Source organism: Anopheles coustani, chromosome 2, assembly GCF_943734705.1.
Source record: "Anopheles coustani chromosome 2, idAnoCousDA_361_x.2, whole genome shotgun sequence".
In the NCBI taxonomy this organism is placed as follows: Eukaryota; Metazoa; Arthropoda; class Insecta; order Diptera; family Culicidae; genus Anopheles; species Anopheles coustani.
In genome coordinates this window covers 86934733-87078911 of record NC_071289.1, presented here as the reverse complement: position 1 = coordinate 87078911, position 144179 = coordinate 86934733, and the positions used below count along the sequence as shown (strand labels likewise).

Sequence of the window (144179 nt, the reverse complement as noted above, 5' to 3'; positions counted from 1 at the left end):
AATATGTCAATAATATATCGATTGCCCGTAACACTAGTTTAAGCACTTAATGCTAGTTTAGACATGTGGAAAGTCCTGAACATGTTATGTTTTAATTAGTAATTCTAGTAAGGTCTAAATTTACGTGTGCTAATATTGGTTGGGAAAAAGTCCTGGGTCTTTTCATTAAAAATGGATAACAAATATCTGTATAATGCTGGTCATAAATTAATTTACATAATATAAGTATTCATAAAATTTTCATAACCATTTTAGCTTTCGCAAAATATATCGAGTGAAGTTTTCATTGCTGCAAAATATCTAATCCTTACCAATAAGCAAGGATCAACAAAATGATACCAATTCAAGATGAACGTTGTTTATCAAGTAATGGAAGTAAGAACATAAGGTTATAGCGTATATGGATAAGGCATGTTGGTTGCGGTACAGACCGCATTGGTCTGCTTTTAATCCCAAAACAAATGGTTCCAAAAGACAATTCAACCGGTGGGGTTAACACGGTAGGCAAAAGGAAACTGTCAAGTGAAAACTGATTGAATAAAACGAGGCTTAACATAAAATTTTAAACAGAACGCCCCCTAAATCCAAGCATTCAACAAGTAGGGCTTTTCGGCTGATTTAATATGCAAGAAGCGACGCCAGCGTACAAACCATCCTGACGCCGATATGGTTATTTTTCAGCCTTTCTTTTCCCCGCCATGGCATTCGCGTTGATATCGGTCATTCCCGGGTAGAATAAAAAAAAAGAATAAATAAAACTCTCACAAGGTCAAGTGATGTCGAAGTCGTGCTCGGTGTATTAAGAACAGAGAAGCGCCTGTGTTCGGCATCGAATAATTTTTACTTAAGATTCCGAGCATGAGGTACGCCCGATGAAAGCATTCGGTGCGCGCGTGTTGCCCATATGGATATGCGCCCTGTAAAGTGGAGGCTCACGAAGAAAGATGTTGTTTTCATTCAGAGCATATCCTACGGAGTCAGCATATTCCAGCCCGTCGGTATGTTTGTTCGGAAAGCGAGAGTACGGAATGGGAATGTGTCGCATTTCGGTGCCGTCTGTTACGGCAGCAGAGCTAAGGAGCGGGACAGGGCAGGGCAGATGAGATCGAGCGTCCAGCGTCACCAGTCGCCAGAATTGAACGTTTGCCAGAACATGCAAATCGAGCCGCCTTTAGCATCCATCATAACCGCATCCGGTACCGCGTTCGCCAACCGGGGGCCAACGGGTGGCCTTTGGAGTACGCACATATTTATGCCACCCCCGGAGGAGATGACAGCGGACAAATACATCTGTATGCCGCAGCACGACGAATCAACAAGCCAATCCATCCTGGTCGAGTTCGGAGGGAACGATGTGTGTGCTGGTTCAGTCCATTTGCGACATTGTGGACTGCATCCAGCCGCGTGCCCGGCACTGTGCGCTATTCAGAGGACATTCGCCGTCGTGTGTTATTTTGCAGAAGTCCGTTGAGAAGGTGGAAGTGGGACGGCAATAGGAGGCGCCATTAATCGCGTGGCGCTTGTCCAAAAAATTGAAAGTGAAAAATAGAGGATGGACGTTTTGCATCGTTCGTCCGGTGTCCCGGTCGTGGGACTCTGCTCTGCCCGGTGGCCAAGTCAGCTGACGGTGAAAGTGCGGTACATTTACCGGTCAACCGGTGCTACCGCCGAGCGAAATACGTTTCCGGAACCGGTTGATTGATCGTCGAGTCGTTGGATAACTGATTGCCCGTTCCGAAGCGACGATCTGTTTGACAGGTGATACTCGATCGATCGGGCGAAGTGATGAAGTGTCATCGAAGCCTGGGAAGAAAAGGGACTCAGCTGATTTGAGCTAGTCCCTGTCCAGAAGCCATTGGCATCCTATCGATTAGCTGTTAGGATTTGGAAGGCTCGATGGGTCATCGAATGATTTATTGGGTCTCATTCGTCTGTCAGAAGGTCGGAATCACGATGAGAGGAGTTCAGGAGACAGATTCGTTTGGTATTAATGGCGTTTTATTAAATGTAGGTAATATTCTACGTATAATAAATTTTCTTTCATTAAACTATATAGAATTTTTATTTATCTGTAGAATCTCATAAAAATTTGACATTTTAGATAAATTATGTTGATAGGGTTTTGATGTTCCTGCTCTCTCAAGAAAGTGTATTATTTTGAAGAAAAGTATCCTTGGATTAATAACATAAACCATCATCATCGATGTCATTGTCATGGTTACCGTATTTAATATTTTTGTGATCAGCAAATCCTAGCTTCTATTCTGGTTGGCAAGTCGAATGGTTACAAACAATCGTTTAGATTTTCGCAACACATTTAACAATTTTCAAATAGCTTCTTTGACCTCCAGTGCATGGCCTTTTGCCTGAAGACCTTTGCCAACCAGAATGCTGCACTATGTCTCACGATAGTCGCCGTTAGATATTCTTATTTGCAGAGATTCGCACGGAGACGCACTGCTCGGTAGGAATAAAATATGCAAATCGATTTCGCTTTCCAAAAGCGTACCACTGGCTACGATCCGGCCCTCTCCTTTTGCCGCCTCATTACACCTTCCACCGACGGTGGTGGTGACCTCCGCCAAGGACCGCCGCATTTCGCACTGGCGCTAACGAAATGTGGATTTATGGTAATGCATTCATTAATCCTGCGTAATAATGCGCACCATCGTTACGTTATAAATTCCCTTATCCACTGCCCCGAGATATGGGTCCGTGGAGAGGCATTCTTCTTCGGCATCGCGTCGTCTCGCCGGTCGGTGGCGGGGTGAGAACTGAGCCAGCAATTCACTGGGTCACTGGCTTCGGTTAAGTCCGCCCGCAGAAACGACACAAAGAAGTCGCCGTTTAGACAACTTGGGCCCCAGCCCGAGACGGGTGTCGGGTCCCTTCAGAACGCAACTTGCAGATAGGGTATTCGGTGCGATAGGTAGAGTGTTATGTTGCTTAAAACCTCAATCGTAGATTAGCACTAAGCGCGAGTGGCGGCACAACACTTACCCACCGAAAACCAATCGTTAGGGGATAAATGACACATAAATTAGTACGCCCGTGTCGTATCTCGGGGGCACTTAGTTGAAAGCAAAAATCCGATCGAGATCTGGTGTCGAAAACTTAAACGGTTGCATGCGACACTGGAGGGACAACGTTTCAGGGAAATGCTGTCGCACAATGTTCTCCAAAGCCATGAACCATGGCTCGTTTGCTCTTCTGTCATCCGCACGGTGGGGATTTAAATTTATTTACGCAACATATTGAACATAGACACTGCTTCCAACTCTACGGTCTCTGGGACCAAAAGAATGCTGTTGGATAAGGGAAAATATGTTCTTGATTTTTCGGGCCCATACTAACCCCTCGTTAGCAAATGATTCGTGTAAATTCGTTCCCTCCGTTCAGCATGGACCACAGCAGCCATCTTTGTAAGGCCGCTCCATAATGGATTGACGAAGAAAATCGAATGTTAATGGCACCACCGGTTCTTTCTCGGTGAAGACAAGGCTCAGTGTTTCCGTTTGACATGCGGGAGCTGCAATTATCTCTAAAATACGACGTTGTCTATGTCCCAGATGTCGAAATTCAGACTCGAACACTCGGTGTGATAGATAAATCTGTACTTGGCAGCAATGTGGCGTTGCTTGAAATGAATGTCAGTAATTCGAATTCCAAAACGTGCCATGGGAAGGCGATACGATTTTCCGGTCGAATCAGAATTGTATCTATTGTAAAGCATGCGATTAAATATTCATTTCCGATCGAAACGACGAAACGGGGTTTATTCTTTATGGCAAATCTTTGAATTACCATTTCATTCCTTGAAAGTATGTCAAAAGTTCGTGTTTAATGTCAAGTTAAAAGATTTGCAAATTAAATTTTCGGAACCTAATAATGGCAAGAAGAAATAAGACGAAAAAATCATTTTTGTTGCTTTAGAGTTATTGTTTGAATTTTATCTCTCACTCAATGTTAAACTCAACAATATTTTCAAATATCAGCACTAAAAAATGACGATGGGAATAATAGTAGTTAATAATCCTTTTTTTACTCTCTTTCCAGGTATGTCATCATTTTTTTCTTAAAGCATCAGGTGAGCTTCTCGTTTCACAAATACTATAAGGGGATAAATTTACCTGCATTTTAGTGAACAAATATTTAATAAATGACACAAAGTTAAGAACTTCTTACTCTTGCACTGAGAGCAAAAAATTGGGCCCCGTTAATTTGCTTGAAGCAATCGAATAAATACGAGCTGGATTAATTTATTCGTATCGAATTTTCATATAAAAATCACGCTACAAACACAGAGCAGGCAAATCTGCATAAACACTGTAAGGCCGGAATCGTTTGGAAGCGTTATGGGAATGCTTCGGTGAACATTTTTATTTTCAATTTATCAAAAAATCAATCGTTCAGCATCGCTGATTTTAATGCTTCTTCCCGATACCACCCCGATGCGATGGATCGGCCATTCCGCGGTGGGAAGTGGAGCGTTGAATCGATCTGGTTTTCCGTTCACTTGAGCTTCTAATTTGCGTTTAATTTAATATTCCATTCGTAGAAATTTCTCGCAAAATTTCCGCTCGCCGCGGCGCATAACTTATTCGTTCGACCCGGTTTTGCGTTTCCGGGGTTCCGGGAGGGTCCTGGAGGCAGTCTATTTCCTGAAGCCATCGAGCCGTATCCGTCAGCAGCAAAGGAAACATCCTTTTTATGTTTTTCGTCTTTGGCAGAGAAGTATGCGCCCGCACCCCCACCAGCCTACGGCTCGTTTTGATGAGTTTTGTCCGTGTTCGTACTTTCCATTAATGCGGTGCAAGTTTAATGAGGAATGGTCAATTGATTGGTTCGTTTCGGGGGGGATTCTTTGGAGTTGGAGTTCGCGAGCTTTGAAGGCATTTTATCTTTAAAAGCGAAGTTTTGATGATTTCTTTGCAGGATAGGCATCGAGTTTTAACTGAAGACTTTCTTGAATAATATAATGCTTTCATAGCATTAGATGAATAAATAAGCATCTTTTAAAATATTTATGTTCCAGGAGTGATTTAGATAGCCGACTGCTTTGTATAAGAATGAAACAAGAAAGAAGAATTATTTCACGAAAATAAAATGTCTTCGTAGGTGCTTAATGAAACAGCGAAAGCGTACCACAATAAAAGCCTGCAAATCCTCGGCCAAACACTCACGATATCACGAGCAACATTGTGGTCAGCTTTGTCAGTACCAACCGCGGACCTATAGCGCGGCATAAATATAGACTGCCCCATTGCTCGAGCCCCACACACATTGCCCAAGAGAGCTGGCTTTTCCAGTTGGTAGGATGAAAAAGTGAGCCGGTTTTTTTCTTCATTACCCGTAAAATCGGACAGGAAGGCACGTGTACCGTACCTTAACGAACGTTGCATCGAAAGTATCTGCACGGCTTTTCCAGCTGGGGGGGGCTTAGCCGGACTCCAGATATAAGGGATTAAGTGGTGGTGCGGCTACGTGCTTGCGGTCGCAGCGTGTAAGTAACTTTAGAACAAAGATGAAGAAATAGTATCGCACTACCCCAAGGGAAGGGCCAACCCAATGTGGTTGGGTTTATCAGCAGAGCACGGTTCAGGTTGCGGGTTTGTTGCCACTGTCCGGGATTTAATGTCCATCTGCTCTCGCCACGGGGAAACCTGCGGTAAGGATGACGATAATCCGCTTCTCGAGATATATGATCGTCCAATGTTCGGGTTAAAGGACTAGTGTGAGGCTTGAAATTGGAGCAACGGTAACCGGTCCTATACCACATGCACATTGTATGTATCCGACGGTTGATGCTGAAGGGTAGAAAACAGAAGAAAAACAAAGCAAGGATTAATTATTTTTTAGCTTTAGAACTTTTTATGCTGCATTATGGTGCACAAAACAGCACGTAAAATACATCAAGCTTGTAAACAAAAAAATATGTGAAGCAAACTGTTGAATTAGTGAGGTAAGAAAATTCCGGATGATTACCACAATTTTGTGTTTTTTGCTGCAAGATCTACAGCAACTGTTAGTTCCACTTGAAATGGCAACCATTCCTTGGAAAGCGAGCCAAAGTGGAAAGGATTCCGCAATTCAAGAAAAAGAGCTTCCGCAGACTGCAACGCTTGACTTGTTGCATCTTCGCAGAGTACTCTGCGCCATTCTTTCCAGCTTCTGCTGTCGAGTGTGTTGTTCAAGGAGGCGGAGGAAGCGAAGGAAGGGGTAGACAACAACCGGTTACGAGCGAGCAAAGCGGAAAATAAAAACAGAACTTTTCCCTCGATTGCCATCCGGTGCACACGTTCACACAACACCTCGTTTTTTGCTCGTTCGCATTGCTCACTTTATGGCTCCCTAATCGAGCCCGGAGCTTCCTAGGCCGGCCAAGGGCGTTTTTGAAGGAGTTAAAGCAACGTTTCCGGAAAACGAACTCACGCGGTTTAAGATCTTGTGAAGCGTGTTTATGTTTGATTTTAAGCACTTTTGATTTACCTATCTGTGTACAATATTGTACGATCACGAAGCATTATTATTCGTTAGACAAAGATGCTTGGTTGCCGGGTGATCCATGGTTCGCTCACAATATTTACTCCATACGTCATCCTGGGTCGACTGTTTGGCGCCGAGTGGGCAAAGAAAAGCTCGGGGCACTTTAGATGGTCATTACAGATAGCCGTCCCGTTATCCTGCCTCGGGAGTCTATCGGGCCGATCAATAAAACCTGTAAATCACACCCACACGCCATTCCGCCATCCGGTGCTGGGCATTGGCCGGGCTGGGCTTAATTCAAACATGTCCGGAACATGGCTCGCTTTAACCTTCAGACCCGTTTGGAAAAACGTTTGCTTTCACACGTCCTCGCCCTCGCGCGGATGGCAGGAGTCGATCAATAATTCAATGGAAAAATCCAAAGAGTAAACAGAAGCTCAGTCATCGACCGGTTCCCGAATGTCCGCCCGGGCTGAAGCCACTTGAGCCTTGGGCAGGTACTCGAACGGTTCGGTTTGGTGGGGTCAATCGTGTGGCCACACGATACCCTATACGGAGGTTTATGCCAGCATATAGTCCTGCAAGTTCGAAACGCTCTATGTCCCGTTGTCTTTGGTATCGAGTGTTCACTCCCGCTCCAAGGAGTGTCTCAGGTTCGAGTAGAAACATTGATCGCTATCTTTTATTCATGATCCTCTAGCTTCATTCAATTTCCGTCAACAGCGAGGATGAATGTTTCGGTGGCGAGGAGTGTCTTCCGTGGATAGCTACTCCCGGTCATAACACGCAACTTTCGGACTCTTCGGAAGGAAGTCTGAACAATGGAGGCGCCCAATATGGTCGTTAGCAATCGAAAGTGGCGCTGCGGACTGGACGTCGTTCGGCGATGGAATGGACACTAGCGGAATATCGCTATGATGAATCACAACACTTTATTAGGCACGCCGTAAGCGTTGGCTTAGGTGCAGAAGCCACATGCCTGCGGACACTAGAACGAGGGCGTTTTGTTTGGTGGAAGGAAATGTCCTTGTGAGGAAAATAAACGAAAATTAACGTAGTTGGGATGTATGCTTACCAAGTGTAAGTTAATGGGCTTATACAAATTTTCACTCGAAAATATTCATTGAGAGATATTGTTTGTTGGGAAATCTGTATTTGAAGATTGTTTTACTAATTATTCTATCGATATTACATGTTAGTATTTTTTATTATTTTAACATTAATAACATTAAGTAAACAAGGTTTTTGTTATTAGTTTATTTTAGTATAATCGTTATGGCTGTGATTTTTTTGTTTTTTAAATAATCTGCGCATTGTACCGCAGCATGATAACGGCTCGCGTGTCGTCAACCTCATCGATTATGGTCCATTCGTAGACGTTTTCGTGTTTCCGGAGGCCACTTTCGACGTTTGCACGATGCACGATGGTCCATAACGTTAAGCGGACGTGAATTAAGCAAATGGTATAAATTAGCCACCGAGGATATGCCAGGAGCCTGGGGTGACAATGGTCATGTCACCGTTAATTATCCCAGTTTTTGGCAACAAAAAAGGGATGAATCGCCCAAGATTAATTGCTACTAGCTGCGGGGGACATTGGTTCGAAAAAAAAACTATTGTGCTTTAAGTAGGGAGTAAATAGTAAACGGAGGGTGAATGCAGGAAAATTGTCCGTTTTTCTGAGATTAGGAGTAATTTAGATGAATACTGACACTAACACGAGTGTTGCATAATTTATTTCATTCGATAGTCAGTTCCTGCTGAAACTTTGATTTGCTTTATATTTTGGTGATTGTTATTTCCACATACTAGTTAAACGTTCATGCTTCCAAGCTGCCTTAATAACTATTGATTTGAAGAAGATATCAATACTACATTTTGGTTTCGTTCTCGTTATAATAACATGGCTGCCGAAAATAGATTTCATTTCAGGAATTCTAAATTCAGGAATTTTTTGTTGATCTGAAACTGCAATCTGGTTCTTAAATCAGTCTTTTGAACCCTTGAATACATGCTGGGACTATCAATGCATATTTTAATTATTTTGATGGTGTATATTCATATATTCAGCGTAACAGGTACGCTTCTTGTGCGATTTAATATGCAAGACGAGGCGTTGTCTTGCCTAACCGCTGTGTTCGTGCAATGCGTTTTCGTTGTTTTCTTTCTTTCATGCATCTAAACTTGTTGATATCCATCCTCCGTTCGCTAAAGATGTCCCACACAAGGTCAGAAGGACACGCCCAGTGTTGGATGTATGTTCAATGTTCAAAATTATAAAAGTACAGTGTACGTACTCAATCGTTTAGAAATTATCTTTCGTTGAACATGAATGATACGGTAAGAATGTGACGTTTCTCAAGAATTGTGTGAGACTTTTGAAGTGGGCATTCAATTTTCAGAGAGGATCAGACAAATTTTCCTTTGTGTTTTTTTCTTCCCATCGCTTGCCACAGTCGGAAGCCAACTGGTTCTTTCAAAAAGCATGAGACCGGACTTATACATGTCCATGCCACAATTACAACAAACTAACCGAATCCAACCGATCCCCTACCGACTTTGGTTCAGTCCATTTGCCATATTTTGGATCGCGCCCAAAACACATGTTGGAATCTTGTATTCACACTAGACGGCACATGGAGCACACCTGTTGTGAAGTTGTTCGGAAGAAGCAAAAGTGGGGAAAGGATATTGGTTGGAAGTGTGGCGTGTACAAAAGAAACAAATAAGTGAGTGACACTTTGTAGAACAGATTTTTGGCATCTTCGGCTATTAGGCTGGCAGACAAATTGATGCCAATAGAGGGGATATTTCCGGAAAGGGGACCGATGACACTTGTTGAAAGACACTTGCTACGTTGAACATGTTACGGACTACGATTAATTTGCGGTAATTTAAGAAGCAGTGAGGTGATTTTTATAGTCATATTTTAATTTTGGTAAATATTTTACATGATGGCTTTCTCTTCGTTGGATGACATTGTAACATCGTTAGTTTTGCGTAAATATTTAGATAAAGTTACTTTTTTAATCAACATCGCTTGCAACGCTACGATTTCCCTCTCTAACTCTTTAATTTGGATTCTCTTGTTTTCGAGTTCAGTTAAACGGTCCCTTGCCTGATCATTTTTCGATTTGTTTCTTTCCTTTAGAAACGAGATTGAGTGTGACCAATATTCTGCAAGCTTCATGGAAGTGTTGTTGAATTTAGTTACGTTTGTTGTTTCGAACTTATTCACAATATTTCTATGCAATGCGTTTATCTCCGATACTGTTGCGTGCAACAACAAAACATCATTGCACTGTTCTTGATAACTTGCACTTGATGTGCCTTTAGTTTCGTTTTGAAACAAACTTACATCCACCTCGCATTTACGGGATTCTTTGTTTATTTCTAGAAGTCTTTCCAAATACGGAGTTCCCGCGTTTTGTCGGCAGCAAATGCCTCCGATCTCTTCGTACGGTGTAGCGCAATTTTCATCTCGATCTTTGATGGCAGTTTTAGACAGGGCCGATGTAAGTGTCCGCAAATTTTCACAATCCCAATCATTAGAAGCGAGTGAAATGCGTATCTGGTTGTTCTTGACCCTTGGTGTAATCATCACCAACGAATTATGATCGAGTGAAAGCGATTCAAGCTTATTCAGGTGGTATGCCGTATTGTCAAGATTTACCAAATTGTTGTGCGATAGATCGAACACTCTCAGCATCGGCAGGTCCATCGAAGTATCGACGGTGAACAGTTGGTTGTTGTTCAGTAGTAAGATTTGCAGACGTTCTAGCTGCAAAAATGGCTCGGACTCTATTTCTTGCAATTGGTTGTGCGAAAGGTAAAGCTCGACCAGCCCTGGAAACTGTTGGACCCAACGAGTTTGTTGAATGTTGTTGGACGTCAGATCGAGTACCCTCAACATTCGGCTGAATCCGGTCACGATTCCGATTAGATTGTGTGATGCATTCAGATATTGGACTCTCTGTGACAAGGCCACCTCCTCAAGCTTGTTGTAACTCACGTCGATGTCAAGAAGGCTTGGAATCAGAGCCAATCTGAAGAAGTTAACTTTATTGTTGGAAATGTTAACGTACTTGAGTTCGGTTGTCAACTGAAAAGTCCCATCTTCGATTCGTTCCAAATTGTTACCAGCAACTGTGAGTGTCTTCAGTTTGCGCGTTTGCTGGAATAAGGTTGGCGGTAGGGCAGCAAGTCGATTTTCGGCAAGAGATATATGCTCCACCGAATGAAGACCATCGAACACATCATCATCCAGAGCTTCGATATTATTTTTGCCGAGGTACAACCGTTTGATCCTGGTACCGTTACGCAAAGCTTCCGACTTAACGGTTTTAGTTTGTAGATTTTCCAGATGCAGTATTTCTACGTTTGGAAACGAGTGTAACAGTTGCTTTGGAATCCATTTCATTGTTGATGACGAAAAAGCGATCCTTTTCTTGCCAGTAAGCTGCGTCTTATTGCTTCCAAAATAGTATTCAAAATCTCTCGAGATAATGAACGCATGGCTAAACACACAATCCTCGATTTTTGTACCTCTATCGCAAGGTATTGGCATTTGAGAAAGAGAAGACTTATGCTCAATTGATGCTGGAGTCACTTTATCATCCTCATTGCTTTGACTCGCGATTGATTCACACCGGAGGAGAATGCTGTTTAAATAAATAAACATTTTTATGTTGTTCAAATTCGAACTTAATTGCGAATTCTTACCAGCTTATCACAGCCCAACAAACGAAGGTGACAGAGCACATCGTTGCCATATTTATTTTGTTGATTCAACTATTGACACTTTTTCCGTTTGGGTTGTGCGTTATTGGGACCATGTCTGGTTCCAGTGGAAGTCCCGGAAACAATGATAACGTGGGTTTTTCAAATTGCCAGTCCACAGAGATTGTGGTGTGTAAGGTGAGGTTAAGGTTTCAAACCGGCTAGGGATTGATAGATTAGGAGCAAAGCGTGTAAGTCGAACATAGAATCAATGGAGATAATTTGACGCAAAACCCCCAGAACGAACCGTTTCTTATCAGTGTGTTTGAACATAGTTGTTCGAAGCGGCAATATATGTTTACCATTTTTTTTAGCCCCAAATCAACGTTCTGCCCTTTCCGGATGACCTAAAGTTTTGTAATCGAACCTCTTCAGTGACTTGTTCCTGTTATGGCACACAATCACGGTTTAAAATTAGTTCCAAATGCGACGTGATCACTGAAAGACGAAACACCATGTCGCGGTTAAACACATCGCTTATTTGTGCTTTTCTGGTTTAGTAAGAGCATGCTTAAAATCATGGTACATTACGAATAACAAACAATTCTTTTCAGCACCGTTGCCGCTGTGCGAGGTACGATGCCACAAGTGATACAACTAGCCAACCAGTTCAAGCTGCAAGATGTGACGGATGACAATTTAAAGCATGTTCTCGACAGCATCGGACCGTTGCGGGCAGTTGTACAGGAGCTAGACTTGAGTGGTAATGCATTGAACAATTTCAATGCCGATGATCTGGCAGGCTTCGAGAGTCTACAAATTTTAGATCTATCGAGCAACTTTATCACGGGGATCGTTAACTTGAGCTCCCTATCCACGGTTCAGCATCTGGACTTGAGCAACAATTTTGTGTCGGAGCTTTTCGTAGGACCGTCCATCGAGAGCCTTCTGGCCCCAAACAATCGTATTTCGAAACTAATCTGTATCGGTGGAGCTCCAAAGAAAATCATTCTAGCCAACAATAGAATATCCGCGTTGTCAGATCTGACTTCCAAGTGTCGAAATGGGGTCTCTAACTTGGATCTTTCACTGAACGAAATCACCATGGTAGACTTCAGCGAACTGTTGCAAAGTCATAGTACTTTATCTACGTTAAATTTAGAGTATAATTTCATCGTGGACGTTATCAACAGTGAGAATTACACGTTTCCAAACCTGGAACTATTGGATGTTTCCTCGAACAAGCTCGTTTACCTTGGGGTAGCCTTCCAGGTTGCAGAAAATGTTCGGAAGTTCGATGCCAGCTTCAACGAGATAGTGCTTATAAGCCACAAGCTGCTATTCGACAGAAACCTTTTGCAGTTAGATTTACGAGGCAACCGCTTCGATTGTGAAACGTTACGAAAGTTTTTCAGAACGAACGAGTTTTTGTACCAGCTTAGTGCTTCAGGTCTCACCAGTGAAAGCTGTGCAAATGGTCTGGAGTCTGTTGGGCTGTACTGCTGCGAACTGATGCCCGTACCTTTCGCTGGCCAGCTGATAGAGGCAAAGCGGAAAAAAGTTTCGTGGGATAGCCATAGCGATTGTGAAAAAGAAGCACTAGCTAGGCACACAAAGAAGGAGTCCGTCCTGGAAAAATATCGAAAAGGTATGGACGAGGAAAGCCAGCTTGCCCGAGAAGGGCTGCTCCTTGCGAGACAAAAGGCTGAACTTCAGCAAACCGTCATGGAAAAACAGAAAATAACCTTAGAGCTGGAAACTCTGCTACGGAACGCTGTTGAGGAGCAGAGTGTTCCAGTTGAATCCTCTGACACATTGGAGATAGTGAATGATGTCGTGCATGTGTTTGAAAAATCTTACGAGGAGAACAGTGAGCGGCTTCATGACGCAGAGAAAGAACTGGAAAAATATGAGCAATACATTCGAAAATTAAAGCAGCAAAAACTACGATTGCAATCCAAATTAGCGTATTTTTCAGAGACCTACGGCATATGGATGTAATGGAGGAGATTTATTCACTGTAAGACTCTGCTAAGATGCGTTGGTGGTTATAATAAGTACATCTAAGACCTAGAAAAACTAAAGCAAACATAAAAATATATTACTACTTCCGTTTTCTAAACAACATACATTCAACAATCAGTTTTCCATCCGCTCACCCTTTACTCGACAAGAACACGATGCGGCAACGAGATGAGGATAATGAGCTTTCCGAAGCGTACAATCCTGCATGCTTCACGCTTAACTCCACGGGAAAAACTCTCATTGAGGGGAAAAACTCTCAGACTCATCCTCAGTGAATTGCGGTTTGCGATCGCAAGAATGTGGAATAATTTTTAGCTTTGTGTGTTAGAAAATTGCACGGACCGTTTGAATCCGTCGATTTTAAGCCCTGATAGATGCGCACAATGAAAACATCATTTGGCGTATTGGATCAGCTCTTTTCTATAGTATACAGTTCTTCAAAAGTTTCCTTGTCACATGTAGGGTTTTTTCCCGCTCCGCTGCACGGCAAACTATACAATATCCCGGTGCAGCTGTTATTCCTCGAATCGTCTGCTCCCGTGAGTTGCAATGTTTTTCTCGTGATCGCATGCAACAAGCGCCCGTCGCAAGCTGGAAAATGGCATAAAAAGGTCGACGCGGAACCGGGAACAGTTTTCCGCAAATCCGAGGATAGAATAGACGCTATCGCATGACTTGTTGCATCGTGCAGATGATTCAGCATCGTGATTCGTTCGGCACTAAAAGAGAGAGCGCTCTGCGTTGAGGGAAGAGCTAAGGCTTCCAGTTTTCTATAATGATGTTGTGAAATCTGCAAGCTCATTCTGGTCTAGGGGTTTTATCTTCTTTTAAGACTTTTGCTTGGGATTTGCGGAAAATATTCGCCTGTACCCATCGGTGTGTCGAGAAACGTATAAATAAATTATGAAACTTTGAATTGACTTTTATAACATAAGAGAGGAAATAAAAATACGATCAAATATCCGCAGAACACATGGCGATGCAGTATGACAGTGTGAAAATAAACGAAAAAAACAAGTTAACTCGCTAACCAATAAAGTATTTTGCCCACTGCCAAACAACGTTTAGTCTAACATACATTGGTTTATCCCATTCTTTAGTCTTCAAGCTTGATATCATCAGATTTCACACACCTTCGTCCTCGCGCGGTAGAAGAAAACGATCAATAATTCAATAGAAAAATAGAAGAGCAAAGAGTAAACAGAAGCTCAGTCATCGACCGGTTCCCGAATGTCCGCCCGAGCCGAAGCCACTTGAGCCTTGGGCAGGTACTCGAACGGTTCGGTTTGCTGGGGTCAATCGTGTGGCCACTAAAGTGAGGCGATACCCTATACGGAGGTTTATGCCAGCATATAGTCCTGCAAGTTCGAAACGCGCTGTTTACCGTTGTCTTTGGTATCGAGAGTTCACTCCCGCTCCAAGGAGTGTCTCTAGTTCGAGTAGAAACATTGATCGCTATCTTTTATTCATGATCCTCTAGCTTCATTCAATTTCCGTCAACGGTGAGGATGAATGTTTGGTGGCGAGGAGTGTCTTCCGTGGATAGCTACTCCCGGTTATAACACGCAACTTTCGGACTCTTCGGAAGGAAGTCTGAACAATGGAGGCGCCCAATATGGTCGTTAGCAATCGAAAGTGGCGCTGCGGACTGGACGTCGTTCGGCGATGGAATGGACACTAGCGGATATCGCTATGATGAATCACAACACTTTATTAGGCACGCCGTAAGCGTTGGCTTAGGTGCAGAAGCCACATGCCTGCGGACACTAGAATGAGGGCGTTTTGTTTGGTTCAGACTACCGCCTGAAGTCAAATGTCCTTGTGAGGAAAATAAATCATACCTTGGGGGCTCGCCAGACAAATGTTCATTATTAATCGTTAAATGTAAGTTATAAAACAGTCGCACAAGAAGATGGTTGAAAGCTTTGCTTTGCTTTTACTGAGCTTTTTATTGGTAATGGCTTAGATTTATTTCAGTACAGTTTTCTACAATGCATGCGTTTTCAGTCCCGTTCCGTTTTGAATACATTACCGAACCATTTTGTCACGACCTGTTTTCTATTACACGAGCAAAATTAGTTGAAAACACTTTGATTATTTACCTTGCATTTACATAACAAAACTGGTTTGTTGTCACGGTTATAATTATCTTACACCGCAATTTTGTTTCACAATTACCTGGGTCTAATTGCTGACATAGTTCGAACACCGGTCTTGTGGAACAGGGTGAGCGGGGTTAACTCGTTCGGTCCGGTGGTGTAAAACTGTAGTAATTAACTGCTGCTTATTATTTTCTTACCATATGGCATTGGCCTCCTTGCCTCGCTGAAGCTCTAAACAGAACCGTTTAAAGTTGGCGATTGAACAAAACACATGATTGTGTTGTTGTGAGGTACGATTGATAATGGTTTTGTATTTTAATTTCATGGAGTGTCGTATTTTATCAATTTTCCTTTCGTATCGTAATGATTTCCCAACCATCGTTAGATGGTTTTTTTTCCTCTGGACCAGAATAGATTCTTTTTATGCGAGTCAGCACAACCGCCATTTCTTTGTCATCTACGCTGAGTTATTATTCCCAACCATCCTCGAGTGGGAAATGGGGACGGATTTGACCCGAACCACCGCATTGTACCGCAGCATGATAACGGCTCGCGTGCCGCTCCCCATCACTTATGGTCCATTCGTAGACGTTTTTGGTCACTTTCGACGTTTGCACGATGCACGATGGTCCATAACGTTAAGCGGACGTGAATTAAGCAAATGGTATAAATTAGCCACCGAGCCTCTCGGGGGATATGGCAGGAGAGCCTGGGGTGACAATGGTCATGTCACCGTTAATTATCCCAGTTTTTGGCAACAAAAAAGGGATGAATCGCCCAAGATTAATTGCTACTAGCTGCGGGGGACATTGCAGTGTCGTGAAGGGCAAAGCCGTGTTGTGGTTTTAGTAGGGAGTCAATAGTAAACGAAGCGTGAGAACCGAAATACTTTGCCGTACTTCTTAGGCTGGGTGGTATTTGGATGGAAATTGATAGTAAACCGAGTGTTGCATAATTTATGTCGTTAAATAGTCAGTTCCCGTTCCCGAGATGAAGCGAGCTTACCAACATTTGGGGTGCCCATTTTTGTGAAAATTTACCCTTGTTTGTGTTCAAGGCTTACTTTGATGAAAAGATTCTAAAATAAATATGTTGACCTACTTGAAATGTATTCTATTATTTCCATGAAAAATACACTACTCCGTTGCAATGTGTGTCGATTAATTTCAACCTTAACTTTCGATGAAAATGTTTCCCACCCTGATCGGGCATCGATCGACACGCGCACACACAATAAAGCGACCGAACGGCGCAAAGTTAAGGCGTTTCCGCGCCCTTCACGAGCGCTTATCAGACGAGGGTGGAAGAGAATAAATCTTTCACGCCTCCAACATCGCCGGGATCCCGGGAAAAACTTCCTCCCAAACCGCTGGCACCAACCCATAACAATGCCAAAAAGTTAAACGGGTTGTCCCGGCAAAAGCCGAAACCAGAGACCCGAATTTTCCGATGGATGTGGTGTTGCGTTTCGAGTAGCAATAAATACACACTTTATGGGCATCGCTGTGAGCTTTGTGAGCTCTGGATTTCGGTGCCGTTCTGACCCTGGTGAACGGAGGGTGGAAGATTTTCGTACTTCTGTAGTTCGCTCACGGACTCGGGCCCCCCGGCTTCAGGTGCAATTAATCGACGGAAAATCCTTTCATCCGCCATGACTTTCCGGGCGGTGCGACGTGCCGTGCCTTCGTAAAGCGGGACACAGCGCGTGTCGATGGAAGAGTAGCTTTGATTCGTAAGCAATACGGAGCGGAAGGTATAAATGTAAGAAACTGTATTGCTTTCCAATGTGGAGGAAACTTTGCCGAGACGAATCGCTGAATAATTGCAGAAATATTGGAAATCTGTTCAATGGTTGTTTGCTTAACGTTGCGAACTATGCTCGATCAATTATTTCCGCTTCGTTGACAATAATTAATGGAAGTAGTCCTAAAGTTGTAGGACTTTATAACGTTTCTATTACATTTAGTCCAAAATCAAATTGAAACTTTATGAAAGATATATTTTCATTATTGCTGGAAATAAAATCTCTTGTACACTCGAGATATATATTTTGTATCTTTATTAAAAATTTAAATATTTCTGATCTATAAGCTCCTCTGTTCAAACTCGAGAAATATTGATTGGTCCATGTCAACTTCAACTTCATGTTCGCGAGTTCATTTGCAAGAGTGACATAATTCGCTAGTCCCAGTTCCCTTTCGTTGATTTCTTTTTCATCCGTTACGATTTAGCCTCATGTTGGTATGTCGATGATTGAGACATAAATATTGCTGCCAACTTTATTTTTCATTTTCCTATCCACTTTTCAAACTGAGCGGTCCTTTTTTTTGTCGAAACGAACTCGAGGTGGTTGATATAGGTAGAATTTATTAGACAACCGGTTACCGTTTCTTTCCACGCGACAGCGTACGGCGGTTCGGTTTCACTTTCGATTGATGCCACATCGAAGCGATTTTCCGGGGAAAAAAGGCGGGGGAAAGTGGTGGGTGTGGTGTGGTGTGGCACGTTTTACGCACGGGAAAATTTTCGCTCGAAAATACGTGCGCGAAACTCTGTGGGTTTCCAATCGACCTTGCAAGCGCCAGGTGGGCTGGAAAATGGAACCGAGAGACGAAGAATAGATCTGGGAGGTAGATTTTGCTGGAAAAATGGCAATAAACGATGGCAGAGAAAATTTATGTTGTCAACAGTGTTGTTGAAGTCAGGTGGCGGCGTGCCGCACGAAGTTGGCCAATTTACTGCGGAAAGCACGATCCATCAGCGATGTTCAAAGGGGGTTTTTCGTGTCCCAAGCGGTTCGGGAAGCGTTCGAAAAGTCATACTTCGGCGGGGGATGTAAAGCTTTGGCATATGGGTTGCATGTGAACGAGAGGGAGAGCGTTTTTGGGTTTTGAGATGAGTGCAAAAAAGTGGTTGCCAAATTCACCCTTCGCTCTAGCGGGCGTTGATGGAAAAGCAGCGACGAAGACATTCGTTTGATGAGGTTTTCCAAATGGGTTTTCTTTTTGCTGGGGGGCGTCCCCAGAACCGCGAAACTGTGACGAATGTGGTGTCGAGCTAGAGTGGTTTTCCTGTAAAAGCATTAAAATCCTGCAAGTTGCCTACAGCACCGTGAAGCTTATGGGAGTGGGGTTGAAAAGTTACCAAGACTTCCCGGTTGCACTGGGCTGGGGTTTTCCCAGCTGCCAGCCGAGGCGTTACGAGGGTTTGACTGTTTTTGATGGAATTGTATGTAGGCAAAGTTATTCTATTAAAATGGGAATTTCCTTGAATTGCGCGACGAAAGAAAGGGCGTCGCTGTTGACAGGCGCTATGAAAACAACGTTGTCGCCATTTTTAATGGGAGTTTGATGTAATGCCTCTCAACAATTGGTGCTCGTGGAATTAGTTTTAATAAAAAGTTGTACGAAATTCCCCTCAAAGCTATCGTGTGGATGTATGATTTATTTCTCTGGCCTTGGATTTCGGATAGTTAAAAACAATATCAAAAGACCTTGCGAATCCATGTGAACCGGCATCGGTTCGCTTTCCCGATGGTCGCCCCGAAACATCGGGTCAAGGCACTTGGCCCATTGAAGCGCTGTAAATTCTATTTACCCTCCAGCGTCATCCCGCCGCCGACCAGTCTAATATGCATAAATACGTAATTAATCAACCTTCCTTCGCGTTTTTGCATTTAAATAATTTATTACACCATTATCAGCCGGTCCATTTGCATTTTGGGGGTAGCGAGAGTTTTTCCGGCCTCAGACTCTGTCTGTGGAAAAGTGTCGCCCGTGGACCCGTGGATGATGTCTACAGTTTTCATAGCGATACATACATACACACACACATATTCACTGACGTAGGTCCAAAACGGAGGCTCCCGAGCTCGGCTCTGGTATCAACAGTTTCGCGTCTCCGGATGTGCCTTCGATTACTGCTATTGGTTTACTATTTTCCCCGAGCCCCGCTTTTCCGGCCCATGGTGGAAGGCGCTGAACCCGAACGTTCCTTTTTGTCAATTAGAGGAAAGATTTATTATCATCCGCGTGCTCGAGCGGCGGCGCGGGTGGTCGGAACAGTTTTACGGTGTAATGTCCTGGGACGTATTTGCGTAACCATACCAATAAATCATAACCTGTTAACCTTTCGTAGCTGTTGTTGTTGTTGTGCTTTGGGGGGGTTGTGGGAGAATCTTTTGGGTTTGTTTTTTGTCCTTTTTGTAGTTTTATGTGAGGAAAATGCAACTTTTCTGGAGTTTAAGCGAGAAGGTTTAACAGTTTTCCCGAACAGTCTAGCATAAGGCCAGCGATATTTTATGTTTTGCAAAATAATCAATGATCCTTCGCAAGGTTTTAAAAAAGTAAACAAAACGTAGATAAATCTTGTTGCAAAAATCTCAAGCTTGGTATAAAATACGGCACAAATAGTTTCCGGAAGCATCCCGTTGAGGGGTTTCCACGGATTCCACGCCATGTGCGCCACTCCACGCATCGAACACGGGCTCATGCTCATCGTCCTCGTCATAGCTCTGATTGGAAACAATTTATCAAGAGCTTCCCCAAAAAAAAAAAGCGTGCCATCATCCAGTGCCACTCGAGCCCCTCCAGAGGTTCGCATCGATATCCGCTTCCGGTGATTCGTACCACTCATCCCGTATCATTTCCCTCGTTCGTCACGCTACGGCAGGTCTATAAATACTCCCATTTAGACGTGACACGGCACACGGCCAAGCGCGCCGCAGTGGCCCACAGTGTTGATGAATGTTCCCGGCCCAACCTGGGCGTGAGTCATGGAAAACCCGTCCCAGCACGAATCAACAATCGTCACAATGGCGACGAGCGCACACAACGAGCGAGGATGGCAGCAAAAATGCGCAGCCATTCGACAACGGACGGACCTGTTTCATATGGTGCTTGTTGAAGCACCTACTTTTGCAGTATCCTTTTCCCCGGTCCACACACGTGTCCCAAGGTGGGTGTGTGTGTGTGTGTTCGAAAAAAAGTGGGTAGAGAAAGGGCAAAAAATAGAACAACTCCCGGGGTCATCCATCATTTTTCCGGCATTTCGGTTCCCTTTTTTTTTTTTCGTTGCTTCCCTTTTTTCGGGTACGTCGCTATCATTATCGGTGCGGCCTTAATCATCGACGTCATCGTTCTCATCAGCGTCGTCATAATCTTTTTTAGCGGGCCCGAATTATCAGCCTGGTCATATCCGTCGTCGCGTGGTCGTAAACCGACGTTATTGTGGCGCACATATGCTCGGCACGTGCTCGACACCCGTGTAACCCGTCGTGGCGATCGAGCGCATCTTCAAGATTGATGAGCCACTGTTGCGGAACGGTGAACCGATAAGTTAGTGGGTTAACGCGTGCGCCTTTATTTGTGAGGAGATAACATGAACATACGTTTCGTACATTTCAATCCACATTAATTAGTTTTTCACAATGCAGCAGAATGTGTTTCTTTTTAAATGCTAAACTCTCAAACTGAAGAACTTTTTTAATTTGAGAACCTGTCATAAATTAAATCTTTTATATCATGTGCAGCTATCATTTGGTATTACTTGATCAAGTTATTTAAAAGTACACTATCAATCAATAAAAGTTTATTATACCGACATAAAGCTTAAAAATTTTAGCATTTCTGTTCTTGGTCTACAATATTAAGCCATGTCTTAGCTATATTTTGAAGAACAAATTCGATGGTGAGTGTTTGTTGTTATCATTCAAGTCAAAAATACCTTCTTTTGTATGGTGAAACTAGTTTTTAAAACTTTGTTTATAAAAAAAGGTCTTGTGTTGAAAAATGTTTGAAAATAATGTCTACACTATAGTTTATGCGAGCAACTGCATATTCATTGTAATTTTGTAAAAAATTAACGAATTGGTGCCCATCGTGACTTCTATATTTGCACTATATCGTTTAAACTTGGCATATTTTACCGACCTGGATAATTTTGACGAATTTTCATTGCGTTTTAAACACATTAAATTCGTCATTCGTCAACAAAATTTCGATTATGAGTTGTTCAACTGCACTTAGATATTTTCTTAGCTAATAGATAATTCCTCATTCTGCAATGGATATTTTCTTCTAGGAACTTTTCCACCCCGCAATAAGCGAGCGAATATAAAATCCTGCAACGAGCGCATGTAATATGTTGATCGTAAAAAAAAAATGGTGACGTAGCAAAGGTCGCACAGCAATCGCAACACTAAAATTACGGCACGAAGGATGGTTATTCACGATTTTCCCGTTTCCCGCACCCCCAGTCAACTCGTTCTCGCGCCCTACTTCCGGGATGTGGATTTTTCTTTTCTCCGAAAATTCCTCACTTACGGGCAACCACGTGGGTTAGAATGGGAAAACATTCTCACGTGCGTTTGTGTGTGTACGGAAGGTTTAGGTGTTCCACTATTCCAACCCCGGCTATGCGCGAAGCACTAGAACGTGCCCCAAATAGCGCCCGGGAAGAGATAAGTGTGCTCGTGTCGATAATGATGTATGGATTTTGTGGTTTATTTTCTTCCGCGGTTCAACAACGACGCCCCCCCGAAAACATCCGCCAGCCAGAGAGCCTTTTGGCCGCGCGCCCCGTTGCCGTTGGCGTGGAGTTTCCTGGGTGGAAAGATAGGATGGAAACGAAGAAAGCAAAACGCCATCCAGTGCAGGCTGAGGTGAGCAAATGCTTTCGTGAACTTTCTTTTCAACCGTCAGACCCCACGGATCGATAACGTGGCGGAAACCCTGGGTTCGCGTGGGTGCTACACTGCTGTTGTTGATGTTGTTGTTGACGCTTTCGTCGTCGAGGGTTAGCCGAAAGATTAGATCCCCATCGGGGGTGGGATGGTGAGGGTGGTCGGTAAAACAAAAAACGGAGCGTTCTAAATTTATCCAACCGACCCCGGCGTACCATGCCGGCGAAGAGTTAAAAATAAAACAACTAGCACATTACTACAACCTACTTGCGCTAATGTTTTCCGGTATGTGTCTCGGCCCAGATGGCCCGCGCACCGGCCGAACTTACCTCGACGGTGGTGAAAAATGTTCGAAAATCGTGGAAAACTTTCTGCTGCGTCCCTTCTTTGTTGGAAAGGCGCCCAAAAACTGTCCGCTTTTCCAGGAACAGCGAGTTCTCAAGCCTACGGCTAAAGGGGCTGTGGAAATGGAGCAACGCCATTGGCTCCCGGGGAAAAATGGAGCCACACCACCCGTTGACCAAACGGACGATATGGCAGGATTAATTAGGTTAACCGGTTTTGTTTTTTCGGACCGTACATTCCGTGGGGTTCCTGCCGAGTGCGGCGTTCCCTTTTTTTCGAGCACGGTTTTCCTGCTCGCTACTTTAATCTGTATCGTCATGAAACCCGGGTGCAGTTCAACAGCCTCGCGAGCGGCCCCCGTTTTCGGATGTTGTGAATTTCCCTTTTTTAAAGCTCGCGACATCAACAGCCACACGGGTCGGAACGTCACCCACAAACCGCAGCCATTTTCCGTTGGTTGATGGGAAAATTTAATTTTAATTCGCTGCTTCAACCTTTCATCGTGTTTGATTTACGGTTGGCACGAGTGTTGGTTTTATTAACCGCTTCGTTTTTAGAGAAAAATGTAAACACGTATTTGTTTGCAATCGTTTTTGCAAATCCATCATCAATCGAGAATGTGCCACAACAAATCGACCGCAAAGTGTTCAAGTGTGATTTCAAAAGTCGCGGTACTGGCGGGTTTGGTTTTTTGCTGACATAGAAATCGACTCTTTGGTTGAAACAATTATCCATTATTATCATTCTTATTTTACCTTAGTCTAATGCATAATTATCTCTAATGTTTATTTATAGAGGTAATGTATTAATTTACAGAGGTTTTTGTTAAATCATGGCATTTTTCAATTATTTTTATTCGCAAAGTTAAGTTGTTTATACAGTTTACAATGTTTATTATTCATAACGAATAATTCGAAAATTAATTCTCAGCCAGGCATTTCTGTTAAACTAAATCCAGTTATTCTTCTTTCTAGTGATTACTGATCATAGCCGTTGTTCGTAGTCTTGCAGTTTAATAATTTTTCAATTAGAACATCTTTGTATTGGAAAATTAGAATTAAATTTGGTTCGGTACTTTTAATGCATTGCAGGTAAATTTATATTGGTACTTGGTGTTATTATTTCTTTCTTTACCACATTCGCTAAAATGTTGCTCATGTTAAGAAAAGTCGTAAGGCGGGATAACTTGCTTCTCGGTGCCGTAACAAATGTTGTCAAACTTTTCCTAACATTCCGCTCGTTCGAGGGAGTAATTAGAATTGGGGTGCGTTCGGTTCTGCTGGAACGGCCGGTGTTCAACTCGACTCCGGAGTCGATCGGTGTTTTCGCTGACATAGCATATTAACTTTGTGGTTTGCCGAAAAGTTACCGAAAAGTAACGGCAGAAAACAGCTCCATTCGCACTTTTACGCACATTTCGTATCGTTGGTGATTTCTGCTGCGTTCTGAGGGCAAGTGTAAAGTAATGTGGCGTTGTTGGAAGTGTGCCGCGTGTCTATTTCTGTTTTCATTACACTACTTTAGCCAAAGTCTTTATTTTCGCAAAGATCGTCATCTTTTCCGTACGAAATCCGACCCCCGCTTGAGGAGGTATAATGCTGGATGCCCTTGTTTTTGTGAACTTTCCTTTATTGCCCGACTTCTGTTTGGTCTCGCCCGATCTCGGGGCCACTTTGATTACATCGCAGCGCCATGGTAGCCGAACGCCATGACGACGTTGCGGTTCGCGAAAAAAGGACTTTCCCGATTTAACCAATTTGTTTACTGTACGTGTGTACGTCGTTGTCTACATCTGAAACATCTTAACCCGCTCCTGATGGGCACGTGTGTGTTGGCGCTGGTCGGTGTTCAAGTTCAGCACGAGCATTTGTTTCTCGGCCCGTCCCGTCCGTATGTGTGTTTTTATTTGCCCACATGTTGTGTAACCATTTTTCTTCCAAAACTCACCACTTTCCCTCCGCTTCTTTGGCACAAAGCCGGTGCCTTTTCGTGTGTTCGTACCCGTGCATGTGCGATAATGTGAATTTCAATATGGGAATTAATCTTTTATTTCATCACTCGCTCGCGCCGGAGGAGAGAGTTTACATCTCGTTGCGTTGCGAAATCGTTGCTATTAGCTACTAAGAGTTTACTGAGAGTACTTTAGCTGACTTTTGCGGTGCGCAGAAAAGTATTGCGTTTTGGAAATTTCGTTTTCTTATGGTTTTTAAGCGTTTGAAGTGGAATGCTCAATTATGTTTTGTGTTAACAAAGTAAAACCTTGCAAATGAAAGGCATTCGTGAATGTGCTTATAAAAGTAAATTTTGTATATCTAAAAATATAAAGCCCGGTTGGTAGCATTCGGATGCATTCGAATAAATTTTAGAAGAGCCCAAACTAGACATATCTCCACCACACCGTTTGATGATTCTGAATTCGTCAGCATCTCGTCAATAATGTAAAAAAAAAAAGATTGTGCCCAATTTGGTAGTCGGTGCAAAATAAAAAAAAGAAAGCATCAAACAAGGAAGGCTCCGATCAATGTGACGAAAATCATCGGGCTTTTATCCGGCTCGGGTAAATAATTCATCCATTTCACATCAAAACATTCCCCAACGGTACCCGCTTTCCGTTGTGCCTGCAAAAGCACACTATCCGGAACGCACTTTCCCACCCGGATGGAAGGGGAGGAGCGAGGGGGGTTCTTGAGGTAGTGGTGGTGGTGATCGCAACGTATTTTTCCCCCGCGGGACGGGCCGGCATCCGGACGGAGTTTGTGGTGTGCACGAGGTCCCTGGAGGTGCTCGACAGAAAGTCGTTAGGTGTTCGGTTTAATTTTTAAAGAAATCCAACGTGACAATCTCGCATGTGATTTTCCCTGCTTTTCCCCACCCATTTCCCTTCCTGGGCTACCGGTGGGGTCGGCTGCTTTCGCTTGCTGGAAACTCTCTGGACGATTTCGCAACGCTCCCCCGGCTCGCCAACGAAGCGTATAGGCGGCGGAGGCGACTCTCGTAAATGTTTTAGTCGGAAAAAGGTTTTCGTTTTGGGCATTGGTCGTAAGGCCGAGGAATTCGTACCCCGTTTCGAAATAACAGAAGTAACAGATCCTATCGGAAGGGAAAGAACGTGTTTTTTTCTTCTCTCTCGAATGAATTGTATCAACTCCATCAACCGAACGACCCCGGGGGAAAAGAAAAGGGGTCGGGGAAAAACGTATGCGGTAGGATGGAAAACGGAAAGGGAAGGACTCAAAACCATCCACCCACGATAATGTTCACCATTCATTCACGACCAAACCGGAGGAAAGCTGTCTTTTGCCAATGTGAAATTAGTGCCATTTGGTGTGGCACGTTATTTTCCCGGCAACTCCGGTTTTGCCGCTTTCCTTGTGTGCGCGTGTGTGCGTGTGTCCTTGTTGTGACAGCCGAAGGAAGCTACCGGTCCCGGGGGGAAAATCGTGGTACGACGTCAGTTTGACGCCGAAGGAACAACCCTCCAAGGAATCGTTTCCAACCCTCCCCCTCCCCCACGGTGCGTTATAGTTTTCCATGGTGACGATCGTTGCCGGCGATCGAATGCGCAGCTGAGGGTGGGATTGCTTCCGCACAGTACACATATCGCCCAGTTTTATTGGGCAAAGTTTCGCCTTGATTACCGCTGTCGCACAACTTTACCGATGTTTTGTGTCGCCGGTGGTGATTTCATGCGTACACTTTATTTATCATGCACATTTACATGCGTTATATTTAACTCCAACCAAAACGACGAGAAAACGGTTGTGGTTAAACTTCTGCCAATGGTTATTTGATAGTTTGGGTGGTTGTAAACGTAATTATTGGCTGTAAAAATAAAATTAGATATTCAGTAGTTTATTTAGTGAACTTAAGCTCGTATAAATTTCGTGAAATTGGAAAAGCAGATGAGTTTAGTTAGTCATATTGGGTTTTATCGAGGTAAATCTAATGCATTTTGTAGAAGTTGCGTTTGTTTTAGGTAAATCTTAGTATATCTAATGAATCATGCGGAACTAATTTGATGCAGCTTAGTGTACCATATCTTTTAGTGTGTGGAATAAATGCCCTACAGAGATTGACATTTAACATTTGATTTCAACACCTCGAAACACACGTTGTAAAGCAAGAATATTCAAATTGGGTTTTGTATTGATTGAAAAAATACACGGATTACTAAACCCGTTACCTACTACATAAATAACCCAAGTGGCTTTTCATTACTGATGATTAATCCTTAAACGATTTAAAGTAGTGTTTCTTCCTACAGACTTTAAGGCCTTTTAGTGAATTTTAGAAGCTGCAGGGATGATGTTTAAAATTACCAATCTTTTAAATTATTAAAGCACTCCTCCAAGCAACTTTCATATCCAACAAAGTTTGTGTGAGATATTAAAATTTTCCCAAACCCATCGTTAGCCACATTGCACCCTTCATGGCCTATCACATTGTGATTAATTTAAACTGACTTGAACTTCGCCAAACTTTCATCCCCATCGCTCATGCGGCCCAACTTTCTCGCGGGGAGTTTGAAGTTTGTTCGTTCGGATACAATAAAAAAAACTTTGTATATTCCTCGGGCGTGCGGTGTTTGTTTTCCTCTCGAACTGGCCATGGCGTGGTGTACACTTCGGTCGTTCCAATCGATCGTACTCCGATCTGCGGCGCCATTGCGCGTTACGCCATTGAACTCACGGACTCTTTCGCCGGTAGAAGTTGGCTTTGTTTTTTTTTATATTCACCACACAAACCCCACCTCATCCCCTGTTTCGTGGCGGGGGGAAGGACGGATCGGAAGCATCCCCCGTGCTTATCGAAATCTGCCTCAAGTGATTTTTGCCACGCTCCAACGGCCACTCCCTCGAGATGACGTCCGGGGCGAGAGGCGAACTCGCAACAACCGAAAAAGTCGGTTAAAAAAAGCAACATTCCACCACGAACAGCTGGTGGGTGATTCGGTGGACAGATGAGGAAGAACGGCGGTCGGAACGGTGGCCACGTCCGGGTGCGAGAATCTGCCGAATCTCGAGTAGTTGCCGTCTGGCCTCAAACTGTTGCCCCCTCACCAGTACCCCCCAGCTCCCATTCACCCGGTCAAGGTTCGGGCGAAGAAATGAACCCAAATGAAACAAACCATTCTCGGTGACCGGGATCGCCGGGAAATGGTCTATAATGAATCAGTTGTGGCGCGAATCTCCGTCGGAACGTTTCTCCGTCCGTGTGGACCGCACCCGTTGGCCGCTGTGGATGATGGAGAATGTAACGATTTAACGCGTTTGTGCTAATTGGTTAGTGTGCACCACCCGATACATGATTTTAGTCTCGGTCGGGGCGGAGATGTTAGTGCGATGCCGAGAACGATGGCGTCCAGTTGCGTCTCAGGGGGCTTTCGGAAACTGTTGAACGCAACCAATGTGGCCGTCCTTAATTAATAGTGTTCCTGGGAGCGTACGTCAGTAAAGTTTTGCGTCGAAGTGTCCATCATGGGCGATGTATTAATTTTCAACGATGTCCAAATTGAGTGATTTCGGTGTAACGAACATGTGTTTGCGTGTGTCCATGTGGAGGGCTAAATTACTCCGACTTCCCAGCACTCTTCATGTGTCAGTGTTTGTGTATGTGCGACTGTGTGTGTTTGGGTGGTTGGTTGTTAGTTTTTCGTTCTGTAAATCTGTTAGCTATTGAAGCCGTAAAAAACGAGCGTTTTCGATCATTCCGTTTGGGGTTTTCGCAAAGAACGGAAGAAACATGGGAACCAAGGGGAGGGGGGGGGGGGGGACATTTTCCCTCCGGGATCCTAAACACAACAGGCAATCATGTCGGGCGGCGAATCAAAACCACCAGTCGCTACACCAAACCCTCCTCCCGTTTTCCGGATCCGAAGCCGACGAACGTTGAAATGAAACCATTAGCATTCGACAGTAAAATTAGTTAGTCGTAATCTTCCCGCCCGGCTCGGGGAGGGAGGGTTTTCCATCCAACTCGGGCAAAGGGAAAATGTTTGGACTATTGTAGACGATCGCAGCGAGAGCGAAACGAATTGATACCGATGACTAGAGGGCAGGAAAAGGCGAGACAGCGTGCGCGAACGTTAAAGGGTCTTAAAGGCAAGGGAATAGCGAAAGGCACAGTGTTCATTTCTATTTTGTCTTGGATGGAAAACGAATAAAAGTGTCATGCATCGCTTCAAAAATGTGTATCAAAAGATTTATGCTTCTTGGATGGATGGATGAAATTACCGATTTCAATGCTTCTTATGATTTCGTGAAAATAATTGAATTTACCTCGTACATACATGACTTTTATAGTACGATTACGTACATACATGATTTTTATAGTACGATTCTAGACTTTTTATAAGAATGTCCAGGGTTGGAAATGAGTTGTAAATTTATATATTGCTGCATGAAAAATTCAAAAGCGAAACTGTTGTCGAGAGTAAAGCGCTCTTCAAAAATAAGGAGAAAATTGTGGTTTCTTAAGGGAAAATTTAATTTCGGAATAATTGACATCACCCCTTTTTTTGTACATTATTAGAGATGCACGCATATCAATACGAGTGAAACAAATTAATTGATGATGTTTAACTATTCTTGAATATTGATTTAACTGCGCTAGAAATGCACCATGCCAGTTTTTACTCGTCCCAAAAATGTTATTTCACGGTTGACAGTTCTTTTGGCCAACGCCCTTCCCATAGTGTACAACTGTTCGGGGCCGGAGCAGAGTTCATCCCATCTCTATCGATCGTGCGTTCTTCTGGCCCCCAGGGCACCACCCCTTCTTCCCACCCACCCACCAGAGCACTTGTTGTTGCGATCGAAATTACGCAAATGGAAGCAAACCGGGAGCGAGTTTTAATAATGAACCTTATGAAATTCCAAATATCTTCTCAACGCAGCCAACCCCGGTTTGCGGGGCCTGTTGGCCCGTTGGGTGGTGCAAACCATTTTTCGCACATTTGTGGTTCATGGCACGAGGGCCTATCGGAAGAAATCGGCCACCGTGAAGCTGCGTTGTTTGTACGTGAGTTTTCCGAAGCGGGGGGCGATAAATGGGCGAAGATAACAAGTGGTGGTGTGCATGTGAGTGTGCCAGAAAAGACGCAGACGCGTGGTATTAGAAAGCAATGTGCGCTCGGAACGATTTTCCACCCAAACCCTCCCGACGTTCCATCGATCGGATCGTTGGCTCTTGACGCATCTGCAGCCGTCGGAGTTGAAGACATTCCAAGTTCAAGAGGGCAAACGGTTTCGGTGCGGGCGAACAAAGACATTTCGAGCAGTTTTCTCTCGGCACCACCGACAATGCATCATGCATCGCGTCTGCTTCCGGAGTGCATTTGCATCTTGCATCGGAAAATAGGGCGCCACAGAAACAGAAACCTAGCCTGTGAAGTGTTAATGTCATTATTTCTACAACTGTTTGGTGCTCTCTCGCTTCCCGTCTTCCTACTCGAGCGCATACAAATACTGCAATGGGTAAGGGTTTTCCGGGTCATACGTACGATGCTATTGTCAGCACGTTAAAGTACATGCCATGCTCCGTCCTACTAAGCACAACCGGCTTCTTTCATATCGCAGACGCAGATGCTGCCGCCTGGTTTGTTGCTTTTGGCTTCGTCGTTGTATCCATTCAGTTATTATTTCCCAGCCCATGTATGTGTGTATATTTTATTTACAACTCGAGCTGCACGTGTTTTGTAAAACTATCGGAAAGTGGCCACTTCCGGCTATCGGAACCCAAGACCTTAGCCTTTTGCGTGTCGCCGGTTGTTTGTTGATAGGGTTCATCGGTTTTGCTTTTGTTGCCCGGGGTTTTGAATTGTATGTTTGTGAATTAGAAGTACATGAACAAATATTAACCGGGCCATGGCAAGCAACGGTCGGGTGGGTGTAAATCATCACAAATGTGGCATCACGAATGGCAGGCGGAACAGTGTGCCGGTTTATGGTTCTTCCGCTCGTAAAGAAATTGGTTCGTTTGGACAGAAAGTGTTCGTGATTTATTTTAGTTCGGTTGGCTCGGAGAGTTTTTTTTCAACTTCGCATAAAACGAGTTTGATGTGATGGTTAGTGAAAATAATATTGTTGTTTTTTCTTCAAAATTGATCACATCCTATCATTTTATAAACATATTCCATTTAACAATCTACAATCCATTTTTGATTTTTTGATACTCCACTCTAAGTGGAAAATGACATCTAAGTTGATTATGACAATGTTCATATATAAAAAATCAACAAAATTCCTAAAATGGCAACAGGTTATAGGAATTTTTTTGAGTTTCAATCTCTTGACTTCTGTTTTTAAAATTAATTAAGTGTTAAATTGTGAGTCTTGCTATCACTTTTAGCTAAATACATTTAGCCACACTCACTAAATACATTTAGCAACTCATAAAATAATCCAGATGCTGATAAAGTGCTTTTGTGGGTGGTTTCCTGCTGTCGAAGATGGTGAAACACATTTATCCAATCACTCGTAATCATAAGCACCGGCTGAAAGCTGGCTTGGTGCTCTGTACGGTGCTCATAAAATATGTCGGCTTGCTTCTCTACACATCCTTGTTTTGCAAGACTCTTCCAAAAAATATGTAAATGACTTCAATTGTCAATATGGCAGCGCTGTGCGTGTGCCGCGATATAACGTCGTAATTTTTATGCGTTATGAGAAAATATGTTCCAGAGCACGTCCTTATGCCGCCAATACAGGCGCACCACGCGCAGAAAATTGCGTAAACTCAGTTTACAATGGTTCGGTAAACGATCGTAAAGCGGGGGGGTCGGAGTGAAACTGTCCGCCACGCATGCCAAAACGGTGACCATGATACTAGCTGTTCCAGTATCTTGTACACTCGAGGTCTCGCGATGGCCAATTTGTCTGATACACTATCCCGGGGCAAGCTGTGCAAAACTGCTTCTTCACATATTAGCATAGTTTCGACAAAAGGGACAGTTTTTTTTCTCTCCTCGTTTTATCGTCGTTGCCTTGCGATTGCTGAATTAATTCCACACGCGACCCCGATTCTGGGCACGTTTTCAGAGCGAGATGGCTTTCGAATCAGACGCACGTTCACCTTGACTTGATTTCGCTGTGTGGCCGTTTTTCGGGGGTGCTTAATGAATTTTTATGGCAACAGTTGTTTGTTTTTGCCGAGAACCTCGAGAAGGTGACGACTCGCGATTCCATCGAGAACATAGGCATTCATTTATGCACTTTGCCTGATTTTATGATGAGGTGTTATGTTGTTCCGAGATATGATGAAGTTTGAAGTGTATTATGTTTGATAGTTTATTTTTTTTTTACCATTGCCTGATTTCATTTGATGTATGCAATGTGTTGAGTCAATTATGGAAATGTTTCATTTATGGAATAAATTAAGTAAAGACTAATTCTTGAAGTATTACACTTTAAACGTCACTGAGATGTTTCGGGAAAGTGGAACGATGGCGTCCTTAAACATCGCTTCCATTTACCGCCACATGCAACTCGAAACCCGTCCCACAATTAGCCCGACAATGTCGATCAGCAGCGGCTCCAAACCGGCAGAAACGGCCAATTCAATTAGTGTCATGTAGCGTTCGGCCAAATATATCTCCCACGACGACCGGAGAGAGTATTTAAAATTTCATGACAGCTTCCCGCGGTTGTTTATCGACGGCCGTCGTCGCATTAGCCACGTTCGGTGGTCGGTGTTGCTGCCTGATCGAGTCACCATCTTTTCCCCCCCCCTGGGGGAGCAATAATTGCGTCCATCAAATCAACAATTTTCCCCACAGACAGCTGGACAGCTGACAAATGTCTGGCTGGAGGAGGAAATGCGCATAATTAGCCAGGATGTGCAGAGAAAGAGCGAGAGAGAGTGTGCAAAAAAGAAAGATATTCCTCCCCAACGAGGCACCTTTTCCTGGGTCGATGGTTCACGTCCTGCCAGTGCTGGGGCGAGGCCGGCTCCTCTAAGTGTGCACACGTGCGACAGATTCACCCCACGGGAGCTTCTGACGATTATGTTAACACGGCTCCGAGGCGTCGTCGGCTGAAGCGTTAAGAGCTTCCGGCCTGCTAAGATTTCTTGTTAGTGCCGACTAATGGGCGCTTTTGACAGTTGGAGGAGGCGAAATGTTGTAATAATTATTATTTATGATATTGAGGGCAGGCCGTCTGCCAGTTGTACCAGTTTAGTTGAGTTTAATTTTTATGTGAGTATATTGTATCGTTCTTATCGCTATTACAAAATACAATATATTGGGTGTTATTTTTATTTATTTTCATCATTCTCTGTTCTTGAAGAAAATAGAAAGTTCTTTGTAGTTTAAATTAAATGCTAAAATTTACTTTAGGAAGTTAAGGATAGAAGACTTCAGTTAATAATGATAACTTCTCTGTTTTCTTCTTCAGTTTTCTCGTTTAAATTTGAGTTAAACATTTAAAAACTACGATGTATACAAGTAATTTACTTTCTGAAGTGTTTATTGAGCTTATTTGAAGCGATTATTGATGCAGAAAAATCCTTGTGCAATATATTATTTTCAAAACAACGCGAAGTGTGGTTTTGTGGGACATCAATGAAATGTTGTTCCACTTTTCCGAACGAAAATCAAAACACTCTCCACTGGGACGGGAAGTAATCCTGTTTCTTGAAAATAAAACCGCACTTTACATCCATCGTTCAATCGCGTCGCATTCGTCTCGATACTTGAGAAGGATGACGCGTTTACAAAACAGTAAAGAAAACAAGCTACACCTTAAGGCATTGAGTTGACGGCAATCGGCAATCATCTCTAGCGCATCGGTATCTTGTGTTGATGCAAACGGAAGTCACTTTCCTTCCCCCCTGGAGCCCGCCATCATCCACAGCAAGGCGGCGTTGTTGGCCGTCGTCTTGTTGTTCGCGGAGTGCACAAACGATCCGATTCACTACATCAGCCGAAAATAAATCTTTTCTCGCTTCAAGTAAGACGAAAAGCAAACGCCTAGTGGTGGTGAGGGGGGTCGTGAAACAAAAAACGGATGCCTTTTAAAGGCGGAAACGGAAGAGTGAGTGAGTTCTGTGCTAAAAAGCTGTACGATGAGTCACGAGAATCCAATTTCACTGGAAGATAGAAATAGACGCTGAACCGAAACCGAACGTTTCGCGACAGATATCCGTCCGTTCTCGCGTTCTGTGTCATTTTGGAAGCGATCATTCGCGAACCCGTCGCAAAACAAACGAACATTCGATGGGTTTTATTCCCTTACGTTACGGCCCACCGAGGGGGAAAGGCACGTTCCCGAACGAGCAATTAACGAGCAAATCTTTCCGCAGGACTGGCACTCGCAATGATGGGTGTTCCCTTTTTTTTCTCGCTCGTTTTCCGTGGTGTGTGTAAAGTGGGAAGCAGAAAACCCCCCCCCCCCCCCCCCCCCAGCTGAGCTAACAGCAGCGAAGCGTGATGATTTTCGTGGTCTGTTGTTGTGCGTGCCCGTCTCATGTTTCGCGTTTTGTTTTCCTCCGGATGCGAGACCGTGTGATGGTTGTGTTTGCTGCTTGATGATCCTGCGTCTCAAAACGACCATCCGGGCCGGGCGCCGACGTTGACGAGCATCATATTTCTGCGCGGAGGACCTCGCCTGGGATGGCCGACTTGAAGCAATCCACATCGCGGGGGGGTTTATGGAAGTCGTCTCGGCGTAGTTAATGAAAGGAACATTTGTTCCCCGGCCGAAAATTGGGGAATCGGTGTCCGAATGATAGATTTATTTTTAACGATTTGCTACGCGCCGCCCGATGTTTGGCCTTGTCCGAGGGGGATGGGGTGGTAGGGGCGGGCGAGGCGTACCGGACAAAGAAGTAGCAACCTGTGCGATGGACTCGGCACTCGGGGCTCTCGGAAACTGTGCGTGAAACCGTGCGTCTCTGTTTATCTATTTGTTTTGTCCGTTGGCCAGTGGTTTCCCGGCCGCCTTTCTTCTTTTTTTTTCTTTTCTTTCCCCTCTCAGCGCGCGTGTGGCCAACGGCGTGCAACGCCTTCAAGTGGGTGCCCAGGGCTTGATGGAAACCATTTGCCAATTGCGCCGGCAATCTGGCAACGGCCCGAGACCTGGGGCCTGGGTATTCGAGGCCGTCAGGAAGATATCGTCGGAATCGGGTACCGGGGTACTCGCGAGGTTGTTTATCTTGGCAAGTAGACGCACCGGGTGCATGTGTGGTGCGCTGGTAAGATTAATGAGTTGCTACTACTTAGGCCGGTTAGGTGGTTGCTTGGTTGCTTGCTTTCGTACCCGCTTTGTTCGGGACTATTGGAACAGGTGTTAGTGGCCTTTTGCGGGAGTGATTTAAGCCGCTGAGGCGCTTGCGGTTGGAAGCTCCGGGAGAAGTGGAGCCAACCTTCGGAGTGTGTTTCCGTGTAGTCCCTAGGGAATCGGGGGTTCATCAATTATGGGTAGCTAATTTATTCTGAAGTGCTGAACTTTTTAGCTTCTTATGTAGCGTTGATACGGAACCAGTCCACTACAGTTGAATCTCGAACATTTTTGGTATTATTTAATTACTGCCATTTTCGGTCAAAAACGTTGTGTTAAATTATTTTAACACTCTAATCTCGTCCCACTCTAATTACAGATGTGAAACCAGTTTAAGATAATTGCACACCAAGTGTCTTAGCTCGAATTATTGGCAAATCTTCTGTGTTGGAGGGGTCAAGCCAAAAAAAATAAGTAAAAAATGATTAATTAATCAAATTCAAAAATTGATTTCAAGCAAATCATACCAAGATGTGTAGGGTAACTGTACCAATAGTGGTGCACTTAGTAATGTAACTAACAATTTATGAGTGTTAAGAACACAATATTTTACATATTCGTACCAATTATGGTCAAAACACAACTTTGCTTCTGGAAAACATCTATCATCACCGTAAACCATTAAAAAGACACGAAAAAAGCGTAAATGTCATCAGAGTTGGTTGCTCCTATAATGGTGATATGGTTCCTATAGTTGTGGTATTGTGTTCCTATAGTGGTGGTAGCACTTGGAAATGACTGAATATATTTTAACCGGGACTTATTTTTGAAGCAAATTTATAACAGAATGGCCAAAATACTCATAGGCCAATGCATTGTCTTGGCCGTAGACCAACCCATTGGCCTCTAAAACCTCACATAAACCAATGCATTTTGCAGTGATTTATTGCCTTAAGAAAATTATGGCATACCTGATAAATTCTAAAGAAATCCAGCATATTAGTACAACCTTTTCGGAAAATACTAATTTTGGAAAGTAAATTTATTACGGAATGAGAAGTTTTATCGTTTAAACACTCCGCAGAAGAACAAAAGAACATTTCATAGAAGAACAAATAGCTTCATTGTATTTATTTCGTCGTAGAGCTAGAATTTTATTCCACTACATCCTCTATTGGTACTAGCACCACTATAGAAATCCTTACCCCAGTTCTCTAAAGTTGATGCGACGATGTCGGGAACGATAAAGTGTTGTGAGTGTTAGAATTGATTTGTAATAGATATTTATGTACACGTTATTTTTATGCAAGTGTATTCTGTTTTTCATTTTGAATCTTATGCTAAAAGCTTTGTATTATTTTGATTGCCGTAAATGTGCTTTGTACGATTGGTTAACCCGCGATAGAAAACAAAATGAAGCAAAGAGAATAAACTCACTAGATCAAGATACTTATCTCAAACGCCATTTCCTTACTTTTTACACCAAAGCGCATTTTTATTGACTTATTCTGTTACGTTATCTTGGTAGAAAATATTCCACCTAATGTGTCACATCGTGACCGTTATCGGGCGGGGCCCCGTTTTTTTTACAGCGACCATCCGTGGAAATGATTCCATTGAACCCTACGTTCGTGCGCTTGATTTTACTTCCTGCTAAATGGGCGAGGAAAGTGGCATCAGATTCGCCCTGTACCTCCCCACCGTCTGCCGCACCCGTGTTGGAAGGGGTGTTAAAGTCACGTAAAGAATTTTCTATTACCTTCGGGGGTGGTAAAAATAATCTAAAGTATCTCGCTCGCTGCTCAATTTTCGCGATGTTAATCGCACCACTCGCCGTAATGAACTGGCGGGCGAAAACGTGCGTGGGCGAACCATTTTCCGCGGGGTCTGCGATGCTTCCGCTCGGTGGATTCGCTTTTCCGTTTTGCTTTCGTTTTGTTCCTTTTTTCCCTTTCTTTGCCCTCCTTCGCGGGTGGATTAAAGGGGGCGCGGGAACAGTAGGAACTCACAGACGCTCGTAAGGTGCATGCATTTTCTTGAATGGCATTTAAACGCTAATGGGCAGGGTAAATGGGTCCGCTCGTTCGTGCGCAGCGTCAGCGTCGCGTTGCAGCTTCACGTCTTAGTCTTGCATCTTGATAAATGGGCCCACATTTAATAGTGTCGTTTAAAGTCCGCCCGAACCCCGGGAGACCGCTCGGATCTTCCGGCTCGAAAGTGTAAAGTGTAACCGAGGAAAGGAGGAAGTGAAAAAAGTTGCAAAGTGAAGTGGCAGTAAAAAGGAAAGAAAATACCCAAAGAAGTGGGTACGAGTTGAGTAAACGAAGAAAGTTCGCGTAAACGATAGAACCATTTCGGAGGCAACAATGGCATCACGTAAAATATCGACCGTTAGTGACAGTGTGACCATCGTCGGCAGTGGTGTCGGCATTGTTGGAATTAACCATACGTACCGGGCGGAAAGTGGCATTTGCAGTAATGAACCTAATCAAAACAATAATTACCAACGTAGGCAGGAGCCCCATTTTCCGCAAATTAAAATTGTCATAGACGAGCCGGAGCGGAACGAGCCGGAGGTGCCGGCGCACGGTGCAATGGCACTGCAGCCGTTACGCCGTCATACGACGGTGCACCGGGGCACTAAGCCGTCGACCGGAATGGGCAAGTCCCCGAACAGCTCGCCTTTTTTAACGATTTACGATAGCCAGGCTGGGGCTCGCCGGAGAACGAACGGTGGTAGGACGACCTCGCACGTTGAACACTACTATTCCCCGGCCGAGGAACTTCATCTGTACCGGGGAGATTACGTGGACGACGATGAGGAGGACTATGGGATCGATACGGATGGCTGCCGACATACGAGGCTGCATCGGGGTCGCGGTACGCGTGAGCACGAGGACGATGAGGAGGAAGATGAGGAGGAGCACGACGACGACGGGGAAGAACACGACGACGAGGATGACGACGAGGACGACGAGGATACCGATGGAGGAGACTACCCGTACGTTTGCCCGTTTGCGAGTCTAAGTGGTTCAACGTCCGTCCGTCCCCCCTGAGCGGGGCGGTTGTTTTGGCTTGTAAAAACGTTAACCTGCTCCCCGGACAAAACCTCTCTGGCAACCCTCGAACTCGAACACGCCCACTAACAAGCTAACAACAGCCCTTTGACTATGCAAAACCACCTCCGAAGCGTGGATGAGTCCGCTTAACTTCCAGCGTCTAATCTCGCCGTGTTCCATGTCGTTGCTCTGTAAACTAACCCACTAGCCTGGCCCATGAGAGGGTGGTGGCCGAGGGGTGGGAGAGGGGGTGACGGTGGACACTACTCCAAGCATATATACACACACCAATTATACGGCTTGAGCAGCTCGCCGCGAGCGATTAACTTTCTCACTCATCGCTGCCTAATCCTTTTCGGAACATTTGCCAAACTACAAGCAAACTACAACAACCCACACTACGGCCTGGGATATAATCCTGCTGCACGAACGGAATGGGACCCCGCACACGCCGTGCGGTTTGCAATGAATATGTTAATCAGGTATTTCTCGCTTCATGAAGTTGTTGAGATTCTCAGTCCGTTGGCGAGGTGATTTCTATAGCATAAACTAAACGCCACTAAAGGAAACTCTACTGTAATGAAACGTTTAAATTGTATATTTGTTTATTATCTGTACTATATCAATGTTTTGTTATTTGCGACTAAGAGATACTAAATGGAACGTCTAAATTATATACTTGTTATTGTCGGTTCTATATCAATGTTTTGTTATTTGCGACTCATTTTTGGGTAAAAACTATAAAGTTATATGTTTTTGTTCATAGTTTCGTGATACATAGTTTCGTGAAACTGATATTATTACAAGTTATAGTCAAACGTTTGTAAAAGAAAATAATATTTACAACAAATGTGTCCATAGATCCTTGCAATCACTATCAATGTTTTGTTGTTTGCGACTCATATTTGGATAAAATCTATGAAGTTATAAACTTTTGTTCATAGTCTCGGGAAATTAATATTGTTATAAGTTATAGTCAAATGTTTGTAAAAAGTAATATTATTTTCTACAAATGTATCCATAGATCCTAGCAAACCTTCCTACACATAAATGTTTTTCATCCCAAAACTAACCATCAGTTATTTTGGTAACAGTTTTGGTAAAAGATAAAAATCTATTTTTTCAGCTTTTTGATACTCGTTTGTTGAGAAACGGCAGCGCATAGTGAATTATGTTTGTGCGTAAATCTTTAAATTTTATGATACTTCAACAGTTTTAGTAAATAATAAAAATCCATCTTTTCAACTTTTTGATACTCGTTTGTTGAGAAACGGCAGCGCATAGTGAATTATGTTTGTGCGTAAATCTTTAAATTTTATGATACTTCAACAGTTTTAGTAAATAATAAAAATCCATCTTTTCAACTTTTTGACACTCGTTTGTTGAGAAACTGCAGAGCATAGTGAATTATGTTTGTGCGGAAATCCTTTAACTTTATCATATTGCAATTTTGAGTTTCATCTTCTCTTTTTATTTTGCTAATTGAAAAAAAAAATCAAGTAATATGCCTGGCCTTATTTGGTACCATTAATAGATGTAAATATTGCCTATAAATCTTCTTTTCTTTTCTATAAATTGCATGCATACAATGTTTTGTGTTGTTCGCTACGGAAAACAATGCTTGCAGCTACAATGTTCGAACTCACTTTACAAATATTTCCACCATCTGCCATGTAACAATGTATTTCTCACAATCAACCACTTGTTTGAGCATGGAATTGATTTATACTCCACCGTATGCTGTATGTGCCAGCTAAAGTGATTGAATTTATCCGTTGCTTGCCGGCGACACTTATTATCCTTCCGCTGCGAACGGGATGGTTCGTGTGTGTTTTGATCCTTGTTGCTTCACAAATGTTTCCTTGGTTGCCCTTTTAGTCGTTTCGGCCTGTGTTCCGGACAAACCGAACGCAAAGGAGTTCAAAGGGGGGGGGGGGGGGGGGGGGGGGGGGGGGGGGGGGGTTATTGAGAACGATAAATTTCCATTTGCAGCCCACCCGGCCACGCAGAATCGAACCCGGTCCCTCAAGCCAAACACTGTCGCCTCAAGCGTTCTCTGCTGATTGGCACAATCGGATAGTGTTTATTCTCATTGTTTCGTCATTGGAGTTTGGAAGTCGACGGATCGTGTGAAGGAAAGCCGGTACATGCAGTACATTCCCATAAACTAAACGGACCGCCGGTCCCGGTCGTATGTCCTACGTATTCGGAGAGCCTTCGGAATTGAATCCATTCTGTTCGACTTTTTATGATACTTGAGTCCTTGGAACACACGCACACACTTCTGCCTCCCGATCCGGAACAAATGGCGGTAAAGGATAAGTTTGCACGAGAATTCAATTTGCTAACAGTCAAGGCCTCCAGCTCCTTCGGAGCCAGCATCCGTGACGGCTGTCCTGTTGCATCGCTTGCCCGGCATCACAGTTGGCTGTGTGGCGTCTTTAAAGGGATTCTGCGGTAGGGATGGCAGGGCGCGTGAATGCCTCGGCGGTGACACGGTTCGGTTGTCTGCTCCGCAGCCAGCTGATTCGATTTTGGCCAAGTTCAATTTGCACTCGTAATGCCATTCGATATCCTGTAGAGATTGGAAAACGTCATACCTTTGGCCCTTCGGGCGGCTTTGCCTTCGGTTGATGAAAAGCGTGAGGTTTTTCGTGGTTTTCTCTTTTGGTATCCCTGTTGCCTAGCCAGAAGAAACCGTCCGTTTGGTTGAAAGGGTGGGAAAACGGGATACAGAGGTTGAGGGTTTTTTTCGCTTCCCTTTTCGGCCTCCATCGTCTTTGGCTGTCCCATTCGGGCTTCGGGCTCGCATCTCATTTCTTCTTTTAATGATTTTCCATTTCCGATACTCCCCGAGAGAGATCGGATGATGATCCATTCCAAGTCTAACCCAATCAACAAGTGTGTGTGTGGGTTTGCGTGTGTCGAAGAGAGTAACAGGGGAAGGGTAATGCTTCGAACCGATCCGAAATAATGTGATTGGTTTCCGGAAAACCGATATTCGATCCGGAACGCGCTGGATACGCCTAGGTACGCCAGCGTATTCGCCAGTAATGGGATTGATTTATCGTCGTTAGATCAAATGGTATTGAGTTTTGCGATAAATCATAGCGCAATGCTTCACTCGAAAGTAACTCGATTGTCTTGCTGATAATGCTTTCGGATCGAGAGTGAAACGGGAAGGCATTGGACGGATCTCGATTACGCCATTTCTCGTCGTGTGGCGTAGGCCTCATTTTGACATCATTGATTAAAGCAGCTCATATTTTCGTCAATATGTTCCGGCTTTTGGCTTGTTTATAAGAAGGTGCGCTTAAAACAAAGCAAACTGACAAGAGTGGAAAATTTAATTTATTTCTTCGTTTCCATATTTTTCATTATCTAATGGCATTTAAGAACTCGAAAAAACATTCGAAATATTCGCATTGACCTTTGCTACACGAAGTTTTGTTTAGATATCTTTACATACGTTTACTCAAAATGTTAACAATCGTGTTCTCGGTGTTAAAATGTAAACTTATGATCAGTCTTACGCGTGTGAAACTTAAAAAAAGACGCGCCTCTTTAAGAAGAAATCCAAACACAAAAAAATAAGTTCTCAAAAGTCTTCCCTCCGGAAGGCGGTTGAAAATAAACACATTAATCCTTGCTTTTAATCTTGCTCCACGTCAACATTGACATCGCCGCGGTGAACAGGAGATCAAACGATAGGATTCTCCTACACTTGATGAACTTTTCCGGGACCATGTTGAACGGATTTCGACGTTTTTTCCTTCCTCCCTCTCTCTCTTTCTTCATCAAAAAAATCGCCAAGCAGCTTAGACGAAACGCTCAGGTTGGGTTCTTTCTGACTTTGTGTTTGAATGTGTGTATGTGTGTTTGTCCTAATTTTTTGTGTGCCCCATCCGTGGACACGCTACAGCTTCCGGATCTATAAGCATGCCGAACACATTGGCGGGCGGATAAACACGTGGCACAAGGACGAGGAGTTCCGCCATTCCTGGCTGGGTAACCTTCAAATGGCTCCGTCTCGTACGAAACCCTGGCCGGGGTTTCGTTTGTTGAATCTCGAGCAAAGCCAAGAGTGGGTCTCAGAAGATCGTTGAAACAATCAAAGCGTTGCTTCCGGGATGTGGCAGCTCAGGCGAGTGCGCCATCTCTTCCACCAGCCTTCCTCTCGGTCGGGGCTTCTAAAGAAATCAGAAACTCCCGGAACAACTTTAGCGAAACCGGCACAACGAACATCCGGTACGCCCCGGAGCCCTCGGATTTGTTGTTTTCAGTTAGTTAGCAACAAGATAACCTTCGCACCGCCCCGAGCATCACTGAGTGTGTGTGGGTATGTGTGTGTATGGCGAAAACTAGCCCCGATGACATTCTGCCCAGGAAAGGGGGAGTTGCTCGCTTTTATTTTTATTTTTTCCAACGGGACGCTTTTCCAGCACGAGCTCGTGATTTTCCTGATGGTCTGGGTGGAGATCACGAGAATTAGGAAAGTAAATATAAAAGCCTCTTCGTTTGTTACCCCCTCGCCCCACCCGCGCGGCTCCAACCTTTTACCATCTCGTGGCTTGTTTGCCGTTGTCATTTGGTTGTAACCCTCCGGTGCTACGTGCTTTCGTGACTCGTCGGGCTAAATGTGGAGGTATGAGGTGTACCGGCAGAAAACATAAAAAAAAGAACAAAACATGACACACACACAAAAAAACGCCCTCCATCGTACCATCCAAGGGGCCAAAAGAGGGCCCATTCTCTCACTTTCAATTCCATGTTCGTTGGATTGTGCGTCGCGTAGTGGAAGCTAAATATCTGGGGCGACAAGCACGTCTACAATGGAAAACCCCCTTAATGGGTGGGCGAAGGTGGTGGAGGCGAAGGTCAGCGCCGGTGCGAGAGGCATGTTTACTTAGCAGCGAGGCGGGAACGAAAGCTCCATTTTATGAATTCCTTTCGTTAAGTAGTCCTGTTTTATTATATCTTTTCCATTCTCTTGGTCACCGCCATTCCCGACGTCATTTGTGCAGTGGAAAAGATTAGAGTCCTAACATTGGCCGGGGCTTATTGTTAATCATGTATACAAAGACACAGCAAAGCAGGCTACATTTCGATGCTCATTAGCTTTCTTACGAGAACTCCCGAACGCAGTAGTCATTGAAAATCCAACATTATTTACGTTATGTCAAAATATAATTTGCGAAGTTGGGTCATTTTACGTTGAGTCGTTTGTTAATTTGAAAATAATTCCAGGAACCTGTCAAGAAAGTAAAAGAGCAAATCCTCAATGAATTTGTTTTTCAAATCATTCCATCGTGCACACCATGGTCCAACCGGCTGAACACTGCTGACCCGGCACGGCGCTCTCAAAACAAAGGTACCTTATTACCCACCTCATCAAAAAGTTTCCCGTTCGGTAATATGAATATCATATTGCACGTCGAGCGGTGCCATTCGATGGAAATGGATGGAAAAATAATGGTCTTCCCTTCGGCGCGACTGCAAACCAGACGCAAACAAAACGAAAAAGCAAACCTGCTTCTCGCTTCGCTCCAGACTGCAAGTGTCTCTGATTTCTCCACTGTTCATCCACCCCCCTAAGGGAGGGGTGTGTGTGTGTGTGTGATGAAAACTGTTTTGCCAAAAGTAAACAGACACTCCGGCACACATACGGATTTGAAAATTTCAGTACCATGTTACTCCAGCTCCAGCGGAAAGATCGTTCTCTGTTGCGCTCCGCAGGAAATCCTATAAACGTCAGACTATGAAGTTTATGTACTTGCCAACACATGTTGCTTTCCGGCGGTGTCTGGATATGCTCTCCTGAAGAGAAATAACTTGCGTGTGTGTGTGTGTGTGTGTGTATCTATGTGTGTAGCTTGTTTTTTTTTTGTATTCTACCTAATGCACTCGACTACAGATGTTCCGAGCCAGTGGTCCTGCACAAAGTTTTGCGTGAGCAGAATAATATGCCTTTTTTAAGGCTTCTGGTGAATTATGGGCAAATGTTTAAAAAAAGAGTGTGCTCGTTTTACTCATAACACACTATCACACACAGCTGGACGAAGAAACTTATCGGAGTGCTGAAAAACGTGGCAAGTTATAAAATATAACATTCGCTTCCCTTCTCTTCCGGCAAGTGTTTGATGTGCCTCCATTTATCGCTCACTTAAATGCTCATGTTTTTGCAAGTGCCTTCAAATTGACAGCGCATGATCATCCCACAAAGCCTCCCAGCGTTTCTCCGGGGTCACCGTTGACAGGCGAATAAAAACAGGTCGCCCCTCCCTATCTTATGGTGCTTGTTTTCACTTTCACACATCGATAAAGACATCTTCACCGAGAGGCCGACGAGCGCTTATCAGGCCTTTATCCGCCCGAGATCAGCGAGCCCGTCACATTTCTATTCAAATTTCCTTCGCCCTACATAATCTTTTATCGACTAGCTACATAAAAAAAAGAAAACCAGATATGCCCAGATGTGGCTGCACGCCTGGGTAGCAAAGCAAAAAAGGAAGTAGAAAAAGGGGTAGCAAAAAATAAGGGGATCCCAACCCAAAACTCTTCATTTTATTAACCCACGAACCGCTCTGCGCGTTGACGGCTCACAGTCTCGCTTGGAGACGTCTGGCTGCCCCCATCTTGGGATAATCTTTCTGATGAGCAAATCTACTTTTCACACCCCGTTTTTTTTTCTTCTTTTTCGTAATCCTCCATAACGCGCCAGTTGGCATCCCGGAGTGCCATAAATTCCTCCTTCCACCGAGCGTTTGCCGTTGGTGTGGTATTTTCATTTTGCGACCGCTTGCTCGATGGCCCGGTTTTATGACTTCCAGTGCGCGCTCGTCCTTACCATTCGTGCGCACACATAAACGAAACCACACAAACACACACACAAACACACACGCAGGTTCCTGGCCCGAGGAGGTGACATAATGCCATATTTGCATAATTAGTCCGAAGGCATTCTGGGCCTCGCTGGATGTGCTGGATCACTTCGAGTGCTTTCCAGCTGAGTTGTGCTTTTCTTTGCGTCCTCAAGTTGATCCGCTCGCTTGACAAAACAGAGTGACACCTGCAAAAGGATCTAACGGGGCATTTTGCTGGGACAAGAAACAACGCTTGTGTGTGTGTGTGTGTGGAGTCAAAAATCCCCGTTTGCCGGTTGGATGCATTCCTCTCGAAGCGCGTCGACGTTCGGGATGATGGTGGAAAAGTTTTCCACCCGACAAGTTGATGAAACGGATCTCGGCACTTCTCGCAGTCGAGTCCTTGGCGGAGTCCTTTTTGCAAAAACAAAATTACGGCCGTTTCGGGGCTTCTGCGGAATTTGCTGGACGCCAGCGGAGTGAAAACATTTCACACTTTGTGCGAGTTGATGATAGTCTGCTACGGCGGTGCCTTCGTTAGTTTTGGGTTATGATGGGTATTATTTTCTAATTGTTTTATGAACGACGTGGGTATACTTTGGGGGATTTTCAACAACATGGCGTACCTTTTTCATTAGTGTCATAAGTATCGCAAAGTTTCGCGGGATGGATCAGAGAAGGCTAGGATTGTGTTCTCTACGTTAACCACGAAGTTTTTCTTCATCGCTTTCTCTCTCTCTCTGCTTTCATTGTTGCGATAAATAATCCCTAGCAATTAAAATTCCCTACAGTTATTTTTTGCATCAATTCTGTTTCATTAAAACATGTTGAAAAAAAAATCTTTGAATCTCCCGAATTTATTCATACAATGTTTAGAACTAATCATTTTTTTTTCATTCTCATTCTCTTTCGCAGCGCGTGCAAACTATCCGACAAAAATAGGGCCGACCGGCTTGCACGACCACGAATGTCACTGTTGGGGAAGCCGCTCAACTATAATCGCGGCTCACGACGTGATGCCCGTTATAGGCGGCTGCAGAGCAGGGTCTACAATTTTCTCGAGCGACCTCGAGGCTTCAAAGCGATTTTCTACCATGTCTGTGTGTAAGTATAATGATGATACCGGGGGGAACTATTTGATCTTGCGTATTTATTTTGTTACTAAAAAACTGGTATTTAAATTTTACAGCGTTAGATACTGGTTGCTTATTTATTTGTTGAAACTGTATGAACTTAGAGCAATTGATTTTGCACAACTTTATCCCGGCGTTGAGATCGCGATCCATTTCTTTAGTAACTTCAAGCTAAGGTCCAGTAATTAAAAGACGCGTTCGCTGTTGACAACTTCTCAGCGAACCGACATCAAAATGCACCTCGAGGCCATCTCCAAGCGAAGCAACGCATAAAATGGACAGAACAGCAATTAAAGGCAAGAAGTTTGTAAGAAATCATTTGTCGACATCCACTTTCCGTTTACATTGTTCCCGGTATCGGCCGTACCCTCCGGATAGTAGCGCGAAGGGTAAGATAAAAAAACAAGAGCGGAGCGCCTGCCGTTCATGGGAAAATAGAAAAGTTGTCCCCGAAACTTAGCCGACGCCACCTGCGGCGACGTGCGCCGCGTAGTAAATCAATTACGGGAAAGCGCGTCGGGAAGCGCGCACCATAAAGTCCTAATTAAATTTTCATAACGTTGAGCGCACGGCGGACGAGTGTCCAATCGTTGCAATGGTCCTTTTTTGCCCGGGGGTTGCAGTGGCAGCGGAAAGGAGCGGGATCTAGTCTTCCGGTGCTTGAGTGCTTTGCTCATTATTAGCGCCAGCAGTTTTCGCGCACATTCCAGCGAGCCGGCAATGAGTCAATTTGGCTGTGCCGGCTGGATTGATCTGCTATGCCACATGCTGGACCTTTTTCCGCGTTATTAAATAGCAAACTAGGCCCATCGGGGCACTTGAATCATGTTGTTAGCGTGCGGCCATTTCGGTGGACCGGGTGCAAGAGGCTGATCGACATCCAACGAGTCGGAAAATGGTTAACGAGCCGTCTGGGAACGTGACCATCAAGATATGTCCTTTTATATTTAAAAGCGTATGAATTCAAGGGTGGATGTTTGATTCATTATTAGATCAAAAGCCCTTCAACTTTGCGTTTACAAAAGTCATTCAAAACATCATGTCATGTTCTTTCATTCCAGGTTCAGTTAATAAATCTTTTGATGTTTGCAATCGATATTCTTTTCACTCTATGCCTTTTCAACAGTCCTTAGCCAGTTCATATTTTGCACAAATGTAATCGGGATTATATGATCATTAGAAATAAAAAACAAATCAAATTAATGTAGAACCTGCAGAGAAAGAGATTAAAGAAAGAACTGGGAAATGATAAAATAATTTCTTCTTCTGCAACCCCTGAGGACTGTTGGCTGGCTCTCATTTTTATCGCTAAATGGGCTCGGCCGGCTCGAAAAGTTATTACCAAAGAGATACGCGAAAAACATCTGTACGAGTTTTTATTACCGTTTACGACCCAAAACCCTGGTATGATTCAGTTGTTAATCACACACACAAAAGAAGAAAAAAAAAAGTGGAAAAGGGCGGATTCTCCCTTTATCGCCACTAACAAGTGGTTGCTGGCACGGATCCAAAAGTTTCTTCTTTCATAAGTCATAAAACCCAAACCGAGTGACAAAATTGTATCCCCGCCCCATGCTGGCACAAATTGTCGGCCTGGCAATATTTCCTCCTCATCCCACCCCGCCCCGGTACTGGCCGTTAAAGTACCGACAGACTACTTCCGACACAGCGACGACATCGAATGAAATGGCTGGCTTGGGTGGCGAGGGGGGAAAGTATGCACGGAAGAAACGGGAACACGGGAGGAAGGCTTATCCGCGGGAGGGCGAGTTCATCTCTTTTATAGTGTGTCTGAGTGTGTCTTATCGATTTTTGAGAAACTTTTAATGTACTAGAGGTTTGTTAGGGCTTTCAAGGGTTTAAACATTGATTGCTATGCCTTTAGTCCTTCGAAGTGTGTTTTATAACTTATTTGGTATTACTTGAAAATACTGGGTTGGGATTTTTTCTTACTTTTGGAGTAAAATAAATGAAATACTCTTATCAGATGTGTTGAAGTGATATTCCCAACCACAAAGACTTTTTCTCTTTATCTTTATCTTTGAAATTAAAATGAAATTTACTTTTTCGGTGTGCTGTATTGCTGACAATATCATCTGGAAGGGTTATATATCTTTTACTGAAAATATTAGTTCCTTGTTTTCAACTGCTCAAAAGTTTTTTCTATGAGATATTTTCGAAAGTTTGCATTAGGGCAAATAAAAGATTTTAATAAATTAAATGTTTCTTCATATATCAGAACCATTCATCGTTTAAAACGACTCTATTTTCATAACCTTTCTCATGTCTGTTATTTGCTGTTAGACATTACGGCTGAAAGAACGCTGTCTACTCTCGACCTTGGCTTTAAAATACCATGCCACAAAGCACACATTTGGGTGATATAATTATGACATATTTCCTACCGGCAAAACCGAAAGATGCAAAGTCTCGAAACACGCCACACGCCGTGGCAAATATATATTTGATTACTTTTCCTCACCACGGCTTTGCCGGATGTTTGTCACAGGAACACATGAACACAGCGCTCATCCGCCTGGGTTTGGGTTCGTCCGGGCGTGAAATCTCCCGGTGGCCGTTTGGTGGGAGAAATCGATCGACGCCGACAAATTGACACGTCCTCCTGAAGGACCCTTCACGGGGCCGCTTTCCGGGGCCTGGCCGTCGTGTTTGCCGATGTGGTGGATGTGCTGTGGACACATCCAGCTCGGTGAGAATTTGCTGATTGGCACCTCGGCTCACTCGCGGGACACTTTACGAGCGACGCGTTGAGCCATTTGATGGAAGTAATGATCTGTCGGTGAGCTGTCCTGGCTGGCCGGCGGAATGTGCTGCTTCCGGTTGAATGGTTCGGTTGCGGGTGACGTAGGAGAATTCAATCATAGTTAAGGCAATCCATTAGACGCTCGTCAACCGATGGTATGGGGAGGAAAACCCCCGAGGAGGGTGTGTTAATTCCCCGTACAATTAAATTTAGATGTTTTACAGTACGTCGTCCGTGTTTCTCTTAATATTTAAAGTGTTTTTTAGGTATCCGTTTGATGCTCGTTTCTAATCCTCTCGATGTTTTCTCTTTCCCCTTTACTTTCAGATTTTTAATGGTGTTCACATGTTTGGCCTTAAGTGTCTTCTCAACTATTCAGGAATACGAGGAAGTCGCAATCTCCATCCTATTCGTCATGGAGATTATAGTAGTTATATGGTTCTCCATCGAGTTCTTCCTAAGGTACGTTACCGGTGCTGGGCTTTTTTTCCCCCCTTTCTCCTTCGGTCAAGCTCCCGAGCGGACAAATTATGACGAATGGAAGCGCTCTTGTCCGTCGCTTCGTCGAAAAACATAACGACCGGTCACGAAACCGGCAACTTATTTCTCCGGACTGGCATAGGACAGTTTATTAGTTCGTCCCCAGCGTGGGAGCTCGGGATCGTCCGCTTCGTGCCACTGTGGCATCAATTTTCACGTAAACCCCCGGCCCGTGTCCGTCACAGGTATTCAGTGGAGTCCCGGAACGAATTTTTTTTGCTCCGTCCACGACCACGGACGGAAACCGCTGATGCCATGTCGTCCGTTCATTTGTCCGCACCATTGATCATACGAGACGTGCACCGGAAATTATACGCATTGCCGTTATGCGACGGTTATGCGAATGTGGATGTATCGGACGAAGAAGTTTTTCCGACCCCTTTATCTGTGGAAATTGCTGTCCCGCCGTGAGGGAGGGGCCATGTATGTTTGAGAGGATTGTGTTTTTCCTTCTATTTATTCGTACGGAGCTCGTGCGTTCGGCGTACGAGCGCAATGCTAAGCAGCCGCGAGGCAAAAGGTAAACATACACTTTTATTTGCCAAAGGCCTGGAGCGCATCATAATTATGCGTGACGTTGACATTCGGGTAGCACGATCTCGGCATAGCTGTTTGCCGACACGAGTCAACACACGGGACACAGGATTAAACATTCGACAGTTTCAACACTTCACGCAAGCTTGAATTTATTTGCGTGATGAATGATATCCGTCATAGGTCGGCAATGTTAAGCCGACCCGGAAGGATCGGAAACTAATTTAAAGTCATGTTTTGACTTACTTACCGATGTTAGTTATTGCTGGCTGAGCTAGCTTGGGAGGATATTCTCTCACCACCATATTGTGTTCCTGTCACGGTGCATTTCCGCTGATCGCATTCTATCAATCAACCGTTCCGTAATCCATCAGGAAGTCCATTAAATCATGCCGTGGCTGAGTTTCGTGCCAGCCGGATGCATCGCCATCGGGTTGCACCGTTGTCGAAGCGATGCACTAAGCTTCAGCCCGTCGTCACGTTCATTGAATTTTCTCACGCCATCCGCCGAGGCTGGGAACAACGGCGCGCTGAGGGAAAGCGATAGAGGAAATATTTGTGTCAGCTTTAGCATTCAAAATTAACACCTAGAAGCGAAGACCTAGACGTGTGAATTGAGGTTATATATCTTAATCGATTTCGTTTACCGCACCTCGCCCAGGGTTTACCACTACCAATTCGCACCTCGCGCCCCGGAACTCGGTCGCAAACATCGGTGACCTCTCGCCCCGGGGAGGCAGGTCAGACGGTCAACACGCAAGGCACGGTAGCTTGATTTATATTTAGGACGAAGGAAATGCCGTTGGAATGCTACTTCTGAGCCGGGTGTAGGTCATCGAGAGCGTCGCAAGTCGTGACTGGTTTGTTCGATCTGAGAAATCCCCACCCCGAATGGTCGTGGTAGACATTCTTTATCTCCTCGTCATCTCCTCAGTTGTCGCCGATTCGCATGATATCGCATGCTGCTGGAAACTCTGACCGCACTCGGTGCGTTTGTGTGTATGGCTCGCCCCGGGGCAAACATGAGCAGGTTGATGGTTTGATGGAATTCCAGTCGGCGGAGTGCCCTTTTCCCGACAGGCCGGTTTGATTGATTGATGATTGATTCGTTCAATTACCCTTCGGAGCGTGTGTGGCGTGTTTGGTTTCGCTCAATTTCGGGCCGCCACGGGCCGGTGAGTTTTCGCGAGGCCATCCACGCCAGTTCCGACGCGATTGACAAGTAGTTCCACATTCCCACAACAGCAGAACCGAAGCGGGAAGCATTTGCCCGAGTATGTTACACAACATCGTCCATGCGCCAGTTTTTCGCGTCCTATTTCCTTGTGACTAAGTATTGGAAGTGCCTAGAAAATGTGTTGCTGTAGTATTTAGTACCGGATGTATATAATAATCATCTTCAAATTTGAAACCTAAGGCTTTAAGAGTCCTTAAGGGTATTCCAGAGCTTAGACATGTCTTTGTAGACTTTGATTAAATTTACTTAATTAAATAGCAATGTTTTTAAATTGCAATTTAAACGATACTAAAGATCCTCAGGTAGTTTAAATCTATTAATAAGTATTAGACAAATTATTACATACTATTGTACTTCTACGATTTTTAATTTTGGTAAACAACGTTTTAACCTGCTTTAAAGGATCATTTAGAAATTGGAACCCTGTTTCGCTGGAGTTAAGTTGTTTTTTCCGGAAATAATGTATAATTTTTGCAAACACTAACATTCAGAAAAATAGATACGTTGCAACAGCTAAAACTATCAACATCAAGGAACTTTAAATATATTCAAATTAAATCTGTAGGACTGTTTTCAACTTTCTTAGAATTTTATTATCTGGAAGCTGTTAGTCAAGGCAGCGTTTTCCTAACCCTAACAATATTGGAGATAATGTTGTTCCGGTTGATCAACCACCGAAGTAAACCCTGAAAACGAAGCAGCATTCTAAAATAGGGTGGAAAAACTCGAGTTATTGTTCCCGAAATTAAATCGAGTTTCTCACAGCAACAATGTTACGCTTGAAGCAAAACATTATTGCGTGCCTTAGGTGGGCAAATTTTCCGCACACGATTCATTGGCCACTAAATTACAACACGCGATCACTAGCGCTTGATAACGCATACATTATTTGATTTCCCCGTTTGCCCAAAACAGGTCCCGGCGCGCACCAATGGATTGCCAGTAATTAACATCGCAAACGGGAAAGTTCCATCCCAGCGCCACTGCTACTAGAGCCCTCCTGGCAGGGAAAGTGGAACACAAACCCGGTTGGTCGTACCAATTAGCGGCGTGTGTAATTACACCCATTACTCTTTTGCCTGTCTACCGTTTGCTGCATGCTATCGTGTCAATGAGCAAGTGGCATTTGATTTTTTGGGTGTTAGACAAACACACATAAACACGGCGTGGGGGGGTGTTGACAAACGCTAAATTTTAAATGAATTGCCTGCGGGGTTAAATTAGCCGGCATTATTTTGTTGCGGCATTTTGGACGAAGCGCTAAATGCTGCACAACTCAATTGCGGAATAGAGGGTTCTTTTATCTTCCACTTTTGTCACTATTTGATATCTATTTTCTCTTGTTTTTTTTTGCAGGCTTTGGTCATCAGGATGCCGTTCGCGATATCAAGGAGCTGTGGGGAGGTTGAAGTTTTTAAAAAGGCCTTTTTGTATCATAGGTACGACCGGGAAGAAAAGGAAAAACCAAGAGGTGATGTTCGACTTTCTAAAACTGCAACTTTTCTTTCCACGCTCACAGATATAGTAACGATAGCCGCCTCCATCGTGGTGCTCGTAATGGGAACATCCGGGCAGGTGTTTGCCACCAGTGCGCTTCGAGGGCTCCGCTTTTTCCAAATCCTGCGCATGGTGCGCATGGATCGGCGCGGTGGCACGTGGAAACTGCTGGGCAGTGTCGTCTACGCCCACAGACAGGTAAGGATTCGCCCTCCCATCCTCGAATCCCCAGTACACACGCCATGTTGTTGTTTGATCTTTCCTTGTCCTTCGTTGCTTCATCTTCCTTTGTAAAAATGTGCAAAAGAAAAGCCCATCGCATACTTGCGTCCCTGGAGTCCATCGTATTTTTTTCCCCTTTCACTTAAACTGACCTGGAACTAAAGTGGCCCAGCTGCGATGGGACCGTTCTTCAGACTGTTTTGTTGGCCGTCTTCCTCTTCCTTCGGGATGGCGGAGATGGAATCGGTGAAGGTTGCATTTTCCGACGACGGCTTCAAATGGAGGATATCGATTTCTTTTCGAGCGAAAATAGTCGCCTCATTTTTAACCCTGTTGCACGGACCAGGCCGGAGAAACGAGACTTTTCTTGTGCGGTGGTGATGATGAGAAAGGTTGTGTGTGTGTGAGAACGGGTTTTCCGTTCCGCTCTGCTGCAGGAATCCGGTCCCCTTTTTCCGTTAGTGGGGCGCATTTATCGGTATTTATTGGTGGGAAGTAAAGCGGGCAAATGGACCGGATTTTTCTGCCAGATCATTCGCTCACCCTGTGGCTGTGGCGAACGATGGCTAGCAATGCAAGATTGCCCGATATTCACACTCGCACACACCCACACAGACACGCATGTTCGTAAACATATTCTCCCAGATTGCTACGATGCCATTTTCCGTCCAACTATGGAGTCGTTTCCGTTGACATCCTCTCGGTGCCTCCTTCCTGCTGCTGATTCCGGGCGAATGCTCGATGCCTTTTGCTCCATTGCCTAAGGACCGAAAGGTCCTGAAACCGTCACGCTTCACTGGGATCGGTTGAGCGGGATTGACGTGGATTCGATTTTTCCGTTCCGTCCCCCGTCAGCCGGTGCCTTTTTCACTTGAAAATCAAACGACTCGTCGTCGCATGAAGGAAAAAGAGCTGGCACAAAATAAAAAAGAAATATCGGCAAAAAAGAAGGCATAGAACGGTAAAGACCGGACGGACGCTGATAAATCGTAATGGGCGGTATCGGTTTTGGCCATTGTTCCCGGGAATCGGGAAGTCCGCACGCCGTGCTTGATCGGCTTCGGGTGATGCTGTTCGGTCGGTTTTCTTCTTCTTCTTTTCGGGCGCAACAATCACACCCGCACGTCACGTGCACGTGGTTCGAGTTAATGGTGGGCCGCTGAAACGATAGTGGAGCTTTTCCTGCCTACTCGGCTTGGAAAATGGCTGCTAGCAATTTGCCCCCCCCCCCCCCCCCCCCCCCGACTCGACGGTTCGTAGCGGAGCTGTGGCGGGGGTTGAAATTGAAGAAGATGTTGACATTTCAACCATTCGCTTCAGCCAACGTTAAAAGGATCCGGTGCTTGCACAAGCATGTCAAAGTAGTCTGAAACTGACCGAAATGGTGTGCACATAATCTTCTTCCCAAACCCAGGGCTTGGGAGGGTTTAAATGTAAGAAGTAATATCTCATCTCGTTCACAGAACGGTGCACGTGCCATCGGCAAACCATGGCGGTTGGAAAATGGGTGAACCACGGGAAATAGATAGACGAAACATTTTCGCACCACCACCGTGTGTTGCTCAGGTTGTAATTTCAACCCAGGCAGCTGCCGTTCCGTTTCACCACATCACACATGTCCGGAACGATTACGCAACACAGCCGAGCACCAAAAGTGCCACAACAATTTGCCCATAATAACAATAATCATGCATAATTTAGCGAACGGCGACGCAGTAAAGAACGTTGGGGGAGTGTGCCGGCCTGAGCGCTTCCGCTCGGGTGAAAATTATTAATGATCGTGTTAGCGCAAACCCCGGGCCCCGAAGAGCACGAGCGAGACACCAGGCGCCTCCATCGGCCTGCTACGTTGCGCACTCGTTGGTGCTTTCGTGAGATGCTCCCAAGTCAGCTGATGTGGAACATTTGTACCGATGATGGAAGCTAAAAATTTACCGACAGAAAAAATAGAATAACAGAGAAGGAAAGATAAAGTAGAACTACTCGTACGATAGCAGTGTGGTGGCGTTAAAATACCATTCATCATTTTTCACCGGAGGCAAATTGCATGCGATGGTCGGCGGGAGAGGTTTGTGGGCGCACGTGTCTCGGACCTGGGTAGAACTTTAAGTTAAAACCCTTGTCAAACTTTTCATCAACCGTTGGCGAGTACAGCCCATCGGGATTTGCTTGTGATAATGTTGGGAGTTCTTTTCACTTCTGCGAAGGCAACCTAACGCCAGCAATTAGTGCCCTGTGTTGCGTCCGGCAACATTTTCCGGATGCTGAAAAAGCACAAAAATTATGCAGAACGCCGCATCTGGTGTAAGTGATGAACCATCAGCGTTCATTTTCGCTCGAAGCTATGCGATTTTTACGAAACAAAAGAAATCCTAACCACCCTACGGGGAGCTTTGTTAGTTTTATATTGCATCCTTAAGTGGCTTTCACTGGCCATGAAGCGGAGAGTATAAAAATGATGTTGTTTTCTTTGGTATTCTTTTTGGGAAGAGAATCCACCTTCGTCGTTGGCTAACAAAAATCTGTAAACACAAAACGTTCCCGTAACACTCTTGTTACAAAAAAGAAGAAAAAAACAAAACCCCATTACGACCGTGCGATGCAACTTGATGGTTCTGTTTAGTGTTACCGCCCCCCCCCCCCCCCCCCCCCGTGCCGACCAGCGAGGCGAAAGCAAAAGAAATCGTTTAATTTCATAACCCTTCTGATTTATGCGACCATTAAATCCGGGGGCTCGATGCTATCGGGCCGAATTATGGACGTCATTGGTATGGAAAATATCACCGCACGTTCGACCATGAGCGAAGAGGTTTCGAAATGGCCAATCCGGTGTGTGGTTGTGGTCCATCTGCGAGACGGATCTTTGCGGGATCCTTGCGTTTGTTTGCTTTTGTCTTTTTAAATGTTTGCCTTAACCCCCGTTCGAACCTAATGCCTTATTTAACGGCGGCCGAACCTCGAACGCTCGAAGGCGTTTAGATATGACGCGCGGCAGGAGAAAGTAGCGTTCCTGAAAATGTAAAATGTCTGTTTGGTGCATATAAATTATCGTAAAATATTTTATTAGTCCTTTCAGCTTCCTCCCGGTGCGATTCTAAAATGTTTAATTGTGGCATTTTCTCTGCCCCATCACCGCAACTGCGAAGTAAAAGAATGGAAAGTCGTAAAATATTTACTACGAAACAGGATTCCCCCGACTTGTGCCAATATTTGGAGAAAAGTGTCTGCCAGATTAGAGGAGAGTAATCTACCGGAGCTTGTGCATACTTAATCTGGTTATCAATTTAAATAAATTTAAATATTTCCGTTTCGTTAATTATCCTTACCTATTGCAGAAAATTATATGCAAAGCTAGTTGTTTCTACTACCTCCCAACCCCTCCATCGCAAGTCGCACCAGTCACGAAATATATTCAATTATACCCGACTAAACACCGGGCCGGATGGTAAATGTGCTGCACAATCTCCTTTGCGCCAATGCTAGTTCATTACGGTAATGGCACGTGCGTTAGAGAATTTTCGAAACTCGATGCAATGGTGCAGGATTTTATGCTCCTGGCTCCAGGATTCAGGATGCACGGCACGAGTTTTCACCTGTTTCTTTTTTCGCCATCGGTACCGTTTCCATTCGAATCCAGCCGGTGTTGAGTTTCTGTTCGCAACATGCGCTTCTATGTGCAAACATTTATCTTCTTATGCTATTTGCTGCTGGCGATACTTACAGAGTTTTTCGCGCTATTTTAGAATACAGCATTTTTAACGAGAGTTTTACATAAATAAATAAACCGACAAGACGGGGTTTATGCTTGTTAAATGACATCATATTAAACTGAAGATTTTTTTTACGTCTTTTATGACTTAACTTTTATAACTTCTCGTAACTTAGAGTTGAATTAAAATTGTAACATTGTTTTTCAGTGATTCAAAATATTTGTACCACTTCTTTGACATTGGTTGTTATTTTATAAAGTTAATAACTGAAGATTTATAGCTTCGTATGTTTCTTGTTTCTTATAACTTCTTTTAAATTCATTATATTATTTTCCGATATCTTAACTCACAGAAATTGTTGTTTTATCGATGGTTAATTATTTCACTTGGTTACGAAGACATATGGAAACTGTTATAAAATTATAAATTAATTTAGTTCAATTTGAGAACAGGAAACCATTGAAATTAGCACTCACCATTACAGATTTCAGTGGGAATCGGTCTACAACAAACTGATATAAAGGTTCCGAATGTACTCGCTGCCAAACCAAATGCAGATGCTTTTCCGCTGCTCTGAGCTTTCTACTTCCTTCCGCTTTCTCACTCTCTCTCTCACAGTCGCTCGACGCCACTTAATTGCAAATACGCTCGCTTGTTTTCCGTGCCACTGATAATCCGGTTTGTTGCTTGCCGTTCCCGGGGACGCTCGCAAGGGAGGGCACGGAACAGCGACGAGCCAGTGTAACAATATTTCATTTAACTTTCATAATTGTTTCCATTGCCGAGCCGGCAATCCTTGCCAGCAACTGCACACGGAAGCCATGATGTGTACGCGTGCGTTCCATCGCACCGACCGTTTTGCGTTTGGGAGGTAATCATGTTTGTGGTGTTCATATTGCAATACCCGCACTCAATCCATGTCCCCATTTTCCGTGAGGTTGCCTTACCTCCATTGCCAGCTGGCCAATATAGTGTCGCTCGATCCTGTGCTAAACAAAGTGAAATTAATGAAGAATGATTGTGAGCGTACGGGAAATTGCCAACGGTTTGTGGCCGGGACGGATGTTTATATGTTTTCACTTCTCCACCTGGTTCCGGGTGGAAAGAATGAACGCACGCGACGGAATATGGGACATAGGATAGTGGACTTATAGCTTCACCTAGGTACCGTCGCTGGGTTACGGTTCGCACACCGGGTGTGGAAACATCCTGGTCGACAGTGGAATGTGGAACATGCCAGCGGCATCGGATTAGTGGCCGGTCCAGTATCTGTTTTTCTTTCCTCCTCCCGTCAACCCTACCGATTCTCGTTGCGAATGGTAGACACGGGGTAGAACGCAACGCCACAAAGCCTCTACGGAACGACCGAAAGGATTAAATTCCAATTAATAATCCCGAAAACATGGCCAACTACTTTCACTATCAGCAGCGTACATGCGCTCACCGACCGGCCAGCCTTGTGGGTGAAACCGACCCGCCCGAGAGCGAATCCGTTAAATCCCTTTGAGCAAGAGCGACGACTCGTGCGAATTCCTGGCCGGATTGGGACAAGTAATAAGGATAGTTAATAACAAGCAAGAATGGCACAAAAAAAGCCTTTTCCGCATCTGTGTTTGCTCGACTTAACGATATTGTCGATTCCGATGCTTGCCGATGAAAGAGGGAAAACCTGGTTAAGCCTCTGCTGCTTGTTCAACCGGAACCGGTGGGAAAGGGATAAAATAATAATGCGCACTTTTCAGCCTGCAATGATTATAAATGATTTCGAGATTTAGCTTACTTCATTACGTTATGGGATCGGTTTTTGAACAATCATTTTTTTTCGCCAACTTCCAATACCCTCCAGCTTTTTCCTTCGCTGGAACCGGTTAATTAACCAATCAATTTGAATTAAATTATTTTATCTTTTGCACTGCAGAAAATATGGCGCCAAGCAAAAGAACCTATGTTTCCATTGCTCTCTGTGCCGTGGGAAAATAATTTTTATTAAACTAAACGGCCATTGGCAATTAAGGCGGATAAAGAGAGAGAGAGGGAGAGAAAAGTGTTGTTCATGCAGGAATTCCTTTGCCCTTCCAATGCCCTTCCTTCTGCCACACCGTCGGCTCGTTCAAAGGAACATATTCAATTGCATTTATGCCCTCTAGCGGCCCGACGCTGTCATTGTGACATAAGTGACATTCGCATAAATTCGCTGTCAAACATGGCGATGCGATTGGGGACGATAAAAATCGCTCACTCAATCCCTTCGACCCCGGTCGGGGTCGGCGGGTCGTCCGAATGTGTCGGCGATTATTTCGTTCATTCATTAAGATAAAAGCCGCGTGTCGCGTGGCGTTTCGGAGAGAGAGAGAGAGGCAGTTTAAATCGCATATTTATTACCCGTCGACGTACAATTACAGCACAGCTTCCGTGGTGATGTACGCCGGTTTAATTGGCACTGAATTGATTGAGGGAGCAATTATTTAATTGAACTAAGCTGCCGCACGGAAAGTAAGGCTCCGGGGAACTGTTGCTTGCGAACTGTGCCTCGAACGTTGTTTGCTTGGGCGGTGTGTAGTTCTTCTATATGTAGTTCAAAACTATAAAACCGGTTAATGTATCTCAACATAGGTATTCTGTATTCTGAATCCAAGGAATATCGCCAACGTTGATGCAACAAATTTTGAATTAATGATTGCATTCGATCCAGGAGAAAAAATAGTTCTCACGAAGTTGTTAAGGAAAATTACAGCAAATTAATACACCTCAAAATTAAATACTCCTGGACCTGAAAATTAAATAGTTTTAGTCTGGATTGTCGTTCACCTTGTTCTGAGGACGAGAAAAACGAACTCCTTGGAATCTACGACGAGCTTTCGTATGGGAAACATTCATTTTAGACGCTTCGTTTCATATTCTTCCACCGTAAGGCTTTTTCCATTCGCATGAGATTAATTTTCCCAATGTGTATGTTTGTCTGTGTGTGGTGAGTTCAAATATGGCGAGTCGGTCCAAACGCTCACGGTCCATTTATGTTCCACATGTGCCGGTGCTGCTGCTGCTCCTGGTGACGTCGAATTTCAGATCCCGGTCACCGTGGATGTAGCTAATACCGAAGCTAATTCCAATTTTACGATACCTTCCTGTCCCTGTGCCGCACAACGAAACACCCCCCTTCCTCAAACGAACGACGTCCGGTCCACCTCCATCCGAAACCAATGTCGACTCAAAGTCGTCGTATTCTAAGCCCTTTTGCCCTCCCCCGCACACATTTGCAAACCGCATTATCCTTGGACTCATTCAATTTCCTGCGCTCCTTCGAAGCTCCTTCACACATAATCGTTTTATATATCAACCACCACCTCCCCCCCACTAACCCCCTTTTATGCCCTCTTTTTCACCTCTCGTTCGCAGGAATTAATTACAACCTTGTACATAGGGTTTCTGGGCCTTATTTTTGCCTCGTTTTTAGTGTATTTAATGGAGAAGGATGTGAAGGAAACTAAGTTCAGTAACTTTGCTCAAGCTTTATGGTGGGGTGTGGTAAGTAGCCGCTTTTCTTTATTCTTTTTCTGTTTCTTCCCAAGCCCCTCCTCCCCAGGGGGTGCTTTTCTCCACAGGTCGACCGCTCGTGTACCCCCGGGGGGGTAGGATTCTTCCAGCGCAACCTCTTTAAGCTTGCCGAGCGGGTTGTTTTTTACTTCGCCACCCTCAGTGGAGTTGTTTAGGGGTTTCCACCAAAAAAAACCCGGGAAGCCATGAAACGCAAAACCGTTTTCAATATTTAGCGGTAGAAAATTAAATTCTAAATTATTGGCACAGTAGGTGTACGGCTGTGTGTGTGTGTGTCTGATACAGCCGGTCCCTACTTTTAAATATAGATCCGCGGCTCGAACGTTACGTCGTTCATGCGAATATTGAATACATATATTTATCCCCCGTTGGTTTCTTGTGGTTCATTTACTAATATAAAAAAATGTTTTCTCTTTGCTTTTTTCCCGTACGACGTTACCTTTCCCTCCTCGATATCCTTCGGAATGTGTTGTTGCGAAATGTTCGCACGGTCGTCGCCGTCCGACAACTCCGGAACCAACTCCATGCGTACACGCACACGCTGCCCAAAACATACCTACAACGCGTACGTACGGTTCTCATATGGGATGGCCACACCTCCGGACACGCTGCCAAACCGCAGATAACGCTGTGTACGGTCGGCTACGGCGATATGGTGCCGGAGACGTGGCAAGGCAAAATTATAGCCTCATTCTGTGCGCTGCTCGGCATTTCCTTCTTCGCGCTGCCCGCGGTAAGTGTTTATTTATTAATTTCTCTTATTAGTTTACAAAGAAACGCACCGGTTGCTGGCCGGCCGGAGGGGGGGGCGGGGGGGGGGGGGGTTAAGATGGAGTAAGCGAACGTGAAAATATCGCGAGAGTAAATCGGTAGGAAGAAAAATGACCACCGACCTTCTGAATCGGACAGGCATTAGTTTCTTTGCATCGGTACGCAGGCCGAACGGTGCTATTAATTTTCCTCGGCAATTGGGTTTGTTTTCTGCCGGATGCTGTTGGCTTTCTGCTTCGGGCTAATAGATCACACTTTCTTCACTTACTTACCTTACCGGTGAGGCCTTCCTGTGGAATATGAGCGAATGAGCTGATTTATGTTTGCCTCGTTGGAAGAGTTTATCACGAAGCTAGTTGCTTAAGGAGTGGTTCAACAAATTATGATTAACAAAATTAAGAAATAGTAAAAGTATTTGGTAAGATAAAATAACATCGCGCTTCATAAAAACAATTCATAGAATATTTGATTACAACACAAGGCTACAAATTACTTGATTTTTAAACTTGGCATTATCCTTAAATCAACATGATGGCCAAATCACGCCGTCCCAGAATTTCATAATTCGTCCCAACACCAGCATATTTTTCCAGCCGAACCGACCCATTGCTCATTTCTGCGAGGACGAAAAGCCGGAAAAGATAACGAATATTTCTCCCCTCCCGAAAAGCGTCTTGAAAATGGTGTGAAAATGAAATATTGTTACGACGCGCCTCGACTTCCGGGTGGACGTAAATTCAATTAGAAGCAATCTGAAAAATGAGTGATTTCTGCTCCGCCGGGAAAATACCGGGCAAAACTTTTTGTACCGGGATTTTCGATGGGAGGTGGAAAAAAACCATCCCCAGCCTGACGTCTCGTCTGCGTCTTCTTTTAGTGCTGTTTGTGTTTTTGCTCCACTTTGTTGTTATGTTAGATGGAGAACATTTCGTTTCAACTATTCTCCACAGTCGTTCGGCTGCGTTTGGTGCGTAAAGGAAGGACTGAGTGGCAAATACAGATGGAGAAAACAAATAAATATCTTACCCGAAAAAAAAAACACAAAATAGAAACCTTCATCATAAAGCGAACGAAACTTTCCAAGCACGTGGCCAAGCGAAGCCATGGGATGCCCGAAGCGAAAGGCACGTTCAAACTTGGTATACGCTTTGCTAAAAGTGCCGGCAGGCCACCGAAGCTTGCCTAGGAATTCATGATGCTGGCGGTCCCGGTTCGCCCCCCCCTCCCCCCCACCCTTCGGGCTCTGAATGCAACGGGAACGAGACTCCACTTTTCACCCGCCGGCGGGCTGGAACGACATCCTCCCAAGTGTATAATATTTTTAAAGCACGTCATTCTTGACCCTCACTATTTGAAACACTTCTCTCAAGTTGTGCTTCTTTCAACAACTCCCTGTTTCGGAGCAACTCGAAGCACCACACCTAGCATCACAGCTCCGGCTCGGGTCCCCATCAACCGGCACCACTAAAGTCTGCGCTAAGGAGCTGAGAGGTTAAATCTTTGCACACATTGTACCACTTTCCGGGCCACTTGTCGCGCCACTCCCCACTATCCCCGGCTCGCCGTGTCGTGTCGCAATCGTGTTCACACTGCCGGAGTGCAACCTTTTTCGGAGCGCAATTTATGTCAATTATTGTACGGGAAAAGTTTTCGAACCATGAGAGCAGCACCGAAGGTGCCTAGTACTACACCTAGACGGTACCCTGAAGACCGCAAAGTGTAACCGGTTCTCGAGCAGCGAGAAAGGTAGAAAGGTAGATAAGAGTCGGCAACTTTATGTACCTGGCCAGGATCTTCGGTGTTGGTGAACGATATTGATTTAAAGCCACGAAGATTCAAAATTGAAAATCGATCGATAAGTTGCGTTACAAAGATGAAAAGGAGGTAAGATAAAAGTTTAATGCCGTTTATTGCCAATTGATAAGGAGAGGACAAACTGTGTTCAACATTTTGTGGAAAATGAAAGTAATTTTAATTGTTTCTGTTGTCTAAAACAAGTTCAACTCTAAATTTCTTTCATTGGATTACACATTTTTCAACGCGAAACTTATTTCTAGTCATAAGGTTAAGTATTTTAAATAGTCAACTGTTTGGGTTTAAAAAAATAGCCCGCGCTTACACTTTTGTAGATTTGATTAGCTACTTTGCATTCAAATATTTCTGATTTCATAAATTAAAGTATTGGAAAAGGCGTCAAAATTCACAATTTTATTTGTGAATCAACTTTAATAAATGATCGATAATTTTGTAATCAAAACTTACTTTTCGTTAATTAGTTATAATATCCATAAGCGATGTTTAAAACATCCGGGGAACGTAAAGACCTTATCCTCTAGTAATATTCAAAGAATAACACTTAACATGCAATCATATGGATGAATTGTTAGGGAAATCTTAGTTTCTTTTAACTTCGTGTACCATCAAAAGTGTTCCAATGTAAATCTGCTCTTTTGGTTAGTGGTTGTTAAAGAGCTTTTGTTTCGACTGTTCTAACGGGGTTTAGAGCACATGAACGACAGGTTAACAGACTCTACCTGAAGCACGAAGCACAGAATCCCGGTTTTACATCCATCGACAATGTGATGAAATAGTAATCAGTTTTCCGCTAGACTTATGTAGAACGCGAGCAACCTTTAAAAGGCGTATGTGTGAGCGTATGTAATGGAAATTACTGGTGCTTATGTATGTTACTCCAGGTTCAAAATGTACCAACAGGGAACTCTTATCGCTGAGCAGTTTTTTTATTCAATGCATTCTTTTCTTTTCTCTCCCTCTTCTCACCCGAAACAGGGCATCCTTGGCAGCGGGTTCGCCCTGAAGGTCCAGCAGCAGCAGCGACAGAAGCACATGATCCGACGCCGGCAACCGGCGGCGACGCTGATACAGTCGCTCTGGCGCTGCTACGCCGCCGACGAGCACTCGATGTCCGAGGCGACGTGGAAAATTCATCAAGTACCTCTTCCATCGCCCCCGCCATCGTAAGTACTTCCCGTTTCCGATACTGCATGTGTACACCCAACAACCTGCCTGCCTGTGTGTCCGTCCGTCCGTCCGTCCGCCCGTTCGTCCCTACCGCCCGTCTTTTCTGTTTGACTGTCTGTCTGTCTGTATTTCTGTCTATGCCGCCCTCCCCCCCTTTCTTCACTCACTTCACTTCTTTCACGCCTTCTATGTCATTCACTTTCCTTCATCTTCCTCTTTCGCTTTCTAAATCCTCCACCCTGTTTTCCGCGCTGTTTCTCCGTTGGATCCATTCGGTGCCACTGCACCGGAAAATTCCCGTGCGGAATCCTTCTCTCTACCATGAGCACACAACACACAAACACACACACACACATAAACTGACACCCTTGGCCATGTGCATCGTCATTTTTCCCGTGCGCCAGCGACACTGATACCATGCCCCTCGAAGAATGCAATGTGTGGTTTCCACACATCCATGGTTAGGATGTGAAGCTGTCAAACTTTCGTTCGGTTTTCGTTTTTTTTTTTCGTTCGCGGTTGATCCATTCTGTCAGCAGCCCACGGAGGATCATGTTTTGCTGCATCCTTTCATCACTTGCGCGATTTGTGTTGTTCCGTTTCGTTCGTCTTTTTGGTCCGATGGTCCTTTGGTTTTGTTTTTCCTTCACACAAACCATTATCTACCGTCCTCCCTTTTCGTTTCTTCCATCCACTCAAACGTTGCTCATTACCAACCCCCTGTTTGGCCACTTTCGACCAAGGTTTTGTTCGTTATCATCCCCGCCCGATCGGTGCAGGGCTCTTTGCCCATCATGTAAGGGCGGCCATTTGACATTTTTGTGAGCTGCCTCTTCGAAAGAACTAATGGCTCCCGCTTCATTTTATGGAGAACCACCACCAACCGCATTTGAAATATGTATTTGTTCCCCTTACTTCACTCTCAACTCTTCTGAACGTACTTGCCCGTTCGCTGTACATTTTTATCGACAGTTTGTACCTGTTTTACAGATTCTTTGTACATCCCCCTTGTTGCCCTTTATGTACATATAAATATGTGTCTCGACGTCTTTTCGATTGATGTTTTCCATCGTCAGGCGCCCGCCATTTTTCGTAAATGTTGTGATCTCTCGACGTGCCTTCTTCTCGCTGCTCGATTGGTTATCTTCTTTCTTACTCTCTCAATGTTTCTTTTTATGTTTGATCGTTCTTTGTCTTTTCTTTTTATTCTCCCTCCCTTTGATGGGCCAAACCGGCAGCAATGTTTTCTGGTGAACGATTTCTGTTCCATTTGTTTTTGCCATTCCCGTTGTGCACACAAACTTTCACCTTCGTTGTAACATTTTTTTATCAATCACCGTCACCTTTTATGAAAATATGCTTTGAAAAGTCCACGCAAGGCGAGACACGATCGATTGCTAATGCACAGAGGAACGTGGCTAAAGGAAAGCGATAAAACACTACAAAACTCCTCCATGGACAGGAAAGTTCTGAGCATTCACCTTAAACGCCATCACGCTGGCCGCGTTACATTAGCTAGAACAGTCAACCGACGCAAAAACTAATCTCACTATAAACTTTTCCTCCGAGCCAACATATTTTTGTCACCATCACGTCACACCGGCCAACTTTAAGCCACTACTCACCCTTCGAGCCCTCGTTTGTCACCTCTGTTTCCATTCCATTTGCAAACTTTTGATCATTTGAAAACGAAAAAAAATCGAAAGCGAAGGGCTATAACCACACAGTTCCCCAAAAACATTGCATACAGCTTACGATATGCCGTCCCCATGCTAAGTGTACGCCTTCGTTGCCCCCCGCTGCGAAACCTACTCGTCTGAACTGATTATGATTTATACAACTTGTATTCTTTTCTATGTATTCGTTTATACATCATATAGAACCGATTACTGGGATATGCTCCTTGAAAGCTTGAATATCCATAGGTAATTTCGTTTTGCGATCGTTTTCGCAACTTCTCTTTTTACTCTTCTACTTTTCCTACTCTTGGGTTCCGATGTTTGCTCTTGACTCTGGTTTCGTTTTGTTAAAGTTCCCTGTGTTTCCTCCTACCACCCTACCCCCCTCTCACTGCTTTCACCCACTGTTTTCTTCTCTTTCTACCTCCTTCTCTGTCTCTTTCTCTTCTTCTCTTTCATACTCATATGCTCCTATTGTTTCTTCGTTTTTGTGTAACAGTCGTTCGAGAGCTCGACCTGAGTGTAGTAACGCAAAAATCGATTTAAACCACCCCGGCTCCGCGACATTAAAAGTACGCGCAGACTTCATTGCGAGATCGTCTACCGCGGGTGTAGGGGATAGTGTTCCAATGTGCACCGAATGAGCGAAAAATCAATCAAATTTGTTTCCGAACCAAGGACACAATGTTCTGTTAAGTTCCAACAACCTGAAAGAATTCCCCAATATTTTATTTTACTCCAAAATCTTGGTCTCTATGGTCCAAAGTCTTAGTCTCTATGTGCTATATGTACAAATTTCAAAGGATACACTATTTTCACAATTATAGTTTAACGCAGATGGTTGCTTTTTCGCCCCACCGGTACATATTGGAACCTTATGCCGTATTTTTTTCCAAAAGGAAAATTTTCGCGCTAGGTAAACATCCGAGATCCATCGATTTTTCCCACTCGCTTCCGTTTTTCCATATTCCACCCACTAGCCGCCTCACAATGTGGACGTGTGTGCAGACTTTTCCATCACCACCGTTTGTGGCTGTTTTTGGTGTAGGTGACGGCCAATGTCGGTGGGGTAGCTATAGCTTTTTGCTCCTTGACCTACTCCTCCCGGTTCGCACTCCCTCAACGAAGGAAGGCCGTGGGTGGTTTGGCGTTACACAAGCCGTTTCCCCAAAAACTGCTTGAACCCGAACGCGCTTTCACATATCAACACACTGCCTTTGGCCTCTTCTCCATTATCCTCCGCCATCGCCACCATTGCCATACAAGGGGAACTTTCCGTTCACTTTGGAGAGTGTCCTTTTGTTTTTCCACCGCTTCGTCGTGGGTTGCTATCAATTAAAGTGTTGCCTTGCAGTGTTGGGTTAGCATTTGTGTCCTTTCAACCGCCAGCATCAGCAGCGGTATCGATCGATCGATCGATCGGGTCAGCCCTGTCAGCCCTTGTCAGGCGGTGCTCAGGCTGCGCCATTTGAAGTAAGCTACTACTATGGCGGCGCCACATCAAGCCGTCATTAGTAGTACCGCTTGCTTGACTTTTAACGCCTTTCCCTCCCACACTCTCGGACCGTGGGTCGTGAAGGGCGATTGAGTTACCACATTCAGGAGGTCGGGTCGCCTCATTCGCCCGTCTGCGTAAGGCTCTGTGTCAGCGAAATGGTACACACGGGCTCCCAGAAGTAACCGATAGCCGAACGGATGCTATTAATTAAGGATATTATTGCTTTCCTGTTATCCTAACTTGGCAAAGCGTGGGGCTTATCGATGGACAGGGAGCAATTTGTGGATGAGCGATGGTTCCGGGAGAGAATATTGCTTCGTCGTGGCGAGACTTCGGGTACGGTTTCTCCTCCGTAAGCTTTTTGGCAAGCTGTGGCGGCAACTTTAACCCACAAGACATCTTAAACAGCATTAACTTGTGCATTCACTTAATCGCTAAGTGAATTAAACCCAACTAATAAACTTGTTCTCAAACTTGCAAATCTGCTTGGAGTTGCCCTAAATTTATCCCTAATGTTTCCACAAAACCAAGTTTCGTTAGATAGCAATTGGTTCTCTTCTTACCAACAACACACACACTCACTCCCGCTTATGTAAACACTAATCTGTAACCAAATTACGACAACTCCGATTATTCTCTGTATATTAAAAAGCTTTCGTGGTCAAAAAATTTATCTTCTGGCTAGAAGGTGCCCTAGTGCCACGGAAAGGTTGGTCCCGCTGCTCAGTGTTTCATTGTCTTGGTTTTTTGTGCGTGTGTCTGTTTATTACTCCGTGTTGTGTCCTCTGATGGTTGGATGAATGTGTTTAGCCAAGCATACACGTATCTGCAACGTTTGACTGCCTGAGTAAAATTTGTCGTGTTATTCTATCATCATCTTCTCTCCTCCTGCGAGCTGTACGATTTTTCTATATTTATTATTTCTTATTTGATTTGCCACTGCACATTCTTGGAGTAGAAAATTGTGTTGATCTTTACGGAAGTGTCTATATTCGTTTTGTCGTCTCTTTTGTGCACCTCGTATGATTACTCTCTGTTATTCTACCTCCATGCTCGGCCGGTTGTTTTCCTCTTCATACTTGATGTTTCTTCCAACAATCTTTTGGCTATGTTTCGTATTCCTTTTCGTATATCTTGTACTTTGTTGGTTTTTTTTATTTTCTTTATCGCCTTATCGGTGGAATGATGTATTAATTTACTATCATATTTTTGTTTGGAAAATTGTAGGTTTATCTATCTTTTTTGAGGGAAGTGATTCGATAAAATTTATATTCTAATGCTACTATCGCACTCCTTGAAATGTATAAAAACTGTTTTAAAACGATTGCTCTACCATACTATTGTAATGAACGAAGTAAGATTGCTCTTCGTTCGCAAGACGAGCATCTGTCACGTCAATCAATCGCATCGGGACTCGAACGTAGTTTCGGAATGGTCAGGTTCCCGGATAGATACATCACCAGTCAGCACCAGAAGATGTGCTGGGGCCGATATGGATCGAATCACTCGCGCTGACGTTCAAAGAAGGAAGCGTTTTACATTGGCGATATTCCTTATTTACCGTTCTGCTCTATGCGCTGCCGGAATTTGGCAAACATTCGGGACGACGGTGGCAGTGTAAAATATGTCATGTCTACCAGGGACCGATGTTGACCCGTGCAGATGGTCAACACCGGTTTGCGATGCGAGAGGAAATCCCGGTGGAAAAGTCTAAAGCCCTCAAAGTTGACGCCGGCATGCCGTCCATTGCCGACCTCAGCAGAAACATCAGCACCATGATTCAACATGTCAATCACTTCTCGGATTGAATTATGAATGCGTCTAGCAGCTGATGCTTGAGTGAAGTCGACAGTTTGCTGCCGGCCTTGCGGGTGCTGGGTCGCAAGGGTTTCCCTTTGGAAACTTTTCCTCCCCCCCAGCCAGGGTTCGGCCGCCCATTTTACGACCAGAAAATCGCACACTTGCCTGCCCATAGCCGAAGACTAATATTGGTTCAGTGAGGCGTTTTGCCTTCGCATCGGAAAGAGTTTCTACATCGACGGGTACGATAAAACAGATCCTGATTTTTTTTTGTTGGCCTCAGTTTTTCCGCTTACGGTGTCGAAAGTTTTTGCATACCCTTCGGTGCCCCGATGGAGGGGCGGTTGGTTTTTCGAGGCAAAGCGTACTGATCGATTGCGGTGGGTAATCTGCTGAAAGTAGTCCCAAATTTGTCGAGGATGTGCAAAGTGTGTAAGTGGTAGTAAGAGCAAAGTTTGCTTACTTGATAATGACGTGCGCGGAAGACGCCACGTGTCAGCAAACTTTATGTGGCCACCGTAGGGTTGGCGAAAAGGGAAGATACTTTGACAGTCTGGTGTCTAGATTTGATTTGAATATTCAACTATTGCTGTGCTCAGCAACTGAGCCTTAGTTGAATTTCGTTATGCCATTTGTTTCCACCGAATGGTATTGAAAAATGTCAACGGTGCTAAGTGTCATCCTAAGCGATTTTCGTTAGTTAGAAGTCTGTTAAGATAATTGAAAACTATTATATTTACTTTAAAATCCAAGACATCCTAAAAATTATACATTTTTCGTATATTATCATAGTTTTACAACATAAAATTAAGTGGGTTGATTTTCATTTCCATCTCTGATATCTTGGAAGGATTAGAGATAAAAGCTTTTCAATAAGATCTACAGAACTAATCTCATGCAGATATGTCGGAAGGCGCAATGCTTTTGCGAGGAGCAAGAGGTTTTCCCCTGATAAGGATTGCTGATCCATAATGTGTTTGTTTTGATTTCTTTCCCATTAGTGCAGCGCAAAGGGAAGAACCAACACGGAAATCTACCGCCTCTCACCATATTAAGCACATAATCGTTGGCTTGTGTACACAAACTGCGCACAAGCACATGGCTCGTTGCCCCCAAAATGGCCGTCCGATAGAGGATCCCTGCTTGGCAAACAATCACAGAAAGGCAACTCCAATCCTCCGATTTCCGTTCGGTGCGAGCTTTCGTTTGTTTCGGTGTGTGAACATATCTCCTAGAAGGTAAAAATTATACAAATACACGCTCACATCGAACGGGGGAGCACACACCTCCTTCAACCGGGAAATAGTGGCAGGGTGAGCGCGAGTAAGCGCTTTTTGAATCCCTCGCAAGGCAGCAAAAATATTTACTTATTCATTTGTTTTCCTCCAATAAACCGGCGCTGCCACGAAGTATTGGGGCGATGCTCTCCACCATCATCATCCTTCCAGCGGAAGAAGAATTTCAATCAATTTTTCATTGAAGATTTTCAACGGCATAACTCCTGTCGAGACGGTCGGGGCCGGCGTCCAGCGGCGGTGGAAGCGAATTGGTGGAAAATATCAAAAATGCTTTACAAAATCCACCGAAAACCGTCCCCCTTTCGCCCTCCTGAAGTCCCGTGCGCGCCCCCAAGGTCCTTCCGGTCCAGTGATGCAGATACTTTCTTTTTTTTTTCTCGTCCTGTCTCGATCCAATCATCGTTTGGCCGCCACCTGCGCAGCCGGGCATAACAACATAGCGGCAATAGCGGCGGGCGTAAAATATGTTCATCATAACACAAACAAGCGGACCGAAACGGGCCATGGCGCCGCGGATGTTTCGCCGATAATGTACTGATTGCTTCCGACAGCGAGCCGGCGATCGGGTTCCGTTGAATAATTGAAGCTGTTATGAAAGTGCGAAGCTGCGATGGAACTTTTCGGGCACACGGGCGCAAAGGGGGGTAGCAAAGCCATCGGAAAAGTTGTGCCATATAATGCGATGCGAGCCGGCATTATTGCGAGCCACTTTCCATTACCCCTTTATTCAAGCGATTTAAAAAAAAAAAGGCTTCACATAGAAGCTCGCATTAATTATTGTAACGGGTTGAAATACAATTCCGAGTGTTAACCGGAAGTGTGAATGACACTAACTTCCGACCGTACCGCGTATCATGTTCAGGGCTCCGATTCCGATGGACATCGGTTTGTTCGCTGTCAAAGTGCGGAACACGACCGTCAGGAGCAAAACCATCCAACAACCGACACTCCATTAGAACAGCTGTCTATCTCCGGTGCGTGCTCGTAACGCACGAAGCAACAACGCTTATCTCCGGGGTCATATCATGGATCGGGCACACACACAAACGCACAGATCCGAGGCATACACGCGTGCCTCCCAGTGACAGCATGGAAAACGCACCGGAAGACGAGCATTAGGTGGCCGCCGGCGGCGCACCCAATCTAATTGGGAAATGTGTAATTAGTGGGAAATTATTTTCTATCCCCATCAGGCCGGATTCCGGTACAGCCGGGCGGTCTTTCGGATCCTTTGTGTACGAGGGCACGGGTATAGCTGAGAAGTGGATCGTCACGAAACCGGGACCTACCCGACCGACGTGAATCTATCTTTCGCACAGCTTCCGGGGACGCACAGCTGCCGGTTGCGGAATGTGTTGTCTTGCCTTGCTTCATCTTCTGCCCCGTCTGGGCGACGTCTGATGAATAAGCGAATTGAATTTCCTTCCCGGTGCCGGGCGGGAAGCGGCCCAGACGCGGCTTCGTGAAAAGCCTACATTTCCGGGCGCACCGCGGGAAGAACGACGATGTCGGGACCGCCTGTGTGTGGAGCAACTTTTCCGTCTTGGAATGATCACAATTGTGCTGCTCGGGAAACCATTTTATATCGTTTTCAGCAAAATACCGCTCACCGGCTTCGGCTGGGATGCGTTGGAGCGGTATATTGAGTTCCATTTGCAGGGTAATAATCCCAAATGTACACCGCGGGGTGGCATGTGCAGGGAATTTTTGAAATTGTAACTTTGTTTTCAACGCAACAACATACAAAGTGGAATATTATAGCGTTAAACCAACCATACTATCCCTCTTCATGAATTTAAATGAACTGTTTGAGTTGCAACTTGGTTTTTATCAAAATCATTTTGAATATAGGCATTTTCTCATCATTGTTCATCATCAAAAGCAGTCAAGTTATTTTAATTCCGTTTCGTTACCTTCATGCAACTGTATTTACTTTGTGCATAATACTTTGTTTGTGGTTAACACTGTAACGGAAAGTTAAAGTTGAAAGTTTGAAATCTTTTTCTTCTGATACGGATCTTTAAGTATCCAGCCAACACGGGATTTTTCCCGTGAAGACAATAATTCATATCTTCAATCTAGTTTTCAACATATGCTTTATTTTTTCTTTTCAAGTTTGAATTTGTCGTTTTGAAGGGATTGATTGTCCAGGACGAAACAATATGCGAATGTTGGATTCAGGACAGATAATGACAATTATGCTAATGAACCCGGCAAGTTCGTGACAATGTTTGCAATGGTGCCACATCCGAGACGGGGTGGGAATGTAAAAGCCTCCGATGGAATGAGGAAAATGCCGTGTAGCAAAAAAAAAAACACCAAGCAAACAAAAAAGCGAGAAAAAAACACTCCCACCGGATGGTTTTAATTGAATTTGTTGAAGTAAGTTTTTCCACCCGATGGGCGCCTGTGTAAAGTCGCTACCGGGTGGACGACGATCGCCTCGGGACGGCGCAAACAAAGCGGTACCCGCTCCGGCAATAAACTTGCCACCCGGAACGTGCTTGCGAGTCATGTGTGAAAAACTTGGATTGAGTTTTCCAGCTTGGCTGCCATCCTTCAGCGAAAACTATTTCGTCCCATGCCAGTCCGTGACGCGTGATGAATTTTCCCGTTTTTCCCGGGATGTCCCGATCGCCCCACGCCAAGGCATGTCCTCGGATGTTTTTGTGTTCGGTGTGTTGTAGGTAAAAGGGGTTTTCCGGATGGTGGTTTTATAAATTGTGCCAGCTGCTTTTTATGGCTTCAGCGATCGATTGTGGGTTGTTTCGGCGCTTGGCCAGCTGTGCGACTTTCCGAATCCAGCCCTCGCCACCCCGATTGATGCAGTTAATGCAGCGGAGCGAAGTTGTGACGTGAAAATTCCTTCCCTTAATGTGCTACTGGCCTCGGGGCTGGCGAAGAATTAATGGGCCCCTATTTAGCAATGCACCGCCAGCGAGTCTTCGGCGTGGAAGTGGAATTTATTATCCCGACCAAGCGCGTGCGTTCCATTTACTTTCAAATTCCAAAAGCGAAATGGAACGAACCGAGGAAGGGCCTTTAATAATGTCCACCATGGCAGAAGAAAATTCCCCTTTCTACAATTTGCTGCGGAGACAGCACATACAAGCACACACCAAAAAAAGAGTGGAAACCCATTTCTTAAGCGTCACTCGCAGCTTGACGAATGAAGCAAGGAAAAGGTGGTGGACAGCATGAACGGCTGCAGAAAGCTTTTCTCTAAGCCAAAACCGCGCCACCACTTTACCGCAGAAGCTGTCAACAGCATTATTTGATCGTTTCAACTTCAATTTGCTAAAGTGGTTCGTTAGCCGAGCGCCAAATCTTCTGCGAGGGTCGGTTGGGGTTGGTGGATCCGCGAGTTGAAGGGTACAAAACCAAGACACAAATGCCACTGTAATTGCATCATAATGAGATGGGCTCGAACGGCGAGCGGCGATGATGACTATTTTGGCGAACGATGGCGCATTTTGTGTCACAACGGAGGCGAGGAAGGTTTTCTGATGATGAGCGCCACCGTAAGGCAAATTCCTAAATCATTTCGTGCTGACCACCGTGTCGGTTTGGGTGACACTAAAAACCGTCGTTTCTTACGCCAAGCGTAATTTTATAGCATGACTTCGTTCGAGACAGCGTTACACAAAATTATTCAAACAACTGCAACTTAATTGTTCCAACAAACCACGTTTTGATTGATTTTCCCACAAAAAGGCAAAGGGTGGATGTTAGTTAGGTCGCTTTAGAAATGTTGTTGTTGTTTATACGATTTTAGAAACTTTGAGCCTTGTCGCTTTAGAAATTAGGTTTATTTTTACGAAGCAGATTCTTTTATACCTTTGCCTGAGGAAGAATCAGTTTTAGTTGAAACTGTGTATTAGACATAGCATTCCGTTTGTCGTATTTTCAACAGGTTTCAACATGTAGTTTACTTTACTATTCACAAATCTATACAGAGGGTGAGATGTAAGACGTTTCATCAATCAAAGAGTAGTTTCAAGCTAAATTACAAAAGTTTATAGTAAGAAAAATAGTTAAACAATTGATTTGTTTTGTTTGGTTTTTTAACAGAAGTTAAATCTCAAATTCTTAGATTTAAACATGATAAGATAATTGGAAATTACCGTTGAGCGTTGCAAATACATGTACTTGATGGGATTGGAAGTTTTGTACAACTTTGCCTAAGGTAAATAAACAGTTTGTAAACGCCGGTATATAAAGTGTTTAGGTTGGGAAAACTTACATTTACTATAGTACATGTTAGTTTATTGGAACTCCCTTGCGTACCTTTGACATAGTTTCGACACAGAAGGCCATGTGAAAATTACCACCATTTAATCTACGGAAAATTTCTCTCGTCAGAGTCGCCCGAGACTGGGTATTTGTTTTTATTTACGTATCAAGGCACGAGACCTTTATCCTATTGCAACACTCTCGTTCCCAGAACAACTCTATCCGGTGAAATAATAATAGTACCTAGCACCGTATTAACGTTTCTCGCATTCTCGCATTCGAGGAAGAAAATGTTTCATTACACCAAAGTGCCCTCCGCAGGTTTCGCAAGGACAGCACGATGAATTGTGCTTTAATTATAGAGCAACGAAATGGTACCATTTCTCCAACCGAGTCATCGTGAAAGACGAATGAAACAAGCGGGAAATGAAAGGGAACGTAGGAGAGTGTGCATCTATTGTGTGCAGTTCGTTGCAGTATGCTGCATGCATTTTCCCCTGCGAACCCATTAGGTGTTAAGCGAAGCGAATGAGCATAAAATTGTTTCATCTTTCTTGATTGTCGTGCACCAGTTTGTTTGGCTTATGACAATAAGAAAGTAAGTTTAAAAGAATATCATGCACTCATTTGACTTTGAACCTCGAGCGTAAGTTCATATAAAAACGTTCCATTTGAGAGATAGTTTTCTCAGCGCAGATTCGGTCATGTCACATTTTTCCAACATTTTGGTGAAAATTAATTTAAATTCTCTTGGACATTGTTTTTTCCGACATTGTGCCTTTTTGTCGTCCCTCTCTACGTTTTTTCCCTCCTCGCATCGTATCTCTCTCTCTATCTTTCACTTTCATTCTCTCTTTCTCTGTCCCTCTTTCTCTTCCATTCTTCTATCCCCCATTTGACACGTTCTGTTTTACCATCTTTTCGATCTACTTTTCATCTTGACTATTTGCATGGCACCATAGAATTTCTTGAAGTTGACACTCACTACGACTCTTGTTTGACCCAACTGGTCGAGGTACAGTTTCTTTCCTATCTTAAAGTATGTCGTTGTCTCCCCGGTGTTGTGATAGTTGGTAGCTGTCCCGGTCTGGGCATGGTATCTTTTCCACCTTCAGCGAGATTCCCGTTTTTAAAAAGTTTGTTTAATCATTCATCTCTCGTCGTTCGCTACTGAAAAGCAATCAATTATAATTAAAACAGCGTTGGGTTTACGTCTTCCTTGCCCACTTTCTTAAGCTCTTTCGGTTTTTTGTATCTGTTCTACTTCCACTGTCTCGCTCTTTTGGTAATGTTTGCATCTTGTTCGAGTCTTGTGTCGTTGCTTGAAGTTTGTTTTTCTTCTTCACTCCCATTGTTTGTCTGCATTCTATGTAACTGGGCACTTTCCAGCCACAAGCCTCGGAAGTTGTCCAAAGGTGCTAATAGAGCCATCACGTTTGAAGAGAAAGCACTGAAATAACAAAAAAAGAAAAGTGTTTCCATTCGTGGAAGTACTTTCTAATGGAAGTAGCACTACGCACTTGAACAATTTGGGTTCAACGAATCAAAATCATAAAAATGTGTGTTTGTTAAAGGTACCAAATGACACCACGCCATGTTAGTCGTCTTTCAAATGTAGTAGATCGAACTGTTTTGATGAATGATCGCTTGTTTTCACTATCAAATCTATTTACCAGTATATGATCTCTAGAACTAGTGCCAAGGAATAGGTTTGAATCGAATGATTTTACTCTATTTTGTTAAATTTCTCATTTTTCCAAACTTATTTCTTTCATTTAAAATCTTCTTTCTTCTGGGAATGCAATCAAACTGTGTGTTTCGAAACGAAACAATACCCATTTCAAACAACTAACGGATGCATTTCGTTGCAAATTTGCGACGGTTTTCTACCTTTTCAACTCGGTCCGTTTTATGACTACGTTCGACCATACCTGCGGCTCGCCATTTGATTCCTTTTCCCTACGAACGCTCCCTTCGGAACCACTCGGCGCACAAGATCGAAGCTGGAGGCCGCAGAAAAACTGGCCGCCTCGACCAGCGCAGCGTAAGTGTTTTCCACCGTCACCCAGCCGTCTCTTCCGGTCGGTTACAATTTGTAGAGACGTAATAGCTAGAAACACAAGACACCACAATAGACAGTAAAGTAAAAACTCCTTAAAACTCTTTCCGATGCCTTGCTATTGGATATTTAATTCCAAACTTACAGCCAGTACAGAGTTTGTCTAGAGTTTTTTTTTCTTGTAAGCTTTACCGCGTTTGGTTTTCTATGGCCATAGAACGTACTCTGTGCTCTACAGTTCACTCTTTTCAGAGGATAGCAACTTCGCACTGTCCTTGCCATGGCTGCTGTTCATAGCGTTCCTGTTACCTAGCCTAGTGTTTGTGTTTCTCGTGCAAACTGCACCTTACAGTTCGGTTTCACTTCTCCTCGTTTCAACGATCATTCTTAACCTATCTATACAACTGCATCCCGTTGGTTTGAAACAGTTGAATTAAGGCAAAAAGGCTGCTCTCTTATCTACTCGCTTGCTAGAAGTATGTATTTCAAAATCAGTTTCCTGGCGAGCTGGGTTCTTCGCGGTTCTGTGACGTTTCGCAATTTGTCGTTCTTGAATGTTTTTCTCTTAATATGCTTATACTTAAACTGTTCATAGATGCAGATATTTATTTGAGCTTTTAGTAATTATTCAGCCAACTTTCTACTTACTAGAAAACTGTACACACTTTAACATTCGATTAGTCAACTTGGTTATCTAAAATGAACTTCTAATTTGTCTTTTCTTAGTATTAAATATTTGTAGATCACTCGAGAGAGCGATTTACTTTTACTATCTGTATGGCTTTCAATTTGTAAAAATGTAAAGTTAGATTTTCGTAGGTTTTTTCTGTAAAACTTTAATCTAAAACTCATAATCAGTTGTAATGTTTCAGAAGGAAAATTCATAATATCGAAAAGTACGCACGATCTGCTCAACGAACTTAATCTGAGTTTGTTTTTCAAACACTTTCGAATATACAGTGACCGGCAGGGAAAAGTGCCCACTTCGAATTTTGTTGATTTTCGCTCAATATTTTTTTCTCAACCCAACTAAATATACTGCAAGTATTTTTCGTAAATTGTTTAACATATTTCATATAAGATCCACTAATGAGTAAGCGAAAACAAACATATTTTGATTTCGAGAAAAAAATAATAAAAAAAAGTGTCTAAAAAAACAGTGACATGGAAAAGTGCCCACTAAGGCTATTTATTAATATACATAAAAACAAATAATAATAAATACATCTTAATATTTAATGTGCCCTCCTTTAGCTTTTAGCACTTGTGCAAGGCGCTTTGGCATGCTCTGCACTAGGTTTTTAAGGTGTACGGGATTTAATTCATCCCAAGCGCGCAAAAGAGCCTCAAAATATTGATTTTTGTTTGAAACACCAGTCTTGTTCACCCTGGAATCAAGAATTGCCCACAAATTCTCAATCGGGTTAAGATCCGGGCTCTGAGGAGGCCATTCCAAAAGTTTTATACGGCAAGACCGGAAGAAAGCCTTCGTCTTCTTGGCAGTATGTTTTGGGTCGTTGTCCTGGTCGTTGTGTGCTCTCTTCAAGGCCCGCGTCAGGATCAGTGAAATCTCCAGATTTTGTTGCAGGATGTTTATGTTGTAATCTGCAGTTTTAACACCGTTAATGTTCCCAAGGCTCCTCCCCCCCCCCCCCCCCACCCCACCGGACGAAAAACACCCCCAGAACACCATATTGCCTCCTTCATGGCATACTGTGCCCTGGATGTGGCGAACCTGCAGCATTGCCTCCTTCGATCTGCGCTGTATACGTTCATGCCATCTTCGATTAAAAAGTTCAAATTTTGATTGGTTACATCACAGAACCGTTTTCCAGTACTCTAGAGGCATAGCAGCATGTTCCTCAGCGAGCTTAAGACGCTTGGCCTTATTGGTCATGCTCATATAAAGAAGCCTCCTAGCAAGTCTGCTCTGTAACCCGTATGCAACAAGCCGACGACGGATAGTTCTTTCGAAAACTGATGAGTGAAGTGTTTCCATGACCTCTCTGACAGTTACTTTTGGATTTTTTTGATCTCACGAATGATCTTAGTGTCCATGCGTGCATCTGTTTTGCACATGTCTCCCCTACCAGGGCGATCCGCCTACGTTTAAAATTTCATTGTGATTTTTCCTACCGCTGCCTTGTGGATTTCGTGCTTTGAGTGAATTACTTTAATGTAAATGAGTGTCATAAAACATATTTTATGCAATATAATTTCTTGAAACACTTAAATTAATTAGATACCAAAACCTGATATTAACAAATTGTATATCAACAACCAAACATGAATTAAACACGTGATCATACATGTATAAACATCAGAAATGGTGCTAACAAACCTAAAAAATATTAAAACACAATAAATTGGTTGGCCCTCAATGGAAAAAATTATGCAAAACTCGAAATTTCAAAGTGGGCACTTTTCCATGTCACTGTTTTTTTTAGATACTTTTTTTTATTATTTTTTTCACGAAATCAAAATATGTTTGTTTTCGCTTACTCATTAGTGGATCTTATATGAAATATGTTAGACAATTTACGAAAAATACTTGCAGTATATTTAGTTGGGTTGAGAAAAAAATATTGAGCGAAAATCAACAAAATTCGAAGTGGGCACTTTTCCCTGCCGGTCACTGTAGTTCTAAAAAATGGAACTATGTCTAGTTATTTAATAGAAATATTTTAAAAACTCGTCGGAATGGTTAAACCCAATTCCTGGTTTCTCATGCTCGATGTCATACCCGTTTACGTAAATGGGCATGGTATTAAGTAAGCGAAGTGGAAACATTTGCATCTACATGTGTTCGTTTGCCATTAGTCACGACATTGTAACTTGTGTTTTCCGTATTAAATTTAATTCATGCTGATCGGGTGCTTGCGCTTTCGAACTAAAGCGACCGAACGGGCAGAGTGCACTTCCTGTACAGAGTGTAGGACATAATAAATGGAAAGTAATAGTGTTTGTACAACGGAAAATAGAATGCAAAAATATCACCTGCTCGGGTCACAGCTTCCGCTCGGAGGAAGCCCTTTAATTGTCACCGTATGCAAATGTGATGAAGTTATAGTGAAGGAAAGCCATCACTCTTGACGATTCCTTCCGGTTCGTGGAGCTGGGAAGTGCAAGATCAACCGACGGTCTTGGGCTGCCAGATGTCTCGGCCCTTCCGCCGATTTTTTCCGTGTCACGTAATTCCACTTCAGTCCTTGCTGACGCTGATGATGTTCGTTGCCAGCTTGGCCAAAGGGTCCGTGATTGTTCCGTTTTCTATGGTTATTTTTACTGCACTGAAAAGTGTTCCGCATTGACAAGAAATGTAAAGAAGACTGCATGCATTTGTTTATTTTATACATTCTCTTTTGATACGGTTTAAAAAATGTAATTTATTTAATATATTCATCGAACAGACTCTACCATAAGTTAAAGTGTCAAAATCATGTTTGTATAGTTAGTTTTTTCGTCTCGCTTTCCTTATTTTAATCCAATACATCACCCAATCAATAAGTATTGGCTTCGATTTTCAGCAATTTAAGGAACTTCTCTTGGTATTTGCCAAAGTACGTGTATGTTTGGAGCAACATATATATTTTCCGATATATTTTCCCTATCATATAAGATCCTTATTCATTCAGTTCATCAGCTCGCAGCTCATTTTCAATTAATTTCCTTTTCTTTATTTTCTTCAACTTTTATTTTCCGTTCCCTATGTGTACGCTTTACTGTTGTTTGCGCCGCGCGATCATACGCTTCCATCACGTCATCAATCAATCGGCGGCGTTTTGTTCCGTTTTCCCGTTTGCGCACTCTATGTGTTTCACCAAATATCCTGCCTATGTGGACACCGTCGCAATGCATGTTTTCATCGTTCACTCGCCGTCGACGGCGGTTCGGTGTTACACACACACACAACTCGCGGCATGTAAATATGCGGCATTTACGTGCTCCCATTAAAAACGCATCGTGACCCGCACACGTTGGTGTCGAATGGAAATCAATTGCATTTGTGGACGGTATGGCCCCGAACTTCCGTCCATCACGATAACACGTGTGCTTCCGGCTGCGTACACAACCGACGGCGATTTGCTGACGGGACGGGACGTCGTCGGTGGAACTCATCACGATCGGGAAATGGACAACACCTATCGCCTCATCATGATCCTTGGAACGTGTGACGAAAATGTGAAAACACCCTCCGGATAACGTTGCATCGGTTTTCTGTTTTTATTTCGTCGTCCTGGAAAATATGACATTCATCATCACCATCATCATCATCATCATCAACGCCGCCATTGTTGGCATTGTAACTCATGTTGGAAATTTGCACAACATTTTATTTATGTCATGTTTTTTTTCTTTCTTGTTTTCTGTTTTGCACCACGCTTTCTATATTAACATAATCGTGTTGCTTTTGCGCTTGGCTTCACTGTCGTAATATGCGTAACCTTTTGAAAATGCTATTTTTTAAAACCATTTTTCTATCGCCGCTTGATGCAACAACGTGCCTCGTTGCTGTGCTGTAAACAAAATTCGTTTTCCTAACGTCATTTTTATTCTGGAAATGTATTGTGTGGCGGGTATTGCACTGGTTTGTTGTTTATGTTTCATTCGATTTAAATCCTGCCACGTGTTCTGGTGATGTGTGCGTGTGGCTTCGGTGCTTTCGCTAACCTCTGTCTCACGGTCTTCTTTTGTCCGTTTGCCTCTGCCTGCCCTTACCTGTTTGATGTAATGTATTTGGAATTTGGTTTTCGATATTTAAATATTTCGTTTGATCTCGATACTCGATCACACCGCTCGTAATGTTTGCTGACAACCGGAAACTCATTACGAATGGTTCGTGGATCGACGGTTTCTATTTATTGTTACACCTTGTTTTACCTCACGATTCAACACGCACACTTTTCGATAACTCTGACACACAATGGAAATGTTACGTACACAACAAATAAACGCACACCCATATACGCACACATCAAAAATAATCCCTCAAAAGTGCTGATACCAATGGACTGAATCATAAATCACTTATTAGGCGGGCGTCTTCGAGCTTCAAGCACAACGCGTCGTTCGTGGCCCGGCTGCCTACGATCCGGCGCCACAAGTCGCAGTCGCTGCATTCCCCGGGAAATCCGAAGCCGCCGAGCGGTGGCAGTGGCCGGACGGGTCGGTGTCCTCGCGTGACCGACATCAATGCCTCATCGGAGAATCTGGGTAAGTGCCGAGCCGACCGGTTCCCCATACCGTGCCGTTTTCTTACCCCCCCTATCGAACCCTTACACTTATCCTCGTCCGACATGCCTTTCCCTCCACCGGTGAAAGTTTATGTTTATGTTTTTCCACTAACCGGTGCCCAGCCTTTGTTTTATTTTATGCTTTCATTTGGTCCCCGAGCCGTCCCTCTTTTGCTACAAGCGGGGAAGAATGGGGGTTTTTCCGTTCGCAACATATTTTTGGGACATTTTATTCATTTGGTTTTTGCTTCATTCGATATTTCCCCCCCATTGCTTGGTGACAAGCAAGCTTTCTTTCTTATACCTAGTTTTATTTCTTGTTTATGTTATTTTTATTACTAAGCCATCTCTAACCAATTAACAGAATTAAAGTAAATAGTAAAATCAACACCAAGGCTGAAGAAGTGTTGAACCCAACATTCAATTAGTTTGAAAACACTGAACATTTGGGAGAAAAATCACATTTTGTAAGCCCATTGCACTGAATTCTTTTTCTTACTATATCTTTGCCTACTGAACTAGGAGTTTATCTGCAAACTATAGTATAAAACTTCATATTTTCCACAATGCTGAATATATTTTTATCTAAATCACTGATCTATAGTCCGACACGCATATAGCTTCGGGTATTATTAGGTTTTGGTATGCTTACAAAGCTCTCTTTTTTGCTGCCGCATTTAATTCTTCACAAAGTGGCACTTTTAAGATACAAGTTTTAAAATGTGCTTTTATCCTTTTCTAAAAACATACTATATTTAGATTAAGACAGCTTTTTACCGTAAATAGAAATTATTCGGTTCCATTTTAGCTCTTTTGAAATTCAGCATTGTTGGTTTGCCATACAGTAACTTCTTGGTCGATATTGTTCCGAGCCCGTAAAGCAACTGTTGCCCAATGTTAAACATGATTAAGAGTTTAAAAACGTGTTGGGATTTTGTTCTAATTTTGAATTAAAGTAAATTTTAGTTTTCCAACCACCTCCAACACCTAAAACTGCATGACACTGCAGCATTACAATGCACCGAAGTGCAACCGTCCCCACCACACCGTCGATGCATAACTTTTATTTCATTTTATTTGTTATCAAATCACCTCCTTGTGTTTGTGTGTCTGTCACGTGTAATCAGTAGTAAATGCCGTACTGAAGCATAAATTCCCTTGCCGTGCGGATGATAAAAGCACCCAGTATAGAACAAATACTTCACCAACCGATGTAAACATTCTTGCAGAACGAAAGTTGAGCGGACAAAAGGGAATTTTAACTTTCACTTTCATATGTACTATCTCGTTTCCCGTTCGTGCTCTCTATTTCTTTCTCGTTCTTTTCTCTCTCTCTCTCTCTTTCTCTTTTATCTCCTTTTTGGCGTCTATTCTGCTCTGCTCTGCGCCGGGTTTCTTTCTGATTTTCTTCCATGCTCCATGCGACACACCGACACAAATTAAAAAATAAAACAATATGAAACACTTGTCCAAATTGCTAAATCAACCACTGCATACAACCATCATGAAAAACCGAAACAAAACAAACCCGGCCAAAATGTCAACACTGTTTGGGGCTCGGGATGGCAAAAACACTGGCTTTGGAATGAATACCGTCAAACGACCCAACACCATCGGCCGCATGCGGTACTTCTGCTAATAAAATTCTGCTTCCACACCCACCACCCCTCTGCCAAACACCCGCATCACGGCCCACCGTGGGGGAGCGTGGGGTACCGATCGGAAAATCAAACATCAACCCAATCGTGCTACCACTAAACAAACAAACAACCAAATCAAACGTTCGTTCGAACCGAACAAACAACACCCATGCGAAATTATCACCCCCAAACAACAACTTCGGTGCGCCGGGTGGCCATTTTCCCGACCACGCCTGGCCACAAAACGCCATACCGCGAAATGGACGCGTGGAAAACGAACAAAAAAAAAAAATCCTGACGCCAACCAACCACACCAACCCGGCTCGCTCGACGTTTGTTTTGCATACCCGGAAAAACCAAACAAAACAAACAAAAAAAAACAACAACCCGCAACCAAACCAATCCCACACGCACACCCGAACCCCCGCTTCGCTATACGCCTACTTCACACGCAGAAGTGACCAACAATGGTAGACCCATGAACCCAAGTCTCAGCGAAGACTCGGTGGCGGAAACGGCACTATCGAAGAAAAATTCCGACGGTGAGTTCAAGTGTTAAAAAGTCACTGAATGGAATGACAGCAGCAGACAACGAAATTAAGCTCATAAACCACTAGTCAGAAGGATCCATCCTCATCAGTAATCATTTGTCCCAACCCAAAAACCGACTCATCCTAGGTCCAACCAGGTGTAATGTTAGACCACCCATAAACCCGCTTCTCCTTCATTAACCTCCACCGCATAGGTACACTTTTCCCTCTCCCTCTCCATCGCTGTTCGTTTCATGTCCTTTCGCCAGTGTTTTCATAGTTTTTGGTCTCTACTCGTCCATTCGCTTAACTTGTTGAAAGCTGTTTACACGATCGCTCCGAGTTGTGTTGCTCCTGTTTGGATGGTTTTTCTTTGTACTTTGTCGCTTTTTATATTTTACACAAGTTTTCCTCGTTAAGATTCTCATTCGGTATGTTTTTCAAATAGTGGTATGAAAATATTTACATGTTCTTTGTTTATTCGTTTGGTATGTATATGTATTTAAGAGTTGCTTTCTGTTTTCTTTCATGTTTCGTTTCAACCTGAGGTTATCGACTCAATGTTTCAACAATTTCTTGTTTTCATCAAACCAGTAAACAGTTTTATCGCGTTGATGGTTTTATGTTGGCAATGTTTTTGCTCTCTCAAACTGGTTCATTTATTGATCTTGTTTTGTTGTTTTGTTACATGTTTTCTTTCTTATCTCTTGTCGCTTGATGTCGCACGTTGATTGTAATCGTTAAATTTTGAAAGAAGAAACAATTTAAATTTTGCTTTAAATGAATAAACAAATGGTTGAATGTACCGGTAAAAAACATTAAAAGAAATAAATCAAAATTACAAATGTGTGCCTTGTGTGAAAAGCACCAAATAAAAAGTTATATTTAATAAAAATACACGTACACATATAATAACTGAAATGAAAACTGAATCGATAGACAATTCATACCATAATTCAATGACTTTATAGACTCTCCGCTCCAAGTTTTACCTGATGCAACGAAACACATGACACGTTACTTTTTCTAACTATAAATGCAGAGTTGGTCATAAATTTTCCTTGAACATTTCGTGCTTTAAGATTGATGTGAAAAACATCTTATATATATCGACGAAACCACCCGTCTTGGAAACTTCAAGGTATACAGCATTGCACGCTTCTCTAGGACTAATTATTTTCGCTTCCAGTTTTTCAGTTTCGCTTTTACGGTTTTTCGTTTCGTTCGTCTTTAATGGAAATAATGCTCTTAGCTATAAGCTCGTAAGTCACAGGAGATTTAATGCAGGAGCATTTTCCACTGTTTTTTTTTTGTCTCGATGTTTTCTGTTCTCGCTTACCAACAGTAGGGGAACAACAGCATTTATGAATGAACCCCAATTACCTTGATCATTGTTCTACAGCCGCCCCACCGAACCATTGTTCGCTGCCGCTATTTTCCTGGCACAGAGGCATAGACCATAACACCGCCAGTTCCGTTGGCGTGCCATCATGATGGTGCCCCGAGGTCCATCCACGGAACCGGTTTTAGAATTTCCAGGAGGCATCTTGCTTTATAACTCTGTCTAGCCTCTGTTGTTTCCTGTGCCTTGTGGACAGTTCCTATTAACTCTGCTCTCAAGCTGAGCAATAGGTTTCGATGCCACTGCCTCGTCCTTTCTTCCACACAACCCACCGGGGGCATCTGGCCTCGGCATCCCTTGTGGCCATCTTGAACCATTCGCCCGTTTTGCTAGCAGGATCTTTAGGAGGACCGCCCCACCTCCCATTCACTAGCCTTCCACCACCGATCATCCGCTCATTTGCCCCCTTCAGCCTTCTTCCAGCACAATCTCATCTGCTCCCTTCCCCCCAACCAGCCTAGTCACATACCAAGTGCACCCACCCGAACAGTCATCTAGGACACCCGGCGTAGCCGTGCCACCCGCCGCAACAAATACTGCTGCGCAGCCATTCTGATTTATTTCGTATGTTCTTTTATTTTTCTTCTTTGCCCTGTCGCCACCTGTGCTGTACAATGGTAAATTGAACATTGCATAATTAATAATAACCGCCCCGACAAAAACAATGCCCGGCCCCTGTTCGGAACCGGTTGGGAACCGACACGGTTTTTTACCGCTCGTAAAACTACTCGCCTACTGTTAAACGAACACAAAATGTCATAAACGCACCCAACCCCGATCACTGTACAAACGCTTTCCACATCCGTGCTATCGTAAATCCCTTCCTTTTCGACAAACGTCACACTGTTGGGAACTATGGTGGATTTGGGGATCAAAACATGCACCGAAAATACTCGAACTAAATAAATCAAACAAAACCAAACACCCAAAACATAAAAACGTACACACACACACACAGCCGGACTGGAGCTCGCCTCCGTATCCTCGATCCCGGGGCCATTGGTGGCCGCCGGAAACGATCTGGTGACCGGTCGCAGCTTCCTCTCCACCGGCGGCGGTGGCGGCGGCGGCGGCCATTTCGGTGGCGGCAGCGGCGGCCCGTCCTCCTCGCGGCGCAGCAGCTTCGTCAGTGGCATTTTCTCCTCCGCCGTCCAGCGTCGGGGCAGCGGCAACGAGAGCCACCACCCGCACGTCACTAACGTCGTCGCCCTTAACAGTAATATGTTTCTCAATGACAATAATAGTATTAATGATAAACATGCTACCAATACTACTGCTGAGGCTGCTGTGGTTGCTGCTGCTGCATCTAGTACTACTACCACTACTACTACTACTACCGCTACTACTTCCGCTGTCGCTGCCGCTGTTGACGCTAGCGAGACCGCTGCCCAAAATGTTCCTACTATGCTAAGGTTCGGCGGTGCATCCGCCCTGCCGATACTACTCTGCGGGCAGCTGCAGAAAGAACTGCTCGTGCAGCAGCATACTAACAGACAATTATCATTTTTCACACAACCAACAACTATTGACTCTATGAGCTACCATCTAATAAGCACTCGCAGTGCGTAACTATCATTCAAATTAACAAACTATACTAATAAATACTCTCCCTACTCTCGCTCTTACTCTCTCTCACTATCACTGCCCACCTTGTATAACAATTTTGTTTCTATCTCACTCGAGACCTCTTACTATCACTCTCGCTTTCTCTCTCTCTATCTCCCTCTCTCTCTATCTCTATCTTCTTTTGCCATCGCTATCGTTTTTGCTCGCGCTTAGTTTTCCACAGACTACTTAAATCAATATAAAATATTTGTACATGCTTTTCTTCTTTCCACTGCAAACATTTTGTACAAAATGCGAGCCCTTTAGGTCGGGGAGAAAATATCCTGTCAATCCTCGAGTATCGCTTTAGAGACTTCCGATTCGTGCATTTCTCTTCCCACATGGTTTTGCTTTGCACAGTTGCATTCAATCCGCAATCCGAAACCCCCCACCTCTCCGTAGGGATACCACCACGATTTGCAACCACAAACACACTGGCCTTATGTCGTCCAACCAAGCGTCCTTGGGTTGCCGCCGTTATGTGACCCAACTAAGCTACCGATGGGCAAGATAGTTAGCTAATTAGGTGCTTTGTCCGCACGTCTTAGAGCCTTCGGCACTGCACAAGTGTGCTTTCTTAGAACTGCGGTAGTGTACTCGTTGTAAAAGGTACTGATAATATGTAATAAATGGTGTCGAGTAAAGCTCTCGAAAATGCTTACCCTTTAAACAACAGGATTCCAAAATAGTTATCCCACACATTTTGCCGGAAAGTACGCATACCAGCACGCTTGCACCAGGTTTGCGCCATGGCTTGAAAACACACGTGGGTTTGCTTGTACTCCGCCATACGCACGTCATTAGCTTCGGGTATAAGTTATAGCCAACCCACGTTCGTAGCCTAGGTAGATCCGTTCCTCCTGTTGCACAAGCCACCACGCTCGTTGAGGCATCTGCGCCCTGCTAATTAGGAAAGTTCGCGATGGTCGGGACCTGTGTGTGTGTGTGTGTGTGTGTGTCTATGCCGCATATTGGGATTGGGATATCCTAAACCACCGCTTGAACACTTGCGGCATGTCGAATATGGTGCGGGACTCCGACCGGCTGCAAGATGCCTCTAATAAGGTCCACGGTTTAACGGTCCTCTTCAAACTTCCAGACGCTACCATTCATACACCAACAAGTGATATCCGGTTTCGTTTTCACGCCAACAATGTGGCTGCCTAGAAGCCGCGGTAGAAGTGAAGTGGGAGTCTTGTGGCCAACGTCGCTGTCGAAGCGACGTTCTTAGTAGCGGGATAGTTTGAACCCAACTTTCTCGCACTTCCACCACCAGTTCTTGATTCTTCCGGTCGCCTGTGTAGCCATTCCAGGGTGGGACACACTCTAGCTAATTTAGTGTAGACGACCGCATGCCACATTCCCCTAGCGTCGTCTGGTAGGGTACGGTCTTCGCTCTGACGGCCCCTAGGACAACATCTTTCGTCATCCTATCCTCTCCTGCGGACAAATAGTGTTGCTTCAGCTGAGCTCCCGAGAGCTCCCGTTTCATCCGGTTTTGCGGAAATCTTGCGAAATCCTTCTAGTCCTCACACGCCCACGACTTAGGGTGACTAATGAACAGCCGTCCGGGTGCGTTCCCCACCCCTATCCTGAACGGAGGAATTAAAATGATGCTGTCTAGCCGAAAGTTGGGAGACCATTGCCAGCACTAAGAGCACGCTCCGTGATGGAAACGTTTGTCGTCCGTCGCTGGTTTTCGACTGACTTTTGGCCGCTTCGAAAGCCACGTGGCTCGTGCTTTTACCCTAATTATCAAACGAAAAAGCTAACTTTGCCCCCGGAATTCCTGTTAATCCCTCGCAAGGGAAGGTCAACCCCGGTCTGCACCTCACTTCAAGATAAACAAACGTCCTAAAACTATTATATTCAGCTTAGTTGAGCTTTGCGAATGCTTTAACACTAATTCAATGTCTCGGTACCCTCAATCAGCTGATGTGGAAAGCCAAACGAACTTGGTTTTACAAATTGAAAGTAACAAAAGCAGATTTGAAGTGCGTTGGTCTTTGATCTTGAAGCAGCGAATGGATTCGCCAGAATGTTTGATCCGAACCTCTTTCCCGTGATGTTTAACTTTTCCTCTCCATCCAAGATTCTAGCAAACTCGGCAAGACTTTTACCATGTTTGGTTCGGTTCATTTTAAATTCAATGGGCAAGTTTTCCCGGGGACGAAAACTGCCTTGGAACCACCATCCCTCCCTTCCTTAACATACCTTTTTCCACGTGCGGCACGTGCCCAAGGGGCTTCTCGCAACATCCAGCCCGTATGAAACGGATCCCAAAAGCCTTGCAAGGACGGGTTTTCGATGCGTCCGAGCTGCCATTTAATAGCCCGGGACGTGTTTGTCGGGCACACGCTGTCGACGTCTGGCAAAAACTGGAAAAAGAAACATCCGAAACCCTTCCCCCTATCGGCTAGGGCTAGATCTTAATAGATTATTGGAAATCTGGCCGAGCGAAGCAACGCCTCCGGCTCAGCATGAAACTGGCCAGCATCAGCCCAGAGTGTACGTTTGGGTTTGGGATGAAACAATCACGGTTTCGTTTTTGTTTTTCGATGTTTTCCACCACCGTTACTTTTTCCCCTTTCGATTTTCCCTGCGACAACATCTCGATCGGTTGATGTCGATGTTTGAAGCTCGGTCCGTATTTGCTTCGCAATGGCATTTCGATGAAGCTGAAAGGGTTCTTTTTCGGACGCTGCTGAATAAGCAATATAATCCCTTGCCCAACCACCCACTTATTCGGGAGGGAAACACTGTTTGCCCTAAGGGGTGGAGATAGTATGGTTAGTAAACGAGATTTTCACCAAAAACGCAAAATGGTCCACCGCTTTATGCATACGATCGTGCGTGATCGGATTGTTTCTGTTTTACCAATGCGGTCGAAAAGCTGATTTATAACGAAGGGCAAGTATATTTTCCATAGACGGAGGGGTTGAACAAATAAATCGGGTTCCTCCTTGTTTTCTCTCGACGAACGAACAGAAGAAAGGCTCAAAGCAAACAGATCATCAATGACTTTAGAACTTCTCAGTTCTAGGAAAGGTTCAATAAAAAGGAACGTTATTTCTAGAGGAGCATTCCAGAGAAATGCTCCAGATAAAAATGGCGAACACTTTACAGCACTCATAGTCTCTCGTGTACTCTTCCTCGTTGTCCACTTCAACACACTCCTCATTCTCACATGCATGAAAGAAGGCTCCATCGAATCCATCGTACGCTGTGGAAGCAAGGGTTGCTCGTAGTCTGGTGAAGGTAGCATGTCATCCGATCCTTCCTGTAGAAGCTGTCACTCTTCCAGATGCGATTAAGCGCATCGGAGCAAAATAGAAAAAAAATGGTGTCCCGGATATGGTGGTATGGTAATTCCTCTTGCACGTACTTTCGGGGCCAGTCTGAGGGGGTGTCGTGTAGCAAAACAAGACTGGGGCCCCGCCAACATCACTGTAGTGACTAAAACCCGTGACCGGTTCCCGCCGCACACCTACGGTAAACGTAGCTTAGCCGACGCCAGATTTCGATAATTGATTGAATTTCCTCTTCATCCGTCACCGACACCTACCCACCTCTCCACCCACACACACACACCAAGGGTGGGAAAACCGACCGTCCGCAGCTTGCCGAATCGAATCGCTGCCATCGACCGCGGAGGACCACGGAGGGAGCGCGGGTGTATCGCCGCAGCCACACCGGTACCGTATCGTTCGCTTCCGGGCACCATTCGAGTCACTGTTCCGGGGCCGGTCGGCATCCGCCGTTGCCACTTCCGGCCATCTTGCAGGTAGGCGAAACCGTTCCGCCGAGCGGGCCGACGTGTCCTGAGTCGGTGGGCAGTTATTAACGGCACGGAGTACGTTCCCCCTTTTTCTCGAGGAGCTCACGCTCCAGTTGACTGTTGCAATCCCCCTGTTTTCACCTCCCACCACCACTGTGCTAATTGTGTACGTGTGTCTCTTCGGTTCACGCCACCAGCGATTGGCCGATGGGTATGACAGATCGTTCCTGAATGCAAGCACACATCAAACCAAGTTCGACCATCGCACACTACTATACGACATTCACTTCGTGGGCAGAGATTGCATTCCCCCCTGGCATTATCTTAATAGCGTCCTGACGAATCCCCGCCGGTTAAACATCTGGAAGAAGCCTCGAGTGGCAATTAAGGCAGCCTTATCTAGGGGGCCAACACTGTATATCTAAACGATCTACCCCTTGCATATGCTACATTTGACAATTTTGAGTGTAGAGTAAAAGCTGTTACCAACCGGTTCAAGTTTTCCTTAACGTGTTGCAAGTTACTAGGAAACTTGTTATCAAACTTGTTGATTTCTTGTTGACAAACTTCATAGAGATCTGTTACAGCGCTCAATGGAGAAAGCTTACCCGAACAAAGCACGTATTTTCGATCATCAAACCATAGAGTTCTAGATGAATCGTAACAGAGTTGCAAAACTGGACTTCAAAGATATTGCAATTTTATTAACATACATGTTTATGTTTTATGGCAAAACAACGGTATTTTTGAAATAGCTGAACAAACGAATTTTCGTAAAAGCAAAGAGAATGGAATACAGAAATCGTTAATGTCCATAGCTTACCCGTGTATGTGAACCCAGAAAGTTTTCTAAATAATAAGATGTGAACTTGCTGGTACTTCTGGAACCAAATTACTTAAACGCAAAAGTGCTGCAACCTTACCCGGGAGCGCAACCGTAAACATTAAGGTTCAGATAATGGTACTCGGTAAAACGAAGGGAGGCTACAAACCGAAGAAATAAAATCATTTCATAACTCTACATCTGTAACGACTACGCTCCCGTCCGCGTGTCCTTCCCATCCGCCAGGATCAACCGCAACCGCATCTTAAAAGCCGGAAATCGTGCTGCCAGAAGGTTGCGCAACCCAAGAAATGGCGGAGAAAAAAGCTTAAATCCCCAAGACCGGCCACAATCATTTTACCACCAACGGGGATTCAGCGCCGTTTCTCCATTCCCCGTCGGTTTTCTCCCCTCCCGCGACGGCATCGTGGGGGCAGAAAAAGAGTGGTGCATCGTCTTGTCGTTTTAATTCAATTTGCCACCGTATCCTGGGTTCACGAGCAAACAAAATCGTACTGCAGGTCGTGCTTGCCGCCGCCACACGCGCGAAGGATCCATTTCGTTTCTGGTCACGGTTCTCATCGGGTGTTTATTTTTGCCAGCGGAAACAGTTCTCCCGGCTTCTCCGTCCTTCCTCTTAAGGACGGGCTCGTCGTCACTTGTGGAGCCAGGCGGAATGCGTTCTGCTTGTTGTGCTGGTCTCTTTTATTTCCCTTCTTTATTTTCGGTCTCACCGGACGGCTTCCACCTCGAGCCGGGGATTTAAACCAGCTGACCTAAAATGAAATCTCAAAAATAACATTACCTTCGGACGAGCTTCATAGAGTCCTGTTTTTTTTTATTGTCGAGAAGAAACGTTATCCTCGTGTAAGCTAGCGTTTCGTGTCCGGGTAGCTGTTGTGTTTGTGTTTGCATCGTTGTGTGTCGTCGATTTGTCCACGTGTATTGTGTAGGCGCGTGTCCGTCTGCCTGTGCCTATGTGTTGCGTGTTTGTGTGCCATGTCGTGAACATTCTTCCTGTGGGTGGCTTTTCGCCAAGCGATCGTTACTGCTCTTTCCATGTTGCATGTGAATGGTTTTTTTTTCAAGCTATGCTCCAGACATTAGCGCTGTAAATAAAAATTTCTTTCGAAACACCTCTCGAGATGTACAATGTTACCAACCTTTTTTTTGCGTCCCTCAAATGCTTCTTTAATTATAAATAAATTGAATTATGTTAAACTTTCGCAAACTTGTTCTTGGCATTTGGCCGAAAATAAAAAGGAAAGATTAAAAGAAACACAAATAAGATTTCTACCCGTGTAACGATTTACTAGAACACGCTAACCCAAGCAATCTTCTGTCCTAAAAACTTGATCTCACTTCTTTCCATTTTTTCGATATTCGCTACACTTGGTTTTCGCAGCGTTTTTGTTTAAATGTATATATTTTTGTATGTGTGTTTGTGTTCTCTTCTTTATTCTCTGAACGGCTCTATTCTCCAAACGCTAAGTGTACATAACTTAATACAAACGCTACTCGTTTCGTAGCTAGCCACTTGTTTACATCAGTACCCTCGAAATCACTCACCCACAAAATTTACTTCCACAGAGTGTGCTATCACCTCACATCCTCTACTTCTTGCTTAAATTCTGACACTTATTGTTGTAGCTACAAGAAACAAAAAAAAACGAAAACAAAAAATTAAACAAACCACACCGTTTGTTTGTGTACATTATGAACATAATGTTTCCATAACCCCCACTCACTAGTGATAGTGTAAGATAACTATGAGCTACTTTGGAAAACCAATATAAACTAGTAAACAAATTGGTCGATGTTGTTTTAAAGAAACCTAGAATCACATATAACACCATATTGAAAACTAAAGAAAACGAGCAAACTTATCCCTAGCGAATGATAATATTAACGTGCTTAAAGTCAATGAGCAGCGACTTCAATTTCAACACCGTTTTTGCATCAATACTCACTGTGTGAATATATACTGAACTGTAATGAAACCGAAAACCACTCCGATACTCACCACTTTAAACCGATGTACCTCATACCAAATAATGATGCTCCAGTAAACCGAACCCTTAGCAGTATTTAAAAACAACAAAAAAATGTGTATCTTTAAAAAATTAAAAACAGTGCAAAAAGAATACGATTGAAGATGAGAACATTTTTCCAGCTCCGGGGAAAGGCGGGAAAAAGCGAACGCTCACCTGAGCGTGACCGTGTGGAAAAAAAGTAAGCGTGGATTTTATTTTGCCTGATTTAGTTAATGCTTGCGAACCTGCAGGCATATTTTCACGCCCTCATGAAAACTGTATCGTATTAGAACCCCATTTGCTGGGGGTCCCCTTTTGGGAAATTTTTCACTCGTGCAGATGGTCGTTGCTGTTTGTTCGGTAGTGTTGCCGTGCTGCAAATCGGTGAAAGCTAAGTGAACCGTACTGGATTTTCCATTTCCCGTACGTACGAACTCTCCCGCTTCGAGGCGCTCCCCCGTTTCGTTGTGTTATCGCGCGAGGATACAAATTAGCCCTGGCTTTCGTGCCCCCCCACCCCTCCCACCGTTCGACCCACACCAAGAACGGTTAGTGTGACAAAAGTTATTGCTCCGGCAGGTCGGTGCTTCGGCCATGTTCGGTAGTTGGAAAACAAGCATCCTGTTTTTGTTGCCACATGCATTTTCCCCCCATTTCGATGCGGTTTGGAATGCGATCAAGAATTCAATTAAAAGACACATCGAGTTGATTCTATTGCAACCGGTAGCAGCGCCTCGACAGCACCGCGGGGACATTAGGCATATAGCAGCAATCAATGGACGAGTCTGTGTGTGCATCGAGTCGTTCCGATTTTCCACCGGCGCTCCGACCGAGAGGTACATGAAAATGGCAATTCAATTTCGTTTTCATAGCGCCCCGGCAACAGTTTTGCTGGGGAGGGGCGGGGTGGAGAAGAAAGTGAACAAAGAAAGCTGCTTTCAATTATGTCTATTGTTTACGTTTAACTGTCCCTGGATGGTTTTAAAAGTTGATAAAAAATTAAAACGTTCGAGCGTTGAAGCGAAGTCAAGCAAACTTGGTAGTTTCAGCACGGAGTAAATTCTTAAAAAACGCGCAACAAAATGCTAAGAAATATTTCATTGTTCAAAAACAAAAAACAAAATTGAAATGTTCACAAGTATATCCTTCTTTAAAGCACACGACGGAACATCCTTCAAGAAGACATTATACGATAGAGGCGAGACGGTTCACTGCCTTTTCTTTTGATTTTTGAAACTGACAAAACATGCTGATCAAAGGAGATGTCCTGTTTTTCCACCACATAGATCCACGCTCGTCCCGACACACGTGCCCTCCTCCCCGTCGGCAACTGTCACGGGCGGGAAAAGCGTTCGTGGAGAGTGAAAAATGTTCTCATCGTCAAATTTATCTTCCCTTTCTTGTAAAGCAATAAATTAGTCTAGCGTTAGAACGTATTTTATAAGAACCCGTAGATCATTTCCATAACTCAATTTCTAATTACGATTTTTCTCTCTTCTTCTTCTCTCGTACCCACACACCGTATCGCTGGTTGCGGTTGTTTTGTGCACACACAAAACACGAAAAAAAACCCAAACTCGACAAAAATATGTAAAAAATAAAACCACCCAAAACACCCCACCCCTCTCCCGACCGTCTCATACCGCCTGCTCGACGCGGGGACCGAACGGTGAAATTCGGTGGACGACTCTGTTTGTTCAAAATTAATTTTAATCTGCCTGCCAATCGAAAAAAATAATAAAATCCCTCCGGCGACATCCCGTGCGCACCGCGCACACCCATTCATTGGTGGAAAATGAAAAAAAAAAACAAAAAATGAAATCACTCCGGAACATCCGCCGATGGGATGTTGCAGACGAAGACGAGGAACCGAGATGCGTGCAGCTAACGAATCAGCACAAAGGGGCCATCCGATTCATCCGAAAGGTAAGTGCCACGCGGGGGGTTTTTCACCGTTCACGCTGCGCGCGTGTGTACTGCGTTCAATTTTTCAGCAAATGGCCGACGGGCCGCGGGGCCGAGCCATGGAAACCTGTTACACCGCGTGTCGTCATAGCAACTCGATTTGATCCGACGATACGCGTTCAAGCTTACACTGAAACGAAACTCAACGCGCAGCCATGTTGATGAGGGCGATTTTTCCCGCCTCTCCCCTAGAGGAGGGCTACGGGAGTGTGGGGTTCGTTAGGCCACACTCGGCACTACCAATGACGGACATGCTGGACATCCTTATTATGCAACGGCATTATTTGATTTTCGCGCGAAAGCGCTAGCGGAAAATGCGGGCTGAGTTGGCCCTGCGTGCAATTTGCACATTCAATTCAAAGGCTCGTATTTGTATGCAATTTCGTTTCTTTTCATCAATTTCCTGCGTACGTGGACGCCTAGGGGCACACGTGAAGAGAGTAAAGAGAATATTCAACGCGCCGACAAATCGTTACCGTCCGATCAAAAGCATTATCATAATTCAATATTTTAAATTAAATAAGAGGATTTTCGCACCTTCAGCAAGCATATCGGGGGAAAATCCCGTTTGTCTCAAAATGGCAGGTGCAATGGCGTAAAGGGTGTACGGGCCAGCGATGCCTGGCAGCGCAACGATCGGACGTTCAGCAGAGTTTTACATAATAATACATTTTCACTTCCGCCTTCTTCCCTCCTTTTAAAAACCAACACCCCCCCAAAACTCCCCCCGGCAGATGAAGTATTTTGTAGCGCGCCGAAAGTTTAAAGAGGCCTTAAAACCGTACGATGTGAAAGACGTCATGGAGCAATACGCCGCCGGACATGTCGACCTGCTTGGCCGTGTGAAAAACGTTCAAACTAGGTACAGCTATCACATAAGGCTACACAGCAATTAATCCCGAATAGCAAACATTTAACAAAAAAAAAAACCGAACCCCAATCTAACCCGCTCTTCTGTAACCGTGCGCAGTAGTTTGTTATCATTTACCGTCAAGTAATCTGAGTTTGGTTGATGAAAAACGCAACTAAACCAAACCCTAACAAACCACTCGGGTGGTATATATTTATTTACTCGTCACTTTACCCACTCACCACTAACTCTATTCCGTAACAAACTTGTCTATAAGTTTTGTCACCATTAAAACTGTTGATGCTTTCGACACACTTTCTGTTTAAACACGGTTTCCGCCATTACCTGTATGTCCGTAACCGTTTAAAGATATCTGTTTCCTTTCACATTGTTATTAACTACTTTCTTGCTACAACTACTGATGTTTTGGGTTTCATAATGCAATCTTATACTAAGGGACCTTTGTTAACACCTTTGTTTGTATTACGTTAATTATTTTTACCTTCCACTCTACACCAACCGTGCCCCAATGTGCGCTGCACAGTACTTTTTTGTTTTGTTTGTAACAATCGAATGATGCTACACCAAAAATGGAATGATTATTTGTCACTACACGATCTGTTTTTCCTACGCTAGAATGTGTCTCTATGTGTGTTGGTTTATATGTGTATGTGTGTGTGTGTGTTTCCAGTAGAGAGTGCGAATGATCTGTCGATAGTGGCCCATCTAGAGTGTCCCCGGCTCATCCGACGGCTAGAATCACTATAGATCCCACTCCTTTACTTCCTTTGGTGTGTGTGTTTTTGTTTTTTCCAAGCAAATGTTTCAATGTGTTTTGGTTTCATTTTCAAACTCATCGTCCTCGGGACGCTTGTTTTGCCGTTCATGGGTGTTCAGCTTTAGTTTGTAGATTTTTGTTGTCCTTTTTGGTGTCAATTTTGAAGCTTTTGTGACCATATCAGTGTTGTTTGATTTTGCAAGTTTACACAATTTAACGAGTTTTGTTTGAAATTGACTAACAGTTTTACGATTTTTCACCAGTTTTTGTATAGCCATTGCAAAGGAAAGTAATTTTACATTATTATCAAAAAATATCCTACAGTTTTGATTTTGTTTTTCGATTTTCAAACTATTGCAACGTGATGAAAAGTATGGCTGCAAACTGGCTTAGATCTTTAAATTTGTTTACCGCACCTTTAAGCAAATGTGTCTCGACGTGCGACGTTGGCAATAATCAGGCGAAAAACGATCGCTCAGTTAACGGCCCAACTAAATGCGTCCGTAATTTGGTGAAATGGCAAAGTTTTACGAGTGCAAATTTGCTCCCTTTTTTACGAGCTCGCGGCTCTGCGGTGTCGTCACCGGGGCATCCGGGGTGTGCAAGCAACTACTCAATCTAACAGCTGATAAAGTTCCCTGCCCGGAGAAGAACCTGGAAGGCTTCCAAGACCTTCCTTGCTTCAATGTGTGCTTAAGAGAGAGTCTACGTGCGAAGAAAGTCTAACGTCAGCGTCAGCGAGCTCCTAGCAAGACACACTAGGGTCGTGTAGTTCAAAGAAGAGCAACTTAACGATCAACCGATACAGCCGGGTTCGGCGATGCAACCCAGCAACATGCGTTCCAGCGCCGGGAGTAACGAGCGGCATCAAATGTCGGGACGTTGTTTAAGAAAACACCTTCACGACAGGTTAGCGCTACCTTACCGAACCGTTGACTCAGACCATTAGGCTCGGCTGGGACGTAGGATGGTGTTGAGCAAGTTGGGAGAGACTGATTTGCGAAACATAAACTAGCCACGAGCAACTTATTGAAATCCCGCTAGTAATAGCGACGCTTCGTTGGGGAATTTTGTTTTCCATTTTATTCCCCTGTGGCTGAAACGCTGGCGTGGACTTCTATGGACTTATAGCTGACAAAATATGTTGTAGTAACAGACCCAATATTGGTGACTAATAACTAACATCAGACCTTCGGGTCGATTGAATTTGATTATGAATTTACGCCTGAGGCTTCGGCTTCTAGGATGGCATGAATTAATATCTTCCACCTTTATTTTCAGAAGTAAAAAATTGATTTTTATTCATTTCAATGCTCTACCCACTATCAACCGGCGGATTTTCTCTTTTGTATCGATGTCTTTGACTCATGCCTAGTGGCAGAATATCGAACAATGGACGCATGTCCGTATGTAAATGGCACAAACTCGAGTTTTCGCCCTCCGCGTCCGACAACGCTGAAGGTCAAAGCTGGCACACCATTTGCGGCGTCCGAAGATGTATGCTTGACACCGTGTCACCGAAAGGGGCCCGTGGGCCATCATCAAACCCAAACAAAACCGCAACGACCGAATGATGACGTTGGTGATGCCGAGGGGTATGCAATAATCGCGCCACGCCACTCCCGAGGGCGTCCCGTTACATGGCACCCCGAAATGAGGCGCAATAAATTTCACAAAAGGCAGGAATCCATCTATAAAGTTGAAAAACGATCCGATCCGAGATTTGTCGAGCGTTTGGTGGGTGTGTTTGTGTGTGTGTATGTGCGGATTATTTTTCACAACAGGGAGAGAGCGGTTGGAGGGTGGATTTGGCAATGGTTTTGATTGGGCGTTTGGACGGATTTGTCACATTTGTCACGCCGGAAATCCGACACCAGCAAACCGATTCCGATCGGTTGGCATCATAAAAGCGGACACTAGCGGACGGAGATTTGTAAAATTTATGACATCCTTTACGGTTGAAAAACGTTCCGTGAGGTGGGGGGGAGGCAGGAGAAGCGACAGAAAAACCGGTCCGAAGTTTGCTATCGTTCGCGGATGATTCATAAACACAATCCTCCCCCGAAAGTTGGGCTTATCTTGAGGGGCAATTTAGTGGGAGGCGCGCCCATGTACCTGCCGGAGGCAAAGCAGCCGAAACATGCCTAATTTACAGTCCACGCTCGAACGCAACGACAATGACCCCTGCCTTCTACCGGAGAAGATTCGAAAAGGTCGATCAGAGGCCGAAACAAAGCGTCGTACTGATGGCTGTCGCTGAACGACTCGACTCGACCCGATAAATGGCGGCTCTCGGTGCAGGGGACAGTTCGCTCGGTGAATAACAACAAGGAGCCTTTCTGCTTCGCAAGATGATTTAGATACTATTGTTACTCTTTTCACTGCTTTAATGAAATTTGTGACTATCTGTGAGCCCCCGTTTTATGTTAAATTAAAGCTGAGCTTGCGCTTCATTTTCAAGGGTGATTAAATCCTTTAACTTTCAATTGAACATATTGTGCTCGAAAATCAAACCATTTTGCCGTGACTTTTTTTAATCAAAAATAAATTGAAGAAACTGGTACTCTTTTCACTCCTTTAAAGACATTTGTGACAATCTGCGAGCTGCCGTTTTATGTTAAGTTAAAGCTGAGCTTTCGCTTCATTCCCAGGGAGGATTAATCCTTTAACTTTCAATTGAACATATTTTGCTCGAACATCATACCATTTTGTCCAAACTTTTTTAAATAAAAATAAATTAATCACCCTGGTTTGTATATTGTTCTCAAAAAGAACACGATTTCGTTTGGAAACATAGTGGTACTTGTTAATAATTTAAACCGATAAACCAATGAACATCAAAACCGTATCATACAATCATGCTGTATGCACATTCAACTCCTTCACTTTAACCTGTTGAAAACTGCTTTCAAGTGCAAGCAGATTTAAAAGAACTCCCTTTCTTTTAATATGTATTGCAATCAGCTGAAACCTTTACTAATATGGTTGAATATTTCATTAGCTTTTTATTTCGATTCAGTTTGCACAATTGTTTTGCTCTCGGAAAGAAAAAATCGTATCACTAAAAAGTAATTTGAAGATTATATTATATTTACACATTTTTTCAACATGTTTTAAACATGGCAAGCCTCTAACGGATAAATAAGTTGCTTGTTGCTGCTATTAAAAAAAGATATACTGGTTAGTTATGCGACCATAGTCAGATGGGATGCGATTAGTGAGTTCTGAACTAATGTTGGCCCGCTTTGCACATGTTTGTCGCAGACGTTAACAATGAATTAATCCACCACCTCACCACATGCGCAAAGTTTCAGGAACAAATGTTTGCAGCAGGAATGTTAATGAACTACAAACGGTTCCAGACGGCAGGACACTTGAATGCTTTAACGTGCTAAATGAGCCTCGTTGAAACGTGCCCCAGCCAAGGTGCTGGTGTTCGTTAAAGCAAACGGTATAACCGTTGTCCGCTCGTTTTGGTGAACGTGTTTTAACTTGGAAAAAGGAGCGCTTAATCTAAACAAATCCACCTACGTGCATAAAAAGATTGCCTCGGTGCCGGAGTGCCGTCCCCTTGGGGCTACCACGAGCTTGAGCCGCTCTCGTCGTCAAGATTGAGGCTCGTTAAATGGCTTTTATTCATATCGGACCGTTTTTTTTCGTGCAAGTTGTTTTGTCCCGTCAAGGGCGCTACTCACGCACAAATAATGAAGTAGCGCCGGGGGATGTAAATCTTCGCAGAAATTCGCATCCCCCCCGGAGTGTCGGGGAGTCATATAAATCACACGAAAATTGGGTCTCATCCCTGCAAGTGTTGCATTCCAAGCCCCCTCCCCTCCCCTCGCCCGAGCCGAGGTAAGGTATGCGAGGTTTTGGTTCTGATTTTCCCGCTTGCCGTTGTTCAACCCCGAAAACGGAAGGGATGACCCAGTGCTTGAGGAACCCTTTTCCAGCTACACCCTCGAGGGCATAAACAAAGCGAGAAAGCCCAAGCTGCGTTGGTACACGTGACCGTAAAAAAGCACTGTAAAGGTAGAAGGGATCCCGTTGAAAAGCCCCCGTCGCCGGAGAGCAATAATGGAAACAAACAGTCGCCTCAGCTGTGTCCTCGTTTGCGTTCGTGCGTGCCTGTGTGTGTGTGGATGAGTTTTGTGTTTGTTAGTCCACTCCCTTGGGTAATCCTTGCCGCGACCTTCGCACCATTTTGTGTCCCACCCAGGTCCCCCCTCTTTCATTACGTTTCGCAGCTGAGCGAAAGCGGTTCAAAGTAGAACCTCCGAAACAAAACGGCAGGAGAAAAATAAAACTTTCACCATTACGTCGACAATAATCAACTGGCAACCGTATAACAGAGTTGCGCCATCCATTCCAACCATCCACAGCTCGGGTGGTAAAATCCGGACAACAAATCCGCAACCACCGAAATTGGATTCATTTTCCGGCAGGATGGGTTTCGAAGCTGCCGAGCGAAAATGGTTTCTTTTTTATTGTTACCCGCCACTTTCCGCTTCCCGGTGCGGCTTTGGCCACCATAATGAAATTCATTACCCTTTTCAGCATATCGGGCAGGTGGCGAATGTTCACGGAAACACAAGGCAGGTGAACAGGAACCCGGTTGGAAACCAATTACAACCAATCCAACGATGCCACTTCGACAGAGAGAGAATTAACCGGCGCTAGCTTTTTGCCGATTCAACGATTAAGGCGATCCGTGCTGCAACCTCGGCGCACCGGGAGCACGGTTCAGGGGGGGGTGGATTTTATGCCGGAGAGCATCAACTGCAGTACCCTCGTTAGCAGCCACCGCTTAAACGATGATGCGGTGCCCATCAAAGTGAAGACATAATGGGAGATTTGTAGCCATTAAATCTCACAACCGACGCCACTTTTCGCTGCCCCGTTTGGTGAGCCGGGTGCATTGGGGCGGCGGTTGGCGGTTTTTGGAAAACCCATGCTCCCATGTTATCTACCAGCAATCTCATTTATGTAGAACGATTTAACGATCACTAGCGAACATTAACCGGGGGGCAGAACACAACGTAACGTTGTAAAAGCCGGGTCTCTATTGCAACCCGCGTAACGGCCCGTCATTAATTCATTTGATCTGCACTTTGCGCAACAGATAAGGGGTTAAAAGGGTTAATGGGAGGCCATATGATTTTTTCTCTCACTCTTTTTCTCTCCTTCTCGCTTACTAATAAAATGCTCCCCGCACTAATTAGTCCGGTGGAAAGTTTGTATTTCGATTTCAACTTGCTTAACCTATTGAGGTGAAGGTGAAAACGTGCGAACGGGATTGTTTTTTGCCAAAACCTAATAAACTACCATTGTTTTGGGTTTCCCGTGGCCCTGAATGCGGCGATCACTGCTGGCACTGATTTGTCCCGAAATCAGTGCAGTGTTCTTGAATTTTATTGGCTCGATAATTAAATAAATCCAAATCAATCGGAATGGCACAACTTTCGCACACACAAATAAAACACGGGAGTTCGAATAATTCGAACGGCAACAAAACCAGATTTCCACTTTGGTGTGGCCCCTTTTTTGTCCTGTCCCGCAGCACTTACGTTATTTTCGGTTTTAACGTTCCCGGCGCTTGCTCACATGCGCGCTGGACTTGCCGTCCTTCATGAAACCTGTAAAATGGTTCCGAAAGAAAGCCAAAATCGGGTGGGAAAAACGACGGAGGAAACCATTCCGAAGCCATAAACCAAAGCCGCCCGTGCTGGGAATACTTTCTTTTTCTGCATTTTTATTGAAAAATGCGTCGAAATGACTGCTCTCCGGAGAATGTAATTCAATCAACCAATTTTATGGCTGTCTGCCAAACTGTGCGCAAAAAGAGAGAGAAAAAACAGCAGTACCGACCACCAAAATCCGATCCTGCAGGAAAAGTGCTTCACAGTGCTGGGTGTTTTCGTTTTTACTTTCACCGTTTTTCGCTTCACCGGGTGGAAGGAAAAAAAAATAATACCCACCATTTGGGTGTTCCTCTTCTTTTGCTGTTTTGTTGTTTTTTTGTTTCACTCTTGCTTCCCTACTTTTTTTTGCCACATTCACTTTCGGCTGTCGTTTTGCCGCTTTTAGCGCACGCCGATGGCCGTTCCCAAAGTCATCATCCACGTAACGCCCGAGTACCTGACTCCTTTAAACAGCCTAACAGCGGCCCCGGCTTAAGGCACTCGGATGTGCGGATGGAGTGTGTTTTTGCGTCCGTGCTACGTTCGGGCCTGATTTGCGAGCGCACGGCCATTACATTACATTTGCCCGCCACCCGCAAACGGGGAGGCGGGAAGAAAGTGAGTGAAAATAAGTGAAAAGTGTTCCCCCAGCTTGGGAGGAAAAAAAAGCCTAACACACACCCTCGACCAGGGAAACACGCCAACCATTTTTGGGGGTGGCAAAATATCCACGTACACGTGTCCCTCCTTTCGTACGCATTATTAAGCTCGATTATTTAGAGCCGCTCGAAATGGCGCCCAACGCGTAATGGAGACGCCTGGTGTTTCATCCGTTGCGTAGGGCTTAGGATGCGCTCAGCGAATATCCTCTCGTGGGGTGCGAAAAAAAAGGCACCCCTTAAAAACCACATCACAAAACACGAAACCTCATCACAAATCGTGGTGGGGGGGGAAGAAAAAAAATCAACTTAAAAAAAGATTAACACCAAACACCCGCTTTTCACTGAAATTGCGAGAAAAGGGTATATTTATGGTGTAAATTTATTCATAACACTTGCCCGAACACCAACCGTACGCGGCGGTCGCTATGGATATATTTTCTTTTTATTTGCAAACAGCAAGTAAACATCATTCGCCTTCCTGCCGGCTAAAGACAAACGGGAAAACAACCGTGGTTGCGGTCGGCCTGGAAACGAGAAAAACGGATTACCATGGATTGATGTGGGCGGAAGAAAGTGCGCTCGAAAATATCGGAACCACCCAAAGTTGGTTAAGTTTATTAAATTGGAGATATCGTCACATGTGGGAAGCGCCGGAACGCTCGGCTTCGAAGGATCATCAAACTTTTAACATCTTTCTCGTTGGGGAAGGTTGATTTCTTTTTCACGTTCCAATATAATATATTGGCTGCTTAACTCATTTACGCTGGCACCAAAAAAGACATTTCCAAGGTAAAGCCACAATTCGATTGTTGTTGGTTTGTTTTCGTTTTGCGAATCGGAAAATGAACCTTTTTTTAACGGGCTAATTTATTTTACTTTTTCCCTTCCGATGAGGATTGGGAAAAGCGACGTAAGCTTTTGGCGAAACAAAGCAGGAAATAAAACTAAAAATCCAACTCACCGAAAACAGCCGCGTCGCTGCGAACCTGAAACCTGATTTACTGCGGTCAGGGATTCGTCGTTTCGATCGCTATAAAGCTATAAAACGAATCCATTCCGAATCGCTCGCGCATAACAGCGCACTCTCTGATGGGTTTTTTAGTGTGTTTAATCTTTGCTTGCCGTCGCAGTAGTGGTTAAGTGTTCGATTGGCGAATAATTTTATTTACACTTGAAGTATTGTGAAAATGTGGGGGATTTACAGTTTCTTATCGGGATGCACGGGTGTCCGTGAAACAAAGGACATTTAACAAAGAGGGATCCCTCGATCATAAAACGAAGAGAGTGGATCATTCTGCACTTTTCTGTTGTGATAACTTTTTTATTTCCTGTTCGAAATCAATCTCTTTTCGAAATGTGTGTTGTGTTACTAAAGTGTTAACCACAGTACACCGAATTATATTTTAGTAGCTTTTCGTAGTTAAAGAAGTATCTCATCATTTATACAGAACAAGTCTAAATGAGGAAAATTAACCCCAAGTTTCTACCATCTTGCATGCTAAAAAAAGGAAAAATCTGAATATAGTTTTCAAAAAAAATGATAAAGTGGCAACAGCAACATGCTTTTCGAACAAAAATCATTCGTTATCGATGTCGTTATCGTAAACGCGTTATCGATAAGCTGGTAGATATTTTTGATGTTCATTTTGATTTCATACTATTTTTTCCTCTTAATGTGGTATGATGAAATCGAATAGAAAATATATGCTCTATTTTTTGTTTGTGTTTGTAAAAAACGTGCATCCAAATGTTTGTTTGTTTTGGTTCAGACAATTGTTTTCGTTCCATAATTTTCTTTCAACACACTTTTCAACCCCATTCTACGAACTCCTGCCCCCGAATGGTCGTTGTCGTTATGTTATGCTGTCTAAATGTCGTACCCGTTTTGGTCATGCTTGCAATGAACTCTTCTCTGTGTATGTGTGTATTTGTGTGTATGTGTGTGTGTTTTTGTGTGCCTCATTGTATATTCGTTTCTGTTTAAGTATACCATCACATATTTCTATCTCTTCGCAGTAGCATCAAACTCCGATTCCGTCCCAGCTCAACACACACGCCATGCCAACCCCCCAGTTCCACTTGCCAAAAACCTCGTAATGCGCGGTAGGAAATGCGTACCCCACCCCCACCGTCCGATGTTTGGTTTTTCCGTCACTCCGTCTTCTCAGTCTCCGGCGTAACATAAATCCTTTTTCCAGTTCGTTGCTTGTGTCGCAGTTGTGACATACATTGTTGTGACAGCTACAGCTTTTTCACGAAGCAAAATGTTCGCGAACTATATACAGGCGCTTGTGGATGTTGTTGTTCAAAAACAAGAAAAAAAACATACAATACTGAAATTAAAAACTAATTAATTAGTAGCATAAACGTTATTATTGATTAATTGGCAATAGCGCCCAACTATGACAGGTTTTTTTTTTACCGGAAGGAAGAAAGATTATATTTAAAGAAACCGATTTTCGTTTCGTTAATTTTTTTTCGATATCTCATAGCATTAAATCTAAAGTTGATTTAATTAAATTTTCCCTCCGTGCTTTATTTTTGTTAATGCCGGGAGTTATTTCTTGTAGCATATTTCTACCATTGTGACAAGGTTTCACTGGTGCTGTCTTGTACACCAATTGTGCTACGATATTTTCGCTCCCAAAAAAATAAACTACCACGTTAACGTACGTAAGAGGGATTTATTCCGGTGGGTTTGTAAATTACACTTTGAGCACCCACTGTATCGTTCTCCCAACCGCCAACAACCCCGGAGAGCGATGGAACGAATTAAACGAATTAAACAAACGGCGCACCCAACCGACCAACCACCTCTGGCCTATGTTCTCTGTAGTGTTTGTATGTGTGTGTGTGAGTGGGTTGGGGAGCATTAACGGGCAGGGATTTTCGCTCGGGTGTGCAACCGTAAACTGTCCGATTTGGGAACATACAATTGAATTAATTTCACCCGGCTGCTCAGAGATGAACTGCCAAAGTGGGTGGAAAGTTGAAATTCATCCCCGGTCGGGCGGGGTTGGGGTCGGAGGTTTTCACCAGCCCAAACTATCTCCCCTTTCTCTCCCCCCCGTTGGTGATTTCTCTCTCTCCCCGGGTTGGAATGAAAGAACAGGAATAATCCCTTGGCTAACATGTTCCGGGAAACGCCGTTCGCAGACGAACTTCGAGCTTGAAAACGGAACGTTCCGACGGGCAGGAGTCTCGTTCGACAAAATGCCCTTTTCCCCCCTTGGGTCCGACTCAATCTTTTCCACCGGGCTTTCTCCTTGCCTAGCGTCGCATTCTTGGCGAACTAGGCTTCGTCCTCCTGTGGCGCTCCGTGTTAAACTTTCCAAACCTTTCCCCCGAAACATTCAACCGAAGCTCGCCTACTTCCCCAAACACTTCCGGTACGGAAGTAAATTATTCATAGCCTCCCGACCGGTGTACTTTGATGCGCATAACAAATAAGCACTAGCCGTTTTGGGGCGGGCACTATTGCGCGGTTTTTTTTGTCTCTACTTCCGGGGGAAAAAGCGAACAGTTGGCGCCCGCTGATTCGTAGTTGTACTCCAGGATTGACCGGTTGGAGAGCTGCGAGAAATCTGGAAACGAATAAGCAAACAGCAGCAGGGAAGATAAAAGCGATGTTCCAGGTTGGCCAAGGTGGTTTTAAATTATTGACCATGCCAGGAAAATGTTGAAGCACGAAGAAAGTGAGGCGAATTAACAAAAAAAAAACTAAACGAATCCGGTAGTGCCAACATAATTCCGCCCAACTTGGTGAGCCTTTTTTGCATAGTAAAGTTTTGATCGGAGTGCGAACCTTGCCCGTTTTGGAATGTGGCGCGAAATTTGGAACAGAAGAGACGGTAGGGGAGAAGATCTAGAAGCGTTAAAAAATCTTTACGAGCATAAAGCCCACGTCCGTTGACTTCTTGACATAACGAATAGTTATGCTTTTATTCCGCTGTGCTCTCGACGCCAGCACTACAGACGGAAGTAATTGCAGAACACCTTAAGCATAACAACCAAGACGGCCCAAACCGGCAACCGACTGCCGTAGGATCGTCTTACGCCCACACAGAAGCAACACAAACAAATCGTTGCAGAGCCGCATTACAAAAAAAAAAAAAACGGGAAAAGTTCCTCTAAGAAGAGAGAATATGCCGTACAAATATTTGTGTTGGCGAATAAATCATCACAAAGTTGCTCGACTGCTTCCGTTCCGTTGTGTTGGGCGGGCGTTCGTGACCGTAAAGGTCCTTCTCCGACGGCAAACTTCTCCCGCTTCCTGTTGGCAGGCCGGTCGGTACTGTGTTTGCCAGCTGTGTGTTGCCCTTGTGCCGGCTTCCCGGTACGATTCCAGGGTACTTATTACTTTCATTACCGTGGCGGTTGGCCCGGCAGGGCGAACTGACAACTTGCCATAAACTTACGCCCACACTGTAAATACATTTCAACTGCGACGGATGCAAAGTAAACGTTGGCCGTTGGCCTAACGTCATCAAGGATGGGTAAATGACAAATTGAAAGCAATGCGCCAGCCCGTGTCCCCATGTGTCCAGGGGGGTCTCTTTGTTGTTGAACTGTTGTTGGGCTGCAGACAAATCCATCCAATGGCCACGTAGTGAGGTATTGTCGTAACGAAGCTAGCAAATTCAAATCAACTGAAGAACATTGGCTCACGGAACGTAATCACTGCTCTTTCGGATTAACTCTACCATAAGAGCTTGTGTTGGGAAAGGTACAATAGAACGAGGGTCAATAATTGGGTATTCTATGAACATGCCGTTGTAGGAAGCAATCGAGATAAAGTCCAATTTTGAAATGCACATTTCCGAAGTGGATGGAATTGGATAAAATTGATAAAATTAGAACGTCATCAAAGTTTCATTGATAATTATTGGCACTGACAAGATAAACCTAACTTGAATCATCAACCCAATGGCATCAACATTTGGTGCGATTTCAAAAGAGGCCAAATGAAATAAACACAAAATTAATGTAGATTGCCGTATTTTAAATTATATGCGTCAAATGTCGTTACAAGTGAAATATTCTTGGAAAGTTTAACCAACTCGTGAATAATGTCCGATCCGAGTAGGCATCTTCGTCACCTTATGCGTTTATCCAGCAAGAAGTCCGAGTTTCATAAATTTGTCCAAATTTGTCTATGTGTTACCAAACAGCAAAATGTGCAAATTTTGTAAAGAAAACATTTACTTTCATAAATTTTATACTGTTCAGCGAAATATCTACCAGGAGTTGGTGCAATGGCGCCCATGTCTAATGCACCTGTTTGCAGCACTGTACAATAACAATGAACCCGTAACCATACCAACGCATCCAACGGCATACTAGATAACACTGTTTCTTCTTCTCGTTTTCTATTCTTTCTCTCTTCCCTTCACACTGTATTTTTCTCTTTCTCTTTCTCTCTTTCACTGTTCTTCACTGTCTGGTATCGCAATCTCGTATCGAATGAAACGTTATTCGTTTGCTCACTGTACTAAATATTGTGTACAAACACGTGTCATGTGTACCTTGAACATAAAAAAAAAACAATATTAAAACATACGTGCGAATATCCCGATTTCAACACAAACAATCCAATCCAAATCACATAATTTACCGAACACTCATAAAATACGAAACAACATCTTTTCGAACACTGTTTTCTGACACCGACACACACACACACACACACAATGTATACGAAATATACACACATATATCCACACACACACACATACATAAATTGGCCCATGGAAAACACCCTTCCCCAACCACCACCGAAACTTTCCTCCGGGTTCCCGCTCGGCATCCTTTAGCTAAAGTATTTCGTGGCACGTAAAAAATTCCGCGAGGCACAGAAACCGTACGATGTGAAAGATGTTATGGAACAGTACACTTCGGGACACGCGGATCTGCTGACCCGCGTCAGGAACCTACAGTTTAGGTGAGAGCACTCCTACTCTTTTCTATTCCAGTTTGCTACATTCCCTTCAGTTTGACTCTTTTTTTTAGACGTTCCTCTTTTTTTTTTTCTTATTCTAAATTTTGTCTTCCGTTAACTTGTTTCACCTCCTTTCTGTTTCGGTATTGATCTTTTTTCAAACAGTGTCTCTTTTTCTTTCACTGCTCCCATTTTCTACTTACCTCTTTTCTCTGCTGTCTTTCCTATAATCTTTCTCTCACTTCTCGTTGAGAGCCCATGGCTGCCAGTTTTCTTTGCCTTTTCTTCCGTTCCGGTTCCGTGCCGGGTTTGAAGTTATTTTCTTTACTCTGGCCCTCTAGCTATCCGATTGCCGCCTAGAGCAGCATCCGGCTGTGGCTCTGCGCTTCGTTATGCATTCGGTTGCAATGTTGCATCAACGTTTATCCATATGTTTTTAGGAGCAGGCAATGGCTTGTTAGTTACTCTGGAAATGTAATCTTTGAGTTTAGATTTGTTTTCCTCTTTCGCATCCGTTGTTTTGTGTGTCTTTATATGAGTTTCTGCATAGCAATGGACTTTTTCCGACCTGTTGCGGCACATTGCTGCAAGTTTTCTACACTTCATTTCAAACCGCTAAATTTTTGCATAGCGTTCCGCCTTGCCTTCGAATGTTTCGTCAATTACGACTACACTTTTACCCGAAAACTGCAGCAGCTCCCATTCAATACATGATATGCTCCCTTGAAACAAACCAACTCTTTGCTTTTCTTTTAATTTCCTGCCAAAGGACAGCCGCGTTGGTTTACAAACGTGTACCCGATTTCTTTGATTTTCTTACTTTAATCGTACAATTTTATTTGTTAAACGTTCATACAATGTATTTTTTTAATTTCATGAAACATATTTACCTCGTACTGGCAGGCAGCGTTGAATGTGTATGCTCATTTGCTTTATTTTTTGCAATTGCAGTACGGTATTTGCTGCTCAGCCATACCTCTAGAATAGTTTTCTTTCCGATTGCGTGATGTTCGTCTCATTGGTTTCATGACAACTTTCAGTTTTTGACTTCTTGTTTTCTCTACAGCTGTAGAAACAGAATTTTTATTATGAAAATACTCATTTTGAATGTCATTGATGTGTTTTCTGTTATCGTTTACCAGTTGGTTGTCTTGTCTTGTCATTCCAATTGAAATTGGTGCGGTGTGTAGTTAAGGCTGTCGTTTTATCTTTTGACCCACTTGTCTACGTGTATTCCGTTTCATTTTTCAATGATTAAAAAACAAATAAACTAACCTCGAATATTGAAAAAGCAACTTTCCCCCCCTCAAGATAAACAAAAATATATATTAAAAGAAATATGTGTGTTTCATGTCGATATATCTGTGTGTCTGTAATCAATACCATATAAGATATTCAAAATTATATGATTGCGTTTGCCAGTATTTAATATAACTACCATTTTCGTTACAGTTGAGATAACTAGAGTAGAGATGAAACGAGTTCTAGTATGATTTACAAAACAAGAATAAACTTAACATAAAATCCATCAATGACGATTCAGAATCAACAAAGCTAAATTGAAAATGGACGTGTTCAAATTTGTTTGTAATTTTTCATCAGCAATTTCGTCGATTGAACTAAAATGTTAAGTTCTGAAACAAAAAACAACGACGATCTTAACAATCGTAGAAAATCGTGTAGACGTTCTTTAATGATTCGCTAGTTCCACGATACACGCACCGCTATAAAGTATTTCACTCGTTGGGAACGGAAGACGGTACAGATTTCCGTTTTCCTACATGATTTGTAAATACAAACATAGCTCCCACTTCCCCTCCACCATTGGGGGAGGAACGCTGCGCCATAGTTGAAGTCGTGCCTAAGTAGAATATCAAACATCAGCTGGTAGTTCATGATGAGACAATAACAGAATAAATAAGCAGAGTTCAAGATCAATCCCCCATCACACGGCGTAACGCCTTACCCAAGCCCAACAGCCCAAGCTCCACTCCACTCCGGCGGAGGTGAAAGTCGGCGGCAGGAAGGAAGAATAAGGCTCCTGTTTTTCTTTTCACACCGAGAACACTTTCCTCCAGCCTTTCCCCCGCCCCACAATGGACACATTGTAAATAAACACTCCGAAACCCACACCGATACACACTCAACACCAACCCCCGCGGCCTCGTAGGTGTTGATCCGTAGTGTTGAAACGTTCTTAGCGGCTTCCGATTTCGAGGCTAGATTGTTGTTTGGTTCAACATTCGCTATAACGAATGACGCGCCACACTTCACGTTCGCAGCAATAATAGACGTAAATCAACAGTAATGGTTTGTTGTTCCTTTATAGTTTGTTTGTATGACTCACTTGCGCCTCGCCGAGCTCGTTCGTTTCCGTGCCGTGTTGGTTTGTGCTACACATTTCGTTTGATTTTTCTTTTTTGGTTTTGCATTGTGCCAAGGATGGCCGGCTGGGATCCACTGATTACTTACCGTGACACAAACAAGCAATCGTGTCGTTTGGCATTTGTTTGATTTTTTTTTTACAATCGGAAAAATAAGAGCCAAATAAAACAATCGCAGTAAACCATGGCGAGCGGGTGCGATCGTAAAAAAACTTTTTCCCCCTCAAGAATGAAATGAAATCGCATCCTTCACGCACGATTGTTTTGGCGTCCAAAAGCCTCTTCGGGTCCTTATCCCCATTCACTCCCATCGTGCGCCTCGGTTTTCCCGGTGGAAAATGTTTTCTTTTTTTTGTTTCACTAGGCAAACATCCACCATTGAACACAAAGTCCCCTGGTTTCAATGCGAGCCTCGATACAGCAGAAGGAGAGAATTTTCCCTGAGAACCACTCAGCGCCTTTAGTTTTTCCACTGCTATAGTTTCCCAACTGCGTTTCCCAGCTGCCTGGTTGCTTTCCCCCTCTGCTTTCACTCCAAAACGCTGGTAGGCAAACGTACCGATGGCTTCGTCACCTGTTGTGTCACGTAGGAAAGCAAATAAAAGTCATATTCCTTGCACTGTACGCTAAGCTTACTATGATCTCCCGCATGCCTCAGTCTGTGCGTACGCGTGTGTTTTTGTGTATGTGGTTTTGTGTAGTTGCCAGTAGTTTGTCGTTAATATTTATGTTGCCGGCACCGCAAACGTGCCGAGACTAGGTCGGTTGGCATTTGCTAGCTTCCGAGGCCGAAGTCGAAGGAAGCGCATCTGCCAATGTCAAGGCAAACGTCGGACGAGGTAGTGGGAGGTTGCAAGTGGTAGAAACTACCTCCCCACCCAACCGTGAAGTGCAACAAGCAAACCTGTCATTTCACGAACGATTACCCTCGAATGACGGTGTTAATGGGTTGCAGACGAGCGTCGGTACGGGTAAAGTAAGGCACTAAGCCGACGTGATGCCACTCCAGCTGCCTCATGCGGTATCCTTTCAACTCGCACTAAACATGAAATAAACGACTGAATGCACGTAAAATTAATCCTTTTGAAGAAACTTGTTGTTTTCCTCGAAAAGATGTGTTTTAGAGCTGTGTTTTTGCACAAACGGACGTAAAAACGACCTAATCGGATTACGTCCACGTCCATGTTCGACCACTAGTATCGACAACTAAACATCTAAGGGGGTTTTGACCCACGGTGACTTCTTTTGATGTGGTTAGTTAAAACCTGTTCCGAGTTTCCAATCGCCTGAAGAAGGATTTCTTCTTCAGCTAGCAACGCAACGATCCTGGATCGTTTCTGCGCAACCACGAAGAAACTGAAATGTTTCGTACCCTCGAGCTCATCCGCTTGCTTGGATTGTTTGACCTACTTTGCTGTTCCGGAATGTTGGCCTCAAAAAGAGCGTGATGAAATCTTTCAATTTCTTTTTCTTTTCGCCGGAGCTATTATCTATCTAGCTCGTTCCGCCATGGACCATCACGTGCCGCTGATATACCACATTAGTGGAAAAATATGAATTCTTCCGCATTACGATTTAATTAAACTCGGTTAAATCGGTGGTCTTCGTGCTGCCGTGTCCGATAAACTTATGCCGACACCGGGCCGCACCGAGCACGAAACAGCAATCTTTCATCGCTTTGAAAGTATTCGAACCTGGAATCAAAACCGCTCCCGGAGCATCCTTCCTTTCGTGTTTTAACGTCGCGCGGGTTCGATGGAATGGAATAAGTTTAAGGAATGAATCAGCCTTTCTTTCTGCTACTAGCTAAACTATTATTATCCCCTTAGCGTGCGCTTCTTCGTCACTGCAGTATTTTCTATATGCGTGTGCACGTGCCTATGTGTGTTCGTGGCTGTTTATTATACTCACAAACCTACATTCCAGTGCTAGTTCGCTTGCGGTTATGACAGCTTTCGCTAAAGTAGTTTAGCATTTCCGCTTGGGAAAAAACTTTCCACAACCCAACGCCGATGCTTGAATGCAGCTAGTTTTCCGGGACGTTTCGTGTGGTAGAGTGAAACTTTTCCGATTTTCCAACGCATGCCTCGGAGGTAGCCCATGCCATGGGTAGTAACACAAAGCTCCTTTCGATACACACTGTAAATATAACGCTCGGTAGATGCTCATTTCCAAACCGTTTCATTTAGTGTCCCGTATGCCGGCAATCATCGGCCTTTTCATTGCTTTCCCAAACACACGCCATAGCCAACTTTAACCGGTGCATGTCGGCGCGAAATTATGCTTCCTCTGTAGTTTACCATTGTTTGCCCCTATTTAGGACGGTTCGTAATAAAGCATCGTGTCAAACGTTTTACGCGACGTACAACTAACTGATCGTCGTAGCTTTTACTTTTCCCCTTTTGCTTGCTGGTTTTCCTTTGCTAACCATAACGATTAGTTTTGATGGAGTTTACAAAACAAAAAAAAATCCATATAGTATAGAACTTACTTTAATTTCGGAAGTAGAGCGCCCTCACGAAAAGCTTCAAACATGCAAAAAAAACCCCGAGTTGTGACTTATTTATTTTACTTCGCTCTCGACGAACTGCAAAACAGCACGAAATTGCTCCAAACTGGTAATAATAGAAATAACAATAATAGTAGAAACGAGTAAAGTGAAACAAACAACAGTTATTTGTTCCTCGAAAACAAAATGAACCATTTCAGAAGGAAGAGCTTTTCGTGAGAAAGGCAAATTTATACCGAATCAATCAACTGCTCGCCATCGGTGCAATACGGAGTGTATAGCGAAACGTGAAAGTTCAACTTTTTTAACCTGAACAAAGGGATCCTTTTTTTGTTTGTCCAATATTGTGACATCAATGGGGATTTTTTGTGTTAAAATGCTCCTGCAAACATTTGAAGTTTTCTATCTGCATTCGATTATGTTTCATTATTCCTGAGCGAATAATGCGATGGACTTTTGTGAGGGCCCTTTCGGTGCCCTCAACTGACGCTTTTTTTTTGATCAAGTGTTGTATTCAGTTTTTCGGCAAATCATTTATTCACTTCACCATCCCCTCCGAATGTCACCTTGGAGCGTGAGTTACTTCACAGCACTCGATTGCAGCTGCACCACGGTGCAGCGGAGAACGGGGAATGCAAATTGCATTTGAACCAGCGAGTTTTATCTGGTTCACTGTTTCCACCCCGGTCCTCCATACACCCACCGTTCAATGGGGAACGGCGAGGTTTGAACCGATCGGTTGAGTATCGGTGCCCTTACGAAACTCGTTGTTCGCTCCAGCAGTGCATGGAAATTGTTTGAAGCTTTTCGTGTGATACGTAGTTCTAGCATGTTGTTTTCCCTTTTTTTGTCGATTACTTCTTTCATCCTTTCGTTCCATTCGCTGGATTGCATGTGCTGATTGTTGACTAACCATTTTTGTTTGCTTTTTTTGTTTCGTGTAACGATTTGCACCGAAAATCATCTACTGCAGCTCGAAGGGTAGAGGCAGTACGAAGGACTCGCCATTTCACGTGCAGTGCGCCAGCCGTTCTGATATGTATTCTTTTTCTTACTCCCCTCCCCCCCAACCCTTGGTGCCCACCCCTGCAGGTTAGACCAAATTCTTGGCAAGCAAGGATCGAAATCAAAAGATGTGTATGCATCGAAAATTAGTTTAGCTTCGCGGGTAGTGAAAATTGAAAGACAAGTAAGTGGCCCGTTTTCCCAACCCATCGGCATACAAATTTGATTCTTTGTTGCCATCTTCACTGGCCAATACCAAATTTTCCCTCTAATGGCTGCCTCTTTCGCCCATCCTACGTGCAGGTTGACGACATAGAGACAAAGGTAGATTCGTTTATAGATTTATACATGCAGGATCGGATGCGTCTTTTATCACTTCCACTACATCCTGACTCATCACATTCCAACAATCCAAACCTTCCATCATTGCCACCGAAAGGCGGTGGAGCAGCGGCTGTAATCACATCTGTGACAACTAGTTCTAGTGGTTCGTTGAAAGTGAGTATAACTTTATGTTTTAACATTGCCAGTTGGTAAAACTGAAACTCTCTTTTTCTATTGCCGTTTTTTCCTCACCAGCCAAAGCCTATTTTAATAGAGAAACAATTTTCGGAGCCGAATTCACCGATCGCGAAATCGTTCGAAGACCAACCGATGCAGCAGAAACGTCCGCCCATGCAGCGCGGCTTCTCCGATCTGGGCCATAGGATCAAGAAACGAGTTACGTTGAGGTAAGCGATCTTTTTCTGTCCTAGCCCACTTCTTGGCGGGTTGAGTTGGTTTGTATTAATGTAGCCTTTCGTTCCACTCAGCTCGATACCTCCTCAGTACGTCGGCAACAGTACCGCTCAGACGTCGGACCGCGGGGACGTGGTGATTGTCGTGCCCAACATGGACGCCGAACACCTGGAGCCGGTCGGCATCGAAGATCTCACCTCCGTCTGCATAGGCACCGAGATCGAGATCGAACCGGGCAGCCCGAAGACCATCACGGAGAGTTCAAGTAAGTGCAGCACCATATAAAGCGCAAAAAAGTGTTTCCTGGCACTCGCCGTAAAGCGGGCCATTTTTTTGTAAGGAAAGCTGTTCTTTCCTGTAGTGTCCACTTTGGTGGCTGTTGTTCGCAGCTTGTGCGTTAAGAACCAAAACGAATGTTGCTATTGTTGCCTTATAAAGACACATTTAAACGTCACTGTAAATAAAGCTTAACTTACAAAATCTAAAACGTTAAAAAAATACTTATCATAATTTTAAACAACATATTTTCATTTATTGGTCGCCCTTGTGTCTCAAGGTGACCTCGTATTCAACTCGAATGTTTTGTTTTAATACGTTCACAACATACTTTGCACACTAAATGCTTCATCGCTATGATGCCTTTCGACTTTTTAATGATACGTGAAAGGTACACAATTTTATATTTAGGTTTTTCTTACCTTACTCTAATCTTTCATTTCTCGTTAATTCAACAAAGTACTAAACAGAACAAGTTCATTTTGGGCTTAAAAACATGTTTCGGTTTTTTAAATTTCTTTATACACCCTAACCCTGATAAATAGTAACAACAATGAGCTCCTTTCTTATTCAGTTGGTAAGAAGTTAAAGAATAACTGCCCGAAGTGGAACACGTCAGTTATACTCAACCACACCATTTTGACACATTTATCAGCGGCACCACTTCAACAAACTTCACAACCATCCCCAGGCACGGGCGGATGGAAACTCATCGAAACGTTGGTCCCCCGTTGCACGATAACATTAGCATTCGCATTGCCCCACCGTCTCGCTCTAAGTAGCTCAACTTACTCTAACTTACATTCTTTTCTTTTCCAACGCTCCAACCCATTGTTTGCCAATTCGACTTGCGATTGTGTCAGTATCTGATTCCGAAAACTTTTGCTTTGCTGAGTACTCCACTCGACGAGGATCTCGCATACAGACTTGTGTGTAGGCTTATGCGTCGCCCCCATTTTTTTGGCGGATGGCCACCATTACTGCATTGCCGGTGAGAAAGAAACATCATTACACACTATACTTCATTATTTAAAATTAAAAAAAAAAAACTACCACTTCTGCAATGTGATCTAGTGTGAACCTACCAAGAAAGCGCTGTAGTCGTTAGGAACCGATCTAGTAGAGCAACGTTCCCAGCCACTGAGAACGGACGCGTGCGCTCTTCTTCATCCTTTTGTGGACTATACATATTTCCAACTCTCCCCACACACACACACACACACTCGCTCCACGCCACATTGGACGCCAGCTGTACAGAACATCGGTGTACGCAAGGGAAAAGGGCCACACACAAGAGCAACACGGCTCAGGCAACTGCACATCTAAGGCGTGCAATGGACGGTTTTGTTTACTACCAACCGATTTCCTTCTGTATTTTCTTTTCCTTTTGTTTCGCACCAACACTTTTGTAAATACGATTTAAAACGATCCTTGTCACTATTTTAAACGTTGGAAAAGAATCGCTACTTAGTTGTCGGTGTTGACCGCAAACATTCCGCAGCTTAATTTTTTCCTTTGTTTGTGTGTTTCTTTTGTATAAAATAAACAAACCTATTTAATTCTGAACGTATTCCTTAAAATAATCCGTTTCCAACAGTTTGGGTTTGATTATTCGACCTCAAACTTGACATGGAACAGATATAAAAAGCTTTAAAATTCTGTGACACATAATTAAATTGAAAACATATCGTAAAAGAAACGCTGAGATGCTAGGTCCTTGGACGAGCTAGTATCATTCATCCAGACTCGGATTATGGCGCAACATTTTTCGTTTTCCTTTCCTCTAATTAAAAACCCTCGAAAGCTCAGAACACTTCATGTTTTCGTCTATCGCTCTGTTGTTCTTTGATATTTTTTTCCTGTCCAGCTTTCTCCTTCTCGGTTTAAATTTCCCACCGTATCTCTTATGAGTTGATGGCAATCAAGGAAATGCTTCGACTCTGTGTGATGAATCTATTCGTGGTCCTATGTGTCCATCTGTCATCTGTCTTTGTCTTTACATTTCTATCATTTTCCTCCCAAGCCTCTTTGTCGTCGTTTTTCCGTTGGTAGAAGATGATCGTGTGACGGACGTCACATCCACTACCAGCAACATTGTGGCTTAGTGGAGCTCTCCCGCTGTACGTTACATGTTTCTGTTTTCCTTCACCTTCTCTCACTCACTTTCTCTCTATCTTGATCCTTTCTTGCTTCGTTTGTTGGCCGCGCTCCAACTCGGATGGTTTTGTTTTGCGGTACCGGGGGGAGGGGAGAGGGATGAATTTAATAAACAACATATCCTAACCATCATTTAAAAAAAAAACTACCCTCCAACGGTTCGGCATTGCCCATGCAACAATGGTTTATTTGTAACCGAACGCTTCTGCACCGCAGCTCCATCGTACGACGACTACAGTTCCTCGACGTCGCTCTAACAGTGCCGGAAACGACAGCGACAATGACGCCGACAAGCAGAATGGCCAACGCGATCCCGTCGCCGAGGCTGAAACCGATCGTCCGGTGTGGGCCTCTCTTGTAGCTTTCGTCATTTCGAAAATGAAAATGAACTCCAACAGCACGGAAAACCGGTCACCTACCATGGGCCATCGTTACGGCCCGGTCCCCGATTTTACGATGACACCCAACCGCACATGCTCTGGACATGTGACAAAAACACACGAAAAAATGACACAAGCGATAGCCAAATGCTGTGGAGTGGAAACAAAAAAAACCAATGGCGGATGCAGGAAGCAAAGCGAACGCACACTGCACCGAACCCAATCGTGCCAATCGAATCGTTCCGGTGGCAATATTTGAATAATCGGATAACTGTCGACCCTAGCAGAAAAAAAAGGTAAAAAGTAAGCCACCCCTCAAATGAATCCGGTCCCTGACACATCTACGTTTTGATAGCGGATACGCTTCCGCTTCACAACAGCCATATTTCGATAAGCCATACGCAGAGGGTCATTCTGGAGTACTACAGGTGAACTATTGGAGCAAGAAATACGGATAAAAAAATCTCCACACTACGACACGATTACAGTTTTCAACCTGCCAAACGTTGACAAAGGAAGGATGAAAAATCCCCGCGGGAAACCTTCCGCCACACGTGGCAAACGATCGATCGTGTCAGGAAGAGTGGAAAAGGTTCAAATAAACCAATAAGTTTCCAATGGCTCCAAACAAAGCAAGCGTAAAAAATCGTGGCAAATCGAATAGAGAAAAAAGGTAACAAAAAAGGGTAGCACACACACACACAAAACGAGCTAAACTACGGATGGGAAATAAAAATGTTTAAGCTTTTACAAAATTTTCACACACCGTCGGGGGGTGGGCGGAAAGCTTATCACGATGGAGGCGCCTGGTGGCCCGAATAATCATTTAAGCTTTCGCACACAAAACGCACCCCCGACCCGGAAACCCAGGCGTCCCGAATACTACAACAACCAACCAGCAATCATCACTTCCGCACCACCGGCACCGACCACCCCGTTAACAAAAAAAACAAGGGCTCGCCATTTGCCTTCCAGCAGAAACAAAATCATCAAAACCATTCGATAGTGAGTCTGTGAAATTGTTGTTTGTTTCTCGCGCTGCTTCCTCTTGCCAGCCCGTTGTTGGTAGCTTTGTTTCCTACTGTATCTCTTCATGTGTCTGCCTGTCCTGTGATATCTTTCGCTGTTTTATCTCTCCTCCACTGTGTCGCTCTTCATCAGTGATTCTCAACCTGCGGTGCAGGGCTGGTTTATTATTAACGCTTGGAAAGTAAAATATTTTACGTACTTTATTGAGGTTGTTATAGTTCTTTTGTCAAAATTGCAAAGAATAAAAATCGGAATCACTTTTTTTTAAATAAAATTTAAACAGTCATATCTTCAGCATAAATTCACTAAAATGTCATTGGACAATATCAATACGAAAAGATAATTTGCATTGTGTAGTTTATTCTGATCTTTAATTCGAAGCTACTGTTTACCCTGAGTACTGATTTCTTTTTCACATTAAAATAAAACCGACATTCCTTCAACAATGGTTGAGAATCTCTGCTCTACACATACCACTTACTCCTTCAACGTTCCTTTCTAAACCCCCTTTCAAGTTCTCTTTCTCTGTCCGTTCTTCTAGTATCTGTGTCAATGTTGTTCCTGTTGTTGTTTCCGGTTTGCTGTTGTGTTTACCATTGCTTGCCGTATGTGGGCGGGAGGGGGAGGGGCTTTGGGGGCTCCCCGTGGGCCGGTGAAAGTTTTGCTACCGCAGAACGGCGTTCAGCAACGGCGTTTTATGGAGCAGTAGATAGTCATCGGAATTGGATTAGAATTTAGGCGAAAGCGACATGATGGGCAAAAAATAGTTGGCGGAAAGCAAGGTTGAAAAACAAAGGTGGGCTCAAAACACCCCCACAGCCCGGCAAATAAGATCGAATCGTTAAAAATTGAACAAAAAACAGCCATCGACGACCTTTTGCGGGTGGTATATCTTTCTCGGAAGATCTTCGCCCCTTTTGTTCTGGCGCGGTGGTGCTAGTGTTTTTCTAATTTGAGCTGATAACTTCCGGCTATTTTGTTTGCAATTTTGTTCGTCCAAGCAGCATCTGCCCGCACATTCCCCTCAACCGCTTTTATTGAATGTGAGTTGATTTGGATTCGGGTCGGTTTTGATGACATTTTAGTACAAAACAACCCCATCGTACGGTAGCTAGCTGTAGCTTAATGTCTTCATGGTGCTTTGCGGACGACGGGGAGGACCAAGTTTATACGTATAAAAGCCGATCGAGTGACGCTCTCTTGTTTGTTTTTGGGAACTGGTTTGTTTTCTTCAATTTAAATTTATAATTCCCCTCATCCGACCTTTTTCCCATTAGCTCAAAATTGTATCGTATATGAACAGTTTCTTTGTGTTTTTCAAAGGTCTGCTTTAGTTTGTTTTTTAATTAGAATATTTCATAATACATAAGTGTTGCGAGTTGATGTTTAAAGTTGAGTTCACATTTAGAATAGCTACAAATAGTCATTACCGGACATGAATGGAAACTGTTCAATCAGATGGAAGTAAACAGACACTGTTGAGAGTAAACAACACTTTTCAAAAGGCATTAGCTAGTAAAAGTAATATATTAACGATTTTAAATGTAAACAGGTATACAAAACTGTACGTTTTGCCTTTTGTCGAGCAGATGCTTCACTTAAAATACCTGTTTCGTATAATTATTTCGCTTTATGATTTTTTGCTGTTCTGGCGTAACAAACTTGTTTGTCTACTTCTACACAATTAGAAAATGAATCCTCTTCGAGAATGTTCACGTCTTCAGCAGATTTTAATGCTTATTTACTCGAATATTTTAAATTTATTTGATCTATAATTGTGCCTAACGACACGTCGAAAAACATGCTTCCAAAATTGAAAAGAAAACAATTGTAAGATTTAAGGTATGCAAATATTACAAACAGACTCCACTTTTGAGACAACTAACCATGAAGAAATTCAAAAGGGATATAAAAAAAACCTTATCCGTCCCGGTAAGTTTATGATACCTTTTCACAGTAAACGTTGCCACCTTCTTCGCTTTACTCCCACGCAAGGTGCGATTGGGGCGCTGCAAAAGCTACCGAAACATCACTTCACTGAACCATTACCGGATCAGCGAGGTGTTGAAATTTAATCCTTTTCAATCCCTAAACCCTTGACAAAAAAAAAAAAAAAAAACGAAAAAAGTGAAAGAAATGCGATCGATCGTGACGTTTGCAACGGATCGCCCGAAACATCCCCGACCGGGCGGCGGCGGCGTCGGCGTGCTGATGGCCTTTTTCCATTCCATTTCACATTTCGATCGCACCCACATGGCCCATTTCGGCTCACGGTGCAAGCGTGCAGAGCCATCGCCGTAGTCGTCGTCGTCGTCATCGGTGTATGAAGAGTCGGTTCGTGTTCATATTTGAGCATGCACCACGTGCAGACATTGCGATAAGTGTGTAAAACCCCGAGCCAAAAAGGTATTATCCTGAGCCGACACTACACGGACGTACTCAAGGCGCGCGTCCCTAACCGACCCCGGTTTTGGGAGGCAACCATATTCCAAGAAATGGAGATCCGCCGAGTCAACCAGCAAAGGAGGAAAGGCAGTCTTTTATATAAAAGCAAAAGGCGAATATCTAATGGAATGCCAGCAAAAGCTAAAGGGGGGGGGATAAAAAAGTAACACTATCTTCGGGGGAATTTTCCACCTAAACGGATTGATTACCGATCGGCGGTGGGATCCAATTCAATGCAAATAGGATCCGGTGGGCTAAGCCTTTGTGCTAAAGATGCTCTACATTGTAGCCGAAAATAAAACGATCCCGTTTCGAGGGGAATATTTTTATTCGAGGAGAAAAAAAAGCTGAACATTGCTTCATATTACTTACCGAGGAAGGGACCAAAGGAATATTGTGTTTCATGACGAGGGTGTAAAGTTTAGTTTTCATGGAGGCCGTTTTAAAATGTGGTAACCATTTTCCTTCCTTCAATGCTCAAACGTCAGTTGAGATTGTGTAATATTTTTGATAGAATAATTCATGATTTTTCCACTTACTTATGTCGATTTCAAAACGTGAGTTGTTTGAATTTGCTGCAGATATTCTCATGGAATGGCCACGTCAAGCGAGCTCTAAAGTTACGTGCAACAATGAAGCAAAATATGTTTCCCTTGACGAGGCGTAGGTTCAGGGCCGATGGTGCATGTAAAACATCCACATGATGGCCCCGATCGTCATTGACTTCTAAATTGATTGAATGTACACTGCACCTGTGTGTGCACACATTTTCCCGTCTCCTGGACAAATACTAGTGCCCCGCTCCCCTCTACAGTGTCAACCCCTTGAGTTGATATCGTGCGGTGGCGGAAGTTTAAACACAGAACCCCAGAACGAACGAAAGCACTCCGAAATAACACACCGACCGAGTGGGTCGATCCGGCATCGGTTTGTTTGATTGGATCAATTGGCAGAGTGGCGCGTCCGTTTTCCTCCTGAGACAGACATTCTCGGGCAACACCTGACGTCTATGCTTGCCACGTGCGTTGCCGTTCGCCTCCTGTTCGAGCACGCTGCGGTAAGCGATAGTTTGTTGGCTCCGGGGTCGCATTGCAGTGGCCTAGTTTTTCTTTCGCCGAGCACGGGATCAATCGACCACCACGACCGTTTTCGAGGGAAAGATACGGCAAAGCAAACCACTAGCCGGAAGTCGGTATGGATGGACCGTTACTGACTTTATTTCCCATTGATAACGCTTCCTTCGGGAACTCTCCCCTTGATCCTGGGTGGCATGCGATATTTGATTAGCATTTTCATTTGAAACCTCCTACCCATTTCCCAACCAGCCGAGTAGCAGCTGGACGATGCTGGGTTTCGTGGATTGCTTCCATCAGCCGAAAGTGGCTCAGTTTTTATTTTTATGATACCACAGAAAAGCGTCAATTGAGATCCATATTTAAAAGCACATGTGTTTGCTTGACGATTCAATCTTGTTGTCATCTTTTTGTTACAACTTTGCATGTTTGTTTTCCATATTTTTGCATTTGGAGAAGAAAGTTCACTTCAGTTCAAAATTGTATTAAAGTGGAATTTATTTACAAAACGTGACTAAATTTTAAGATTGATTTAAAGAATGTTAAAAAAAAACATTAAAGAACATTGACAATATAGTATTTTTCTATCCTTAAAACATTGAACTATTTATATTGCCGAAATTTTTATCTCACCTAAAAATATGAACAACTTAAACAAAATTAAAATATGAGTTGTTTTTCATTCAACAACGTATAACCAGCATTCAACCCCTCTTACTGATGAGTCCATCGAAATAAAGACTCGTTAATCGAACTCAAACGAAATATTTTTGCTGAAGCAGCAACATTTTGCTCAAATCATTGGTTATTGAAGCCTACCAAAGATTTTTTGGATTAAGTAAATTGCAGAATCCACGAGAGCGTTTTGAGTTTGACAACACTTAATTATTTTATCTTTCTGAATAAATTATCTATAATTTTATTTGGCTCCCAACTTTTTTTTCCTCAGCCATTTTCTTCTGTAAACTATTTTTGATGCAATCGATCCTTGAAACATTTTTCGTTTAAAGGTCCTCCAAAATCTTGACGTCATATTTTAAATTTTTGTAGTATATTTATACTGCGAAAGAATCATCTAGAATTTTTAGGTGTTTTTTGCAGCAGTATGGGTTCACCATAAAACTATCCAATTTGAAGAACACATTCAACCAATAAGAGTTGGTGTACTTTCTAAGTAACCAGCTTATCCAGCAAACATGGTCCAATCTGTTTCACTTCGTACCAATAATTTAGAACAATATTTTACCTCCCCTCGCGTTCGTAAATTAACCCTTTTCATATTGGCAACCGTTGATCACAATAATAATTCAATCGTGTTTATCCCTCCGCCACTCGGCTCACCCCGGGCACCGGTGTGCTCGTTGAAAGGCAAATATTTATGCTACAATCACAACACTCGCCACCGTATGGTGCAACTTCCCGGCGACATGTCGTCGGGCTCTCTATCGCTTGCTCGTTTTTAACCATTTGCGGTAAACCGTACCGGACGTAATGCTTCAAACCGTTTGGGAATACCGGAAGTCGACAGTCGATAAAATCTAGAATATTGTACCCCCCCGCCCACCGACCGACCGAGGTATCTCCGCTTTCACCACGGAATAGCTCTCTTCACTGAAGACGAACACGGCGGTCTACGGTACGATGGTACGTTCTCGCAAACTACGCGAGGCTAAGATGAGGACGCTGTGGTGTGCTCCAAGCACCAGAGGAGCCTAAGTAGAACCGCTCGAGAAGAAGCCAGTCCTGATAAGCTCCCTCTTGTAGCCGCACTTGAGTTCGGTGAGTCGGTGAGTTTCGGTTGACCTGGCGTACGAACCCACCCACAGATTCGAGCTCGAGAAACAGTCCCTCGGGCAGGTTGGTGAAGTTCCCACCCAGTTTGGGGAACACCAACGGTGGCCGGGTTTGCGGTTTGTGCGGCAAAGCAGCTCGGCACGGGATTTGTTGCGGGCCCATGTCAGCATCATTAGGCTACAGTACTACCGGAAGAAGGATAACAACGTGGACATTGTTGCTCCACGCTGCGCACGTCCCTTCGGTCGTTCCTACCATCCAGGGCACGGCATGCCTTCTGGCATGCCCGATCTGTCCTACCGGATGCAGCCCTCACAGCAAAGATGAAACACACACCGGACGATAGTAAATAGCGGCACCGTAGCAGGTTGATCAAACAAACCGAGTAATAATTATTTTCATGTAACGAACAATTTTCAGAGAGTTTCGTAATTTTGCACCGAGTGCCAGTTGATTGATGTAAGAGCGTAGGAAAACTCCATTTCTCGGGAAAACGAATGGTTGTTTGGTAGCAATACAGCTTTCGGAATGGTACCGTACTCATGTTATGAAACAGAAACCTCCACTCCAAAAGTGAATTATATGCAAATGAATATGTAATGCCAAAAACAACCTTTAACGTTGGATTTATAAAATTTGGGGAAATTCGTTGTAATGAAATCAGTCATATAGAAACCACCATCACAAATTCATCAGGACAACAGGATACGAAACACTCGAAAAACGAATCATATAACATTTTTCAGATATGTACCTTTTAAGTTAGAGTTTTACATACGTAAAACATTTGTTTAAATATTAAATTTGAACTGGTCAGAGGTGTTCAGTAGTATAATAATTATCAAAATAAATCATAAACTATGATCGCAACAAGCGAACATAAAGGATTAATTAAATTCGCCTTGGATTCAATATATTTTACAGTGTTGAAGATAAATATATTATTATTTATCACATTGCGGTATCGTTATTAAACTGAAACAAATCAGGTTCGTCAGTATATCTAAATATCTAAATCTAAAATTTGTAAAATTAAAATCTTTAAAAATTAAAATAAAGAGAAAGCTTTCCGTTTGGTTTCTTTTGATCTAGTAAATATTCAAATCATTGTTCAATTTGTAGAATAAATGAAATTGTGTATTTGTTTTATACAGCTGAAGTTGAAAAGTTCAAAAAACATTTACAAAACGGTAGTTACCACTCAAATCAACCTAATTTCTCCACCGGAAAAATTAACAAATAAATTCAGACCGACTTGGTCGTTTGTCGAGCACCAGATCATCCGGAAAACATAACGTCTCACGCGGCAGGTTGAGGTTACCGCTGGTGTCAAGCCAAATTACACTTTACGAAAACACAACGAGCAAAATTGGACGAAAGTTGATAAACTTACCGACGATTTTCGCTCGCTTGGCATTTGCGAAAGGTTTAAAGTTTTCCTTGCCGCGCTCTAATATGCTCGCCACCTCGCGGTGTATGTGTTTCGTCTGGTTCCGATGAAGACGTCTCCGTCGTAATCGTAGCCGCTTCTCCACCATTTTGGCGGCACTAATTAATTGGTTAAACTCACAAGTGTAACGATAAACGCTGCCATCTCTGCCGTTCCGGGGGTGGAAGGAGGAAAATCTCCCCGGGGAAAGTTACTCGACACACAGCCAAATACACATACACATACGCAGACTCCGACACACTCTGACGCACACAATGGAATTACGTCATACGTTGGAGTTTGGTGTGGCGAAAAAAAATATAAAACTAACAACGTTCTCCCGTGAAAAGAACGCGCCTGCTAGGATTTCGATGTTCCAAAACGCTCGTACGAGGATGCATAAAATTTAATGAAGATAAATATTTCCTCCGAGTTCGTGTCCATCCCATTCCCCCTACCCCTTCCCACATACACACACCCTTTTTTTCCATCCCATTCCGGGTGGCTGCAAGGGTGAATTTCGGATGAGAATAAATTGTACCACCACACCGACCGACCGATCAACCCTCTCCGTCTTTGTTTGCTCCCCCCAAAACAGGAGGAAAAAAGAAATCATTCGAAATTCGAAAACTTTCCATCCCTTCCAACCGATCGCTTCCGGCACCACAAACGGGCTACAATGCTAAATGATGTTTTATTTGCCGGTACACGTGGAACGGCTACGGTCGATCGAAGTTGGTTTGCACATAAAAATCGAACCTTCCCCAAGCATCGTCCAATAAATCTTCCGCACCTGTGTATCGGTGTATGTGTGCGTTGTTGATTTTTAGAAGACGGCGTAATGATGGGAGTTTTGAAAGAATGAAGAAAAAAAGACGGTTCTGAACCATTCTGAACCCTCCGGTTGACTATTTTGTCCCACTTAATGGACGTCCGAAATTTATCCAATCACTCAACAAAACCCTTATAATCGCCCGGCCAACCGGAGCGTCCTTCACGTTTCGCGATCCTTTCCGCACGCTGGATATTAATTATTATCGACGGTCACTTCGATGGTGCTAACGAGCGATACTTTATTAGTCCCGTCGAACTCACTGTCGGAATGATGAAGGTCACGTCCGTTCGATGAAGGGTCGTATCCTTCGCCTTTCGTAACGAAATCATCCTTGCCCGTTGAACCGATTATCGAATCGTGTGTGTGTTTGCGCTGGTTTTATTTTTCCATGGAAACCGCGGAAAAATGGAAACCCATTCGCTGTGAGTGTGGGTGATTCGCATGAAAATTATGAACTTACGAAGGGGTTTTCCACACCTCTTCGAGCCAAGCTCTTTCGGTTTTGCAATTTGTTAAAATAGCTTACAAACTGAAACCTCCTGCACGAACTTTTTCAAAGGCACGTTTTTCTGTTCGAGGAAGCCAACGAGTCAAGTCACAACATCCCATCTGGCATCTTTCCCAACTCCAGGTCCGACACACAAACGGTTACTCCCATCGGGTGCATGTGCGTGTTAATCGTCCTCCGTCGGAGACGGTACTGCGCGTGGTAATGCCTTCCGTTACATGTCTCATGCGTTATTCAGTACATATTTTAAATTCGCGTGCGTTTTTAGTGAGCTTCTTCTTATCTCCGCTCTACCGGCGTTGTTCGTAAAATCTGTTTCATTTTCGACGCCTTCCCTTTTATCCAAATGATTTCGGCGGAATTGCTTCCGGTTGAATGGGTTCGAAATGGAAAACGTGTTATGAAGGTGGTTCGGCAAAAGCTCGCGTGACGGAAAGGAAATTGTTCATCCCGTAGTTCAAGATTCAAACTCGTTTCAATTCGCTACAACACCTCAGCAGGTGTATGAAATTGTTGTATGATGTTATAAAAGTCCAATAGTTTTTGTTTAACAAACAGTATGCAATTTATTCTCGTTAACCCCCCGTTTCCGATGTAACAGCATAGCTAAAAACCCCAGCACAAAAACACATCTTAGTTGGCTGTCACACGTTTCCATAGACACATATTAACCCTCACTCATCTGCTGCTTAGTACAATCATTTGTCACATAAACACAACAATATTTTTAATTTATTTTTAAGTGTGCTCCTCCAGTCAACCAGTTTATTTCCGACAATAAAACATTCAGCGAACCACTTCTGTGTCCCTCTTGTATTGTGTGTGCTTATTTGTTTCAACTTTTGTGTCTCACAATGCAATGCCGCTGCAAAATTGGAGTTCCAGATCTGTTTTCCACACCCCCATTGATTGTTTATCCACACCACACCAGTACACCAATACCTGCACACATTTACACGGATTTTTGTATCGACTGTTTACAGTGTTTGTTTCGATGTGTCGTTGTGGTTGTTTTATTGTTTATGTGTGTGTGATTGTGATGTGTTTTTTATGTGCAAGCAACACTGTAAAGAAGCAATGAAAAAAAACTCCACAACACAAGATGTTATCCCAATTGTTTGATTGGTGTCTCGATTGTTGCAACTGTAAATGGTTTTCAATGTTTTAATGAAAACATATTTCGTTTTCTTGTTTATTTTTCATTCTTTCCACACCATTCCGTTCTTCCATTCTATATTGGTCAACCTTCTTCTTTCTCTCTCTCTATTTCCTGCTCTCCTTGCCTGTCCCGGGTGGGTGCGCTCTGCTTTTTCTCCCTTACCTTTCCCTTCGCCACACCACCAACGGAAACGTCCGCTCTGTCCGGTTCAGTTATCATGATGGACGAAGAGGACGACGAGGACGACGAGGAGGAGGACATCGAGGAGGAAGATCTGGACATTGCGGAGGAAATCGATCCCGATTCGCCCCCGTGGGACATGTACGGCGACATGGACATCGAGGATCAGGACGACACGACGGAGAACACGGCCCTGCTGCGCACCGCCGCCAAGACGGAGATTATCGTCACCCCAATCAGTCCGGTAAGGTGGAAGCATTTAAAAAAAATGTTTTTATTCGCTGGGGAACTGTATGCCTAAATTATTAGAAACTTATCTTGAAGGGTAAAATTAGCTAAAACACCAGGCGCCTCCATAAGCACTTTATAAAAATTCCGTTTTCAGAATATTTCTACTAATTTATCAGACCAATGATACGAACACTTTCTGTAGTTATAAAATTGTGCTTAGTTCTTTTGAAGTTTACTTATTATAAAAAGATGATCGTGAAATATATTTTAACAGCAATATGTAACTTCAATATTTTCTATTTCAATTTTTTCAAATGTTAATTCAATTTATTTCAGTCATTTATGAATTTCTAACTCAAAATGAAATTAAAAACAGGGAAAAGAATCTCAAAACTATCCGGAATTGAATTCAGCTATTGTATTAACGAAACAGAAAATTCGTATAATATGTAAATTTCCCTAAGCACCGATTTCAGACTCACTTTTGCTAAACCAATCAACAACATCAAATGGTTAAATGGATCAAACAAAAGACAATATCTTTATTCTATCAGATGTTCAAATTTCAAAGCATTGTAAAGCTCAAGATAGTCGATAACAATTCTCATCCGTTTCGTCTGCCTTCAACACAGGTTAGCTCAGCCTTCGAGCTGAATCGGATGGACAGCGAAGAGTACCGGCGCTCGAAGCAGACGGTGGCCAACAACAACGAGGGTGAACAGCTGCAGCAGCTACAGCATCAGCAACAGCAGCAGCAGCAGCAACAGCAGCAACAATTGCTCGCTCTCACCGGCCCAAGCGGTGCGATGGATTCGCTCAAACCCGAGGCGAGGAACAACGGGTCGGACGATACATGAGAATGGCTGAAACTATCCCCAGTGGCCAGCATGCGCCGCCGCCACCTCCTCACGCCGCACCACTGCTTCCGGCCGGCGTCGCCCGTATCGCCCGTCTTTATCGTCGTCTGCAAAGCATCCGATCCGTGCGTCATCATCCTGTCGCAGCTGCTTCGTCCACTGCTGAGTCTCACGATGGGTCTGCTCGTTATCGGCCGATCTCACCGGGCTCGGCGGTGCCATCCGTCTTACCATGAACCATCATCGGAACCAATGAACCAACAAAGAAACACACCTCCTAGCGACCTGATTTCGTTTGCCTCCCAGCTATCCTGGCCGGAAGATAGCACCGTGGTCCGGTACACCCTACTGTTTCATAAGTATCTGTAGTACCTAAACGTAACGCGGTAGAGGATCGCAATCCGACCGGCAAAAGTAAATTGAACCATTAACACATTGTAATCATTCGACGACCATTCGAACGTGGTTTCCAACGGCAACTAAACCTAGTAGCTTAGTAGTTATATTTTCTCAAACACTTTGGATAATGTTAACAAAAAGGATCGCCGCATCCCGGCAGATCGTAGCCCAATGGGCGCTGCTCTATATGTCCCATCCGGTCCTGTTGGAATTTACCCAGAGTCTATGCCGAGAAAGATTAACATCCTGGTAGTAGAGTTTATCTTTATCCATCAAATATGGTGCTATCTCATCCTCATGCCACATCGTTGCGTAGCTGTACTCCTTCCGTGAGTAACACAACACAAGTTCAAGTAGGAAACCTTTAGCACAAATATAAAGTACGTTGCAGGCCTTTGCTTATGCTTCTAGTACGCATTGTTAGTAACCGAGCACAGTGGATTCTATTTGTGTCTTCTTATGTTTAAAAAAAAATACGTTAGCGCACAAAGACATCCTCTCGACGACGATCTATGTGATTTAATTTTTAAACCGACCTCTGGATGAACTGGATCAAAACGTAACGCTTCAAAGATGTACCAATTTAGCAACGATTGAAAAGTGGTTATTTTAATCGTGTTAGGGAATTTTAAGCCCATTTTTATTTCAATACAAACAGAAACCGTCACTTAAGTTAAGTAATAAAGAATCTATTAATTTTATTGCAAAGCTAAATAATACTCCAAGCACCGACACTCATTTTATACGCTTTGTTTAGATCACCATCGTGGTGCGAATCGATATTTCGATTAAATTACTCTCAAGATTAAAAAATCAACTCTGGCTCAAAAATAAAGCAACAAAGGCAAGCTTAAGTGTAGCAGCTAGCAGGTAGTAAGGACCAGCAGAGGTACAATTTTAACGTTCGATCGTCTTTTCATAGCCTTATCCGAGGTCCCGCTAGTGTCCTAGTGAATTAAGTTGTTAAACAGTAGTGGTACAATTAGGTTAGATTCCCGCCTAACCCGAAAAGGCGCAGAGTAGCATCACGCGATTACAAACCAAGACCAACGAAAGTCTCGCCCGAGTACGAGAGAATCCAAAAAGGATACATTCAATGTTGGCCAAAAAAAGGATTTCATAAGAATAGGGTGTATCGAGCAGTACATCAAACACAAGTTGGACGACAAATCCTACGAGTGTATGTTGCCTCATGCAGTCTATCTCCCCGCGCTTTCCTCACGATACACACGCTGACACATTCGCTCGTCAAGTAGTAGGAAAGAGTGGTAAATTCCTTACATCCATTAAAACTGGATCGGTCGGCTAGCGTTATTGATATTGAAACAAGAAATGTCAATTATTAATATTAGAAATGCAAAATCTAAATAACACGAGGTATGAGATGTAACAAATCACCAACATTTCGAAGATTGTTCGATAAAGGGGCGACATTGGTTTCGAGGATTAAAACAAAATCGCATAACAGAGCACTGCTAAAGATGGCACGCCTGAAAAGACAACCATTAACTTAGCAAACCTAAAAAAACAAACGTAATGAAAATTCTATCCTGGTTTGAAAACAAAATCTATTCGTTGAAAATCGACCAAACGAACGAGAAAGATAGTATAAAGAAAGGCATGGAAACACACACACAAACAGAACACACAATATCACTCCAAACGAGTTAAGACAATAATAAACGAATAGCGAATGATATTGCAATAGAAATCGATACTCTCTGCAAAAACGGAAAGACGAAAGAGAAACGCAACGCTGTAGTATAAACTTTTGGCAACATATAAAAAAAAATGCAATTGTGAACAAGCGACAAGGAAGGGTTAAAAGGACAAACCACTGAACACATACTCTGTACGAGGCAGATAAATAGCTCACGGTACCTCTTACCGGAAGTATTACAGAACATACGACTCTAGAAAAAATGCCATCAAAATACTTTAGTGATATTGAGCAGCACGTTATGAAAGGGATAAAGGTTATCTTACAACCTTAAAAACCGTGGTTGCGTGTGCAAAAACAGGAAATGTCGAGGCGACATTGGAGTACATAGTAGCACAACCAAGAGGACAAGAATACATGAACAACAAAGTATATAAATACACCGAAATCAGTAGCAAAGTAGTTAGTACGTCTACGTTATAGTTCAGTAAGGATAGGCTGTAAGTCGTTTAGGGTAGTTTTTATTATTGAATTTCATTTGGTTTTCCACAAATGTTGATATTTTTCATGTTATATTTTTTAGAATGTTTTGTTCTGTTCTTACCGAATTACAGTATCGGTTTAATGGTTAATGAACTTTTATTATGATTTTTTCAATAAAATTTTATCTTCTTCATTTGGCGTGGTTTGTTTTTTTTTCTGTTTCATTTGACACACTTTGCTAACGGTCTTCGATTCGCTGCTTTCATTACCATATAGTTTTTGTTTACTTGTAGCGATGTAAGACTGTTACACCTGTACATAATGAGAGCAACAAAACTCAACCAAGAGACGGACAAAACGTTGTAAATTTCAGTAATCAAAAAAGAAAACACAGTTTTAACGGAAAGTTTCAGCAACTCTGTACATAGTGACACGTGCCAGTTGTCTCTAAAATATGCGCAAACTTTTCGAAACCCCCGTTTGTACAGCGCGATTGGGTTGGGCAAATCAAAATTTAGTCATAGGGAAATTACTCAACACACAAACATAGTGTAAAAACAATGCAGTAGTTATTATGTACCGAAAAATAAGCTTATTCAATTAGAAGGTAAGACAAATTCGTATAGGTAATTTATGCTACCTTTGAACCACTTTAAAACCACAACAGTAATGGTAACATTTAGTCAAAAACTTGTTTAAATCCTTTGCGCTTTTCTTTTGAATTACCTGCTGCCAGAAACATAGGCTGTTAGAAAGTTTACTGTATTAGAATTTCGGTACCTAGAAGAAGTATTTTGTTTTACCATTCCGTTATTTAAATGGTTTTAGTTTGAGCGTAGTTCATTAGCGAATTTTGTACGTTTTTTAACCAGCCAAACCAACCGACAAAACAAACGCGAAGGTGAATCAATGCAAAACCTAACCGAGCCGTCCTTTACGTTTCCGGCATCAAATGTGTCTATTCTGTTTGAAAAGTTCCTACACATTACGGTACTATTGCAGTGCACCTGCAAGTCGCCAAGTTTTACGTGCATGAACCAGCTTTACGAATGCCCCAATCATCGGATGCGTGTAACTCGAATGGAGCGAATGGTAGACCGCTGAAAGTATTCAACTATTAATCTACTAGCTAATCTACAGCTACACAAAATGAATAGTAATATACATACATACATTTAATCCGACAACTAGCCAGACCGGGGACAGTTATACAGATATATATATGTTCCTGGGGAACGCATTAGTCGTAGTTGAGACAAGTTTTACTTGGAAAACATGTTTGGTTGAAAAAAAAAGTTATTATATGTGTCCCATAATAAGAACATTGTGAACCATTTTTGAGACGTATGCTTTTAAGTTGTTTCAAACAAATCTTTCGATAGATTTGTTTTTTATTAATTTATTTGTTTCGTTTCTCCTGAATGCTTCCTTTCCATTTACAATTACCATAATTAATGTGAATTTTAACGATTTTTTATTTATGTTATTACGCAGTTTATTACATGGTAATCAATGCCCTTCAGTGTTGTTCTTCTACATCGTATTCCGAAGACTTTCCGTTGCCTTCAGTTTTCCTTTCTTTTAAAGACAATTTGAATATAAATGATAACTTTACATAAAAAATAAAGGGATCACAGAAAATGGTACAAGAGCTTTACATAAAATTTAAAAGTAAGAGATGAAATAAATAACTATTAAAGAAGTAGTTGAAATTTGCCACAACATTTAACAACAATGAACTTTAAATCCAAACCGATGTAAAACACTATCAACCTCCCATTCAGGATGCACACTGTTATGGTGGAAACAAAATGGAGGCACATATTTTCAGACTCGAAAGATTAGCCGGAGAACCGCCAAATGCTTCGTAGCGTGCTCTTCGACACTACCTTCCATACAGAAATGGAATCCTTACAGTCCAAGTAACCCCTGACAGAGAGCCTCTGAAAGTACGCATCCAATGTGGAATCATCGTTACGACACGTCGCATTGAATAGGAAACATATGCATAAGGGCAACACATTTAAACTGCCGGCTACACGCAAAGGCTGGCTCATAACCTTGAAATCCTACTATTAAGCATTCATTGATGACATAAAGCATTGTGCAGTGGGGACAGTATCCTACGCTCGAAGCGCCCTTAGTCCAATTTTTCGTAGAGATCCAATTCGCTTCTATTTTTGCCACGATATGTTACTACCATATTGAACTCTGCTAAAGTAGTGCACGACGTAGTCGAGAAAAGTGCTCAGCCAAGCGTTTGTTTAACAATTATTGAATTTTCATTCGAAAAGGTTTATTGTTAGCAGTAGCAATAAGTACTATGTAGTTTAGGAAATACTTAAAAAATAAAAGAGCGTTGTAAACAAACTTCATTCGATCGATGCGTGAGATAGAGAATAATATAACCGATTGTAAAAATTCATATAACAAAAAATCGTTAGTATATAATCGAAGGATGTACATAGATGGTAATCGCTAGGTATGCGCATACTGGTTGAGCAGGACGAATAATAAGCGAAAGTATTACATTTTTAACACTGCGTGCGTTCGAAAGTTATGACTTGCTTCCAGTAGAAACGCTACTTTTTTGCAACTTTTAAATTTGAAAACATACAGCAGCAAAACTTTACCGAAATTGAATTAGAAAGGCTCGTTCGTTCGGAAAACCATTGGCAAATCAGGCTGATGGGGCAATTGATAGCAGATGCGTAGCATTACAGAACAAAGAAAAAAACTAACAAAACAAAATATAAGAAAACACAAGTTTGCCAACACTATTTCATTACCGACGTAAGGAACAGAAGAAAAAAAACAAATGTAACGTATGCTACCGACGGTGTAACAACAAGCTAACGTGGAGCTATATTTATACTGCAACCTGCGCCTAAAACCATTATTAAATATTAAAACATAGCATATAGGATGAAAAAGACAGCGGTGGAAAATCGAGTAACAGCAGCCATGTAAACTTTTGAAGCATAGAAAAAAACAGAACAATGTAGCGGTTATTATAAAACAAAAAATCAAACTACAAAACGCACCGCGGCGGGATTGGTGTGCGTCGTTCTTGTTTGCATTCTTTTCGTCATTATCAAAATGTGATACATTATTACGATTAATCGGGCCGGTGGGTGTGGGGGGAGGAGGTGGTACAACATGTAAACCGCAGGCTCCGTGACATACAAACGCGGCATACATAACCAACACACTCTAGACAATTTCCTGAAGACGATGAAGAAGGAATGTTTCCGTTGCGATCGAAAGGGAGAAACATACACTCGCACACATATGTAATGACAACAAACGAGAGGTCGGAAACAAAACTGCAAACCAAATCCAACATTTATCAAAACTTTATTATAATAAACAGAGATATCGTAGTGTACAATTATGCTATGCTGATGTGTTTTCAGTTCGAAGCAGAAGAATGATGACAATACAAATTGATTTGAATTTCTTGCAACCCTTGAGGGTGTAATGTTTTCAATGAAAAACTTTTGTAATTGAATGATCTGTTAAAATATTGAGAAATTGCTGAAACCCAATGACATGCACAACAAAAATTGAAAAATTGACAAAAACGGTCAAACGTGTCCCTTTGGCAATAACAGAACGTAACGTTTATAACACCTGGCGTTTTGAAAACATTTCTCTGCTTCAGTACTTTCCAGCGATGCTGAAAAATCTGGCGTAGGATATAATTTAAAGATTTGCTTAATTTTGTTCAGGCTACATTATTATTTCAGAGAAATCAATCTTATTTAATCCGAGAATTTGTGATACCGTCAATGCAAAACTATGTTCTCCATTCAACGTAACGCTTTAGCAAAGACAAACACCCATCTTATGCTCAAACATAAAACCGGTTAAACCGGTACGCATAAGATAACGGTATTATTCCAAAGCTGCCTTGCAAGACGTTTTTGGAGAAAAGAGATAAAAACAGGTCTTTTTGGTACACACAGACAATATTATTTTTTTCGTCCAGTACGGTTCAAACGTTGATGAACGAGTTTTCTCATATTTTTCAATGTTCTTCAACGTCTCTTTTTGTATCTTCCGTAAAAATTATTCCATCGACTTGGTTTCGTGTGCGTGTGCACCCCCTTAAAGCTGCACGTACTTGACCAACCGTAACATTCCACGAAACCGCGAATGAACATCACACGGATGAACCTTCTTACGCGCGTCGACGATCGTACGCGGCGATCTCTTGAGCTGCTGGCAAGAAGTCGCGACGATCAGTTCAGTTTGGTGTAAGCGTAAGTGCAGACAACCAACATTCGTGTCCGCTCCAGTCGATCTTCTCGCTGAAGATCAAGTGACGCATGACTGATCGTGGTTGAAGTTGTGTTGAAAGCAAGTCCCTATCGTCCACAAATGCATTAAATGCAGTTCGAAGAATCGTTAATTCTAAGTTGAAGAAGTTACCACCACAAAAGCCGTATAAGTGCTCGCGATCAAAAAGAGGTGAGCCCAATTCGCCGTGTCTTGCAAGACAGCGTACGCTTTGGCGTTGAACTTGAACCCGCTAACGGTACTTTCTTCGAGTCTGCGGTAGAATGGAGTGAGAAGACGAAAACTCAAGAAAGCTCGCAGTCTCGAGCGCACAGCATTGGCCGCATCATCTTCGGGTAGAAAAGAAACGTTGGAATGTGTGCTGCCCGGATGCGCTGCGGGACGCAGCGGAAGAGAAAGAAAGGCAAAAATGAAACAATTTCTCGGCACTTGCCTCTCGTTGCTCGGTGTAATGGTTAAGAGTTTTCTAGAAATTTAAAACATAAAGATAAGCTGCAAGTGTGTTATGATTTAAATATATTTAAATATGTGTTCCGCTTCCACTTTACAAGGGCAAAGAATTCGTCATGCCTGTTCGCGAAATATAGCATTGAACAAGGTTTAAAAACGACCCGTATTTCGAAGTCACAATAACAAAGCTGCAAATTCATACCCGATGAGAAAGCAGTGCGGAGGCGCACGACATTCGGTGACACACTTTGGCGCGACTTTTTTGTAGTACAGTGAAAGTTGTGAATCTAACCACGCTGCTGCAGCAAAGTGCTCGGTCTACAAACGATTTGAAAATCATACTCCGTGTTAATTTATATTTTAAACTGCGATCTTCAATATAAAACTCATAAGAAAGATATTCAATTTTTCGTATTATGAAAAAGCCGATAGTAATCCAACCAATCCATTTGATCATGAATTATATTCACCAAAATAAATGGCAACAGTCAGAACATTACCTCACAGATTTTCCTAAACAATTTACGTTGCTGATGCGAGCTTCAAGTTGAGTAATTTCCGTCGAACGGTATCGCATGATTATCCATCGGACGCAACGTGTGTTCGCGAAGCAAAAGGAGAAAATTATTTACTGGCCAGCTGCTGTTTACGCACGTGCATTATTCGCAAACTAGCCACAACCAACCGGCAACGTGTACTCAGCTGAGGCTTTTTGCTCTCCTCTGGCTGGTTTCTTACCGTACGTGCAATGCGTTTGTGTGTAAGACCATGCCAGCAGTGAGCCACCGTAGATCAAGCAATGAGAGTTTTCCTTTTCAAACGCACGTTTCGTCTGCGCCCGAAACTGGAAGAAAGTGTGCAAAGACAACATTGAACTTGATAAGAAATTTACACCGCTGAGGATCTTGTTTGATTAACTCATGGTTAGACAAGAAGGTTTATTTTCAAGAGAACAACATCTGTACTGATTCGTGCACAAAAGTTTTCTTTAACTCCAAACAGTTTAGGAGCAGCGTTATGTTGAGGAAATTATTTTCAAATTAAAATAAAGAGGTTCTTGCTCCATATGGTTCAGTTGTTCTCATATTCTGCGATTGTTTCAAAGTTATATGTCATAAATATTTTCACCTTAAAAATTGCCAGTTGCAAACCAGTTTACATACAACGCTTTTTGAAAAAGCGAATTCAGTTGTAAACACAACAGTTGCTGAAAAGAGGCATCTAGAATGCTTTGCTTTGTAGAAATTTAATTTTAATTACATGTTCCTTTTTTCTATTTTTCCTCGCTACAGAACCACCAACCATCATGGGTGAAAAACTGTCCCCCTCACTGGCCGCGCCCTCCGATGTGCCGAAGGAGCAGAAGGTGAAACAGCGGCGCAATAGCAAGGAAGAGAAGCAATCCAAGTCGGCCTCATCGAAAAAGTCCACCCTGACGTTGCACGCGTCGGAAGATCGTGGCCGGAAAACCGTCCTAACCGCGTACGTCCTCTGGCTGTTCGGGGGCATCTTCGGGGTGCACCATTTCTACCTGCGCCAGGATCGCCGGGCGTTCGTTTGGTGGAGCACCCTCGGGTACTTCGGCATCGGTTGGATCGCCGAGGTGCTGCAGATACCGGCGATGGTCCGGGACGCGAACGACGATCCGCAGTTCGTGCAGGAGTTCAACAAGCAGCTGCGCACGAACCGGAAGCCACCGTTCTCGACCGGCCGCTTCCTGCTCGCGATCATGATCGGCTACTGGTGGGGCCAGATGGTGATGATCGCCATCCCGCAGGCCGTGTTCTTCGGCGTTGACTGGGGCTTCCTGCACTGGCTCATTCCGTTCGGCGTGGCGTTGGGTAAGGATTCGTTAGACCATTGTCAACGTTCGTGACGAGTAACGTTCATCCCATTTCCCTTAAAATAGGCGTCTGGACGGTGGGCAATATGGGTCGAGAGAAGGGAGTGTTCTGGCACTGCCTGGTGGTTTCCTACCTGTCCTACCTGTCGCGGTACTTCGTCATGGACGAAGCGTACTGGTTCACGGGTATGGCCTTCTGCAGTGCGTTCGCGTTCGATCACTTTTCGAAGGAATGGAACCTGGAGGTGCCGAAGAAAAAGCGACTGTCGAAGTGAGTCCACAACATGCCTTTGAGCTCTCTCTCGAAAGTCCTCTAACGTGGTTTTCTCTTTCCCTCCCCATCCAGACGTCTGGTTACGCTGACGGCGGCCGCAGTCATCTACCTTTCGCTGTGGGGTTGCTTCATCTACTTCAACGGCACGATCACCGACAGCGAGGGCGACGAGGTGCCGGTCCACGAAGCCCTGTACAACTTCCTCAAGTCGCCCTGGTGGACCGACCTGAAGCAAACGCTCTACGATACGCTGCAGTTCGCGAAGCACCACGGCTGGGCGGAGGTTTGGAAGCAAATCATCGACTCGATGGACGCCGACGGGGAGCAGAACGCGTACAAGGTGCTCGGTATCAGTGCGACCGCCTCGCAGAACGAGATCAACACGCTGTGCCGCAACCTCTCGAAGGAGTCGCACCCGGACAAGGTGAAGGACGAAACCAAGCGCCGGGCGGCGGAGGAACGCTTCATGGAGATCCAGCAGGCGTGCGAGGTGCTGAGCAAGACGCGAAGGAAGCGCCGCCAGCGAAACAAGAAGTCCGACGAACTGTAAAATCCAAAGGCGCATTCACTGGAAACGGAGCGCACGGTTCCAGATGTAAATAGTTTCGAATTCCGCCCTTCCAGGAGGGCTCGTTAGAATACAACAATAAATTGTATCACTTAACCTATACTTAGCCTAATCCAAAATATTGTGATTTTGATTTCTTATATAATAATTGCAAGACTAGTTAGCACGATTTTAAAATTCCATATCCGTGAACAAACTTTGGCACAATCTTTTATACAAATCATTGTGGAAGTTTTTTAATTTGATAAATGCAATACATTCAAAAACGATATAAATTAGGCCGTTACAAAAGTAAGCCAGAGAATTCAAGGTAAGTTAGAGAATTTAACCAACAACATTTGCAATTTTAATCTTGTACGAGAAATCAATTTCAATACAACACGACTACAAATAAACTTCACTTAAAAGTTTCGAGCTCGTTTCTAAATCTAAAAGTTGCTTAAAAAAGTCATCTATCAACAATGTTAAGTATATTTTAACGAAATTGCAAATTGTGGACATATACAAAAGGAACACAATAAAGAGAAGTTTTAGTTTATGGCGATCGTTCTGTATTCGAGCGTATATGGCTCGACAGACGTTTTCATCACACTCGACAAGTATAATGCAAAGGTTCTGAAATGTAAGTGACTATCCCTCAATACTAACTCGTGTGTAATACAATTTAAATTGCCATTTCTAGTTTAACATATTCTTTGGCAAACGATCGTTTGAAGGCTCGCACATTGAAAATCACAAGAGAAAAATATTTGCACATTGATTCGACTATAAGTTCCATTTCATGTTACATTTAAAACATAATACTCGGACTTGTAGACTGAATTGTTGTTAGACATGTTCCAACGATCGTCAATGTTGAATCTCGACGAATATGCCGTGCTGGTCCATACGTCTTTAGTTCGATAAAGTAATTTCTGTTTCAATCTACGATTCCGTTTGCTTTGCATATCCAGCCCATTTCAGCTCAAGCTTACGTGACCAAACAATACACATCTCTCTTATCGGTTGATGAAACCCACAAATTGATTCTGGTCCCGAACGAATGGTGAGCGAGGGGATAGGAAGAACCGGTACATAAGAAGATGAATGAGGGGACACTCGTTCCGACAGCTGGTTGTCATTTGCAGATTGCGTATGTTGACCGTTAAATTGGTCGAGAGCACTTGCGAGGTAGTGACGGTCCATCGTTCGAGATTGTAGCCAGTTCTTCTCGGTCTCTCGTGGTAGCATGATGGCACGGTTCATGGGCTCCGTTGGGCTTTTGCTGCTAGTGATCGGATTCTGCATCGTTGGTGCCGGAAAGGTGCCACCGAAGGCAACCGACCAGCTGTTCCCTCTCTCGCTGATCCACATCAACGACATTCATGCCCACTGGGAGGAGATCGATACGGCCAGCGTCACCTGCGATCTGAAACGACCCGGAGCGGCGGAACTCTGCATCGGAGGGTACGCCCGAACGGTCGCCGTTGTGAAGAGCCTGCTGAAGGAGCGGGTCAATCCGGTTTACCTGAACATCGGCGACAACTTCCAGGGTACGCTCTGGTACAACATCCATCGGTGGAATGCGACGGCGCACTTTTTGAACCTGCTACCCGCGGATGCCGTGGTAAGTACGAGGGACCTCTAGCTCCCTGGGTGGGTGAATGTCTTCTCACCGACGATGGTTCATTCGCAGACCGTTGGTAATCATGAGTTCGATGATGGGATCGCTGGTGTGGTGCCGTTCCTGGAGGCACTGCGCTCTCCCGTACTGCTGGTGAACGTGGACAACTCCAAGGAGCCGACGTTCAACCAATTCCAACGCTCGATGGTGCTCGAGCGGGCCGGTCGTAAGATCGGTCTGATCGGGGTACTCCTCCAGAGTACCAGCAATATGGCCGACACCGGTGCCCTCGTGTTCCAGGACGAGGTGGAAACCGTCCGAGAGGAAGCGGATCGGCTCGCGGCGCAAGGTGTGGACATTGTGATCGTCCTGTCGCACTGTGGACTCGACTTGGATCACATCATAGCGGCCAACGCAGGTCCGAACGTGGACATTATCGTCGGTGGGCACTCGCACAGCTTCCTGTACACGGGCGAAAACCCCAAGATTCCGATGACACCGGCGTCGGAGTACCCCACGGTGGTTACGCAGCAGGAAACGGGCCACCGGGTGTTGATCGTGCAGGCGTCGGCGTACACCAAGCTCGTGGGTGACATCGTACTGTACTTCGACGAGCAGGGCGTCGTGCAGCACTGGGAGGGCGCTCCGATTTATCTCGCCAACGAGATCCAGCCCGACGAGGACATCATGCAAGCGATCGTCCCGTGGAAGGTAGCCGTGGACGAGATCGGGGAGCGTACGATCGGTTCGACGGCGATCGAGCTGCCCAAACCACCGTGCAACTTCGGGGAGTGCATCCTCGGGAACCTGATCGCCGACTCGATGGTGGACGCGTTTGTACCGTTGGCGGAACCGGGCCACTGGACGTACGCTGCCATTGCGGCGATCGCCGTCGGTCGCATCCGGCAAACGTTGGCACCAGGAGGTAGGAACCACTTTAAGATATCCTACCGGGAATAACATTAATTCTCTTTGTCGCACGCAGATATCTCCTTCAAGCACCTCGTCGAGCTGATGCCGTTCGAGAACAAGCTCATCTGCTACGATCTGCGCGGGGATCAGCTGATCGGACTGCTCGAACACGGTGCCGAGCTGTCGTGGGATGTCGATCGGTTCAACGCCAAAAATCTCATGCACGTGTCCGGGCTCCGGGTCGTGTACAACGTCACCAATCCGATCGGGTACCGGGTGCTTTCGGTTGAGGCGCGCTGCCAGGATTGTAGCGAGCCACGGTACGATCCGGTGGATCCGTTCCGTACGTACCGCGTTGTAACCGTGTCCTATCTGGCCGAGGGAGGCGATGGGTTCGAGATTTTCCCACTCTACGGTACGAACAAAGTGGTGGCCCCGGTCGATGATGTGCAGGCGTTCGAAGGGTACGTCAAGCCGCGCTCTCCTGTTGCGCCGGAACTGGAAGAGCGCATGCGGATCTTGACATAAGCAGGGTGACGAGCAATTGGGAACAATCAATAAAGCCATTTTTTCTTCTTTAATTAAGATGCAAATTCCAATCAAAGTTGGCTTCTTCTTTACTGTTATACTTCACTGTTATACGAACGAATCTTTCCTGATAAACAGGTTTTCGGTGACGCGAAGGTAGATTCATTATCTGTGCCAAACACTGTCTGAAAGATACAGCTGAATCTGTATCTGTTCCTTCACGTGGACCTTCCGTTTGTCCGTTCTCCGCGTGCTAAAATGGTTCGTTAAGGCGTGATCATAATAAAAATAAGGGAAAGAACATCGATGGAGCGTCGATGGAGCGCCGTTTATCTCCACCATAGACAGGCCATTATAGAGCCCTTTTTGTATCTTATCACCTCAACTGTCTAATAATAAGACGGTCTTGCAGACTATCTGCTGTCATACCTCTTATCATCAAGATTGGCGTATAAAAAGCCACCAGCGCAAACCTGTCTCATCATTGAACTGATGCGCGTAATCCCCGAGAACTATTCAACGGTTTCCGTCCACTCGCGAATCACTCGCATCCATCTGCTCCACCGTGCACATTATCTGGCTGATGAGGAAGCAGCTTCTGGTGTAGTCGTAACATAAAAAAAAGTGGATCCCCCGGTATGCCATTGAACCATTAAACCCGAAAACATGTTTCGTGCCAATAAAGGATGGCGGAGAAGGGAGGACACCAACACAGAGAAGTCTGGAACGGAGCCACGCAAAAAAATCTTCCCAGCATGGCGCAATGCATAATGGCGGGGGTTCCGGTTACCTTTCATTTAGACACTCGTCTTCAGCTACCTTGGAGGGAATGTTAGGCACCTTTAGATCATGTTGACCCTTAACTGTGGCCTTTTCTTTTTCTGGACAGCTGGATTTATTAAAAACAGGATGAACAAAAACAACCTTGGAATTTTACATGAAATACTTAAGAGTAAGTCTCTTCAGAAAAAGTATGTTTCTGTAAAACTTTGCTGTATTAACAATCGAATTTAAAACTGGCATAGGTCTTAATGACTCGCGACAGTCCCATTAGTGTTGCGCTTTACTTATTACCGGTAAATTATCTGGCATTTATATCTGCTTCTCCCGTTGCACGATGGAGCGAAGCCGGGATAAAAATCAAAAATTCATTTTTGGATTTCAGAAAAATGACATATGTTTTCTTAAACTACAAGATGAAACTAAGAAATGACCCAAAAACTAGAGCCCCCGTTCTTCCA

General features: G+C 43.8%; 4 protein-coding genes across 4 annotated transcripts in view; 3 read left to right on the top strand and 1 right to left on the bottom strand.

Moving 5' to 3' along the window:
* The window catches only part of LOC131265238 (uncharacterized), an 11902-nt gene extending 996 nt beyond the window's left edge, over positions 1–10906 (bottom strand). The window contains exon 1 of the mRNA XM_058267499.1: positions 9845–10906. Within this exon, the coding sequence (XP_058123482.1) occupies positions 9845–10906 (1062 nt within the window). The remainder of the gene's footprint in view (positions 1–9844) is intronic.
* Positions 10907–45404: 34498 nt separating this feature from the next.
* On the top strand, positions 45405–129977 carry LOC131261893 (uncharacterized). Its single transcript, XM_058263743.1, has 20 exons — positions 45405–45603; positions 48724–48858; positions 52064–52146; positions 52227–52402; positions 59533–59661; positions 60314–60424; positions 63253–63440; positions 75949–75996; positions 81047–81225; positions 83341–83427; positions 85776–86062; positions 86189–86378; positions 94912–94982; positions 95756–95883; positions 114913–115009; positions 115129–115323; positions 115405–115556; positions 115638–115828; positions 128861–129072; positions 129692–129977. Exons 1-20 carry the CDS (start codon positions 45467–45469, stop codon positions 129914–129916), a joined length of 3021 nt encoding a protein of 1006 aa, XP_058119726.1. The 5' UTR covers positions 45405–45466; the 3' UTR covers positions 129917–129977.
* Positions 129978–138516: 8539 nt separating this feature from the next.
* Positions 138517–139950, top strand: LOC131265237 (dnaJ homolog subfamily C member 22). The gene is made up of 3 exons (XM_058267497.1): positions 138517–139051; positions 139120–139324; positions 139400–139950. The coding sequence occupies exons 1-3, from the start codon at positions 138517–138519 to the stop codon at positions 139875–139877; spliced, it is 1218 nt and encodes a 405-aa protein (XP_058123480.1). The 3' UTR covers positions 139878–139950.
* A 1176-nt stretch (positions 139951–141126) lies between these two features.
* LOC131265236 (apyrase-like) lies at positions 141127–142938 on the top strand. The gene is made up of 3 exons (XM_058267496.1): positions 141127–141501; positions 141571–142423; positions 142484–142938. The coding sequence occupies exons 1-3, from the start codon at positions 141127–141129 to the stop codon at positions 142936–142938; spliced, it is 1683 nt and encodes a 560-aa protein (XP_058123479.1).
* Positions 142939–144179: the final 1241 nt, after the last annotated feature.

Excerpts from the sequence above, each read along its gene's own strand:
- LOC131261893 (XM_058263743.1), top strand. The coding sequence starts at position 45,467 with ATGTCACTGTTGGGGAAGCCGCTCAACTATAATCGCGGCTCACGACGT. Across the intron at positions 81,226-83,340 it reads TGCCTCATCGGAGAATCTGG|AAGTGACCAACAATGGTAGA; the intron begins GTAAGTGCCGAG and ends CTTCACACGCAG. Across the intron at positions 115,324-115,404 it reads GTTCTAGTGGTTCGTTGAAA|CCAAAGCCTATTTTAATAGA; the intron begins GTGAGTATAACT and ends TTTCCTCACCAG.
- LOC131265236 (XM_058267496.1), top strand. The coding sequence starts at position 141,127 with ATGGCACGGTTCATGGGCTCCGTTGGGCTTTTGCTGCTAGTGATCGGA. Across the intron at positions 141,502-141,570 it reads TGCTACCCGCGGATGCCGTG|ACCGTTGGTAATCATGAGTT; the intron begins GTAAGTACGAGG and ends GTTCATTCGCAG. Across the intron at positions 142,424-142,483 it reads GCAAACGTTGGCACCAGGAG|ATATCTCCTTCAAGCACCTC; the intron begins GTAGGAACCACT and ends TGTCGCACGCAG.
- LOC131265237 (XM_058267497.1), top strand. The coding sequence starts at position 138,517 with ATGGGTGAAAAACTGTCCCCCTCACTGGCCGCGCCCTCCGATGTGCCG. Across the intron at positions 139,052-139,119 it reads TCCGTTCGGCGTGGCGTTGG|GCGTCTGGACGGTGGGCAAT; the intron begins GTAAGGATTCGT and ends CCCTTAAAATAG. Across the intron at positions 139,325-139,399 it reads AAGAAAAAGCGACTGTCGAA|ACGTCTGGTTACGCTGACGG; the intron begins GTGAGTCCACAA and ends CTCCCCATCCAG.